The sequence below is a fragment of the Talpa europaea genome (assembly GCF_964194135.1).
Source record: "Talpa europaea genome assembly, chromosome: 14".
NCBI lineage: Eukaryota > Metazoa > Chordata > Mammalia > Eulipotyphla > Talpidae > Talpa > Talpa europaea.
The window spans coordinates 9,252,078-9,373,560 of NC_140082.1; the positions used below are offsets into that span (position 1 = coordinate 9,252,078).

Sequence of the window (121,483 nt, forward strand, 5' to 3'; positions counted from 1 at the left end):
ATCCAGCAAAACTTTACATGCCAACCTGAATGGGCAGCTGTCCTTGGTGACTTGGAGTCTAATCGGACCTGACTTTCTTTCTCTGTCATTTCTGCATTTAAAAATGGTATTTCCTGGGCCTCCCCGGTGGCGCAGCGGTTGAGCGCTGGGTTGCGAAGCTGCCTGCGGCCTCTGCGGCGCCGGTTCAATCCCCGGTTGCTCCCCGGCCTCCCGAAGAGGGTCCCACATGGCGCGCAGACCTCTCCTGCCGCCCGCTGCTCCCCTCAGCAGTGTACTTCGGTCCTTCTGCTTGCTCTGCTCCCTGCTCTGGCTCTGGTGAATTCTCTCACCCTCCCACGCTTCTGACTGTACCCAGTGCATGTATAAACAAAAACAAAACAAACAAATAAATAAATAAATAACATGCCTCTATAAAAAAAAAATTTAAATAAATAAATAAATAAAAATGGTATTTCCTACATTTTAAGGTTTCTGTTTGTAATTGCAAAAGAAGTGAAGGGGAAACCTTTTACTGAGCAGTGACTAGAGGGGACCTTATTAAGAATTCCGAGATGCTCTGGTTTCTCAGGTGAAGCACACCTGGGTCATCTTGCCCTTGATTGAGGAGGCTCCCTGGGACGGGCCTGTGTCCCTGCCCAAAGGCGCTGTTTTGGGGATGGAGAACACGGCAGCTGTTTTCACAGGTGCAGAGCAGAGACCTGGTAAGTTGGTCCCAGCAGAGAAGATGATGCTGTTGACTTAACCTCTGAGGAAGAAGCGGCAGGCAAGGATGAGCCCTAACGGCAATCTTCAAGAGAGTTGGAGGAAGTTCGGTTTTGAGGGAAACCAGCCCCAGATGGCTGGTCTCCACCCACCCTGTGAGAATCAACACCACAGACAGGACACGGTCTTGCTTTAATAAGGGTGGGAATCTGGAATCTGCAGGATATCTTAGTGATCCCACCCATTTAACAAATGAGGAAACCAAAGCAGAGTTTCCTTTACTCCAGGTATACAGATAACGCCTGTATGTTTGTCAATAAAATTAGGCTGCTAATCACATCATTCATACCCTGTCACACACATACCACACCCCTCCCTAGTAACAGTGAGGTGTAGCTGACAGAGTCTGGAATCATGAATTTGACAGGTCACCAACACCACTTTGGATTCTTACACTTTGGCCTGTATACACCATAGTGCACACAAAACTTACAAAAGAACAAAGCCCAGAGACTGAAGAGACACCCATCAAAAACTATGGAGAGGGCCTCCCCGGTGGCGCAGGGGTTGAGCGCTGGGTTGCGAAGCTGCCCGCAGCCTCTGTAGCACCGGTTCGATCCCCGGCTACTCCCCGGCCACCGGAGGAGGGTCCCACATGGCGCGCAGACCTCTCCTGCCGCCCGCTGCTCCCCTCAGCAGTGTACTTGTCTGTCTGCCTGCTCTGCTCCCCGCTCTGGCTCTGGTGAATTCTCTCACCCTCCCGCACTTCTGACTGTATCCAGTGCTTGTATAAATAAATAAATAAATCTTTAAAAAAAAAAAAAAAAAACTATGGAGACACCCACATACAAAAGTACATTTCTGGTAGGGATATTCTGGTCCTTGTGAGTCCATGGAACATGCAGTCCTGAGAAGCAATGAAACTGGACTCCCCTTCGAGTATTTGAGTAATTAACCCTTTCACCCACTGGTTATAACTGGTGAGTTGTTTGGTTCATTAAGTGAAAGGGTGTGCTTTTGTTTGACACAAAGTCCGATGACTCAGCTCCCACATCAGACACATCAGGCCCCCCACACAAAGGTAAGTGAGTGGGTCCGCAGGTCAGAATTGGGCACCCATGGGCCTCACGGCCTCATGCCACTCACAGCTGACCCAACAGCCCATGCTGATTGCTCCGCTGGCATCCATGTAAGCAGACAGGACAAGGAAGGCAGCAGCCATCTGACTGGCCAAAACCAGTTCCCTAAACTTTATCCCAAACTGTACTCACACCCTAACTTGGCAAAAAGAACCCACACAGGGAGAGCCTGGACGGCAAGCCACCGACATGACAGGCTGTGGTCAGGAAGGCCCTTGTGGGAAAACTCATATCCCACCAGCTTCTTTTTATTTAATTATTACTACGTCCTCTGCACTGTCTGTTTATAGAATGTGAGTTTCCAAATGGACTCTATAGTGGCATTTCCACTCCCTCCAGAGCTGCAAATCTGCAGTGGGGGTCAGGAGCTCTTAGAAACCTCCAGGTCACTCCACCCCCAGAGGGTACCCGCCCGGACATCCTGTGGCAGAGGCATCTCCTAGAGGCGGCACTGGCTGGTAGAGACCTGCAAGGAAGTCGCTGGTCCCATGGGATTTCAGGGTAATTTAATCAGCAGCACTTCAGCATGGCTGAAAGCGAGGGCAGGAAAATAATAAAGTCAGCACTCAGCTCCTGCACTCTTCTGTTTAACCTGAGAGGGAGACTGAGCCAAGAGTGGGGCCTTTCCACCTCAACACAGCTGACCTCGGGGCCAGGCAGCTCTGGGTGACTGTCATGGGGACTGTCCCGGGCACCGAAGGACAAGAAGCAGCATCTCTGCCCTCCACCCTGGCAGCTCTCCTCCAGCGGGGACCAAAAACTGTCCACTGCCAGCCTACTGCCCAATGGGATGGGCAGGTCACCATATATGAATGTAAATGGCCAAGTAAAACAGGGAAGAGGGCTCATCTCACTACAAATTAAGTAAATACAAATTAGAACTGAGACTTGGCCCCAAAGAATTAAAAAATGATACTGCGGGGTTCCTGAGGATACTGCAGAAGAGACACTGAGACTGAATGGTGAGACTGAATATGGTGGAAAAAGTTATTAGATCATTATACAAATTCATAGTAGCGGAAAACAAAAAATCTGGTAACGAGTTTAATGGCCTCAGCAGGGGATTAATACCATTGTTGTACATCTACGAAACCAACACCGTGTGGTCACTCAAAATCACTGTATAGGCCTACAGATCACAGAAAGATGTCCATTCTAGGAATGTTTTCAAGAGGAAGTGATTTTGTTTCTGCTTAGAAGAGAGAAGAGAGAAAAGACTGGGGCTTATCTCTAGGTTGTGTGATTTGAGATTATTACCTCCACCTTCATATATATCTAAATTATCTGAAATTCTTTTTAAGCTTCAGCGTGAGATCTTTAAAAAGTACAAATAAAGTAACAGCAAGAGCTCTGTTGTCACCACCCTGACTCCCAGGGATCCCACGCCAGCCGGGCAGACTTGGACTGTGTGCCACGCACTGACCCTCGCTCAGGGCCTTCACAGCCTCCCTGAGAGGCAGAGGCAGGCCCATTTGACAGATGACGGGCCTGAAACTCAGACGAGGAAGCAAGAGTGCCAAGGCCATGCTGCCGGTTAACCGGATTCCCTCCCAAGAAGAGCAAACCAAATAGCCAACATTACTGCACATTTATAATCTATCTGCGAATTCCAGTGATTGGGAAAAACCTTTGCTTGGGATCCTGCACCACTTCCTTTGCAGCCACACCAACTGACACAAGGGCCCCGGTGTCGGCTTTGGGGGGCAATATAAAAGCTGCAGAATCCTATCAGCTGCATTTCCTAGAATGGCCCCAGGGGTTCTGCCACGGGCACCAGTCCCAGCATCCCTACATCACAGGCCACAAGTGCCAGACCTAGCAGAGGGACTGAGGGTGCCTGTCTCTGTACCCTTTTCCCAACCGACTGTATGCTTCCTTCCTAGGGAGCTAGTAGTTCCAGCGATGAGCGTGGCAATTAAGAGTCAGAATTGGGTAAAATGCTCTGAATTACCCAATTACTGTTAGCCCCAAATCCTGAATATTTAGTAAAATTTTTGTGTAAACTAAATTTGTTTTCACCCCTTCATTGACCTTTACCTAGAATCTGAGCAGGTATCACACATTTTGCTAGGCTCCAGACATACTCAGGCCCCTATTCAGTCAAGGGATCCAGCGTAAGGAGCAGGAGGGATGCAGGGCTGGAAGGCTGGTGAGGCGGGATGATGAGTGGGTATTTCAGGGGCGTCATCACATAGCCTGCAGCCTGGGGATCTTCCAAAACAGCAAACACCCCTAATTTACAAAGTCCAAAAACATATTCCAGGGCCAAATGAAAATGACTTCTGGATTACTGACCAGCTTGGCTATTTGTGCCACCTCTCCCCTGCATGAGCCTGGACAACTGAAAACGAGACGCTCTCCAGGGAGAAGTTTCCATGAGTCAGCGCTAGAGCTGTGAGAGGTGGCGGGAAGGACAGCGGGCCTGGAGGTGAAGTTTTTGTTTTGGTTCTGCCGTTAAATCTCAGCAGGGACTTGGGAAGTCACTTCAGTTTCCTCACCTTCAAGATTAAGAGACACAAGTGAGCTTAACCCTCTTTCACACAGTTGTGGGTACAGCCTGCAAACGCCCTGGATACCTGAAATGTGCTGGTCAAGAAATCGAGTGTAAAATAAACAAACTCGAGTTGATCTGTGATAGAAACTGGCTTCACATTAAATCTGTTGCACGTTGCTCAGTTCAAGTAAGTGCAATGGAAGTTATCCTAGTGACAATCGGCAGAAGACAGACATTCAGACACCACAGAGGACTGGAAAGGATAAGACAACAGGCGTGGACACACACGTCTTCCATCTGCAGCGTCTGAGTGAGCGCTGGTGACTGCACACAACAAGCGCAGAGTGCGGTGCTCACTGGGTAGATTTCTTGGGACCTAATATTAAGAGAGTTTATTTAGGGGGACAACTACTTTGGGGAGACGAGTGTACGCACTAACAGGAGTTAAGGGGAGTTATGATGACACTGCAGAAACATACTGGAAGGCAAACCGGTCCCAAGAAAAGGCTCCACTGGAAAAAAAACCCGTTGGGCGCAACGGTGAAACTGGTGTCTGCTCCAGGTCTGCAAGCTGAACGGCCAAAGAGTGAAAAAGACCGTGCCCAGTACTGGGGTCAGGGACGACCACCAGGTAAGTGTGTTTGTCCCAGTGACTCCTGAGACCAGACAGTGGCCTATGCGAGGGGCACGACGTCCTGACCTGAGGACAGATGCTCATCGCCTTGACCCAGAGAGATGTCTGGTCACACTAGAAACACAGGGGGAATCTCAATGATGACCCAGCAACACGCAGGCCCCGTCTTCATTCACAGCCCCACTAAAGCAGATGTAAATTTTTAACAGCACCATGAGAGGAAGTTAGGTTTCTTCTTTGCAAATCACTGGGAAACCAAGTATCTACATGTTATGTCCCCCAAAGTGGAAAGTAATAAAGGATGGTCCGTTAGAGTCAGCTGCTACACGTTCTTCTGTCTAGAAATTGTCCTAACACAGGGCTTCCATACGGAGATAAGGAAAAGAGGCTGCCAGGTTTTCCTGAGGTACCTGCTGTCCCAGGCCTTTCAACAGAGGCACAGGACTGAGGACAAAATCCCCAGGACAATGGGTCAGAATTTCTGGGTAAGAGGGGGTGCCGGCATGGGTACACAAGCACAGCCAAAGCCCACTGGAAAGAAGCTGAGGGCACCCGGTGCCGGGTGCTGGAAAGCCATCCCAGCTTAGCACAACTGCAGCTTCGAGGTTCTAGACCATTCCTCTGAGCAGGACACGAGGTTCAGGGCCCACTTCTGAAGATGCTGCTAAAACAAAACCAAAAGCAACGATACCTTGAGAGAACATCCACATTCTAAGAGGTCAAACATTTTATCTGGGTAAAAGGACGATTTTAAGTCATGAAACTCAAGAACACAAAACAACAATTTTCATGAATATATTCAACTCTCGAGGCAAGGCATTTTCCTATATAAAACATAATTTTCCCACTACTCCCAAGGAATCCAATAAATAACTTTACAGTGAAGGCCCGGATGAGAAGCAAGCCACCACAGGTCCCGCAGGGGCGGCTGCAAACTCCGGCAGCAGCACCCAGGAGCACCCACACCACAGCTGGCCACCGGTTATCCCTTTAGAGTGTGACCGGCTGGGGCTTCCAGGCTGGCTCACAGAACAGCTCCAGCTGGTGAAGCCGGTGGGGAGTGAAGCCAGAGGACAACACAAGACGAGGTCACAGCCAAGGTTTCCGCGCAACGCCCCGCTCTCCTCAACAGGCCGGAGGACGCCGCGGCCTGGCTTCAGGCTGCGAGTTCTTCAGCGTGGCCTCGCCCAGGCAGCACATCTTCTGTACCCATCACGCGGGAAAGAGTTCAGGGGGGCTCTCTCCATAGCAGTACTTTGCTATGGGGTCCCTATAGGTGTTCTCGTGCTGCACGCTCTGTTGGCAAAAGGGAGACGAGAGCGTCATGAGAGTGAACAGGGTCACACACCTCCCTCTCCCAAGAGCCAGGTCAAAGCCGCCTGGGCCTGCTGTCACTCTCCCGCAGGCGTCCGGCCGAGCCCACCTCCAATGTCACTGAAGGGCCCCCAGGCCCATGGAGCAAGGGAGGAAAGCTCAACACAGATGCCGGCGAAGAGCATTAAAACGAACATAACATCACAGCATGACTCGGTTCTTTTCATGCACACTAGTGAGTTCTTAACAACCTAGCTAGGACCTGGGCAACTCAAACCAACTAATTTCTCTCAAATTAGTTTAAGTTGGATTATGATCTGACCCTGTGCTTCAAAGAAATTCAGTTCCTGGTATGAAAACCTGCGAAGACAAAGGAGGAGCACTTCTTGTTGCTTTCCTAGTTTTATGGACCTAAAGATTTGGCACACGAGCCAAGTCACACAATGCCACACAAGCCTCATTTGGCTAAGCAAACTGGAAGTGTGGTTTAAAACAATCGTTCCTGATGGCTAATTTTTCCAGCAATTTGTTTTCATACAAGCAACTTGGGTTTTTGGCTAGTCTAGAGTTCATTAATTAGTCCATGAGCAACACTAAACAGCTAAATTGTAAGTACTAATCCAAGTTACAGACAGACCGCCAAATCTTCCCATCCCTGGGATGCTGCTATCGAAGTAAATTGGTGACTGGGCAATCTCTTTACAATAAAAAGACAGGCAGCAAGTTCATTCTCTTCACCAACCACTGGAAAGAACACCTGGGTTTCAACAGCTAGAGAACGAAGACACTTTGTCTTTCCCACAGCATTTCTCAGAATGAGAGAGACTTGACTGAGTCAAAGTGAGTGGCCTGTGCGGCTTCCGCCACGCCCCTTTCAAGCCCATTTGAGCAGAAAGCGCCTCCAGCACAAGCACATCCAGATTCCGTTTGCAAATGCTCATGCCATAATCCCTGAGACATCTCCCAGTGATGACGAAGGCTCCAAGAGCAAGCCAGAGGCAGAAAGAGAGGCGCAAATCCACAAAAGATGGACCGCAGAACCCGGGCAACAGGCACAAGAGTTCCCAAGAATGACGACATATGAGTCCAATTTCTCATCCCAGCCAAGCACAATCTTGGCGGTGTCGTGCACGCAAGCCAGAAGTGTGCGCAGGACAAACGCACCTGCTGATTTTACCAGCCGCAGGTGCCATGTCTGTGCCCCACAAGCACAGCATGCCAATACGTATTAAGAGCTGACAACCTACATATTTATTCTGTATTTTTAAACATCCACCTGGCCCCTCCCCTTGAGTAAGTGGTAGAACAAACTACTACTTACTCTGAACAAGTAGTAGCTGGGAAGTCAAATTCAAAGTAAGAAGAGAATGTCTCTCGGGAATTGGATTATTAAAAGTCCACCCCAACTTAAAATAATTTAAGCTTCCACTTAAAGCGGAGACATGCTAATCAGCTAGGGAGTGTAAACTGATTAGACTTTGAACAAATATAAATACTTTCAACTTTTCTTCTAGATCCTGCCCCTCCCCAAGCCACACGCTTCACAGCTTCTGACCTGGGACGAGGTCCTGCATTTAGCCAAGCACAATTCAAAGTGATCCTCCACTGCCATGAAGAGGTTCTGGAAGGCCACGGCTGCCCGGTTCAGGAAGCGCTCCAGGAGCAGTTGCTATGGAAACAAAAGTTAGCACCTGTAATAAATTGCACACCAAGCCAGCCCAAGGTAACCTTGGACAGTTCTCCTAAACTAAGAGAACACTGACAGGGCCAGGGGTGGGGGAGGGAAAAGTGTGTTCCAGTGAGCATGGGCGACTGGCCCCATGATGGTCAAAAGCACAGCATGCAGGTAATGGGGTTCCCCTCCTTTATTAGAGACAGAGGCTATTTCCCAGCAGCAATTCCTGACACCCACGAAGTTCCTGTCTCAGTTCTACCTTCAAAAGGATCTCACCCAAACAATCTCATGCTTAGAACACAAAGCCAAAAAGCAGGGAGACGGGCCCAGGAGCAGCTCTGACCTTGTTGGGCTGCAGGCAGCAGGAGACGCAGTGCTCGTAGGCACTACAGCAGCCGTTGGGCAGGCAGCCGTCACAGCAGTACTGCTTTGTGCTCGCCACGCTCATGTCACAGCAGCCATTCACCAGCAGGTCCTTCCTTTCACAGACGTATCCTGAAGGTGAGAGATTAAGCTGAGTATCAAACTAGAGTTCCCCCACTTCCTCACCTGGGGAGACCGCCACACGGGGTTACAGACGCCACACGGGGTTACAGAAAGTGCTGCACGCAGACGACAGACCCTGGGGGCTAGAGCAGCCTCAGTGCAAATCCCAGATCACAGCCTGAGGCCAGGGTCTGCTTCCCACGGCCAGGGTTCGCAGGACTCCTAAACAGCCAAGTAATAACCAGGCTCAATGTGGATCTATCTAAAGCAACGTTAGTGTGCTGTACAGGCCTGATTTCATCTTCGTGCACAGTCACACCTAGCTTTCCTGCTCTCACCTTTCGTGTATGCCTAACAAAAAACACCATTTTCTGTGAAACAAAAATCTGAAAACGGGAAAATTCACAGCATTTCCCCCAAAATGAAAGCCTTATAAAAGGAATCATTTTTTTTTTTAAAGATTTATTTATTTATACAAGAACGGGTACTGGTCAGAGGCGCTGGTCAGAGGCGCAGGAGGGTGTGAGAATTCACCAGAGAAAGCGAGGAGCAGAACAGGAAGGTGGACCAAAGACACTGCTGAGGGGAGCAGTGGGTGAGGCAGGAGAGGTCTGTCACGCCATATGGGCTTCTCCCTAGCCGGCCAGGAAGTGAACCCATACTGCAGAGGCTGTGGACAGCTTCACAGCGCAGTGCTCAACCCACTGCGTCACTGGGGAGGCCCAGGAATCCTATTCTTTACAAATATCTTTTAAATGCTGACCACTTATTTAGTAGTTTGTGGATTTTTTTTTTTTTTTAAAGATTTATTTATTTATTTATACAAGCACTGGGTACAGTCAGAAGTGCGGGAGGGTGACAGAATTCACCAGAGCCAGAGCAGGGAGCAGAGCAGGCAGAAGGACCGAAGTACACTGCTGAGGGGAGCAGCAGGCGGCAGGAGAGGTCTGCGCGCCATGCGGGACCCTCCTCCGGTGGCCGGGGAGCAGCCGGGGATCAAACCGGCACTGCAGAGGCTGCGGGCAGCTTCGCAACCCAGCGCTCAACCACTGCGCCACCAGGGAGGCCCAGTTTGTGGATTTTTTCTAAAGAGAGGCAGTCATGTCTAACCTTTACATATTGATCAAGGCTGCTATTCCTAAGTACACATACCAGAGCCCTACTATCCCTCTGAAGCATGTAATGTGAGTTCTCTAATACCCAAGGAAGAAAGAACATCCAGTTCCCTCCACTCCCATAAATCTCATCATCTCAACACATCTCCCCCAATCCTGTCATCTCATGCTCAACTTCAAGGAAAGACTCCCCTTAGAAACCTGATTTATTGCTCAGATTGCTAAACAGACATTTCGCTACATCCTTTTGGGAATGAGACAGAAAAGATGTACGGAGAGGTCCGTGAGGAACACCTCTGGCCCTTGGGAGACTCCCAGGTGCGCCCCGAGCTCACAGGTACTGCGGGGCCCACGGGTGCAGAGCAGCTGTTCCCAGCCTCATTCCATTCCAAATGCCCAGCTCCACAGTCCTCAGAGAATGAGACTCGGCAAAGTAGAAGGTTGTTTTCAGAAACTATTCTGGAAAACACAGTCTGTGCAAAAGCAGGAGGGACCACTAAAATAACAATGGAAGAAACTAAAAGAGCCTTCACTTAAACACTGGGGAGACTGAGGTTTCGATACAACCAGACAGATGCCAAGTTCTATGAGAACTGGTGCTTTTTGTTCTTGTTGTTAACTATGCTGTTGGATCTTCTAACTTAAGAGAAGGTGACTCTAATGGTATAGGAATTGTTTCTGGGGCTCTTTTTTTTTTCCCAAAGATTTATTTATTTATGCATCCAAGAACTGGGAAACAGGCCAGAGGTGTGGGGTGTGAGAGGATTCACCAGAGACAGAGTGGGGAACAGAACAGGCAGAGTGACTGAAATACACTGCTGAGGGGCGCAGCAGATGACACACGAGAGGTCTACTGCACCATGTGGATAGCTCCCAGGCCAGCCTGGGATCTAATTCGTGCTGCAGAGGCTGAGGATAGCTTCACAGTATTGTGCTTAACCCCTTGCGCCACCAGGGAGGCCCAATTTCTGGGATTCTTCATAACTATTGTTACTCACCTTTCTCACAGGGATTATAAACAAACATACAAAAAATCCAAATAAGCCAAAATTCTGCCCCAAATGACAAATACACAGCATTCCTATCACCTCTGTGTCAAGAAGATGTAAATACGATGTGCTCTAAACTCCTCCTCCTATTGAAATGACCCTCCTTTTCTTTACCACATTGTAAGTGTCAGCATCTCAGGCTTCCTCCCCACACCCAGTGCTAGCTTCCAGTATTCAGCCTTCAAACTCTGATCCTCCCAACTTCTGGTGGGAGAAAGCTCAAGAGTTCTCTCTTGCACCACCACTTCCCACAGGAGCCCTGTAAGACCACAAAACCCAAGTGTGCTGGCATAGACTAGGACATCAACTGTGAACCTTTGCATTCGAATTGGTGGTCTTAGTAACATGTTATGCTGATACTTGTGATGTCATCTGCTGGCTTCAACAAATACATTCTTGCAGTTTTCTTTACTAAACTGCTTACCATCTCCATATTCATGGAGGCAAAATAGTGTCTATGGTTCTTGGGACTTTTTATGGATTGATTTCTTGGAACTTGCTACTCAAGAAGCCTGAGAGTCTCTATCTCACTTGCATTAGTCAGAAGAAAAGTATTCTTTTGCTAGCTACAAGTTGTTTCATAACCTAATACTTAATATTACAATCAAGGTATAAGATGTTAAATGTTCTCACTAAGTGGCACACAAACAAAACAGCCTATGAGGAAAAGAGCTCTCCACTCTAGGTCCACCCAGGTCCACCCAGGTCCACTCAGGTCCACTCCAGGTCCATTCCAGGTCCTGTCCTTACTCACCTCCAGCTCATCTACCTGTGTGTGGATTCCCTCTAACTTCTTCCTTCATTTCCAAATAACTTATCTCTGGTATAATGCCTTTGAGATTGTTTTAGGAAAATTAGGGGATGAAGGAGCTTGTTTGTTTTTGCTGGAATGTAAAATTTTAAGAAACAACAGAGCATGTAGTTTTCATTTTAAAGGCAAGCAAGTGTCTTTGTTTTGCTGAGCTTCATCATGGACAGATAAGAGTAAACAGATGGTTACCTACATCAATGTCATCTCATAATCCATGAGACTTTGAAATAGAGTAAAATTTACTCATGCAAACAAACCAGATTATTTGCAAACCACTAGCTGAAAGAAAAAAGACCAACCAGGGAACTCTGAACACTGGATATTAATGTTAATTAATTGCACCTTTTCCTGGTGTGATGATGGTATCACACTTATGTGTTAGAAAAGAGTCCTAAGCAATCCTGGTTAAGTTCCTTGAGCTCCTGGTGCCCATGTCTTCACCGATAAAGAGAGGATAGCAGTATCCACACCTCATAGGATCACTGCAAAAATTCAATTGAGATATTCGAGAAGAGCATTTTGCTCCGTGCCCAGTATGCACTGAGAACTCAATATGGGTACAGTATTTGTGGGTCTCTCTTTGGGAACACCGAATCACACTGAAAGTGTTAAGAGATCTAGCAGGTGTCTAAATCCCAGGGATCTGAGACAGAAGAGAGAGAAAAATTCAAAATACAACACTTGATGTAACATGAAGTCAAGGTAATACTGTCTGTCTCTAACTGGGGCCAGGCAATGAGAAAAGTCGGGGAAAAGGCATCAAAACAAGCACGAGAATGTTTAAGAGAAACACATGTTGAAAGGGCATAACACATCCTGAAATTACCCACTCAGTCAGTCTGCAAGTGCAATTTCCTAGGTGCCAACACTACATGGACGTTATTCAGATCACCAAGGAGGAAAAGGGATTACCCCATGGAGTTCACCATCAAGATAAGAAGATCTACAAGATCTGAAAATAGCAGGGCAGGTAAAAGACTGGCAGGAAGTAGCCTCGGGGCTAACGCCTGACAAAATGCTGAAACTGTTAAGTTACAGGAACTTAAGAGATTGATCAAACCAAGTTATTCTGACATTGCAGGGAAACTTGAATGAGTAACTATAAAAAGTCAAGAAGGTGTGAAAAACATGAAAATGAGCAGAAGGGAAAAGGCAATGTAGAAGAATCACTATTTAAAAAGCCCTACGAACAGCCATGCCAGAGTATTTCACTGACTGCAGGAGGCGCGGAGCCAGCCTTACCCAGCTCGTCAGTAATGAGGTGCTTCCCTTGAATGGAGTTCCGGCACTGGTTGCTGGACCTGCTGCTATTGCCCAGGTTAAATTGCACTTTCCACGGAATGGGCTGATCCTGATCTTGAACCTGGAGGAGATTCCGATCTCTCACTGTCCTTTCCTCCTACGGAAACCATAAATGAGAAGGTAAAGTCACACTTCTTGCATTTTCACCAATTTTAATAGAAACACAGTAAAAAGACAGAAACATTGTAAAAAAGCAAGCATTGCAGAAATCTGCACTGCCCTGGGATAAGCAAAGTCTGAGCCAAAGTCATAAAGTTAAAGACAAAGTAAACCTGTAGGAAAAATACATTAGAGCTATTCTTCAAAAATGACTTCTGTGAAGGATCCTGCATGTGTGGGTATAAGGAGCAAACTCTGGGTCCAGGAATGTGGTCCTGAACGAACTCCACCCCCATCTTCACATTTACAAGATCTCAGGCATCAAGGGCAACTCCCAGCATGCCTGAATCTGACTTCCTGGATTGGGGGGTAGGGGTCACTGGGAACTGGGGGGTGGAGTTAAGCACGTGCACTTGGTTTATAACTGCAAATGGGGGGATTGGGCTCTCTGGCTTCTCTAGCTCCAACATGCATCCAAGCACTTGGAGGAGAGACATGGAAGGAGACACATGGAAGAGAGACATGTAGAGACACTTGGAAGAAACATGTGGGTGAGAGACACATGGGGAGGCTGCTCCTGGCCCCTGCTGGAGACAAAGACAGTATTATCTTGAGTTCATGTTGCATCAAGGGCTGTATTTTGAATACTTTCCTCTCTCTCCTGTCCCAGATCCCTGGGATTTCCTTAGCCCTTTCTTGTGGTTCGCCACCAGAAGATACCTTACACTTGTGGTAAGTGTGTGGGCCACAGCAGCTCCACTTCAGAAAGAGCCTGTTTGGCTGGCATCTGCCCAGGAGGGGACAGGTAATTTTTAGTTTTATTAGGAATATCATCCTTCTCCCTCTACGAACACTAATTCCATTAGAAATCTATCACAGTAGAGTATACTTCTTTTTGCCTTTTTGTGCACAAGTGGTGCTCCCCTCAGTAGCACACTAACAGATTAAATGCATATTATAAATGCATTCGAAAGTATTAATTTTGGGGGGGTGGAATTGGGAGGGGGGAAAAGTTTTGAACATTTTCTTTCTGGTAACAAATTCTTTTAAAATTTTTCATATTAAAACAAATACACTGCAAAATAGAAAGTAAAGTTTAAATACATGTTTAAGAGAAAACTTCAAAGAAATTTTTCAACTGTCATTTCAGACAATAACCAGACATGTCCAGAGCACAAGGTCACTGTCCTATGCAGTTACGAGGGCTTGAGTGGTAAACATGGGAATGCAGTCAGGCACCTCATATCAATGCTCTGGTCAGCAGACCACAGACAGGACAACCCAGGTGTGCAGCATGCTGTACCTTCTAGATGTAAGATGACATCTGAACCCCCAAATCTCCTAACGAGATGTTTCTTAATGAGTTTCTGCTCATTTTTTTTTTTTTACAGATTTATTTTATACAAGAACCAGGGTACAGGCCAGATGCGCGAGAGGGTGAGAGGACTCACCAGAGACAGAGTGGGGAGCAGAACAGGCAGACTGATGAAATACACTGCTGAGGGGAGCAGCGGGCGAGGCAGGAGAGGTCTGCCACAACATTTGGGAGCCTCACCAGCTGGCCGGGATCGAACCGGTGCTGCAGAGGCTGTGGATAGCTTCACAGTGTGGTGCTCAAGTGCCTGCACCACCAAGGGAGGCCCAGTTTCTGCTCATTTAGTGAGGTATGACTACACAGGATTAGAGGCTGATTGTAGGGGCAAGAAGAACATCAACTTTCAAATTTCTTCCATTAAAAAATACTGATTATGTAACTCTTACAATGTGTGTTTTCTTTATGAAAGATGAGAATACTCCAGTCAGCCAGCCAGCCACTTACCCAGATATGCGAAGTGAAGAGCTGCCTAGAGGCAGCCTTTTCCTGGTCTCTAAGCTGCTTTCAAATTGCCTTTTTTTTTTTCTCACTATTTAAGAAGTTAAGGAGGAAGGTGTCTGAGTGCCAGAAAACAAGCCATGCATGAGACAGCGTCTTCTGAATTCTGTAGCCTATTGTTGGGAAACAGTCATAAAAGACTCTCTCCAAAAGGCTTCTATGTCCTTTGTAAACACTGTACAGTCTAATGGAGTTCTGTGGCTTTGACCATTAAGGATGGTCTGTCAAGTGTCACCATTTGAACAAAAGGGACTAAGCTTAAAAGTTTGATGGCAAAGGTTTCATACTTTTAAAAAATGGAAAAGATGTTTATATAGTTGCTAAGATTTCTTTAGGGAGGTAATTTGGGAAGAATGATTAATATTCGAAATATATGCTTTGGTACAGTCAACACATTCTCTATCCTAAAGACAGCACTGTGCAGTCAACACATTCTCTATCCTAAAGACAGCACCAGTGTGTAGGGTACGCCTGCGTAAATGGTAGAAAAGGCCTGGAGACACAACGACAGAAAGGTGACAAAGTAAACCCCTGAAGAACTATGGCTAATGCAAAACAACCTACACACCACTGACAGGTATTTATTTATCTAGAGTCCTTAAACCTCGCGTACATAGTGAATTATGTACAGACCTTAAAACAAATTCCAGTTCCTGAGCCAAACTGAGTAGATGGGACCAGGGAATCAATAATTTTAAGTGCCCAGCTGATTTTAACACAAACATAGGCTTGTAGACCACTGTTAAGAGTATATTATGTGAAAAGAGCAAGTTACAGAAAATGTGCAATATTAACACATGTTATACTATGATGATAATTACAATAATATACACATACAGGTTTGTGAGACCCAAGATAAAGGTATGGAAGATACACTACAGATGATTAACATGGGAGGGACACAGGTTATTATTAAGTTTATATTTTACCTTTGAAATGAATTCATTTTAAGTTTAAAATAAAATTTAAAAAACCACTATTAAAAACAGGGCTATCACTAACAGGAGACACTGAGTGAGGGGTTGATGAGAACGCTCTGCTATCCTTACAGCTTTTCCGTAAATTTTTATTCCAAAATTAAAAGTTTAAGAAAAAACAAAAAACTGCTTACCAACATTAGAAATGAAAACTGCCCACAATCCCATCATTTAAAGGTGTATGTTCGGCTGCATATTAACTTCTAGCCTTTGACCCCGGCATTTCTACTACAAATTAGGGTGCTTTGCATCCAGCTCTTCTTGACACTAATTGCATGGTAACCAATTCAAGTACCTACATTATCTTGATAATTACATTTTCAAAGCTATACAATAATCTATCATGTTGATGCGCTATGATTTAGTAAACACATCCTTTCCAGACCAACATTTAAGCCCACCCCAGGTTTCTGTTACAAGCACTGCATGAAAAATGTAAAGTTTTTGCTTGTTCTCTTGAACAATTTGTAGTAATTCCTATGAGCCGCAGAATCAACACTATATAGTGCCCAAGAACTTCCCAACAGAATCAACACTATATAGTGCCCAAGAACTTCCCAACAGGTACAAACACCACTTGTGATAGTACCAGCATTTAAAGAAGCGTTTACAGCTTTACCACCATAACACAGGTACTGAACATTGTTCTTTAATTTACTCAATGTAAAATAGCCCCTCAAGGTGGCTTTAATTTCTAATCTGCCCCCCCTTTTTGTTTCTTTTAAAAGAAAGAACTGGCCCTAGTAGGAACAAGATGAGTTATACAAAAATAACATTTGCACTCCTCAGTGCAAGAAGAGGAGCAAAGCACAGAAGCCTTGGGAATATGGAACAAATCACTTAGGTGTGCACTGCTTACTACTGCAAAATCACACACCTGGCTCTGCTGGGACCACATCAGTGACCTGCGTGATCAGCTATGTGCGAACTAAACTGAGCTCCAAGTGCCACCCTAGATAAATGAATAGCCATAAAGACGATTAAGAGACAACTCAACATACAGTAAATTGGGTCCATCATAAGGTTAAAAGTGCTCTTAACACTACTCTCAGACTATCCTGTTATTCTTCCTGAAGGAAAACAAGAGTTCATAGACAAGTGTGTCCCGGAAGGACCACTTCCACACAACTGTTCCTGGTAAACAGGAAATCAATCCTCCCAGCACTTGACCTTGTTTTCAAACGTGAATATTCCAGACCTTGCCAAAATAACTGTGCAAGAGTAGTACAACCAAAAAGGATGATTACAAGAGACTGTGTATGACATAACGGCAACTGCAATGAATGAATGCACACATTCGCTTTCCTGAAGGTCCAGTCCTGCAGTGTGTGAAGGGGCTCTGTGGGGATTCCTTCACTGGGTAAGTGGTTCTGAGCCTTTCCCTAACTCCTCCCTCTACCCTAGCAGGTTGTCTCAATCTTAGGCTTTTATACATACACATATTCATTCACAATCCATTCAAAAGCATCAATTTCTTACAACACTTTAAGCATGTACAGAGGTAAAGGTAGCCTGGTTCTCCAGTCTCAAAAAGCCCTGAGAGTTAGTTGACAAAGGAGATATGCACCAAAATCAGCACCTGTCCACATGGAGTACCCTCTAGTATAAAGAAAAGAGGAGGAGGAAAAAGGAAAAAAAAATTACACACACACACACACACACAGAACTTTCTTCATAAGTTGTAAGGCGCTACAAAAATGTTTTCATTACTAATGTAAGTTACTTAGCTGCTGGTTTTAAGGATTTATATTAGTAACTAACTATCCTGTCTACTTTCCAGGGGAAGAGCCTAAGGGTCAGATGAGATAAACGCCCCACATAAATAGTAAAACACCTAAACAGAAGTCCTTGTATCATTCAAAGATGTGCTTATGAATCTCAAAAAGGGGGTGGGGGAATAAGGTTTTGATAAATGCCAGAAGGCATCCCAAATGCTTAATAGTTAGAGAATAAATAGAAAACTTTAGTTATAAAAACTGCACTCAATGAAGAGGTTTTAAAAATGGGCAAAATATGAAGGAGGATGCCAAATTATACAAAAGCAACATGAAAAATGACAAACTATGCCCAAATGCACACAGTGGAGCCCTCTAACCCGCGAGATTCCAGGTAATCCTTTTCTTCCTTCAGCCTGTGCAGAACTTCACAAACTTTCTGAAAAATATATGTACCTTGTTGACCAGTGAAAAACAAAACAACAGCTTAGCAACTCTCTCATGAATTATTACACTTAGTACCTAACATGACACCAATTTACATACAATTTCCTTATAGCTGAAGGGGCTAGTCTATTCTCCAGGACTTAAGCAAATAGCAGAGACTTCAGGAACTGCTCCTCCTGAACAAGCAGGAGAAACATGGACTCCTCTGAGAGGACCTCCACGGACCCTGCAACTTCAAGCCTGGAAATGCTTTCATCTCAGCTCAAACACCCCACCTAGCTAGGCCACTCTGCACCTCACCTTGCATCCTTCCTATCATAAGCTATCATGGGAAATAACTTTCTGACTTGCCACCGCTCCCTTACTCCCGGCAGAACATGGGCTCGAAGGGTAAGACCTCATCTGCTTTGCTGCCCACTGTTGCTCATCGTGTGGCAGACAGTGCCCAGCACACAGCTGCTATTCACTAAACATTTGTTAAATAAGTGGGCCCAATTCACTTGGCACTACTCACCATTCCCAATCCTCTTCCCCTATGGCATCCCCACCGATGTCACTAATTTCTCCTGCACTCCCATCTCTACAATTTCAACTATCCCCCAAAGCATTAATTAACAGGAAAACCAAAGAAAAGAGGAATTCAAAGCAGTAGAGGGTAATCAACTATTCTCTAGGCAAAAAAGCTGCCACATCTGCTGTGAGTTCATGGTCTCACAGAAGCAGAGCTCAGGGTCATCTGGAACTTTAAACTTTTTCAGTCTCTTCTGAATAAATCCTTCCCCTCCAGCCCCACCCACCACCATCCATTCCACAGCACGTCCATTTTACAGATGGAGAACCCAAGGCTGGGCAAAATGGAGCCAACTGGCCACAGGTCCCCTAGCTCCCGAGTGGTAGCATTGAAAACCACAGCAAGGAGTGGAGAGCACTGGCCACAACAGACAGCATTGCTCCAGGTTTCTGGCCCCAAGGGCCCTTTCCATATACAATCACAAACTACTAAGGCCCCAATAAATAGATTTCTGAGGGCTATGGCTATTGATATTTATATTAGAAATTAAAGCATATATTCTTAAAATATTCTAAATACATTTTTACTCATTTAAATAACAATGAACCCATTAACTGTCAACAGTTTGCTTTGTGGGGGAGGAAAAGTTTTTCAAAAGAAAATACAGAAATTTCATAAGAAAATTTCTTTTTTTACATTTTACATTTTTTTAATATTTCCGCAAATCTCTTTCAGTATAAGTTTATGGAAGACACAGCTTATGGATTCTCACGGCTCCCTCTACATTCAATCTGATGCAGTATGTTGTTTGGGTTAAGGCGTTTGAAAATCTACCTCACACATATGTGTAAGCAGAAAAGGAAAGAGTGTTTTAATAGTTTCTGCCAATAATAATGGATATTCTCTTTGATACTACATCAAAACTTAACAAGTATAGTTTCTTAAAGGTCCACTATATGAAAGCAGCCTGGGAGTTCCTCAAAAAGTTAAAGAGTGACCACATGGGCCACCAATTCTACTCCTGGGACCAAGAGAACTGCAAACATTCTTGCAAAAACGAAATCTCGCACACCAACATTCACAGCAACATTATTCATAAAAGCCAAAAATGTCTATCAACTGGATAAAATGGTGTAGATGCAAACTATGCAATAGTATGCAGACATGAACATGAAATACTGACACATGCTACAACATGAACAAACCCTGAAGACACTGGCTTCTAACTGAAAGAAGTCAGACCCAGAAGACATTCATATGAAATGTCCACAGTAGACAAATTCAGACAGAAAGTTGACCACAGGTTGCCAGGGGTTGTCAGGAAGGGACACAGAGGCTATTGCTGAAATGTTTCTGGGTGTTGCTTTAGCTATGGAGGAATCAGAATCTGAGAAATGTGTAAAACAGAAATTGTGCCAACTGTTTTGGGACTCAAACATTCCCTCTCTGGCCCCCGCCCCCAAAAAACTGATTATGGTCCTAGATCAGTTTTTTAAAAAAATACACAGTAGTAAGAAAAAATAAAATGACAAATAGGTGCACTGGAGGGCTTAAAAGATTGTAAGGAAGGTCACATGGTAAACAGCGTCAAATTCAAGACATGAAAAATGAGGAAAGAGCAGAGTGAGAAGAAGTCATTCCAGTTAAAAAGACTCGCTTGTTTGTTCCAATATGTGAGTGCTGGTGAACTGCCTGGCAGTATTCTAGGGACTGGGAACCTTTGAGCAAAAGCAAGACAAGGCCCCGGTTCTCGAGAAAATTACTTTTTTGACGAGAAAGTGGGGGACAACAGATAAACAAGTAAATGAACAAGAACTGCTCAGTTAGTGATTCTGACCACAAAGGAAATACAGCAGGCTTATGGAAAAGGACCTGAGATAATTTAGACTCTATCATCCAGTGTGGCCTGACCTGAAGTGACATAGGAAACTCACCAGGCAGAGCTCTTGGAGGGGAGTCTGGAGTTTTGTCTCAGTGCAACAGGAACCCAAAGAATTGAACCCAGTGAAGTGCCATGATTGATGCTGTAAAGATTATCACCATCTCTGCTGGGTAGGAAGTCTGTTAGGGGACTGCTGTAGTGGTTCAGACAAGAGAAGCTGGCAGCATGATTTAGGGAGGCAATTAGGAGACATCAACAGATCCAGAAAACACTCTGGAGGCAAAGGCAATTCTTTGGATGTAGGGAGTGAGCAGTGAAGGAAAGAGGAGTTGGTGTTTGTGGCTTGACTACTCAGTGAACATCAATGCTACTCAGTGAGCCTGGGACAGCTGGGATTGAGCAAGTGTTAGCGGTAAGAATCAAGAGCTCTGTTTCTGTCAAGTCTAAGAAGCCCCTACAACACATTCAAAGAGATATCAAGCAGAAGATGGGACTTAAGAATTTGGGGTTGAGGCCTCCCTGGTGGCGCAGGAGTTAAAGTCTCAGCACTATCAAACTATCTCCAGACACTGCAGCCCAGGTTCCATCCCCAGCCAGGGAGCTGACCCACATGGCGCAGCAGACCTCTCCTGTCTCCCCGTTGTTCCCCTCAGCAGTGGATTTCAGTAGATCTGCCTGTTCTGTTCCCCACTCTGCTCTCACTCCCCATACCTCTCGTCTACACTCCAATTCTTGTATGCATAAATAAATTAAATCTTTAAAAGAAAAGAATTTGGGGTTATCGGGCCAGGTCTAGGCCGGAGTTATAAATCAGACTATCGAAACAAACCTAGATGAATCACCTAGATCACCTCAGTTGAGTAGGGAAGACAGAGGTCTGAGTCCTGACCTTCAACAACATTCAGAGGTCCATGAGACAGCGAAGGGACAACACATGGCCATGAAAAGGTGGCAGAGAACACAAGTCACAGACATGCTATAGCTTACAAGGTGTCACCCACACTTCAAAGTGAATCCAAGAGGTTTACAACACAGAAAACCCAGTAGCCCAATCTGTTTGCCAAAGTTTTAGTTGGGATACAGTTCTCTGTCTTCCTTTTTCATAGCTTCCCCGCCCCATCAGCTAAATCTAGGGTGACCATATGGTTTACTTACCTTCTACTCTTGTGTATTTTTCATTTACAAATTTGAGCCAGGAGAGTGACAAGGAGAGATTTTAGTAACTACATCAGCACAAACCAGAGTTGCCCGGGGTACATCCTGGGGGCTCATCCTTTCTAAAAACCTAAATGCTCAAGTTGGACTTGCAAACAAACTTACTAATGCTCTGGGGATCATTTCCCACCAAGCACCCTGCCTTTTCTCCCAGAAAGTCTCGAGTGGAAAAAAAAAGACTAAAAGGGTGAGGAGGTGACAAGAAAATCCCACCCAAATTCTGCACCTAAAGGGTACCTTGTGGGTCCGACTGAGTCATCCAGGTGGACCATGAGCCCCCAAATTAAAGGAAGGCCAAGCAGGACAACCCAACCCCCCAAGAAGCGGCGGGAGACTGCAGTGAGAAATGCACACCCGTCTTCGCGCCAGCCCTAGCAGGTGGGGGCACGCAGGTGGCTCGAAGGGTAATCAATCACCAGGGCCGCGGGTTCGAGTCCCAGCCCTGAGCCTGCCTGGCCGCGCCTTCTTGCCCAGGCACCCACGCAGCGTGCTCAGCCCCGGGACTGGCGTGCCGGGAGGCGCCCCGCTCCCCAGACACATGGGCACCGTGGCTGCAGCGGCAGCACCCCCGACCCCAGTGGGGGCAGCGGGGCGGCCGGGGCGGGGGGGGGCGACGCGGGAGGGAGCGCGGGCGCCACTGACCTGCTTGAAGGTGCTGGTGAGGAAGTAGACGAGCGAGAGCCCGAAGACCAGGGCGAGCACCCACCTCTTCCGCAGAAGCCGGCGCCACACCATGGCCGCCAGGTTCACCATCCCGGCAGGCCCGGGGCCCGGGCGGCATGGCCCCTACGCGGTCCGCAGCCTCATCTCCCACCGCGGCCGCCGGCGGCCCCGGGCCCAGCCAGCTCCCGGCAGCCCCTCCGCGCCGCCCCCCGTGACCCCGGCCTCGCTCGGCCTCCTCGCTATTGGTCCCTAAGGAGCGGCGTCTTCTGATTGGCTGAAATTCAGGAAGGGGGCGGTCACTCGTGCGCGCGGCGCGATCGGCTGTGACGGGGTCTTAGCGCCGGCCGCGCCACCAGGGGACGCGCCGCGGAGAGGCCGGAAGTACTCGGAAGTCACGTGACCTCCGCGCCGCGCCAGTGATTGGCTTGGAGGGACGCGAATGAGGCCGCTGTGATTGCTGAATTGTCTGGGCAGGTAAAAGAGAACGCTTTTTCCCCCAATGTAGTCTCCTGCCCTTGAAGTCCTTGGGGCGTCTGGCGCTGAGTGGGGATTGCGGGAATGAAAGACGCGCCGGGCTTGGTGTCCCGAGGGCACCCCCTGCTCCCCGTGCACTTGAAGCGGGGATGCTCTCGCTGGCATCTCGGGGCGGTCGTGTAACGGCCCGGGGCGCAGTTTAAATCATCGCCTGCATCGAAAAGCCGCGGGGTGATCCTTCCTAGGGATGTAGTATGGGGCATGGAGCCGAGGGTTGAAGGCGTTTCACTCAGTGATTAAGATGCTTCCCACGTGTAAAAATGCATTCCAGAACTTGATGTTGGGATACTTGTGCTCGGCCTGCTTCCCGTGGAGACCCTGAAGCCTCTCGAAAGCAAGAAAGTAGCATCTTGGGCATAGGACTTAGAAGGCCATGGCAAATTGGTGGATGGAAGGTTGGGGGCCCTGTTTCATTTTCCCCATGGATTTGCGAGTGATGAGGGATCATTCGGAGGAGGGGCATTAAGTTGGAGGGGCATTGTGAGTTTTTGAAAATTATTTTCATAATGAGCTTTTCTCCATATGTGAAGATGGTACTAGTCACCCATTTCTTAGCTGATTATCCAAAAGGCAAGGAGAGAGATGTCGTCTTTCTTATCTTGGTGACACAAGTGCTGTCCCCTGAAGAAAGCTGGTTGGGATTAGCAAGTCATTTAACAGCCAGTTATGGTTGCTTCTGAACTAAGATTCAGATCCCATCTGTGCTCCAGGTACAAAAAAATATTCAAGGGGGCTAAACTTGTCCATGGGAAGTCTGTGGCCTTTATTTCTTCTCTAGGATGAAGGGAGCAAGGGATCCAGAAAAAGGTAACAGAGACCCAGAGATGATTTATTCATTGTATAAGTATTTGATGTGTGCTACACTGTGCCAGCCAGTGTTCTAGATGTAAAGGGGCGAACCAGGGGGACAGGATCCCTGCTTTTGTGGCATTTACATCCTAAAGGGAGACAGATGATAAACAAGTCAACAAACATGTAAGTAAGTAATAAGTACTGCGAAGAAGCTACAACAGGCCAGTGTTACAGTGGGTCAGGAGGGCAAGAAAAGACCTCTAGGAGGAAGTGACATTTGAATGAGGGAGCTAGCCAGAAGGAAAAAGCATCCCAGGGGCGAGAGAACAGCCAGTTCAAAAACTCTGGGTATGTCTGAGGAACAGAAAGGTCAGTGTGACTGGAGGGACTAGTTAGAGAAGAAAATGGGGTTGGAAATGGGTGACCCTCCAACAGGCAAAACCTATAGGCCATGAACACAGTGGATTTTAGCCTGCTTGCAATGGAAGCCATTGGAGGCTCAAACATTTTCTATTCCCCAAGCAGGACTGATAGTTTGACAGTGGGACAGAATACATTAAGATCATAACTGTCCTCAATAATCCCAAAGACAGATCAATGAGGGGCTAATCAGAGATTTGGGGTGACAGAGTCATATGTGTACAGCTACTCACGATGCCCCAAAACTTATTCTCGGGTGCAAGGCATCTCATGGACTACTGACTTAAGTGTCTATCCCATCCAGGGTTTGGAGTCTCTGGTAAGCGTCCCTGAGCCGTGTGCATACCGTGAAAGAAGAGGGAGGCGCCTGCTTTCTCTGGGAGCCAGCGGTCACTCCCTCAGGAACCCTGAGTGCCCACGTCAGGGGTCATCAGCATGGAGTTCTGAAGTCCATGTGGCTCCTCAAAGTAAACCAGGTAATGTGTCTCCCTGAGAATTGACATCTTCATTACCATCTCAGGAAATGTGAGAGCTGGGAGGAAGCTTGGGGTGTCACCACTCCCACCTTCCCATTAACAAGTGGGGAAGCTGAGGCCACAGAGAAGTTACTGATTGGTCCAAGGTCACACAGTAGGTTAGGGCAGAGTCATTCTGCAATTTGGGCCTCCTAACTGCAGGTCCACAGCTCACTTCCCCTCATCCAGCACCTCTTCACTGCACGGTTCACTGCTTTCTCCTCTCCCGAGAGAACGTCCTCCATGTCTGAGTCTTCAACATCCTTATCTGTGGGGTGGGGTGATTACGCTTTCTTCACGCAATGGAATGTTAAGTTGAGGGTTGAATGGCGTAAAAGATCATCGTGTGATTTGGAAAATGTCAGCAAGTTCGGGGGATCTAAGACACAAGGTTGGCTTTCTCACAGTTCCCAGGGCAATCTGACAGTAGGGAGATTTTGGGACCCTGGCTCACATCCTGCATTCGCTTTCAGGTTTTAAGGAAAATGCAGAGACGTCACAGCAGCAACGCGGATAACGTGCCACCTGAAAGGTAAGCATCCCCGGGTTTGATTATAGCTGAGGATTCTGGCCTTCAGGGGGTCAGAGGCAGCCCACAACTAGGTCAAATAATACCGGCCTCTTGGGGTAACTTGTTGGAAGAGCCAAGGAGACCTAGTTGGAAACAGCTTTGCACAGCAAGGGCCTTACGCTACTCAACACATGATGACTAGCTGTTGTCTCTATGGTTATTCTCAAAGCGGTGTGGCCAGAGCTCCACTTGACTCTTTTCTCAAGGATTGTACCCACGGGGTTTTAATTATGGTCGTGACTGGGGGAAAACATGGAGAGCTAACACTATTGAAAGAAGACTTGTTACTCATATTTTCCAAGAAAGGGGGCAGCCACACCACGCTGGGCCCTATGGGGAAAGACCCCAGCTCATCAGGAGGCAGTAAGGAGCGAAGGAAAACCGTAGGTTTTCCCTACAAAGCAAGGCAGAACAGGGAAACAGTTCAGGATTGGCTAGTTTGAGTAATGTTAGTGGACTCTGGCTTTTAGCAGTGATCCCTGTTGTCTGGTACCTGGCTCTGGGGGTTGGGGGTGGGGCGGTGACTAGCTATGTGAGAATTAGATGAAAGAGGTGGTTGGGGGTATGGGCTCTGGATCTCAGGGGAGATGGAAACAACTTTGGCTGTTAATTTGGTCCTATAATTAGTAGATGCCAAATATACAAATACAGAGTCTAAGAAAACACAGTTAAAACACTCATGAGCTACAATTCTATCTAGTTAAGCCCAAGAGAGAACACGCTGTGGGACCTACCCCCGGGTGGTGACAGCCTCCCACCCCGCCTCCTTGCTGGCACAGACATCCAAGGAGCAGGCAGCCAGGCTCACCCTCCCTCACATCCATTCTGGGCTCCCTGCAACCCTGAGGTTGACTGCAGAATCAGAGAGTCCACCTGCCTCAGCACTGGGGCTAAGTTTTGCATCAGGCCTGTCTGTTCCGCAGAGTAGATTACTGACCTTACGTTGGAGACCAGTGGCCAAAATCCAGCCCAGGCACTTTCCACCTAATGCTGCCTTCGACAAAGAACTTCATCCTGAGCTTCTGTTTCCCCACCCATCAATGGCAGATAATAAAACTCAGGTGCTTATGAATGAGTGCGAAAATGCACAGACACAGCCTCCAACATTGAATCAACAGGCCTGTGCAAGCTACTCCAGCCTCTGATGACAGCGTTGCTTGCTGTCTGCTCTAGCAGACAGGAGATCTTTGGGGGCTGAGCCCATGGCCGTAAAACGACAGCCGCTGTGTATTTAGTGCACCCTCTGTACCAGCTTCTCAGTAGCCTGGCAGGGTCAGGATGACTTTTATCACTGTTTTTACCAAAGAGGAACCTGAAGCTCAGAGAGGGAAAGTAAATAACCTAAAGTCACACAGCCAGGAAGGACCCTAATCTATTCACTCCCCACTAAAGTCTGTGTATTTCAGCTGCCTCCTCTAGCTGGGTCCATTCTCCTCCTGGACTGCCTCACACACTAGCCCTTAAGTGGTTAAGTTAGAGGCACAGCCTCTGATCCACCCCCCCTCCCCCAAAGGAATATTCTTTCCCGATTAAGCTGAAATCTCGGCTGGGTACTGGGGAGGCCAAGGGAAGGGGGACCAACTATAAAAAGCCCTTGGGTGGGTTGAGTCTTCCCGGTTGTACTGAAGGCCTCCTGAGTCTGGGAAACTCAGCATGCTGGTGAGCTCTGGGGTGGGGGGGTAGGATGGCTTTTCAAGGCCCTCTGGGGGGCCAGGATAGAATGGGATGGGCCAGCACCTGCCAGGACTCTGCTTTCTGAGCTCAGTTCTTGGAGTGCAGAAAGAGCTCAAGACCCTTGGGGACCATAGCCATGGTGGCAGTTGTTGTTGTCACAATTAATATCATCATTATTATCCAGAACCCAAGGGAATAGGACCACACATTTCTTGGGCTTTTGGAGCCAGCAGGGATGGGCCATGGAAGGCCGGGGAGGGGATAGCCATCTTCAAGTTCCCTCCCTTGCACTGGGGTTATGATTACTTGCCCCAGGGTCAAGTTCGTGAAGCCATGGAGGCCAACCCTGAGTCTTTTCTAGACCAGCATCTCCCCAGCTGGGTTGCACCAGTGTGCTGAGAGATGTTAATAGGTTTTCCATGGCAAAAAGGAATTCCATGGTCAAGTAAGTTTAACAGTTGCAGGGCTGCATAGAGCCTCCAGCATGTGCTCCTTCATTCTGTCAAACAGTATTTATTGTGCATGTGCTGTGTGCTGGGTCATGCTGGGTAGGAGAGATTCAATGAGCAACAAATAATCATGGCATTTGATGTCATGGACAGTCTGAAGGGCTGTTTTCAGTACTGACGGTACCTTACAACCACCTGGGGACTTTGAAGAGATAAGGATGTCAGGGCCCACCCCCAAATATTTTGATTCAGCTGGTCACAGTAGGACCATGGTACCTCTATTTTTGAAAAGTTTCCCCCTAATGATTCTAATGTGCAGCCAGGTTTGAGAGCCCACAGGTCTTGAGGAAGAGAGAAGCGGTAAAGTGACCATGTGATCAATCCCAGGCAGGGGAGGTGAGGGCAGTAGTAGTGGGGACTGTCTGGGGTGGTGGGGGTGCTCCACCAAGCTGGGATCTGATGGATGGACCTTGTTTACCAAACTGGGATGGGGTAAGGGTAGGGATGACATCCCCAGGAAGGGGACAGCCTGTGCAAAGGCACTGCTGTAGGAAGCCCCCTTGGAATAGGACCCAAGCCCTTGGGGCTCTACTGTTTTCACTAAAGGTGTGGGAGGAAGCTGCCACTTTTATTACTTGTATTTGTTTGCTCGGGCTTCTGTGACAAGGTGCCACGGACTGGGGGCCTTCAATAGAAAAACATTCTCTCCCAGCTCTGGAGGCTCCAAGTCCAGGGGCAAGTTGTCCGCAGGGCTGGTTTCTCCTGAGGGTGTCTCCCTGGTTGCCCACAGCGGTCTCCTCCCAGTGTCTTCATGTCATCCGCCCTGTGTGTGTGAGTCAGCATCCAGATTTCCTCTTAGGAGGACACCAGTCATATTGGACTAGGGGTGGCCCAAATGACCTCATCTTCACGTAATCACCTGGAGAGACCCTGTCTTCAGATACCGTCCCATTCTGCGGGACTGGGGCTTAGAGTTTCAACATAGAAATGTGGGGAGGCACAATTCAGCCCCGAACATCACTGATACAGTTATTCCCTCTCCCCCCTCCGCTGGGGTCCCATCTTTCTGTGCTGCTGACTTGGTGGGGCTTTCTCTTCCCTGGCTGGTCCAGAAATCGCAGCCAAGCGCTCAGCTCTGAGGCAAGTGTGGATGAAGGCGGCGTCTTTGAGAGTCTGAAGGCAGAAGCAGCCTCCCCGCCAGCGCTCTTCTCCGGCTTATCTGGCCTCCCCGCGGGCAGCCTCCCGACTACCCCGTTCCCGTCCAGCCTGGTGCTGGGCTCCGCGGCCAGCGGCGGGGACGTGTTCATCCAGATGCCGGCGTCGCGGGAGGAAGGGGGCGGCCGTGGCGAGGGGGGCGCCTACCACCACCGCCCCCCGCATCACCACTTCCACCACAGCAGCCACCGCGGGAGCTCGCTGCTGCAGCACGTGGGCGGCGACCACCGCGGGCACTCGGAGGAGGGGGGCGATGAGCAGCCCGGGACCCCCGCCCCGGCCCTGTCCGAGCTCAAGGCCGTGATCTGCTGGCTCCAGAAAGGGCTGCCCTTCATCCTGATCCTCCTGGCCAAACTGTGCTTCCAACACAAGCTCGGTGAGTCCCAGGAGATGTAGGGTTACAACCTGGGACTCTCCCGTGCCCCCTCAACACGCAAGAAAGGGGATCTTCAGTCCAACTGCCAGGAGAAGGCGGTAGAGAGACCCTCTTGGGGCAAAGTGCTTAGGAATATGGGATTCTGAGTCAGACTTCAGTTCAGATCCTGGCCATCCAGCAGTGTGACTTCAGAAAGTCACTCACCTCTGAGCCTCAGTTTCCTCATCTGTTCAGTGGGACAGAAGGGGGGACACGCTGTGATAGCAGCTACTCAGCTGTGTGAGGGAGTGGCATGTAATAACTGTTCACACTTGCTTGGGTCTGAACCCCACCTCAGCCCCTGCCTAGATGTGTGATGCTGAGGACTTGATTTAGCCTCTCTGCGCCTCGGTCCATCATCCCTAAATGAGAATTATAGCAGTAGTTCCTGAGACTGCCGTGGGGTTAAATGAGTTAATATGTGTAAAGCACCTGGCAGGAGTAGGTGCTATGCAAGTGTAGGTTATGTTCTTTATATTCGTTTTTAATACATGTAAAGTAGTTGACATACAATCTGGCATATAGCAAGTACTCAATAAATGCTACCTGTGACATTGGAAAGTAAAATAACAATTCATAAATGCCATGCCTGACATACACACTTGACATTCAGTAAGTGGCTTCTGCATTAACATGGCTGGTTACTGTTATTAGAAGTTGCCGCTGCTTCCTACAGACTCACTGGGCTACTGCTTCAATCCTGTGGTAGGAATTTCTTCATGACCTACTGTGTCCTTGAAGACACTAGGCCATCTTCTCTTAGTTGCCCCTTTCTAATGAGTTCCAGCCGACTCAGCTCATTCTCCTTCTGGGGGTGCTGTCATGTCAGTCCCTTTCAACTTCTAGAAATGAAATCTGGAGTGTCCACCCCTTCTGGCTTTGCATTCCAGCAAACTGTCCACTAAGTCTTACTCTCCAGTGTGGCCATTTTCTTTTTCAGTTGGCAGGTGATTTGGTTTAATCCAAGAGTGTAGAAGCAGGGTTGTGGGCTATTCCATTCTATTTTGTATGTTTTCGATGAAGAAATCACAGCTTTTGTGAAATTGAGCTAGAGGAATACCTGGAGTCCATGTGCAGTTAAAAGAGTCGCCAAACCCCAGGCATGAAGGGCCCTGAGCTTGCGTAAAAGCAGAGTTCTATGTACGGGCAACAAAAAGTAGGATTTGAAATGCCAGGCTCAGAGAATTCCAAAATTGTAGGTTGGCAAATTATGGAATCAAATTCAATTCCGTTCCCCCATCTGCTGAGGTCATGTTGTCTATCAATCAGGATTTTTCTCCTGTAATGTTAAACTTTAATTCCTGATGGAGTGTGGTGTGTAATGAAAGCATGTACTCTCGTTACAAATAACATATCTCAGATACTGTCTCACTGCTAGAAGTTGGAGCTCATAAGCATTATGAAGTAAGTCCTGTTCCTATTTTGTCTGTTTTATAGATGAGAAAACTGGGGCTCAGGGAGGTGGGGTAATGAGCCCAGTCGCAGAGACCAGGCAGCAGAACCTGGATCTGACCCCAGGTGTCACCAGACTGCCCGGCCCATGCGCCTAACCCAGTTCTATAAAATCCCACAGTGGCCTCCATTCTGTCCCAAGTCAGAGGCTAAACTCAGAGTGGCCCAGCATTCTGAGCAATTTCCATGGCAGCCCAAGTCTCCCAGAAAGGGGGTTTTCTCTGTCTTATGTGATTACCCTGTCAATTCTTGGGGATCAGAAATGTGTCTTTAAATGTCGCTCATGGCCCCTGGTGGGCCTGGGGCCAGGCCTGGAGTCTGAGCGGGTGGTGTCCCCTCCTCTGTCCTGCAGGCATTGCTGTGTGCATTGGGATGGCCAGCACCTTCGCCTATGCCAACTCCACGCTGCGAGAGCAGGTCTCTCTGAAGGTGAGTCTCCATGCCTGTTGAGCTGCCATGACTAATGAACCCAACCTTAGTGGTTTAAGTGGCTTAAAACAACACAAATGTATTATTAGTTCTATAGATGGGAAGTTTGGGGTGGCTTTCTCTAGCCTAAGATCAAGGTGTCAAGACTCTTCCTTCAAGAGGGTTGGGAGAATCTCTTCCCTTGCCTTTTCCAAACCCACCTTCTTTGGCTCACAGCACCTTCCATTTTCTTCCAGTTGGCACTGTTGCACCTCTGTGGCCATCCTTCCACATCCCCTCTGACTGTCCTCTTCCATCTCCCTCTTCCGCTTTTAGGGATCCTTGTGATTATATTGGGCCCAACTGGATAATCCAGAAGATTCTCCCCATCACTAGGTCAGCTGACTAGCAACCTTAATTCCCCCTTCAAATGTGACCTAACACAGTCACAGCTTGCAGGGGTTAGGATGGAAACATCTTTGGGTGGCCATTCCACCCCAGGCTGATCCCCAAATAGAACATCGGCATGTCCCCCAAAGCCCCCGCCCATTCTAATTCTCCTGATACTTAGCCTTTTAGCTCAAGCCACCCTCATATTTGCTGAGACATACAGCTGCACCACCATTGTCCCGAATGCCTGCTTCTACCTGCTCAGTACTGTGCCCAGTACAGCCATGCCCTTTGCACACCTTGTCTTGCTGATTCATCCCAGCAAAATCATTCATATCTCATTTTCCCAATAGGAAACAGTCACTCAGAGACACAAGCTCCTTCCCTGAGGTCACACAGCCAGTATAGTGGCATCAGGATGTGAACCCAGGCATTAATCCCGGAGCCCATGCTCAGCCCAGGTTCCAATCCCAGTTGCTACATCCACCTGCAAGCCCTCAGACGGGAAGCATACCTTAGGGATTTCAGCATCAAGTGCTGCGTCTGGAGAAGCCACTGTTCCCGGCATTCATTGAGAAGATTAAATGAGACCGTGCATTGCAGGTGTTTAAAATGGTCTTGGCATTTAGCAAATATTAAATCAAGCTATTTCTATCAGATGCATGTGATCCCGTGACAGCCACCCATCAGCTTGCTCAAAAGCACGTGGGCCTCTCTGGGGCAAGGAGGGCAGCTCAGTTGCCACTCAACACACGAGCAGGTTTAGGCCCAGCGCTGGGCATGGAGCCAGAGGTCCTTCCTGACCCTTAGCCTCATCTTCATGCGGACCCCTTTCTGCTGCTGTCGGAACAGCAGGTAGATCCACTCCACAGTGGGGTCCTTTGGGCCCTGGTCCCGCTCAACTGTAATAGCATCTGAACGGTGCCTGGACTTGCATTTTAGGGCCAAGTTGATGCCAGGATCCACAGTTGGGCTTCTAGCAGCTCCTTGAACCATATGCAGACACAGGAGATAGGGTGCCTGTCTGTGCATATTTTCTGTAATAAAGTTTAGGAGTCGTGCTGTCCTGCTGGAGAAGTACCCCCTTTGTCCTTCAAAGTCTGGCTTCTCAGGCGTCCTCCTGCTCGTCCACCTTTGGCTGGGATTTACAGAGGATAAAGCTGGAATCTATTATTTATTGGGGTAAGAAAGTGCTGCCTCGTGGATTAATCACATTGATGAGAGCAGTTGGTTGTTGGTTGGAGGTGGTTTCTAGGGTCGTTAACCTTGACCGCTCCTGAAATAATGGGTGGATGGAGATGCATTTATTTTGTCTCCTCTATGGAAATGTGCATCGTAACAGTGTGTGGGGTGCTGAGCTATGTCTGCAGACAGTGGAGCATTTACCGAAACCGCAGGGAAGGTTACGCTGGGGAAAGTTATGACCTCATCTTATTCCAGCAATGCAGCCGCCCTGGTCCAGGAAAAGATGAGCTTTTGAGAATCAGCGGCATTGGGGTCTGCCTGCGTCTCCTAGGGCACACGGGTGGGAACATGACTGGCTCTGCGCTTTCTCCAGAAATTTTCTACATTTGCTCTCAGGCCAAGAAGCTGCTGGGAAACGGCAAACAGAGATAGTTTTCCTGGGGGCTAAACAGAAACAAGGCTGGAGAAAGGAAAATGGATTGTGAAAGGCTTCAACGGCCATGTGCATGAACTTGGATTTGATCCCGTAAACCTGGCTCTGCCTTTATTGAATTGTCAACCCGGGCAGTTGCCAAGAGGACCATGCTAGAAAAAGTCAGAACAGAAGTTTCCAACCTGTCGATCTGTATCAACTGCTGAATTATAAAGTCTGAATAATAGGTGCCACCATTCAGGGAACTGAAATCTGAACCTGTAGCAGACAACATTTTACTTGTATGCATTTGACTTCATTCTTGCCGAAACCCTCATTTTCAAATGAGAGCACTGAGGCTGAAAACATGTGCCCTGGTGGCACAGGGGTTAAAGTCTCAGCGCTATCTAGCTATCTCCAGCCTCTGCAGAACAAGTTCAATCCCCAGCTGGCCAGGGAGCTGACCCACATGGCGCAGCAGACCTCTCCTGTCTCACCTGCTGCTCCCCTCAGCAGTGTATTTCAGTAGATCCACCTGTTCTGCTCCCCGCTCTGTCTCTGGTGAATCCCATCACCCTTCCTCCCCACCCCCGCACCTCTGACCTACACCCCAGTTCTTGTAGGCATAAATAAATAAAAATAAATCTAAAAGAAAAAGATGTGCCCTGAGCAGGAGTTACTTAACCTCTCTGTGCCTTTGTTCCTTACAGGAAATGTGAATTAACATGAACTGCATGTCAAGTACTGTCCTAAGTGTTTCATGTACATTAATTCTCCCAAGTCTGAGACGTATACATGATATGTCCATTTTACAGGTGAAAAAAGGAAAATACAAAGAGTTTAAATAACTTTTCCAGGATTAGTCATCCCCCAGGTAATAGGCTCAGATTGGATCCTGGACCATACAGTTCCAGAATCCATGCTGCTAACCACATGCTCTCCTGCCTTTCTGGATAATTCTCCAAACAGGTTTCAACTTTTCTGTCACTTCTTCTGTGATCATCCCTTGGGTTCCAGCATAATGGGAAGAAGTCAGCTCCCTTCCCTTCGCCATTAACCCTGTTTCCTCCAAAGTTTTGAGAAAGGAACAGGTTGTTGCTTATCAAGGAATATTCCGGAATGTTCTGCCATATGCGTTTTTGGCAGCATCCCCACGAATCTCTTGCTTTGTTTCCAGGAGAAGAGGTCAGTGCTGGTCATCTTGTGGATCTTGACCTTTCTGGCAGGGAACACCCTGTATGTGCTCTATACATTCAGTTCCCAGCAGCTGTATAACAGGTGAGCAAGGGAGTCTGACCTCTAGTGGGAAATGGCAGGGGTGGGGGCGTTCTTTGTTGGACTTGGGATCTATGACCCCTTCACTTGGAACAATGTGCCAGCACCACGCTATAGCTTTCCAGTTCCCCACATATGTGATTTTCTATTTTCTAGCAGCCAAGTAGAAGACAGGGGGAAGGGGGTATGAAATTGGGGGAGTGCTGGCCAGTGAGGGCACAGGGTGGAAATCTGAGCCAAGCTTTCAGATCCCATACATCTGTTTTGAAGATGGACTTTGAGGAGTGAGTAGTTTCACCACTTTCTGGAGCCACCCCATAAAAGCAATTTGGGGAGTTCATTCCAAGGCATCACTGTGCAGCTCACACACATTAGCTGTCCAGCCCAGAATGTCAAGGTCCTGGTGGACAGTGTAGCAGGTGGAGTTTCCCAGAATGTTGGATGAGTTTCCAGCTCATGCCATTCTCTGGGCATGATCACACTCACAGGCTCAGACCTCTGTGCCCCCATCAAAGCAGGACCAAGTCAAGCTGGCAGCCAGAAAGAGAAGGATATAAAGTGATTAAAAAGAGGCAGAGCAAATTAACAGTACTGAGACTTCTTCCTAATGGATGTGAGCAGTCTAGAGCATGTTGGTAAGTGATGCCAACAGCCATTACCACGTTTTTCCGTTCCAGTGACCCAGCAGGTATCGATGTCCCCATTTCACAGATGAGGAAACTGATGCTTCATCCCAATAGGTAACCCATACCCACAAGCTTGAGTCTTCCCAGGATTTGAAGTCTGATGACCAACCTCAGAGGGTCTTAGTCCTGCCACTCACCAACCTTGTGCCCTTGCCAAGTAATAGAACTTTCTAGAGCCTCCCTTACTTGCCTTCTTTGTGAACTCAGGACGAAGTCAATTCTTGCTGTAGCCACTGGACGGCCAAATGTTATATGTACACAAAAAATATTGAGCACCCTAAGTCATTAGACACATCATTACCACATCATAATTGACGTTATAGGGCCTCCCCGGTGGCGCAGCGGTTGAGCGCTGGGTTGCGAAGCTGCCCACAGCCTCTGTGGCGCCGGTTCGATCCCCGGATGCTCCTGGGCACCGGAGGAGGGTCCCACATGGTGCGCAGACCTCTCCTGCCGCCCGCTGCTCCCCTCAGCAGTGTACTTCGGTCCTTCTTCCTGCTCTGCTCCCCGCTCTGGCTCTGGTGAATTCTCTCACCCTCCCGCGCTTCTGACTGTACCCAGTGCATGTATAAACAAAACACACAAACAAATAAATAAATAAATAAAATAAAACATGCCTCTATTTAAAAAAAAAATTAAAAATAAATAAATAATTGACGTTATACCTCTGGAGGGTGGTGCCTACTGAGCAGCAAAGCTGGCAGTAAAATATACCCGTCCATTGAAGTTCATATGTACTTTAGAAATAAGTGAATTATGTGGTTACTCTGGGGAAACCACTTTTGCACGCTTCTCCTCCAAAACCAAAAGCAGGAAAAACCATGAAGATGGTAGACCCAGAGCAGTGATTACCGCATGTCTCTGAGATAAAAGTGGAAAGTGGAAGGTATCTACTCATCAGAGTGATAGAGAAGCAGAAGTTGGCAACACCCACCAGAGCTGCGAGAGCCCCAGGGAAGACAGGAGCAGAGCCAGTGAAGGGAGCTCAGGGCTGCAAACCTCCCTCCGAATTTTAACGTGGGTGGCCACCCAAACTTAGAGGCCAGGACTCCCACAGAGACAAGACTGGGATGTGGAAGGACGCTGGGAGTGTGTGAGAGATTGCCCAGAGAGATTGTTTGCGTGATTAGCCCTGCTATAATTCTTTAAGGATTTTTATCATAATTAGAAATAGATTATTTTAAATAAAAGCAAAAAAAATTTTTTTCAAGCCAGTTTGTTCAGAGGATACTACAACAGTCAGTTTGCCCCTGTTTCTGCCAGCCTAGCAGAGTCCACTACGTCCTCACTGAGTGTGGCTGGTGGGGTCTTGGAAACTGCAACTTTAAGCAAAGCATTGTATGATGAAGCCAGGTCCTCAAATACCATTTTATTCAGCATCAGCCAGGATTTTTTTATTCCTGTCGACGTCATCTTGAAATGGCATTGAATGACATTGTGGAATGTTGGAGCATTCAGAAAGCACCCTCTCTGTTTCCTGCTTCCACAGAGGCAGGTAGGACTCGGGCTGGCCTTTTTCGGAACCTCTAATTCAGTGGAAAGAAAAGAGGGGTGCACAGAGAGGGTGCTGATTCTAATCCTAGCTCCACCTTCCAGCTGAGCTGCCACAGGCAGGTGATTCCACCTCTCAGCACTCAGTTTCCCCAGCTCCAAATGGGATGATCATAGTATCCACTTCGTGGAGTCTTTGGGAAGACAAAATGAGTTAAGGCACGCCAAAGTATGTAGAGTAGGACCACGATGCTATAAAAAGCCAAGATGTTTTTGCTTCTATTGTTATTATGAATAACATTATTGTCCTCAGAAGTGGCAGAGAACAGTGGTGTTCACAGTGTGGTCTGTGGACCTGCGCCAGTTTGAGAACTGCTTGTCTGTCTCCAATGAAGTAAGCACAGAATTGAGTGTGAGATTAACTTACTTGGTCACCGATGGATGAAAGGGGTTAGGTTAATGCACTCCCAGTAGCTCTGCTGCAGAGTGAGGATTGAGAGCGCTGATGGCAGGCAGGAACCTGGACTCAAATCTGCCTCTGTCCCTTAATAGCTGTAGGACTCTCTGTATGTTACTTTTCTGCTATGTGCCTCAGTGTCCTCATCTGTAAAATGGGGTAATACAATCTTTCTCATAGAGTTGTTTTTTTTTTTAAGATTTATTTATTTATGCATACAAGATCTGGAGTACAGACCAGAGGTGTGGGGGGTGAGAGGAGTCACCAGAGACAGAGTGGGGAGCAGAACAGGCAGATTGACCTAAATACACTGCTAAGGGAAGCAACGGGTGAGCCAAGAGGGGTCTGCTGTGCAATGTGGGCAGCTCCCTGGCTGGGGATCAAACTCATGCTGCAGTGGCTGTGGACAGCTTCATAGGCTGTGTCTTAATGCCTTGTGCCACCAGGGAGGCCCTCATAGAGTATATTTATCGTCATCTTTGCTGCATGGTGGGGTATGCAGTATGTCTATTATCTCGTCCAGTCCTGCTAGTAACACCCAGAGGAAGGGAATGATTCCCATTTTATTAATGAGAACACTGAGGCTTACAGAAGTAACATTATTTGCACAGGATCCAATAAATGGAGAAGCCGAGATTCAAGTTCAAGGCTGACTAATAGTAATACACATATGTGTATCATGCATCCTGACCTCGGGCACCTTTATTTCACTTCTCCAAACTTCAGTGTCTCATTATAAGGTGGGAATAAACAATGCTCACTGCTCAGGACAGTAAGTAAGGAGCTTAGTGTCTAGCACATCAGTTTCCTTTCTCTCTCCACTGTCCTCCCTGTTACACAGTGTTGGCCAGTCCTGCTTCTCTCCTTCCTTACTTCCTCTTTGCTTTTCTTGTGAAACCTGTTGTAGACCTATCAGACTGGAAGGGACCTTAACTAGTGATGCTCCAGGCCAGTCTTATCATTTAATGCTCAAGGGAACTGCGACTCAGAGAGGTCAAGATACCATCTGAGGTCACCCAGCCAGTTAGTAACAGATCAGAATTAAGACACAGATGTCTGACTATCCACTTCAATACTCTGCCTAGAGGTGATGCGTCCAAGGCTCCCAGGGTGAGTAGTGCGAAGGCCAGTTCTCCTAAGGGAGCATCCTGACTCTTTGACTCCTCCCCCCACCCCAGCCTCATATTCCTGAAGCCCAACCTGGAGACACTGGACTTCTTTGACCTGCTGTGGATTGTGGGGATTGCAGACTTTGTGCTGAAGTACATCACCATCGCCCTCAAGTGCCTTGTGGTGGCCCTGCCCAAGATCATCCTGGCCGTCAAGTCCAAGGTAGGCACTGACTGTGGCCTCCAGGGAGACTCAGTCACGTCGATCATGCAGGGATTTCCAGGTACCTTCTAAGGGAGAAAGGAGTGGTTGTGAACAGAGCTGATGTCAGTATGTAAAATAAACAGAACTTGAGGTAGGAAATGTGTTATCCACCTCTTGTAACTCCTTAAAGCTGAGCATGGTTGTCTTATCACTGCCTTCTTGTGACACCTCTGCTCTCCAAGTATATTTCCTGAGTTTCATTGTTCAAAGTTGCCCCTGATGTGGTTTTCACTTACATTTCACCTCAGAGAAGAGAAAAGCACATTGATATGTTCTGGGTCCTGCTTCTTACGGGGGCTTTTTCACGTCAGCATGGTTGATATCAACTCCATTTCCAGTCATCTCCTCTCTCTGAAGTCCTGACCAAGAACTGTTCTCACAAGCTTCATGTTCTAGGGCTGTCTAGGAACCTCTGGGAGAAGCTTCTGAATGGTCTGCTTCCGCGAGTACCTGCTCAGGCCTCACTCCATTGGAGGAGAGACGCAGTAAGCCAGTGAGGGGCCAGGAGCTACGTGGCCAGAGGTCATGTGCCTTGAGCAGGAGTAGCTTACAGCCATCAGCTGCCTATTCTGGGTGAGCCAGCTCCTGCTAGTGGACTCAGACCCCAACCAACATAGACACAGGGAGCATCAGTCTTTCTCAAGTAGTAAGAAGCCCCTCCCCATACCCAGCTGGAGCCATGCCCTGGCCAGACCCGGCTGGGGAGGTGCTAGGACTGAAGCCAGCATGGGGGACATGGCAGAAGCCCCCACCTCTTAGTGCATGTTGGCTGTGGGATTTCAGAGGGTCCAGGAGGGGCAGGAGAGGCAGAACCCTTACTGGAGTACACGATGGCTGGTGCTAAATGATCCTTGGGAACAGATGGTCAACCATGAAGCACTTTCTGCCTGTTCTCGCTAGGACCAGAAATAACAAGTGTGACAGCAAATGCTTGCAGGGCATTTACCATGTGGTGGCTACAGTTCTACATCCTCTATATGCATTAACTCATTGACTCATCCCCACACCCCCAGGAAGTGGGTACTGTTAGTCCTACCATCCCATTTTCACAGATGTGGAAGTGAAAGCACAGAGAGGTTTGATGACTTGCCCAAGGCCACACAGCTAGAGGTTGCCAAGTCAGGCCCATGACTCTTGGCTTCATGCTGTGATCTCAAGAGAGATCCTCCACTTATACAAGAAGGGGTTTGGACATGTTCACTTCTATAAGAGAAGGAATCTGGTTGGCCCAGTTCACGTTTTGCACCAGCCACTTTATAGTTCAGTGACCAATCAGTGGGCTGCATAGGGTCATGTGCCACCTCTTACCCAGTCAACAATCATCAAGAGGAAACAGGGTCAACTGGGATAAAACATGGCTGCCTGAGGTGGGGGCACTTGCAGCAGGGGTAGGGTTGAGGAGCATCAGATACTGACACAGCAGACAGATTTCCAAGAATGAACTCATGCTCCCCCCTGAAGCTGGGGCCTCCTTGCTATTCCGGAGCCCAGAGACTGAGACCTCCGTCCGTCCCCTTGCTCAGGTCAGCAGCCTGGCAGTTGCCTTGGACTCTTCCTCTTCTTTCCTTGCTCTGCTAGCCGGTAACCAGGTTCTGTTCCGTTTCCCTCTTGAGTTTTTCTGGAATCCACCCTCCCTCCACATCTCCACTGCCACCACCCTAGTCCAGGCCACTGTTGGACCAAGGTAGTCTCCGTGTATCTGCCCACTCTGATCCCTCCAGTTCATTCTCTTCCCTGCAACCAGAATAGTCTTTTTAAAGAAAACAAATGTGCTCATCCCTACCCATCACTTATACCCGAATTAAACCCTCCAGGGATGCCCACTGTGCATAGGACAAAGACCACACTCCAAGCCTGCCCAGTCCACCCTGCCCACCTTGCCAGCCTCATGCCACACCACTCTTGCTCCCCCTCCGTGCTTCTTCCCCAGCTCTTCCTCCTGTCTCAGCCCTTCTCAGCCCCTCCAGACCACAGAGATGCTGCTTCTCCAAAGGGTGCTCATCCTTCAAACCTGGACTCAAAGTCACTTTTAGATCCTGCAGACAAGTCTTTTACCTTCACTGCATGTGACACTTTGTGATTCCCCATTTGCGTGATTACTAGATTCACTGCTGTCTTCCCACTATCCAGGAAATCCATGTCGTCCATCGGTCTAGCCTCAAGATCTCGCACTGTGTAGGACTCAGTAAACAGAGAATGAGCGACAGGCCAGTGGAGCAGACTTAGATACAACCCCTGCCTTATGCTTTCTGGTTGATAACCTACAGACGGCAATAAGACAGGAAACCCTTTCAATACCCAGTGAGGACACATGCTGTAAGTCCAGGCATGTGAGGAAGCTGCATCGACTGCCTGGAATACTGAAAACGAATAATAACACACTGCAATTATTGAGTACTGTGTACTGAGCCAACTGTGTACCAAGACATTGTGTATCTCTCAGAGGCTCTGGCTTTCCTCTGATGCAGGTGTGGTTACTCTCGCTAATGGATGAGCACATGGAAGGTACAGAGGCCAGGCAGCAACTCGGAGTCACACAGCCCGGGGCATCACAGTTTCAGGGCCCACGCTGAATCTCAAAATGGAGTGGGAAACAGGCAGTTAGTGGTTCCTCATCACCTGGTACATTCTGAATTCCTGCTAGATTCTTCTCCATGTCCTTGTCCATCAGCAAGCGTAACCATATTCCATCAGAGGAAAGCCAGAGGCTATAATAGGTACACCGATGTCTCAGTACACGGTTGGCACTCAACAACTGCAGCTTGTTATTGTTAGAGCTCAGAGACAAAATGTTTTGTCATCTTTTTTTTTTTTTTAAGATTTATTTATTTATGCATACCTCTGAGGTACAGGCCAAAGGTGTGGGGGGGTGAGAGGATTCACCGAGAGTGGGGACAGAACAGGCAGATTGACCAAAGTACACTTCTGAGGGGAGCAGTGGGCGAGTCAGGAGAGGTCTGCTGTGCCATGTGGGTTGCTCCCAGGCTGGCCGGGGATCAAACTCGTGCTGCAGAGGCTGCAGACAGCTTCGTAGGTTGCGTCTTAACCCCTTGCGCCACCAGGGAGGCCCCTTGTCATCTTTTTAGACGACAGACTGAGTATCCATGTCCTGAGGCTGCTATAACAAATTACCCCAAATTTAGTAGCTGAACACAGACCTTTATTCTCTCACAGTTCTGGAGAACACATTCCAGAATCAGTGTCCCAGCTGAAATTGAGTTGACAGCAGGGTAGCTCTTCCTCCACCTGTTTGTGGGGGAGGGGGAGGTGTTTCTTGCGTCTTCCCACTTCTGGTGGCTGCTGTGTTCCTTGGCTTGTAGCCACGTCTCTCCACCTCCGGTTCTATGCTTGGGTCACTCTCTTTTGTGTGTATGAAGTTTCCCTCTGCTTCTCTCCTGTGAGGGTATAGGCAGTTGTCTTTAGGTCCTCCTGGATGGTTTCTCCCCCTGCAATAGCCTTCACTTAATCATGTCTTCAAAGGCCCTTTTTCCAAATAAGGTCACATGCACAGGTTGCAGGGATTAGGAACTGCTATCTCTCAGTGGCCATTATTTCTCTTAATATCCAGAAACTGAGATAGAAATAAGATGATCTGTCCCCAAACACCCAGCTATCCACGATTGATCTAGGTAAGAATTCAAGTCTTCCAACCCCCAAGGCCTTGGGCTCGTCGGGAGATGATCCAGGTGCCAGAGTCCTGGGCCATTCCTGACCCTGCCACCTTCCAGCCACAGGGCCTCAGGTGAGTCGGTGTTCCTGAAAGCGAGTCTCCCTGTAAGAAATCGAGATGCTAATAAAACCCTGCATGAGCCTCAGAATAAAAAGACAGTATATGCAGATCAAATGAGGGGCAGAATATTCATTTCCTAGAGAGGAAGCAGGCAAGACTGTGCATTCTTTTCCACCTGTCTGGCATCCTTGCTCATCCCTCTCTCCTGCCCACCCCAGCCTGTCCCCTGTACATCTGCCAGACCCTGCCTCTTTCGCTGCTCTGCACGTGTTACACTACCTGGTCCCATCCGACATGTGGTTGATGCTCTTCCTGCCCCATTTCCTAGCTGAACAAACTGAGCGCTGAGTAACAGCTTCCAGGTGGGCTGGCTGCCACCCTGTCTCTCACCTGCAGCATCTGCTGAGCCTTCTGCCTCAGAGGCCCTTCACATTTCTTGTGCCTCAACTATTCCAATTCCTTCTGCAGGTCACAGCCTCTTAGAAACCTTCCATACCCCTCCAGGCTAGACATGGTGCCCCTACTGAGGACTCCCACGGTACCCTGTACTCCCAGCACCAGCACCCTGACTAAGCACTTGTTTAATTGTCCGCCTTCTCTGTTTGATGGTAATCTCTGTGGCAGCAGGAAGTGAATACATCTAGATTGTTGGTTGATGAATCACCAGCACCTAATATGCACCCAGAAACATGTAGTGGATGTATATATTTATGTATTCATGTATGTATGTTTGGATGGGTGGATGGATGGATGGGTGGATGGATGGATGGATGGATGGACGGATGGACGGATGGATGGATATGTAGGTAGATGGATGAATTGGATGGCTAAATGGGAAGGTTGGTGGATATGTGGATAGATGGGTAGACAAGTGAATGGGTGGATAGATGAATGCAGGGATAAGTGGATATTTGATGGAGGATGGATGGGTGGATGGACAGAGAGACAAGAGGGTAGATGGGTAAGTGGCTGAGTGGAGTATCAAGCCAACTATACTAACTCTCCCTACTTCCCCTTTAGCAATAGTGAGAACTTTGATTCCATTCTCAGCTCAATTCAAATCTTTTGTGTTTGGTAGGTGTCCAAACCCCCTGTCATGAAGACAAAGAAATCCACAAGGCAAAGTTGTACTCACTTCTCTGTGCTAGAAAACCATGTAGGGAGCCTCAGAGAAATCTGGCAGTCAAACTAATAATAGTAAGCATGCTGAATATTGCTGAGCAATTATCAAGAGCCAGGCAATGTGTTAAGCAGTGCCTTTTGTTCAAAAAAATATTTTTTGAGCCAACTCTGTGCCAGGCACTGTTCTAGGCACGAGGGATATATCAGTGAGCAACGTGAACAAATATCCCATCCTCATGGAACTCATAGTGTACTGAAGACCTTGTCTCATTTCATCTTAATCCTGGGAGGATAGATGCAGCTTTTCCCAGAGCAGAAACTGAATGAAATAACTTGCCAAAGATTTCAAGTCTTGTAGTAACAATAATCACAGCAGCAAAAACCAGCGTGGAGTCAGCCCTCGAGTAGGGTGGCACTGCTTAAGCTCATTTCCTTTAGGCATCTGTCCTCTAGCAAGTGCTATTGTTGTGTTTTTTCATATTCATGTTATATAAAATTCATATAACATTAACATATTCATATAACATAACATATAAGGTATCATTTTAAAGTATATACTTTAGTGCCACTGGGTATCTTCACAATGATGTGTAACCATCCTCTCTGTCTATCCCCAAGACATTTGACTGCCTTTGCAGTCACCCCTTATCCCCCCAGTTTCTGGCAACCACCTTTCGGCCTTCTAGTTCTGTGGATTTACCTATTCTGGGTATACGATGATAAATGAATCAAATATCGTGAAGTCTTTTGTGTGGGACTTTTTTCACATGGCATCATGTTTTCAGGGTTCATCCACGTAACATGAGTCAGCAATTTGTTCCTTTTTATGGCTGAATAATATTCCATTGTGTGGCTAAACCATCATTTATCCATTCATCCAACAATGGGTATTTGGATTTCCACTCTTTAACTCTTATGAAAAGTGCTGCTTTGAACATCCATGTACTAGTATCTGTTATTACACAGTTTTTTTTTTTAAGCAAATACCTTAGAATTGCTGAGTGATATGGAAACTTTATATTTAACTCTTTATATTTAAGTTTATATTTAACCACAGTGGTGATACCAGTTTATATTCCTCCCCTGTTTTCCAAGGGAGGAAACAAACACAAGGAGAGGTTAAGGAAGTAGCCGAAGGCCACACAGCAGCTCCAAGTTATTAGGCCCCACTCAACTCCCATGACAGTTCCTGGGATGGGTGTGGGAAATTCCTCAGAATCGATCGAGGAGTGGAGTCCCCACACACCATCCACATGTAATTCCCCCTGTTTCAGGACATAGCCACCTCACCTCTTTCTCCTTCAGACCGGCATTGCTGGGGACAAGGGGGTGGGGAGAGACTCAGCACCCCTTCCCTGCACCGCCGAGGTGGCGGCGACAGTTATTAATGCCTCGCTGGCAACTGTCCAGCTCCCTTTTTCTGATTATTATTATTTTATTCAGCGAGATTAATGTGCCAGGTCAGAGCATAATCCAGGCTGTGGAAAGTGATGTGAATAGTCTCCTCAAGATAAATTGCGGGCTTGGAAAAGGTTCACAGCCTTTCCTTGCCTGTCTGAGTGCTCTCCCGAATCCTCATCAATCCTTGTCTGAGGACAAGAAAAGGACAGGTCTTCATTTGCAGCTGGGGGGTGTCGAGGGGGAGAGCACATCTGTCAGGGACCCCTAATGGCTCACGGCACAGATGCTCTTTCCTGCCCTCCGCGCCATCCTCTGAGAGGGTGGGTTGGTTTTGAATATTGTGATCATTATTCTGGAAGGGCTTTCGGTGTTTGGGTGAACTTGATGGGCCCACGGTCCCTGACGTGCAAGGCTGGGTGAGCCACGAGTTCCCACATGCCTTCTGACACCGTGGGTCCATCAGGAATCTCGGTCATCTGGGGCCCCTGGGAGAACGTGTCCCCTGGTCATCATGGGGTTCCCCATGGCAGCCCCTGATCTGCAGCCTCAGCCCCAAACCATGGTGCTGACCAGATGTGTAGAGCGGCTGCTAATCTTTCGATCCTGACAACAGACATAAGCCATGCCTCTTGGTTTGGCCCCATCTCGCTCCTTCCCACCTCTCCAGACTCCATCTCCTGCCCCCAGTACCCCCTGTACCTTCCTCGTCAGGCCCTTTGCACTCACTGCACCTCAGCTGGGTTTTCCCCTTTGTGCCCATGCTGCCTCCATCCCATCTTCAGGCCCCACTCCAATGCCACTTGTGCCGAGAGCTTGTCACTGCCCTGTGAAAAGAGGTTGTCCCCAGCACGCATTCATGCACCGCCTTTGCATCTCCTTCCTGGCCTGAAGCCATACCTGAGATGATGAGATTGTTTTATACTTATTTTCTGTCTCACAGAAAACACACAATGTGTTATGGACTGTGGGAGGGGTCTCAGCTGATGACCTATTGTGGGGAGCAAATGCAAGCCTGCTGCCCCCCACCATCACACAGCTCTCTGCAGCAGTGTCTTTCTCTTTCCCATCCCACTGCTGGTATCAGGGCCTGACTGCTCACAGGGGCAATACTGGACCCTGAGATTAGAAAAAGGAGCAAGTCACCATCTGAACCTTTGTCCTGTCACTCCTTTCTCTGCAAATGAAACTTGTTCTTAAACCCAAACCTCCTAAGGAAGGCAGATCTCTTGTCCCAGAAACATACACATCATATACCCACTTCCCATCAACAGTAGCAATCATTAAAAGCTGACTTGTCCACCTTACTCCTTCACTTAATTAAAATTCAGTACTCAGGGCCCAGGAGTCTTGGGCAGTGCTGTCCAAGATGGCCAAAATGGAAGTGTGGGCAGGCTGGGCCCCTACAGAGGTGCTGGAGAAGTACTCACTTCCAGACTCATGCAGTTGTTGGCAGAACTCAGGTCTGTGTGGCGGGAGGACTGAGGTTCTGTTTTCTTGCTGGCCATTGGTGTATGGGAACTGCAGAGGCCACTCTCAGCACCTTTAACCTTCTTCATCATCCAACCAGAAATGTTCTGTGGAATCCTTCCCACGCTTCCCATCCCCCCAACTTCCCCTTTTGCTTTTAAAGAGCTTGTATGATTAAATTAGAAGCATCCTGAATAATCTCTCTTGATGAATTTAGGGTCAACTGATTAGTAGCCTTAATTCCATCTTCAGAGTCTCTCCCATAGTGTTCTGTAACATATCCAGGGGTGATGTCTCATCCTGGTAACGGTCCTTTGAGATAGGTGGGAAATTTGGGGGGCTGTCCAACAGGTGACCTCCAGGGGTGTTATGAGGATTCAATTATACATCTCATAGGATGCAATATATAAAAATTCACTTTCTTTATTTCAACAGTTGAATTTTTGTATTGTGGAAACTATTTGAAAACTGTGTTTTAAGAAAGGCTTCTTCTAAGGACACTTTGGACAGTTGTGAATTTCTTAGCCCTCTTTGACTCATAAATTCTGTAGTTCTCCAGCCCAGGGAGCTGAACCGTTTCCTGACCCTTGAAAATCAAGGTTCACTGCACTTAAAGGTAGCAAAGCTAGTAGTTCAGCAAAAAAAAAAAAAGGCAAATAAGAACAGTTCAAGTCTCCCAAGCTTTCTCCGTTTGTCCACATATAAAATGCTTTATTTGCATGATTTCATTTGGTCCTATCAACAGTTCTGTGAAATGGGTACTTCTATTCCCATTCTGCAGATGAGAAACTAGTTGTCAGAGGCATGCAGGAAGGCCACACAGGTATGGCGTGGTGGGGGGGCATGCAGGTGGGGAGCAGCAAGTCCCCTTGAGGCATCTGTAGCTGCTACTGAAGATGTTAATTCTGTCTTCACCATCAGAGTCACTGGAACAGACAGAAAGCCAGTAATTACCTAATGTTTATCGTGCTTTGCCATTTTTCAAAAAACTTCCATCTCTGTCATTGCCAAGAAGATTCTAGAGGATGTAAATAGAAAAAGAAGCAAGACAGTGTCTTTTTTTTTTTTTTTTTTTGGCACTGCATACAGTACAAACTCTGAAATTAAACTCAAATTCAAATTCTATCACCACCGTCTCTGTCTTAGGGCCTTTTTTGATTAACCACACTGAGACTTGGTGTCCCCATCATCAAAAGGGGAATGTTAGGACTTACAACCCAGTTATGAGAATTAATGAAAATAACACAGGCCCAGTGCTGGTTGGCTAGGTAATTATTATTATTCTGAGGGAAATAGTGTTAGTGGTTTTGTGTTTATAGTTGAAAGTGCTCAAGAAAGAAACTAAGCAAATCAGATGGAATAAAATGCCATTTACTTAACTCTGATCCTGGAGCCTTAGGGAATGCTCACGGACACTTCATTAAAGAGTAGTAATCAGCACATTAACAGTGTGAAGACTGGGAAGTCCCTCAATCCAGAAACTTGGCTCACTTTGTTGACCATTTTGCTAGTGTATTCAGCATGGAACCCCGTTGGGGAGGAACGAGATATACTGAAAAAAAATCTGGTTCAGGGGTTGTCCAACTACCACCCGGGACCCACTGCTCGCTTTGGTAAACCAAGCTGTGTTGGAACCCAGCCATGCTCAGGCTTTTAAGTATTGTCTGTCTGCTTTCATGCTACAATGGCAGCCCTGTGGGTGGTGACAATCTCTATCACCCACCAAACCTAAAATACTTACTCCCCAACCCTTTAAGGGAAGAGCTTGCTGACCCTGCTGGGAGTTGAATCATTTACATTCCTAATTCTTCTAGCTTGACCTTTGCCAGAAACCTGTGTCCAAGGGAATGGGAAGGGGTATGCAGTCTTCTGCAGCAGGCAGACACTTTGGGAAATAGGAGACCCCAAAGGAAGGAGACGCTGCTGAAAACCAGCAGAAGTGAGCTGAGCCAAATGTCAGTTTTGAAGAATGACTGTTTGAAATCACCAGGCTAATTTTAATGGTATGCCACAGCCGCAGATGATTACACTCAATTCTAGGATTTGTTCTTACTTTGCTCTGCTTAAAATTTGTAACCCAGGTGCCCACTAATCTCGAGAGAAGTACTGAAGCCAGAGACAGCAAACAGCTTAGGAGCTGCCATTTACCAGCCTATTCAGGTGCAGGCATCACTAATCACTTATGGTCCCGCTTCACCTCTTCAGCATTCCCATGATGCACCAATCCCAGCAGCCTCTACCAGGCAATGTCAGTATAGAAGATGGAGCCTAAACCTTGCATTCTTCCTTGTAAAGAAAAGGGAACATCCTGGCATCTGTAGAGCTCTGTGGCCTCTCAGTTGATTGGCTGAGCCCACCCAGATTATTAAGGATAATAATCTACTTCAATTAACTGATAGTAGATGTCAATCACATTTACAAAATACCTTCACAGTAACACCTAGATTAGTGGTTCATTTATTAACTGGGGACTATAGCTAAAACCAACCATCACAATCCCCCGCCCATTAATTAAGATATCAATGATGGGACTGAGGCCGATGTTTTATTGTGTTAGCTGTGGATTAGTGTGGACTAGTGTCCACCTAATCCAATTTATTGAAATTTTTAAAATAAAAAATGGTGGTTGAATATGATTAAAAATCATTTGAGGGGCCTCCCTGGTGGCGCAAGGGGTTAAGTCTCACACTATGAAGCTATCCACAGCCACTGCAGCATGAGTTCGATCCCTGGGCATGGAGCTGACCCACATGGAGTAGCAGACCTTTCTTGTCTCGCCCACTGCTCCCCTCAGCAGTGTATTTCAGTCAGTCTGCCTGTTCTGCTCCCCACTCTGTCTCTGGTGAATCCTGTCACCCCCCACACCTTTGGCCTACACTGCAGCTCTTGTATGCATAAATAAATAAAATAAATCTTTAAAAGAAAAATCATTTGATTTTTCATCCTTGGATCTCTTACTCTGAAGAACTCCGTTATTAGATTTCCTATAAGGAAATCTGTTTGCATTCTTGGAACTAACCCAATTGATCATGATATATTATCCATTTGATAGGCTTCTGGATTCTGTGCGCTCTTGTTTTGCTTAGGATTTTTGCATCAGCATTCCTAAGTGTTTTCGCTCCCTTTGTCAGAGACTTCCCAGAAGTGGCTCTCACTTTCACTGCTCAGTCACAGTCACTGCACAGGGAGCGGGGGGCCTACTTCTAAGTGGCTGCCGGTGGACCTCAGCAAAAATATGGATGCTTATTTTGGAGGAGGGTGTGGAGAATGGACATTGGGAACACCAGCAGTCTGTCCCGGGATGATTATCCCTGGTTTGTAGACGAGGGACCCACAGTTCAGCAAGCTGTGTTCATTTACCCTGGGCCACACAGCAAGTTTGTGGCCAAGCTATCATTTGAGGCTAGGTCTTGCAGATATCAAAAGATAACTTACCAAGAACCAACACCAATAATAATATAAGAAATATTCTATGATAATATAATATAGTAATAATAAATAGCTACTGTGCCTAGGACTATTCTGAATGCTTGAAGCGAACTAATTTGACCCTCTCAACAGCGCTATGAGTTTGACACTCTTATTATCCCTATTTGCAGAGCAAGAAACTGACTTACCAGGGTCACAAGCTGTTAAGTGGCTCGACTGGGATTTGAACTTGGGCAGTCTCAGTACATCTTCCTCTCTGCTGTCTTACCCCACCCCATCCCCACCCCTGGCTCAGTTACACCAGCCCAAGTGATAGCATATTACTCCATGCAGTCGGAGAACAGCCAGAACATTCTCTACCAACCAGGTGCCACGTGGCCACATCTCCCAGCCTCCTCTGGTCCATCATCTCTCCTACTCACTCCCCCTCCCCTTGGTCTCAGGGGCCTGCACATCATTTTTTGTTGTTCTTGTTTTGCTTTTTGCCCTTCCTTCTGTTCCCTAGGAGACTCTCAGAGGGTACATTCTGCCACCTAGGGACACAGTAGGGACTGGGCTCTTGTGGCACCTGGGATTTCCCCAAACCCTAGCTTCCACCAGCCTGTGGAGGGGCCTTTTGCGCTAGGTATTTATTTCTCTAGTCCTGCTGGGCTCCACACCCCCCAAGCTGTTGTTCCCCACTGGGAAAGATGAAAAACGGCTTCAGACAATGGAGGACGGGGCTCACCACATGGCCCCCGCAGTTTAATTTCCTTTAATTCATTTTATATTGAACCAAATGATACTGTTTGTTTTTAATGGCAAACACTCAGCGCGGAGGAGGGGCGGCCAGGCCTCCTCCTGGGGAAATTAGGAACACAGCTGCTATTTAAACTCTCCTGCCACCCCCACTCCCCACCCCCCAGCACTGGGCCTTAGGAAATCACATCCCAGGTTGAAAGATGATATCTTTCACCAGCTCAGATGGTCACTGTGGAGGGAGCTGCCGGGTTCTGCCTCAGCTGCCATCAACCCCTCTTAGGGTGGCCACCCCAACCCAAGGCCCTCCCTTCTCTGGGAATAAATGGACACACAGGAATAGGGAGCGGGGGCCAGGACTGTTCCTAGTGCCCCTACTCCCCTGCCAGTGGCTGAGAATCCCGGGCAGGCACCTGACCCAGGCAGGGTCCATGCAGTGCCCTCTCCCAGGAACAGGGGAGCACAGGAGCTGGTGCATTCGTTCATTCAGCACCTGGGTGTGCAGCGCTCATCAGTCTGCATTTTAACAAGGTACTGGGTAACTCGTGTGTATGAAAGTCACAGAAGTGCCCATCAGGAGAAGGGGGTATTTGCACTTGGACTTCTAGGTGGCTTGGGGTCCCAAGGCCTGAGTCCCTTTTGGCTTAGGGAGGCCCGTGTCAGTTTCTTGCAGGTTAAAAGAACTTTCATATGTACACCGGCCCCATTGGCAGAAGCTGGAGGGGTCCGTGAGGTATTAACCTGCTTATGACTTTGATAAGGTCCAAACCAATGTGGCCAGTGACCAGTTTGGACATTCCCAAGGTCCCACCAATCCCTCAGAGCCTGGGCGACGTGCCTACCCTCTTGATCCCACACTGGTAGACCCAGAAAGACCTTCTTAATCTAGATGAGGAAACCCAAGCCCAAAAGCTACTGGTTCCAGATCATATCATTTGTCCTCCCGTGGGTTCATTCTGCAGATAATTTTTTGAACATCAACACAGTGCCAAGCCCCCTACTTGGCATGGGGGCTACTAGGCAAAACCAAGTCAAAAGGGCCTTTCAGGGCTGGGGAGCCATCGCACCACACAGAAATGGGAAACAACTTAGCGTGTTATTTTTCAGCTCACTGTTAAAGATCTGCACACACCCCCACACACACGCTGGACTCTGCTCCGTCAGGACAGGGGTGACACTGTCTCACACATGCTCAGGCACAGTGACATCTAGTAGGTGCAGCCGCCCTCAAGTGAATAGTAAATGGTTGGTGGGCATCTGCATACAGGGCAAGGCAGGAAGGCCCTGGCCCTGGCCCTCGGGCCCACCTCCCCCACCTTCCAAGCCACATCGTGGTATGTGGCCACAACCCCTACTCTGGGTGCTGCAGGGATTAATTAACCAGTTAAATGGTGATTAATTTGCTCTTCTCCAGCTAAATGATTAGGGAGGCAGTCGGGCTCCCTGAGGTGGACTCCAGTGTCCACCTCATCCCCTGGAGTTGGGGTGGGGGTGCCGCTGCTCCGCAGGTGTTCTCTTGTTTGCTTCCAGGCTGTGGGTGGGGCTGCCTGATTTGCTGTTTCCCCCAGATGTTTTCCTTCCCTGGAGGGCAGGTGGGGTTTAGAGCCGAGATCTGGCCCAAGGGAGCCCAGTGATTACATTTCTCAACTTGCAGTTTATGCAAAAGGTTCCAGGGTCGAGGGAAAGCACTTGCGCTCTGGAGGCAGGTGGACCCCAGTTCCTGTGATTCCATCAGTATTGCCGCTGGCCAGTCACGTCCCCACTCTGGGCCTTGATTTCCTCATCTTTAAAAAAAAGGATAGTGTGGCTTACCTCAGGCTTTTAGTGGAGATTTGAGGTGAGCTAAAAAAGTAAATGGGGACAGTACAGGTGGAGGGGCTTCCAGCTATTCCTGACACGTAGTCAGATGCTCCGTGTGGCCCATGTCATTTCTTTTTGTGTGCGCTCTCCCCTTCGACCCTCTGGGGCAGGATGCTGCTGGAGGTCGGAGGTCAGAGGTTGGACGTAATAATCAAGCCTTGTTGCTTAGCTGCTAAGAGCCTGTTCACCTCAAACCTCCCACTCAAATCTCCCACTCACCCGCCAGACCTCTGGCTGTTCTCCTTGAGCCACAGAAGTGCTAAAGTCAGACCTTGAATGAGCCAACAGAGGAAAAAATGTTAAATTTCTAATTAACTGCATGCCCCCAGCCATGGGCTGGGGCTCTGAGCTGCCTGCATGAGAGCCTGGCTTTGCTACTAGCTGTATAAGTGAGTTCCTGGCTTCAAACTTCCATGGCCTCACCTGTTTGGCTCTTCTAGACAATACCATCCACCTCCAGGAGAAGCCCAGTGAGGAGTGAATGAGGTCATAGAAGGCAGGGCAGTGCCTGTAGAATCTTTGCTGTTGGGGTAAATCCCTTCCTGCTTTCAACGGGCTGATGGAGAGGACAGGAGGAGACAGGGACCAGAGAACAGGAACAGAACAGGGCAGCAGACCCCTGCCACACAGACTTATGCCCTGCTGTATTTTTATTCATGGGGGTCCCTGACACATTGTGCCCATCCCTCGCCCATAAATACAGGCTGAGTGACAGCAGCAGAAGATGGGATGGTGATGCCCAGACTGGCAGGCGTGTTCCCTGTCCCCCTGCGGGCTTCCTTGGATAGCTGCAGTCCTCTGGGGCTTGGTGTAACCGAAGCAGACTTGCCCCCTCACTAGGCAAAGCAGTGGGCTCCCTGCAGCCAGACTTCTATGTCCAAGGCTATTCCTGTTTTTACAAGAGGAAACCATGATCCCTGGGGTTTCAGCACATGGTCTGTAATTTTGAAGCTGTTTGGGAGGCCAGGGAGTCTTCTGAACACCTGCCTGGCCCGGGCCTCTCTTTCTAGCCTGACATCCCATCCATCACTTGCCAGATGTTTTCGGTTTCTCTGGTGCCCCCATCCTACAGTGGTGCTCTTATTCTGTCACCTCCAGGCCTTTGCAGTGGGCTGTTCCCTCTGCTGAGAACTGTCTCCCTGGCCCCCCAGACCCATCTGGCTGGCCACTAATCGCCCTCAGGTCTCTGTTTACATGTCACTTCCCCTGGGAAGCCTCGACCTAACCCTGAGCCCAGATGGGGTTGGGCAACTCACTGGTGTGTTCCTGTGGCCCCCGGCCCCCTCCTGTTTTGGTGCATCAGATGATGTGCTTGCTGACTTTTCTACCCCACCAGACTTCAAGTTGGTGAGAAAGGGGCCAGGCCTCCCCTGTGTTTCATTTTTATCCCTTGCACTCTTGCATGGCAATGACAGGCATTCAAGTCACACAGGTAATTAGCTGAGAGTGTTGCAGAGGCCTCTTTCTCTGAAGCAGCCATAAGCAGTCGTTTGAGAGGAACTACTGGACTTGGAGTGAAACAAGCAGGCTTGTTGTGCTTGCAGACACAGAGCAGGTTCACTGTCAATTCAGACAGACGGATAAAGGAGAGTCCCAGAGCTCTCAGTAGCTTTTTCAGGCTTTAATGCTCTCTCAGGGAACCAGGTACACAGGCACACCAGGCAGGGAGGCTGGCATGCAAGGAGGCAGGCATGGGTCTGGCAGGCAAGGGTGGGGCTGGGAACCAGGTACACAGGCACACCAGGCAGGGAGGCTGGCATGCAAGGAGGCAGGCATGGACCTGGCAGGCAAGGGTGGGGCTGGGAGGCAGGCAGGCAACTGTGCCCCCCATGAATCTTTACCCTTTCTCTGGGCTCTCTGGTGTTCTCTTGTGGTCTCACCTCTTCTGTAGTCATGCCGCTGATCCTCCCATAGCCGTTCTCCATCTCTGAGTGAAGCCACCCTTACAGACCTGGCCTCTAGGCTAAGGTTGTATACTTACACATGCTCCTAAGCACCTTCTGCATTAACACAATCCAGGCCTGAGGTGATAGCCACAGTGGCTAATGGTGTAAAAAGCCTGATTAATTCACATACCCTACAAGGCTCCATCTCAGCTGCTCCACTTACTAGCTGTGGATCTTGGGTGAATCAATAGACTTCCTTAAGCCTCGGTATTCACATCTGTAAAATGGGGGTAGTAATACCCATGTGAGGCTTAAACACATTCATATGCCTCTGAATGAAGCCTTCCAATCACTGCAGCTCAATAAGTGGTAGCCATGATTTATCACTTAGCAAAAAACCAAGGTAAGCAGAGGAAAGCAGGGCTTGGGAAATATGATACCACCCATCCCCCTGTCATTCTCTGGTTGTAAATCATGATAATATTGTCAGTGCATATTGCAAAAGCCAATCACGGTGCACATACTACCTGCCAGGCACCATCCTGGTCTCTTTACATCTAGCCAGCCAACCATTCATTCAACAAATATAATTTTTTTACTATGTACTCCATGCCAGACCCTGTACTAGGTCCTAGGGAATGCAATGAATAATATGCGGTATCTGCTTTCAAGGGAGTTATGTAAACAAGATACTGAAATGATGTGGTGGGTGCTGCTCTTTTAGATAGGGTAGTCAGGGAAGGTCTTGCTGAGGTGACATTCATGCAAAGACTTGAAAGAAGCAATGGAGTACGCTATGCAGCTATCTGGGGAAGAATATTCCAGACAAAGAAATGAGCACATACAAAGGCCCTGAGGTGGATGCAGGCTTGGCAAGTTTAGGGAACAACAAATTAGTGTGACTGGAGCAAAATGGGAGGGAGGCAGGCAACAGGGCCAGCATCACGGGCATATAACCTGTTCAGGAGGTCTCATACTTGATTTAATGCTCTTCTGCTAGTGCCATGTTGAAATTCTAAATAACTTTTTAACAAGAGAACCTGCATTTTCATTTTTTGTCTAGTCCAAGTCATGGACTCTAGACTGCAAGGAAAAAAGCACTTTCTGCCCACCTCTGCCACCCTTTCTCCTTGTATCTAACCCCTCAGTGCTTTAGGAGGCAGACAGGCTTGGATACCTACAGCCCAGAGCGTTTGTTTCTAAGAGTATAGCTGACATGGGGACAGAGAAGCACATCCACCCTCTTGGGACTGGGACAGAGGGAAGAGGCCGCCTTTCTGCAGCTAACAGAGTCCCAGGCCACTTTGGGCTTAATCATCAACACCTTATAATTAGGCCTCTCCTGGGTCCCGGGGAGCAGGGCCCTGTTTGTCAGGAAGCTCCTAGTGTGCATGTTGCTGGGACACGTGACCTAGGACCTTCCTGTTCATGGGGCCAAGGCTCTTAAATCAAGGGAACCACAGCCAATGAAATAGGGCACCCGACTGCTGCTGTTGAGGGGCAGACTTGCAGCCCAGCAATTCCAATGGGGCCTAAGCCCAGCCCGGAGGACTCTGTCAACTGGCCCCCAGGGCCACAACACCAGAGACCCATCCCAACCCTTGGCATGTTTGCAGGCCTTCTGCTCAGCCTGGGCATAAAAGGCAGAAGAGCAGAAGGGGACCTTTGTAGGAAACTGGGGGTAGGTGGGAGAAGGTGACAGGTGTTTTCACCAGCTCTGGTCTTTGATAATGACTGTGCAATTCCGAAGAAGCCAGATATGGTGGCGTGTAAGAGCACCTGTGCTGACATCCAATAGGCCAGGACTCAAATCCCACCTCTGCCACTTGTTAGCTCTGTGATCGTAAGCAAAATGATAAACTTCTCTAAAACTGAGCTTCAGTTTCCTCCTTCTACAAATTGAGGGTTAATTTGCCCCTGGCATCATTAATCAGTTTTAAAAGTAGGCAAGCAAGTTCTCTGCTTGTGGCCTGGTTTTTACTAATATATGTAAGATGTTAGTAATAATAAAAACAAACACTCTCGTATCCAGCTTTAAAATTAAAACATTAATAATGCCTTAAAAAGTCCCTGTGCATGCCTCTGGGTTCCATCTCCACCCCCACCTCCCCAGTCAATAAGAAGCCATGGGGTTTTGTGAATACCCTTTCCTCATTTTCCTTGTTTCTGCTTTTTTGTAATTTTTGTCTGACCAAAAAAGGCATAAACATTAATTTCTTCCCTTCTGTCACATGGTGGAAGGAAATTATATGCTAACTATACCTAACTTCCTACTAAGCTCCTCCTCCTGCCTTTTCTCTTAGCAAGCAAGGAACATCAAGCTTGTTGGTGTTGTATCAAACTTAGAATTAACAGGCTCTAAGTTAGCTCCAGAGGAGCTACACACAAAGTACACATACCAGGAGGCTTGAACTTCCTAGGAAGCATGGAATAAGCCCAAGCTTCATACTAAGAAAGACCTGGGTTTGAATATCAGCACTGCCCACCAGCCTGAGCCACTGACTCTTTGCATTTACTCCAAAAGTCCTTATTGAGTGTCCACTGTATGATGTGCACCGCATAGGAGTGGGGATGCAGTGGAGAATGAAACAGACAGGATCCCTGCCTTCATCTAGTTGGGGAGATTACCATTAAACAGATAAATTACAATCTTAGGAAGAAAATAAAACAACTTATGGCGGATTCATTTAGGGACATGGGAAGGGCAACTTGCTCTGTGGAAATGATATTTGAGTTGAAATTTGTACTTCCTTGCCATCTGACTTTGGTTAAATTCAGTTTTCTGATTTTCAGTGCCAGAAATTACCCCCTCACAGCTTTGCCCTTGGTAAGAGGCCCTGACTCAGTGTACAGCTCAGCACAGCCACTTGGTAAATGTCATTTCCCTTCCTCCTTGGCAGTGTATTTTGCTGGAGATTTGCTGAGGACCTGTGCTACTGAGCAGTCAATGATGGAGAACTTGCTCTAGCAGTGAGTTGGTTGGAGAGCTCTCCAAGAGGGGCTCACTGATCCCCCTGAGTGCTTGATGGTTGGCCCTGGGGGAGGGAGAGAGGACATGTTTCCACTCTCAAGGAAAGCTGCATCTTCTGGGCAATGGTGTCCAGTAATAGACTGTGCTGTAGAATCAAATCGCAGCACTGCAGTAAGTCATTTTACCTGTCTCCTGTTCTCATCTGCCAACTAGTCCATCTAGCACCTCTCCACTGGGTGTCATGTGGAACGGTGCTACTTTTAATATAAAGTGCCCGGCACGTCGTGGGCACCCAGTGTTCCCATCAGAGGAGGGAGGAACTGGGACAAAGAGGCAGAGGTTTTGGGTGCATCTAGGAGAAAGGCGTCCAAATCCTTTGCTCCGCCTTATGCTGGCCAACGTGGGGGCGGGTCCCTTAGTCCTCTGAGCCTCAGTCACCTAGTCTGAGACCAGGCTAAGAATATAATTTCCTTCCACCATGCGACTGTGGAATCGCGTGCGCTCGGCGCCTCTAACCGCTCCAGGGTCACACCCCGCTGGACACCTGGCCTTAGGGGTGAAATGTTCAAATAACGGGGGTGGGGTGGGGTGGAGACCCGTCCAAGAATGGAAAAGGCTTGGCCCTCGCAAACAGCCACCTCCTTTGTCCGCGGAGGCCGAAGAGCTGCAGGCTCCGAATTTGGTACCAGCGCGGCGCGCCCCGGGACCCCGACCTGGAGCCCGCGGCACCTAGACGCGGCGGCCGGGGCGCGGGGCTGTGACCTCATCGGCCGGCGCCCTCCCGCGGGGCCATGAGATCATGAGATGCCGGCGCTCGCTGAGGAGTCGATTTGTTGGGAGCGCGGGGACAGCCGGCCGCCCGCCGCGGTGATCTCATCCGGCCCCGGGGAGGAGGAGGCAGGCGGTCGGGCCCGCCCGCTCGCCGCCGCGGGAGGGGGATTAATGGCCGCCGTGGCCGGTGACGCCACCGGCAGAGCCCGTTGCCTGGCAACGCGCGGCCGCGGCCTCTGGCCACGCCCCTCTGGCCACGCCCCCTACCTGCGGCGCTGTCATCAAGCCATCCTTTCTCTAGTATTGAGCTCTAACAAAAACACTGTAAAGTGCTCTAATTATAAGTCTACAGCCTCGATGAGCCTTTACATATGTATATAGCCGTATGTAAATTATGTGCCCATATGCATGAAGATGTCAGCAGAGCTCTTCAATAGAAATAGAACGCGAGCCACAAGGCGATTTAAATTTTTCTAGTCACGTTAAACAAGTGAAAAAAAAAAAAGTGACACTAGTTCTAATAATATATTTCTTATGCAAGTATGTCCTAAGATTGATATGTAATCGATCTTAAAATATTTAACGAGCTATGTTACCTTTCTGTTTTTCTAAAACTTTGAAATTCCCTGTGTTTGTATTTTGAGTAACTCAAAATATATAAAATTTTATATACTGAGTAACTCAATTCGTATTTAGCCACATTTCAAGGGGTTTACTGGGTCTTTATGTTGGAGTTCGACCTGTAGGAGTGTTGGCTTAGAGATGCCAGGGACCATGTTTCCTACCAGGTTTAGGTGAATATAGCACTTTCTAGCTTGTGTCACCTGGGGCAGGCGCCTGTGCCTGTGCCTTAGTTTCCTCATCTGCAAAATGGTGGTATTAATGGCACCTGTCTCAAAGTGGTGTGCTTCAGAGTGGTGCCGAGCACATATAAGAGATAGGTCATCACCATCATCATGATTGTCTTCTGGAGAGAGCTCTCCTTGGATGGAGAGAACAAGCTTACACAGGATGCAGAGACAGCCTGAGCTGAGAGATGGGAAAGAGGGAGGAAGAGAAGCAGAAAGATGAACACGGTTGACAACATTGTTTGAGCTCCTGGATCCAGCTATACTTGAAGCTGGAACCACCCCTGCTTTCCCAGTTTTGTGACTCAGTATATCTCATTCTGTGTGCAACCTACTTCAAGTTAACTTTCCATCACTGGCAACTAAAAGAGACACTACAATACAAACTCTTATACAGTAGTTCTGTAATAGTGCGTGGAGGCCCAGAATGTCAGATCACGGTTAACACCCCATCATACAGAACACTGAGGCTCAGAGAGGGACAACAACTTACCCCAGGCCACACAGCCAGGAACCATTCACACACAATCTGACTTCAAACTCCACACCTCTAACAATTTTACATTCTAAATAGCTACATGTAAAAATCAATTCTATTGCATTCTGCCTTCCTGGTCCACTGCCATCCTGTTTAATCAGGCTTAATTCATTTTGTCTGAAAGATGTTTTATACTTGCCAGATTGCTAACAGGGACTGCAGCAACACTTACTGAGTACTTACCATGTGGCAGGCACTGAACTCAGCGCTGTACATGCATTAGCTCATTTATCCTCCCAACAACCCTAGGAGGTAGGGACTATCATTAGCCCCATGAGCACAGTGAGAAAACTGAGGCATAGAGGAATAAAGAAACATGCTCCAGATTGCTAAGTTAAAAGACAGAGTCAGAATTCAAACCCAAGTCATCTGAACCCAGAATCCAGGCTCTTCAGCATTGTCTTGCTCAGTCTCCAGGGTCTTACCAGCTTGGAAGAGGCAGAAGAGAGACTCACACCCAGGGCCACAGCCCCTCCTTCCTCCTGCACTGTATGTTTTCCCCCCGTGTGGTTGACCCAACAGAGACTGAACAACTCTCCTTCCTCTCTCCTAGCGTCATCATTTTATAAACCCCACCTCAGGTGCCAACCCTCTTTTCCTAGCACCTTCAGCATCAAGGTTTTCTATGAACCACACCAATGGAAATCTGCAGGCTTGGCCCCACAAGGGGCAAAATGAATGAGGGGCTATGCCCCTCATTCATCCATCCATTCACCCATTCAGCAAACCCTTGTTGCTTATTTACTGGATACCATATCCTTTGTATTAATTAGAATTGAAATAAGCCAGTAACAGCAAAGACCTCCAAATAATAGTGGTTTAAATTCGGAAAAAAAGCTTACTTTCCATGTAAAGTTCAGAGGTAATCAATCTAAATGTGATAACATGACACCTTCCAATTCACTGCCTCACTAATTGGAGGGCATGGGACTCCGCCTCATGGTCCAAGATGGTGGCTGTAGTACCAGCAATCACATCCAGGTTCCAGACAACTGGATGAAGGAGGTGAGGGAAGATAAAGCGAAAGATCTTCTGAAGTTGCCACAGGACAGTTATACTATACTTACTGTCACTAAAGTGGCACCTAGGTGTGGGTGGAATGGGAGCAATGTAGTCTTAGTTCAAGATAGTTTCATACCCAGCTAAAAAAAATTGAGGACTCTGATATGAAGGAAGAAGGGAAGAAAGGAAGAGGGGTTGCAGCTAGCAACTGGGGACACCCCAAGTAAGCATAGAGGAAAGATGGTGAACAGGACATGGCTACCTGCAATCCTGAAGCACAGGGCCTAGGCAGAGAAAGCACAAAATGGCCATCGTATTCACCTTCACGGTTATCGAAATCATTGCACACTTGGTCCAGGTGCTTCTCAGGTGCTCTCACATGTAGGCAGAGACTGCTTAATACTTATAAAAAGGATCAAAGCCCCCAAGGGTCTCCTGATAACAGCTGTCTATAGGGAATGTAATAGAAGTGAAAACTGAGAGCCTTTTACGTGACTTATTACTTAATGTAAAATAGTAATCCAATACATGTTAATGTAAAGAACATATTTTAATCAGACGAGTATTTTTTTAATTACTGAGACAAGAGGCCTTGGAAAAACACTTTCAGAGACTTCTTGCATATCTGACTAAATAGAAGACATCTGCATTCCATATGGGCTCACCTGTCAGGTAGCCTTAGGAAGAACTCCACTGTGCTCTTGTAGGGAGGAAAAGTGCTAGATGAGACTTGGAGTTACTATGAAAATAGCTCTTTGTTAATTGCGATACAACATTGTCTTAGATCTGGGTGTATTAACATAGAGATTCGACATTTATGTGCAACTCGACCACATCCCCACTGGAGTGCTCTTGATGGTCTTTACCTGGCCCTTTTCACACTTGGCAATACGATATCACTGACTTGGATCCCTGCGCTGTGCACACGTCCCCATGACTTAATTTATAACTAGAAGTTGATGTCTCTTGATCTCATTCATCCATTTCACCCTTCCCCTCTCTCCATAAAGCTAGTTTTGACTTCACATGCATCCTACAAGGATCTTCAGGTCCCCAGCCATACTTTGAGAAGCACTGACTTTGTTGAATGCTCGTGAATAGTAGGACTAGCAAAGTTACATGTTCCCCCTAGAGCAGGATAGTTTGAGAAGGCACTCTGTGCTCAGGCAGGAGCAGCAAGGCAGGCGAGCAGAGGCGATTGGCAGCCCACACAGGCAGGGAGAGTTGGACAGGGCTTGGTAAGCAGCCTAGCTTTGTCCTGAGGGCAGTGTGTCACGGAGAGTTATAAGCAGACATCTGTAATGATCAGATGTGTTCTCTGCAGAATTTTCTAGGAGAACTATCACTCTCCTTGTGGCCTTGAGGCTGGCTTTAGGACACAGACCTCAGAGTGCTAATCTACCAATTCAGCCATAGAATTGCTGGCAAGTATCAGCAGCCAGTGCCACATCAGTACCTCCCAAAACTTTGGTGCAAAGTTTGGTGCAAAGACAAGTCAGAGACACCATGGGAAGGGACTGATATACTACTGGCTGCCAGTATTTGCCCAAGTGAGCATATTTTAGCTGGCAGCCAGTAATAGTTGCAGTAATAGCCAACATGTAGCATTACAGCCTGTCATGTCTTGTTTTGAGCTCTTTACAGGTATCATTTATTTTCCTGACCAGAGATGATTTATAAAGTGGCCTGCAGAGCCAGATAATCCCTGGGTTCAAATTCTGTCTCTGCCACCTACCGGCTGTGTGACCTTAAGCAAATGACTTAACTTCTCTGTACCAAGGTTATTCTTCTATAAGATGAGAAGGATAGTTCCTGACTCTAGGTTGTTGTGAGGATTAAATGAATCAAAATAAAGTACTTAGAACAATGCCAGGCAAGTACTAAACCCTCCCTATATATATTTGCTTCCATAGCCCTTTGAGTGACATATTACCTTCAGTTTATAAGTGAGGACCAGGAGACCTACTTATCCACTCAACAGATACATTTGAGCTCCCTTTTTTGGTGCCATGCACTGTTCTAAGTTCTACAGACAGAAGCAAGCCCCTGCTTTTTGGTAACCTGTATTCTCATAACAAAAAAATAAAGGCTTTGTTTAGGGAGTGAGTACAATAAAGAAAATGGAAGCAGAAGACTAGGGGAATGCCAGGGACAAGCAGGGAGGGCGTGAAGTACTAATTTATTACATGATCCTGATAAGGTGACATTTGTGCTGCCTCCCAGGAGAAAAGAAAAAGTCAGCTGCAGATATCAGGAGGAGGGATGGTCCAGGGAGGGGGAAGAGCAAGTGCAAAGGTCCTGAGGTAGGACTGTGTTTTGACAAACTGGCCCCATCAGCCATTTGGGCAGGGACCAGAGCTTGGAGGATCTGGAGGATATGCAAAGGATTCAGATGTCACTCTGGCCAAGACAGCGGACATTGTTGGCAAGCTTGAGCCAGGGATTATTTCACCTGCCTTGTATTTTATTTAGATTTTTTTTAAAGATTTATATATTTATGCATACAAGAGCTGGGGTACAGGCCAGAAATGTGGGGGGTGAGAGGATTCACCAGAGACAGAGTGGGGAACAGAACAGGCAGATTGACTGAAATACACTGCTGCAGAGGCTGCAGACAGCTTCATAGGTTGCGTCTTAACCCCTTGCGCCACTGGGGAGGCCCCTGCCTTGTATTTTGAAAAGCACATTCTGGATAAGAAGAAACTATGGGGGCACAGAGACAGGGGTCACTTAATTAGCCAGATTTGTAGATGGATTGGATGTTGGTTATGAGAGAAAGAAGGCTCAAGGCTGGCTGAGGAGCGTTGGTTCAGGGAGAAGACATACCTTTCCAAAGGTTCACAGCTGGAAAGTGCACGGCCAAGATCTGAAGTCAGTCAATAGATGAAAAGAGAAGCCCTACTTTCAAATCACAGGGCCTCTACTTGCTAGCGGATGCATCTACCCAGACTGCTCTAACAGGACCACAGACCAGGGAGGCTTGAGCAGCACACAGTCATTCTCTCACGGTTCTGGAGGCTGGAGGTCCATGATCAAGGTGCCAGCTGATTAGGTTTCTGGTAAGGACATCCTTCCTGGCTTGCAGAGGGAGGTCTTCTTGATATGTCCTTGCCCTGTGGAGGGAGAGTGAGAGAGGGGATTGAAGAGAGGGGGAGCGCTTTCATGCCTCGTATCATAGGGGGCATTAATTCCGTCCAGGAGGGTTCCACCTAATTACTCCCTAAAGGCCCCACCTCCAAATTACCGTCTCATTGGAGTTTAGGGCTTCAATATATGAATTCTGTGGAGACACAGTTCAGTTCAACTTAGTAGCCTTAGGTAAATGCCTTAGTTCTTTTTTTTTTTCTATCTCTTTCTCTTTTTAGGGGGGAGGGAGGGAGGTGCTTAAAACAACCAGCCTTTTATTGTTTGTTATGATACCTGGGTTGGTCGGATCCCGGCAGGGCTCTCTGGCAGCAGCGGGTCTCTACTGCATGTGAAGACTGCTGGGGCTGGAATGGCCGAGATGTTTCTTTGCTCTCAGACCTGATGCTTCCATTGAAATGGCTGAATGACTTTCCCTGGCCCTGAATGGGGGGCCTCAGTTCTCATTCTTGGCTGGGGTCCTTGCTGCTTCTACCCGTAGCCTCACCACTGGGTCTCCCCTTGCAGCTTGGGCTTCTCACATGGCATGCAGAGGAGGGTGGCAGCACAAGGGTGTTAGTGAGAACTGCCAGGTCAAGTGAGTTCTGCACTTGGGAGCCCCAATAGCTCTGCAGCTTCATTTTATTTCCCCCTGGTTCTTTGGAACCTGGAGTCTCTCCTCGCTAAAGAAAGATGATGATGACAATGTCCACATCCCCAGATTATTATGAGTTTCATTACTAGCTCATATCACCCTTGTCAACCTTTCTGGGGTATTTGTATTTTAGGTCATTTATTCTCTTAATCCTCAGAGTTACCTTGGTATATTGGAACTGCCGTTATACACTAATTTTGAGAACCGATGGTTAAATTTTCCAGAAATGTGCAAGTCTGTTCGAAATTGACCTGGTGGGACTATTTACACCACAGAAATTGGCCATCACACAAATCAAGACCTTTTTGTTGTTAGTTTCCCAGAGCTGCTTTGCCAGCATACCACTGCATTTATCTATGTGTATCCAACCCAATGTATAGATGAGGAAACTGAGGCTCAGAGATTAAATTATTGTCCCAAATAGACCAATTTAGTGAGTAACAGATCTGATCTTGGAGCCCCATGCCCTTAGCCACTGTGTTGTTCTGCTCCTGCAGATGAGAAAATGTGTGTGGGTGACACTCATAAACACATTACTGTGTAATCATATTCATTATCCATCTTGACACAGAAAACATCTTCCGGGGACTCCCTGGTGGTGCAAGGGGTTAAGACGCAACCTATGAAGCTATCCGTGGCCTCTGCAGCACGAATTCGATCCCCAGCCCGCCAGGGAGAAACCCACATGGCACAGCAGACCTTTCCTGTCTCGCCCACTGCTCCCCTCAGCAGTGTGTTTCAGTCAGTCTGCCTGTTCTGCACCCTACTCTGTCTCTGGTGAATCCTCTCACCCCCCGTATCTCTGGCCTGTACCTCAGCTCTTGTATGCATAAATAAATAAATCTTTAAAAAAAAAAAAAAAACAAAGAAAACATCTTTCTTCCCTTTCCATCCATTCTTTATCATTCACACTGCCAGCAGCGCTCTGATTATGCCCCCCTCCATTCTTCCCCGCCCGCATAATTCTTCAGATCCTCTTTCCCACGTTGGTGCAGTCTCCTCAAACATTCTTCCCTGTTCATTGCTTCTGTTTCTCAGCATCCCACTCCTTCATGTACCGCCCCCTTCCCCAGTCAACTCTGTTATTTCCTTGTTTCCCATTTCACTTTTGGTCCCACCCCCCCATCCAGGCAGTGAGGAAGTCAACAGAGGATCCGCCTTCCTGCCTCGATTGCTCCCCCCCCCCTTTATCAGAATCCAGCCTGGAGCGCACCCTGCCCCAGTATTGCTGCCCTGCTGCTGTTCTCCTTCCCGCAGGTGGCAGGGAGGCCAGGAGGCTCATAATTTCATCCCTTTCTGTGTTCCCTGGCCCCAAGAAACCACACATTCCATTTGGTGGTCGTCAGAAATAACACGCTTAGGAAACCTGGAATTATAAAACTGCTTAATTAGAGAGAGATGGTTTCACTGGGATATGCCCGGCTTTCCCCGGTGGCTTTATCTCCTTCTCCAAGTGGCCCGCCCCTTGGCAGCTAATTGCTACCTTTAGCATGGTGCCACGCAGCCCTCATTCCCTTTTTCTTTTCTGTGACATCAGTGCATGCTTTAAAGAGAAGTTCTCTTCCATGATCCAACTCTCCTTTTCCATCATCAAACTCTAGGAGTTGATATGAGTAATGAGGGTGGTATCTTTAGCTACAGAGACCCCCAATTATTAAATGAGCATTGACTATGTGCTAGATGCTGGGAACATGACCAGGAACCCATCCAGTGGGAGAGAGGGATACTAAAGTGATTTTTAAATACTGTGATGTGTGCTTTATTTTTTTAAAAGATTTATTTATTTATGCATACAAGACTGGGGAACAGGCCAGAGGTGTGGGGGCGGTGAGAAGATTCACCAGAGACAGAGTAGAGAACAGAACAGGCAGAGCGACTGAAATACACTGCTGAAGGGAGCAGCAGGTGAGTCAGGAGAGGTCTGCTGTGCCATGTGGGTAGCTCCCTGGCCAGGGATCGAACTCATGCTGCAGTGGCTGAGGATAGCTTCATAGGTTGCGTCTTAACCCCTTGTGCCACCAGGGAGGCCCTGTGATATGTGATTTAGAGGAGTAACAGGAGTATATAATTTAAGGACTGGGGAAGGCTTATCATATTAGGGAGATGACAACTGAGACCCAGAAGCTGAACAGGTGTGAACTCTGCAAAGAATAGGTGATAACGTTCATTCCACAGAGGAAGAGTTCAGTGTAGGGAAGCCATTGAAAGAAGGGTCATGAAGCTGATATATGAGCCTCGTTGGAAATTCTGAGTATGTGCTGGGGTCTCCATTGGGACTTGACTCATCAGGGTTCTGGTGTTCTAGACCAGAGGTCAGCCAATCAGGGGCCACAGACTAAATAAATCCTGACACTTGTTTTTGTGAATAAAGTTTTATTGGAATGCAGTCATACCCATTGCTAGAGCTGCTTTGATGCTACAGGAGCAGAGAGGAATATCTGTGATAGAGAATGCATGAGCTGCCAAGCCAAAGCACCTACTCTCTGGCCCTTTACAGAAAAAGATCGCCACCCCTCGACCTGCTCACTAGACTGATAGACCAGAACAAAGCCTGGTTTGTTGGAGCAGGGACCAGCCCACTGTTAATGAAACCTGAGAACTGGGAATCTAAAGACTTTGAGGAAGGCTCTGGCCAGGATCAGGGGCTGACCCCAGGCTGACAGACTCCTGAGGCTGCCCTCTGCACCTCCAAGCCAGGCTGGCTGTGCAAGATCAGCCTATAAGGGGCCTGCAGGGTCTGTCCCAGGGTCAGCCAGATACCAGCATTCAGGGATCCCCAGAGACTTGGGGACATAGGATAGGACTTTCCTGAGGGCACCAAGTCCTTGCTGACTATGAGGCCAGGCAGAGCAGGAAGCTGCCACCAACATGACCCAGAACCACGGACTGTCCTCCATTTCTGGCTTCATCATCCCCCACCTCTCCATTTCCTTCATCATCCTGCTTCCTACTTAAAATAGTGCTTCTCAAACTTGAATGTGCATACACATCACCCAGCAAGGCTTGTTAATTGCAGATTCTGATTCAGCAGGTTGAGGCCAGAGCTGCTGCATTTCTAACCAGTTCCCAGGTGACAGTGAAGCTGGTGATCTGGGGATCACACTTTGGGAAGCAAGGCTCACAAGAGCAGCATAGATGATACCTTCTCTTAGACTTACCTACTCCACCCCTATCCCACTTCCCACCCCATGCCTCAGTACGGGGTGCCCTCATGCTTACCTCTAACACACTGTCTTAGAATCTTTCGTTTAGTGTCTGTCTTCCTCATGGGGTAATGAACTTTCTGAGGACAGGAGTGAGTCTTAGTTATCTTAATAACACCAGAACCTAGCACTGTGCTTGGTATATAGTGAGTGTCCGGGAAGGAAAGGAAGCTAGAGGGAAGGAAGAAGGATGGATGCATAGATTCACGGGAGAGGAGGAGAGGAAGAACTGAAAGGGTTTGCTGGAGGTATCCTGAATTTTACAACATGCCAAAGCAAGGTTGGAGGTCAGGAGAGAATGGGCTGTTTTTCCAGAATGAGATGGAACGTGCAATAGTTGGGGAAAACCTTGGGTAAGAGCAGTTGAGAGCGATGAGGGAAGAAGCTTGGGGCAGCTGAGGTTTGGGGTTCAGGAGAACAAAGATTGCAACATGGGTATTGTGCAGAGTGGGGGCCTGCTGTCAGGACATGGCCAGAGGTAAGCAGCCCTAGCCATCCACCAAGCTGCTGCAGCATCATCCCTGCATCCATCACAATGACATTGGACCATACGACAAGCCTGGCGGCCACCCTCACATCTCTGCTCCCTAGTAGCCACTGTCCCACAGGCTCTAGAGGGAAACCAGCATTTCCTTCCAGAGGACAGTTCCAACAGGCGTCTAGAGGGGGAAAGCAGGTCCCCTGGGAAATGATGACCTCACTACAGAGAAGCTGGCACAGTCACAGAGGTCGGGGAGTTGAGGCGAGTGGTTGACTGGATGCCCTCTGTCCTTAGCAGGGCCCGTGAAGAATAAATGCAAAGTGGGGTCTTGTATTCAGTCCTAGACTAGAAAAATAATGGTGGTGGGATGTTGGCAAAAATCTATAAGGGCTGCAATTAATAGCACAGTGTCAGTGTTAATTTCCTGGCTTTGCTAATTGCATGATGGTGTCAGCAGATGTTAGCTGAGGGGATGCTGGGTGGAGGCTAGATGGGGGCTCTCTGTCCTATTTAGCAACTTTTCTTTAAATCTAAAATTATTTCCAAATGAAAAGATAGAAAAGAAATCCTGGTGAGGGTTATCTGTGGACTCCAGGAAATGCTCCCTTGAGTCTGAGCAGGAAAGCTACGGAAGGCAGAAATCTTCACTTCCTTTATGCTTTTCTGCCTTTTCCATTTTTTGTTTGTACTGAGCATGTGATCTGTTTAAATTAGAGTGAGAAAAAGAGGTTATATAATAGGTTGCATATCCATCAGATGGGTGGTGTGCAGGGCGTGACAGAGACTGCACCGACACCTGGGTCAGTCTGTCTTGTTGGGCACAGGTCACTGGGAAGGAGGCCCCTCTCTCATGGGACAGCAACTTAGATGTGTCTTTGTCTTTCATGACCTTGAGACTTGCAAAGAGTGCTGAACTGTTAGGAGGCAGAAGTGTCCCTCACTTAGGGTTTGCCTCTTGTTTTCTCCCCATTCAGTGGAGGTTAGCGGTTTTAGACCAGACATCAGAGCAGTGTCCAGTGCCCCGTAGAGGGGAGGCGTCCAGCCTCTAATGTGGCACTGCTGGCATGTTGACCTTGATCAGTGGTTAACATGGGGTGTGCTGGCTTTCTTCGATGTCAAGAGGCTATTTTTTTTTAAGCTTTATTTTTATTTATTTATGCATACGGGGGTGCAGGCCAGAGGTGTTGGGGTGAGAGGATTCACCAGAGAGAGTGGGGAGCAGAACAAGCAGATCTACTGAAATACACTGCTGAGGGGAGCAGCAGGTGAGGCAGGAGAGGTCTGCTGCGCCATGTGGGTCAGTTCCCTGGCCGGGAATCGAACTCGTGCTGCAGTGGCTGGCAATAGCTTGATAGCACTGAGACTTTAACCCCCTGCGCCACCAGAGAGGTCCCAAGAGACTATTTTTTACAGTGATATTTTCATGCCTGTGCAACTTCCCTTTAGTGACCTCTACCACAATCAGAGCCTCTTTTTGTACATCTAGTTCATTGTACATTTAGTTCATTACTTGTCTTTGGTTTTGTTTTTGTTTCAAGATTTATTTTTATGCATACAAGAGCTGGAGGACAGGCCAGAGATACAGGGGGTGAGAGGATTCATGGGACAGAGTGGGGAACAGAACAGGCAGACTGACTGAAATACACTGCTGAGGGGAGTAGTGGGCATGGCAGGAGCGGTCTGCTGTGCCATGTAAGTCACCTCCCTGGCTGGGGATCAAACTTGTGCTGCAGTGGCTCAGGATTGACTCACAGCACTGTGCTTAACCCCTTGCACGACCAGGGAGGGCCCCATTACTTGCTTTTGTTTGTACTGTTACAAAGAAAGCTCTGGGACCTTTCCTGTGGCCACACCTGCACCCACATCACATCCCTGATCATTTTGTTAGGATAAATTCCTAAGAGTAGGTTTGCTCAGGCAAAGATTATTCACATTGTTCAGCGCGTGTGGGTCTGGGATAAGGCTATTTGTTTCTATGTTTCAAACATAGAAAAGGTACATTATATCTTTAACAAGGTATAGTGTAAATGCAATAAAATGCATCGATCAGAAGCATATATTCCAGTGGGTTTTGACACATGTGTACACCCTGCAACCTCCCACCCCATCATGCTATAAAACATTTCTGTCATTCCCCCAAATTTCTTGAGGGTCCCTTGTGGTCCTTCTTCCCCTGCTCCTCCCAGGCAATCACTCACTGGGTTTCTATTGCAAGCTAGTGTTTCCTAGGTGGGATTTCATATAAATCAGAATTATGCAATATACATCCTCTTAGGACTGTCTTCTTGGATTTGACCTGGTGCTGGTGAGTTTCATCCTGTCGTGCGTGTCAGCTGTCTGTTCCTCTGCCCTGCTGCGTGGTTTATCCACCCTCCCCCTGGCTGGCATTTGGGCTATTTCCAGTTTGGGGATATTATGAATAAAGCCACATGAACATTACATGCAAATGGACATAAGTTCTCATTTCCCTTGGGTCCCTACCTAGGGTGATGTTGCTGAGCCATCCACAGGTGTGTGTTTAACTATTAGACGTGCAGCAGCACTCTGTCTGCCCACCTGTGACTATGCAGGTGCTTCCTTTCAGCAACTCTCTCCCTCTGCAGGGCAGCAGCCTCCCTGCCTGCCCATGATCTGTACCAGGCCGGGACTTCTCTTCACTGACCTCCCTCAGCAGAGATAGCTCTCCTCAAGGCTGCCCGCCTGCAACCATTCAGGCCTCTCTTAGCAAAACCTGTCCCTTTCCCTTTCCCTAATAAACCTGCTCTTCATATATATATATATAAACAAACTATTAGACGTGTGAGGGTAGGGCTATTTTCATCTCCGTGCTACAGCACAGGCCACAGAAAGCTGAGGGAGGAAGGCAGATAGAATCTCTTCACCACTGTTCTGTGCCAGGTCTGTACCCTGTCCTTCTATCCACAGAGTACCCCAACAAGGTAGAAACTGTGGTTCCCATTCTGTAGGTGAGAAAGCTGAGGCTCACTAACATGCAGCAAGAGGAGATCAAATCCACCTGAATCCGCAGTCCACCTTCTGACCCCAGAAATTCCCCTGCCTCTGTGGAAGCAAGAGGTGATGGAGCTGTGAAGGGGAATTTGTCTCCCCCTTTGCCCACCTCTCAGCCTGTCCTCCCCTGTGTCCTGCAGTCCACCCTACCCATGCCCCTGAGGCCTGGGGCAACCCTCTAGAGATGAGCAGGACCCGGGTGGGGGCAGGGAGTGTGACCCACACTGCAACTCTCTTTCAAAGGTGTCCAGTTTCTCCCTCCCTGAAACGTGATCCTCAGTGGTTTGAGCCTCTGGGCTGGTGGGCAGCGGGTGAGGGCAGCGGGCAGGGGCCACATCTCCCTGGCTGTATCACAGGCCCATTAGGAACAGGCCTGAGTGCTTTCCAAAGCTGATTAATGGCCTGCCTGTGACCTGAAATGTCATTACTGCTCGGGCTGGGGGTCCCCCCCAGCTGTGTCCTTTGGGTCTTTATTGCTAATAATAATTGATGTTTTCTGTGCGGTTGCAGGGAAAGTTTTATCTGGTCATAGAGGAGTTGAGCCAGCTGTTCCGATCACTTGTCCCCATCCAGCTGTGGTATAAATACATCATGGGCGACGATGCCTCCAACAGCTACTTCCTGGGAGGGGTCCTAATCATCCTCTACAGCCTCTGCAAGGTGAGTGACCCAGGGCTGGGGGGCCGGCCAAAGACAGACCCATTTACTAGCCAGGCATGGGGGCGCCACCGGGAGCCTGGAATAACCACCTTAGTCTCTCTCCTTTTAATTAAAGTTTAATTCACAAAACAAAAAATTAACCACTAACCATTTTAAAGTGAATGAGCCAGTGGTGTTTAGCACATTCAGTGTTGCCTGGCCTCCACCTCTATCAAGTCCCAGGATATTTTCATCACCCCAAAAAGAGACCCTGTACCTATTAAGCAGTTACTCCCATTCTCACCTACAGAATGGGAACCACAGTTTCTACCTTGTTGGGGTACTCTGTGGATAGAAGGACAGGGTACAGACCTGGCACAGAACAGTGGTGAAGAGATTCTATCTGCCTTCCTCCCTCAGCTTAATCTCAGATGAGATTAAGCAGTCTCGTCCCAGACCCTGGCAACCACTATTCTCTGTCTCTGTGGACTTAGCTCCTCTGGATATTTCATATAAATGGAATCCTACGAGATGTGACTTTTTGTGTGTGACTTTAATTTAGCATAGTATTTCCAGGTTTCCCCTACACTGTAGCATAGATCAGTCCTTTACTCCTTTTAAGGGTTAAATCCACCCTAACTTCTTGCCTAGGAAACCCACCATCTGCTAGGCTTTTACATAGTCTTTCCAACCACCCTTTAAGATATATACCATTTTTATTCCCATTTTTATGGATGAGAAAACTGAGGCTCTGAGAGAATAACTTGCCAACAACACTTAGCTGGAGGTAACAGAATGAGCGTCAAAACCAGGCTGGCTGACTCCAAAGACTGGTGCTCTTAACCCACAAACGACAGCACCACTGAACTTGCTTTTTGATTCCTGTTGAATTGTACACCCCCAACTCTACAAAGCAGTATGCAGCTCTTATCTTTTCATCATTAGTGTAAATCAGGATTTTTTTCCCCTAACAAATATATCCTCTTTCTTTTTCCTTCTCTATTTCTGGCTTTAGAGAATCGTGGGGGAAGCAGGCCTTCTTCTTCCTTCCTGCCAGCAGGCCCAGCCAGACAATTCATGTGATGTCAGCCACTGGGGCTTACCTTGCCTACTGATTCTGATTGACTGGCAGTGACTGACTGGAGTGCTGGGTGGAGATGGATTATCAGGTCCTGGCTGGGTCTGGAGGAAGGGTGCTGTGATTGATTAATAATGCCTGCCCTGGGCTTGCCAGGGGAAAAGGCAGTGTGCGTGCCATATATATGCTGTCCTGGCTCAGGTAGCAGGGAAAACTACAGATGTAAAGCAGCAAGATAATAGCCAAGCAAAACTAATGGAAATGAGGAGTTTCAAATAGAGGAAGTACTCTGAAAATGTTCAGAATCAAAGATGAGGGGGCCGGTAGGGGTTGTTCAGGAGGGGGAAGAGAAACCCTCAGCAACCCTTGGATACTTTTCAGCATATCACCCTGCTCTCCTTTCAGTCATTCGACATCTGTGGCCGAGTGGGCGGAGTTAGAAAAGCCCTGAAACTTCTTTGCACCTCTCAGGTGAGTTGACTTCAATTGGCCTTGACTGAAGTTGTGGGTACCAGAAACAGATCGGAGTGTATCACTCCACGAGGGTCCACAGCATGTTTCTCTCTTCCCGTCCCTCAAACAGAATTACGGAGTCCGGGCCACTGGGCAGCAGTGCACAGAAGCTGGAGATATCTGTGCCATCTGCCAGGCTGAGTTCAGGGAGCCTCTGATCCTTATGTGCCAGGTGAGCAGGGTTGGGTGGGGCTGTCAGAGGCGGAGCCTGGGCTGGGAGATGCTCTTGCCCCCGACAGCATTCTCAGAAATCTGTCTGGTGACCAAATCTCTGGGCTCTGGCATGGGTCTTTGGAAATAGGGTCAGTACCAGAGTCAGCCAGGCTCGTCTTGAAAGCTCAGTTCTGCCTCTTATGAGCTGGATGGCCTCAGGTGGGTTTCTTCACCTCTCTGAGCCTTAGTTTTCATCAGTAAAATATAGAAAATGAAAAATTTAGCATGGATGGTATCATGTCGGATGTCCTGGGTGAATCCCAGTAACACTCTGGACCATGGGTGGGTCACTCTATCTCCATGAATCTCGATTTTTCGTGTATAAAATGGTATCCTAATATAATACCTACTTCACAGAGCTATTATCATGAGTAAATGAGATCATCTCTACAGAGCTAAGTTTCAATTATTCAGCCATAAAAGTTAGCATTATTGCATTATACTATTACATTATCATTATTATTAGTGTTTGTTTTCATTAGTAGTTGGGGGTCACCAACCCCAGGCAGCAAGTACTGATCAATCCCTATTAACTCCCTAAATGTATCCCTCCCTCTCCTTACCCTCCTCTTCTTTCTTCTCCTTCTCCTGACACCGGGGTCTAAGATGTCAATTCAACAAATGTGTAGGAGTCCATGTCTCCTATCAGGCACTGGGGAGGGAAGACAGAGGGCACACAGACCCTGTCCCCTCCTCAGAGGCTCCCGGTCTCCTTGGGGACATAGACACATACATAAATAACTATGAAACAAGGCAGGCAGTGATGAGTGCTGTGCGAGAGAGATCCAAGCAGCATCCCAGGGGACCAGGACAGACAGCGATGAATTCCAGGTTGGGAAGCCTTTTTGGAAGGAGGCAAAGCCTGCAGCCTACAAGAAATGGGAGAACATATGGCCCCCCCACCACCTCCTCCACCTTCTGGGGGTGGGAGGACAGGAGGTGGCGTCCTTTTTTGGCATCAGCAAATATTTTTTTGTGTGTGTTTTTGCTGCTTGGGGATTTTTAGGAAGTTTGTTTTGAAATTTTATTGTTATTGATTTTTAAATTGAGAAAATAATTGCATGATTAAAAATTCCAAAAGGAGGCTGAGGAATTGTGACAGCTACGTGCAACCTGGCACCTGGCTTGGGGCTCGAGAAGGGACCCAAGTAGAAAAACTTGTTCTGTGAAACCGGAACAAAGCCTGGAGTTAACAGTCACCTATCAAGGTGAAGGTTTCTTACCTTTGACAAATGCACCATGGTCGTGCACGATGGTAATATTAAGGAAAACTGAAACTGAATGAAAGGTACATGGGGACGTTCTGTACTATCTTTGCAACTTTTCTGTAAGTCTAAAATTATTTCAAAATAAAAAGCTTATTTTTAACAAAATGTTTTCAGGCTACAAAAAGGAAAGTAGTAACTGGGCTCCCACCCTTGTCACCAGCTCCCCAACCCCATAATACCCATACAGGTAACCATGGTTACCAGTTTCCTTGCTATCTTTCCAGAGATGCCTTCCTTGCAGGATTTAAACATATATATGTACACACACATACATATAAACATATGTTTTCAAAAAGACATAAGTTGCTGCATATTCTGTCCAAACTGCATTCTGCTTCTTCCCTTTTTTTTTTTAAAGATTTATTTATTTATGCATGCAAGAACTGGGGTGCAGACCAGAGGTGCGGGGGGGTGAGAGGATTCACTGAAGACAGAGTGGGAAGCAGAACAGGTGGATCTACTGAAATACACTGCTGAGGGGAGCAGCGGGCATAACAGGAGAAGTCTGCTGTGCCATGTAGGTCAGCTCCCTGGCCAGGGATCGAACTCGTGCTGCAGAGGATGCTGATAAACTCAAAGTGCTGCAACTTTGTACTACCTGGGAGGTCCCCTGCCTCTTTCCTTTTTAACTTGAAACTCTCTTAAGAAATTGCTTCTTATTTGCATGCTATCCCATTTTATGGGGAGACCATAATTTGTTTAACCATCCTTCTATCGATGGGCATTTAGTAGCTCACAAGCTTTTGTTATTACTATCTTTTGTTGTGAAAGAGCAGAAATGGAGAGAGCTATAGCACCTATCTGGGCTCACCGTTGATGAAATGAGTTCATTCAAGTAAAGCATTTACAACTGCACCTAGCTCTTGGTCTAGGTTCAATAAATATTAGGTCTTATTGGTACGCATTCCATGTCGCACGTGTGTGAGCTCTTGGTAGGATAAATTCCTAGTGGTGGAATTACTAGGTCAGAGGGTATGCGGTTTTGACAGATAATGCTAAATTACCTCCCATAAAGAGTGTGTCCGCTTATCCTCTCAGTGCGGAGTGCGAAACGACCTCTCTCTCCCCTCTCGCCAGCTCACCGCTTTAGGGAGTCTTTTTTTGAGCTTTGCTAATCTGACAGGTGACAAACGCTATCTCAGTGCAGTTTTAATTTGCATTTCCCTAATTATGAGCATCATTTCATATGCTTCAGAGCCATCTGTATTTCCTTCTCAGGAGCAGTGATTATTTGAACATGATGTCAAGGTGAAAGTCTTTCTTCTTCCTTTCTGGCCGTCTCGCCAAGTCTTAGTCTGTCTCTCTTCCACTGTGTCTCCCCAGAGCTGGGTTGGAATTCTTGGGAGGGGATGGACAAGACACTGCTGAGTCTTGATCTAGTTGCCCCAGACCTAGGAGCAAGGACTGCTCCCTGTGGCGCTCAGCACTTGTTCTGCTGCTGGGAGCCAAACCTGGAATGTACAGATGACTTCCACAGCTGAAAGGGCCTCATTAACTCATTCATGCACAGAATGAATGAATAAATGAATGAATGGGTCATGTTACTTCCTCAGTGATGCATTCCCAGACTAGTAGTACTCCCAGCTATATAATCTCATAGAGCCCTTTGTTTTTACTTTATAGCACTTAACCCACTTGTTACCTTGATTGGGCAACTGGTTGTATATGGTCTGTCTCCTCTTTACCAAATTATAAGCAGCTTGAGAGTGGCAATCATGTCTGTCTTGTTTAGCAGCAGAACCACAGTACTGACTCTAAATTCTGTACAATGGAATAAATTGGATAGATGAATGACTAGAAGGAATGTAATGTAATGGGAAAGGATGACTGGATAGGTAGAGCTGGATGGGTGCATGGAAGAAATGGAGCAGAATGGATGGATGATTGGGATAGAGCTGAATGGTTGGAATGAGATGTTTGGCATGGAGATGGATGGATGGATGGATGGTTGGATTGGAGATGAGTGGGTGGATGGATGGATGGATGGATAGACGGATGGGCTGATGGATGGATGGATGAGTGTGATGAATAGATGAATGGAATGAGATGGGTAGGTGGTTGGGATGAAGATGGATGGAAGGTTAGGTAGGTGAGTGGAGAGAGGTAAATATGTGCATGACTAGATTGATGGGCAAACAGATAAGACACATGGGTGAGTGGATGGGCCATAAGTAAGGGGATGGGTGGATAGATGGATGAATAACTGGGTAGATGGTCCATGGATGGGTGAACAGGACAATTGGAAGCATAGATGGATGGAGACCCACTAGGCTAACAGACCATCCTGTCTTCCCTTCTGAGAATCATCAAATGAGTCCCAGTGTGTCACTCAGAGCCATGCCCCATCACAGGCTCCAACCAGGCCTGAGAGGCAGACTGTCAGTTTTAGGTGGGTAGTCAGGATGACACTAAGTATGCCTAGAAATTAGAACCCTCTGCTCTGACATCCGCCTTCAGTCACTCCGCAAGTGTTTAGGGTGAGCCTCCTGCAGTGCTGTGGGTGGGAGAGGGCACTTTGAACACAAAGTCAGCAACTTGGCTTTTTTAAAGGACTCAATGCCGAAGAGAAGAGTCAGTATGTTTAGAAGACAAACCGCCCTCCGGGTCTGGGTCACCGTGAGTTTTGACATGTTTATTTTTGAGTGCTGATGACCTGAATGAAAGAGGGCACGAGAATGGTGACTCCTGTCGACTGCGTGCTGACAGCCTCACCTCTGTTCATTTGCCCCAACACCTTGGGAAGAAAATAGTAACCCCATTTTGTAGTGAAGGAGACAGGCTCAGAAAGCCTGCTCTGCATCTGAGCGAGACCCAGGGAGTCAGAACTCGGGGTGAAGGTAGAGTAGCCCTCTGACCCCAGGGACGCCTCACCCATTCTCTGCTCCTGGAGACATAGCCGGGGAACAGTTAACAAATCAGCGCCACCTGCGTTACCCATAAACCCACCAAATCCTACACTTCCAGCGCCAGAAGTTCCTCCTTCACCTCCCCCCAGTAGGGGCTGAGCCCTTTCTCCAGGTGCTGAACATATCAAGTGTCTCCACCTCCAGGAAGCCTTGGATGACCCCCCTGGATCAGACTGATCCCCTATTACTTGCCCCTATAACAGCATGAAGTGCTCCTTTAGAACGCTGTCCACAAGTAGGCACCTACTGCATACTGTGCAGGGAATGGGTTTACCAGAAACTTAACAGTCTGGCATGAAGAGATAGGAAATGAACAGTAAACAGATACACTAATTATTACTGTAACAATAGCTAACACTTATACAGCACTTACTATCTGCCAGGCATTGTCCTAAGTGCCTTCTTTCTTTATTTCATTTTATTTATTTTATATTTTAGAAAACATTTTGTGCAGATTTTATATTACCATTTTGCCCAAGCTTTTTATTTTGAAAAATTCAAACGTACAGAAAAGTTGAAGGCTGGTAGAGAGAACATCCTTGTATCCTTCATCTGGATTCACTAATCATTAATATGTTACCACATCTGCCTTTTCTTGATAGAAAATTTTCCCTTAAACCTGTTGAGAATAAGTTGCTGGCATTTTGATCCTTCATCCCTAAATATTTCAGCAGACATCTCCCAAGAACAGGAATATTCTCTCCCATAATCACAATTCCATCTCATTCAGGATATTTTAAAACGATTCAAAAAATATTATATCACATATACGGTATAGGTTCAGATTTCTGCATTTGTCTTCAGAATGTCCTTCATAGCCAGGGTTTTCCACCCAGGTCCAGGAATCACTTACGAATTGTATACTGCATTTACTGGTCATGTCTCAGTGCCTTTAATGTTAGTTAATCTTCCTATGAGAGGAGTACTATTATTATCCCCATTTTACAGTTGAAGAAATTAAGGCCCAGAGAGGTTAAGTCACTTATTTAGTTATATGGCCAGGAAGTAGTGGAACCTGTTACTGCTTCCAGTCTCCCTTCCTTTCTCATGACCTGTGTGGTCAACCTAGCAGCTGAAGGGATTTTTTTAAAAAGATTTATCTATTTATGCATACAAGAGCTGCGGTGTAGGCCAGAGGTGTTGGGGGGCGGGGGAGTGTGAGAGGATTCACCAAACAGAGCGGGGAACAGAACAGGCAGATCTACTGAAATCCACTGCTGAGGGGAGCAGCTGGTGAGACAGGAGAGGTCTGCTGCGCCATGTGGGTCAGCCGCCTGGCTGGCCAGGGAATCAAACTCATGCTACAGTGGCTGGTGATAGCTTTGTAGTGCTGTATCTTTAACCCCTGCATCACCAGGGAGGCCCCTAAAGGGATATTTTTATAATGCAGCTCCTATTCAGGCCACTCCTCTGCTCAAAGCGCTGCCATGACTCCCTACCGCCCTCAGAATAAAAGACAGAGACCTCACAAGGCCGTTTACAATCTGCACCCCCATCCCCATCAGTATGCTGGCCTCATCTCTCCCTACTCCCCCACAGACCCCCAAGCTCAGCCACCATGTCCTGGCTATTCTCCCCACATACCGGTCCGTTCCTGCCTCAGGGCTTTTGCACAGGCTGTTCCTCCTTCCTTGAGCACTCTTTTCCCATCAGGGCTCACTGCTCACCCTCCAAGACCCCCGCCGCCCCCCCCCCCCCGCTCTTCTATCACTGGCACACTCTACAGGTTAGAAATTCCTTTTGCTAACTGTCTCCCCCATTAGAGTGCGAGTTCCAAGCGGGCAGGAATTGTCCGCTTTGTTCGCTGCTGGGTCCCCAGCTCCCAGGACCGAGCAAGCGCCTCATAGACCCTGAGTAAAGGGTCCCAGTGGCACGGCTTGCTGTCCCCGCAGCACGTGTTCTGTGAGGAGTGTCTCTGCCTCTGGCTGGACCGGGAGCGCACCTGCCCTCTGTGCCGCTCCGTCGCCGTGGACACTCTGCGCTGCTGGAAGGACGGGGCCACCTCTGCGCACTTCCAGGTGTACTAGGGCCGAGGAGAGGCGTCCAGGGCCAGGCACTGGGGAGACGACAGAAGGTTGGCAGTACAGGAAGCGGCTCTGGGGACCTTCTGAAGAACAGGTCTCAAGCACTGACTGCCCTCCCGCCTCGTCCCCCCACCTCTCTCCCTACCCCGCCTTCTGTGGAACAGTGAGTGCATCCTTCCCTCCCAGTGGGGAAGGCTCCTAATTCACACTCACCCTCCATCCAGGTAGGTCTCCCACCCTCTCTTTTTAAGGACCCGCTAATGGACAAGTCCCACCTGTTAGTTACTTCAATAACCTGTAATTCTGTAGATCAGAATCACTGTGATGTATTTTGCAAATACAAATGCTGGGTCCCACCTGATACCTCAGTGGGTAACTCAGTGTACCCCACACTGAGAGTGACCTCCTGACTCATGACCTCCGAGCATCCTGCCTGGATGACCTCCTGCAAACCTCCCAATGGCCCAGTGCTGGCGATACTGTTGCTTCTTCCATTTTACAGATAAGGAAACTGAGGCACAGAGCTCTATGTGCTAACTGTCCCAGCTGGTAATTAACGGTGGACCGAGTTTTCAGCCCTGCAAGCCCGGGGCCCAGCAGAAATGGTTTTTAAAAGCACAAGAGGTATTTGGGTGCCTGTCAGTGGTCCAGGGGCTTAGCAGGTGTGATTTGGAACCACATCAAGAATGCTAATGGCAAACTTTAACTCCTCAGATCTAGTTTGATTGGATCCATGAAAAGACTTGTTCCTTAAAATTGCTATTTTCCCTGGCTGGCATGCGCGTTCACACATGGGTCTCAGAAAAGGTGGATCTTGGCCCAGAAGCAGAAGCCACCGGGTCTCCACACCCAGCTCTATTTCTCTTCTCCTTTCTGGTCCTCTCCCTCACTTAAGTCTCAGGCTTGTCAACAGCTCCGTGGACAGCCTCCTCCCCTGGGAGTTTCCAGAGCCAAAGGGACGATTCCCCGCTATGGAGTTTTCCACACGCTGGGGTGGCGGCATAGAGACCGTAGCAGTCGGCGTTTCTGTCTCTCTATAACCCAGCTACCGATCTCTATAACAGAGCAGCTTCTCCCCCCCATGAGATTCTCCCTGCTTTGAAATCTGGGAGGAGATAGCCCAGGTGATGACATAGAAACCACTGGAATCTTGCCTGCCTCACCCCTCTCCCAACTCCGGGATCTCATTGTGATCCTCAGCACAGCTAGCTGGCAAGGACGCATTACAGAGAAAGCAGCTGTGTGGCCAGTGAGCAGGCTAGCAAGAGAGTCCCGGGAGAAACGGCAAGAGCCTTGCTGCCCCTTGGCACTCAGCCAGAAGGACATGCCCTCCCCATCCCCGGTAGAGCCAGGATACAGCCCCTTTGTGCCACCAAGCCAGGCCTTTCCTTTTGCCTGACGTCCCTGGCTCTTGCCTGGTACCCAGCAAGACATCCCTTCTAGGGCAGCGTGGCATCTTTCAAGCTCTGTTACTATGGCAATGGCCACGATGTGACTGTCTCACTTGCCTCGCTTGATAATCAAGTCAGAAAGGGAAATGGAGGGAACTGGAATCGGGTACGTAAAACTGCTCTGTTCTCCCCCCTTGAGGAAGAACCGAAAGGAAGCAACAAGAGCTTCTGCAGCTGGTTTTTATCTGAAGGATCTTCCTGCCTGCAGAGGCCATCAAACAGGCATAAGAAATTGGAGCGAGAGAAGAATTACTCAAGTGCCAGCATGAGATGGCACAGATAGAGCAGACCGTTGGGAGGCAGGCCTAGAATTCTGATTCCAAACTCTGCATGACTTTGAGAAGTCGCTTTACCTCCCTGTAGCCATCTCCAGGATGATACAACCTAGCCAGTTATCTACTGGAACTTGGGAAACAAATGATGTCGTTACTGGCAAGTACACCAATGGTTTTGTCAATTACACTCATGCCACCAAAAGAAGAAAAAAAAAAAAAACTTCACCTTCTGTCTATAATGATACTATAGAGTGTCACCTGGGGGTGATCAGGGGCAGGTGGGGTGATTTTGTTTGGGATTTTATTCATTCTCTACTCTTGAAGAAAGCCCTGTCTGGAGGTTTTCTTTGGGGAGGATTTAACTTCTGCTCTAGGGAGAAACAGTGGCTAGTGTAGGGTTTTCCAAACAGCAGCCTGCACGAGTGTAAAAGGCACCAAGAGTGCCCCCTGGAAAGGAAGACCACCACTCTCTTTCCCGTGTCTTGGCCCTGCGGCTCCTTTGTTAACAGCAGGGCTGATGGCGTGTCGTGCTGGACTATCCAGCCCTGAACATTTTATGACTCGCTGGTTCCAGTTCCACAATATCATGAGAAATGGTGCTCTTCATGTAAAAGATCTGGAGTGTAATAAATCTGAGAGAATGAAAGGCAGGCTTTGGACCTGCATGTTAACTAACAGGTTCATCACCTTCCTGAGAGGAGAATGTGAGGAGTACTGGGGCAACATCCAGGCGCCTAAGACTTGGGGTGAGAAGAGGAAATGTAGAGTGAATTCTGGAATCCTTTGGTACTTGTATGGGGCCCAACTGGGCCACTCTGGTGTTTCTGTTTTTGTTTTTGTTTTTTTTTTCCACTCTGCTGTTTTTAATGCCCCCTTAAGTTCCCTTCTGCCAATAAAGATCATCTATTGACAAAATGTGTGTCTGTGGTCCTGCGTCTCCAGTTGCCTCTTAAAGCCAGGTGGACGTGTTTTAGGACAAATGCAAAGAAGCACGTCACGCAGTGGGTGGTCATCTCATGTTGATATTTCCCCTGGGGTCCCAGCTGAGTTGCTTGTGATGAAGGGCGTGCTCACAGGAGGAACAGGGAAGGCACTGGATGAAACAGGAGGGAGGCGAGCACTAAGCTAAACAAAAGGATGATTTTCAGGCCAGTTCAGCTTGGCCCATGGGGAGCTCTCAAGTATCAGTTGCATCTCAGAATTTATCCCACCCCAGCAGTCCTTGGCTGCGGGGTGATTTTTGGGGGACAGGTTAGAAGGAGAAGGGGTTCCTCTCGGGCACTCCAGCTCTCCATTGAGAAGACCCTAAACTTAAGTGCACAGAGATGCAGAGTAGAACCATGGAACACAGAACCAGTAGGAGGGATCAGAAGGGATCTGAGCGGGACACCCACAATGCCCACGACGGTGGTTAACTGTAAGTTATATGGACCCAGAATGGTTTGTCTGAGTGCCAGGAGTTGATGGGTGTTTAAAATGTAAGGTAATAGCCTAAGGTGACAATTTGTATTTCTCGAGGGGATATTAATGAAGCCAGCCACAAAAACATCATAACCTTTTGGTTGCAATTATTTGAAGACTAACTCACATGTGGCTCAACAGGAGCTTCAAGTACAGCTGGAATCAGGGTTTCCCATGATGCTATCAGAATTGTGTCATTCCTCCCTACATTTGTTTTCCTTTGAGGCAGTTTGATTTTTCAGGCAGCTGATCCCATGTGGTAGAAAGACGGCTTCCATAGCACTGTCCTATGGTCTACCAGCCAAACAGTCCAACAAAGAGCTTCTGCTTCCCAGAGCCCCAGCAGGGGTCCTGAGGTTGATGCCCATTCCTTTGTCCCCAAACCAATTACTTTGCCCTTTGGATGCCGAGCACTGGCTGGGTGTTGAGCCCCCAAGGTGGGGACAGAGGTGGGAGGGTGGACTCCATCCTCTAAGTCAATAAGGACTGAGAACGGAGAAGCATTGGATGCCCAAAGAGAACATATATTATCTAGAAGAACCATCTATCTTCAACCCACCATTCTTAGAAAGAGACTAGAACTTGGTCTCCTGGTATAACTCAGAACAGGTAAATGCAGGTGAAGGTACCCAACCAGAGTGGCCTGTCTGCCCTTAGTTGTAGACATCAGTGTAGAGGCTTGCTACATGGAGAAATGATGGGTCTGTGCACTGACCTTCAGCCATTGGGCAAGTTCTCCCAACCTATTACTAAACCCAAGAGCAATAGGCCAACTGTCCCCTGGGGTGGTTCTCAGGAATACAACAGCGAAGGTTGAGGTGTGCCCGCAGACCACTCCATAGTTTTGGGGGGCCAGCTTTCCACACGGAAATGAAAACACAAAGGCCTTTGGAAGCACAACCAGTTTTTTAATAAATTCATTACAAATATGTACAAAGCGTCTCCAAATTATGAAATTCCTCTTACAAAAGGGTACAATGAACCAGCAAGGTCAGAACCCAGAACGGAATGTCCCCTAGCTTATTGCCTCTAAGGCTGAGCCAGAGGTTTCATCGAGGTTCCAAATACCCCCACAGCCTTCCCTTCCACGCACATAGATTCCTGGGCGCTTGTAGTGCAAAAGACCTGGGGAAGGAGAAATTTGGGGGTTCAGATGGGAGAGGGGACAGGAAGGAGGTAGGAAAAGCTTCCCATGTCCTAAGAAATTAGATGCCCTGTTTGCAAATTAGATGCTCCTTCCAGGGACCTTATAGAAATCAGAAACAAATGACAGGGAGCAAACTCATAAAATCCCCAGCTAAACCAGCCTGTCAGCCCTGGAACATCCCCTCATTCGACAGTGGACTTAAATCTGGGCTCCAGGTTTACTTTGCTCTTGAATTAGCACTATGGTGGGACCAGCTCACAAAGAACAGTCCAGTAAGCATGAGATCATGGACTTGGGGAAGTCACTCAGATTTGAGTCCAAATCTTGCTCAGCCATTCACTCTTTGTGTGGCCTCAGGCTATGTTGAGTGACCTTGCTGAGCCTTAACTTCCTTGACTGAAAAATGGGAAGAGAAAGAGTGTCAGCTTCTAGAATGGACATGAGGGATAACAGGGAAATGTACGAAGAAGCTCTTAGCACTCAGGAGTGGTGAGCTCCCCACAAGTGGTGCCTGCCACGACTACATGAGGAAGCAAGAACTAGTCTTTCCATCCTGGGAACAAGTTGAGATGGCAGACTTTTAATCCCTTTCATGTTGGTGCAGCACTCAGAAAACACTATCGGAAAATCTGCCAGCAAGGTTTGGAGTCCCCCCGTTGACCTACCCAATCTGTTAACAATTGTGAACCAGACTGGGAAGGGACTTTAGCATCATCTGATCCAAGCAGGGCTCTCCCTCCTTGATGAACAAGTCTCTTCCCAGATGGGATTCTACAGCCTGGCACAATGTAGGTGCTCAGTAAATAGGTATTGAGTGAATAAATTAAAATTTTTTAAATGAACTTTCAGCTGGAGCTTTAAAAAGGATAATTTCATGTCATCTTCCTCCCCTATCAGCTCCCATGAGGATAGGCCAGTGTCTAGCCTGTCCTCCTTCATCTTCCCACTGGCTTCTGACCCTCTGGCCCAGGGTGACTTAAGGGAACCATCAGAAAAGGGACTGCTGTCAACAGAAGAATAAGACCTATGTTCGGGTCTCTGCAGCTTCTCATAAGAGGCGGATACTCAGAAAGTCCACAATGGCAAGCCAGTGTCCTCAAAAGATATTTGTGTAAGATCAGAGGAGGACTCTGCCAACTTCCCAGGGAAGGAAAGTGGTGGTTTGTCACTGTCAGAAACATGATCAGAGTTAGGAGTATGCTGAGATCAGCTACATAAATTGTAAAGCCAAAGTCACAGCTCTATTGTTCTGTGACAAGATTGTTTAAATCACCTTTATTTTTTCACCAAAAATAGAAAAGGATTAAAAAATGAGACCACTGGTAAAAATGGAAGTCTCCAGTATCCCAGTGAATGGGGGGGGGATGCGAAATGGCTTCTCAGCACCCCCATACTGTTCACAGTCCAGAACCATGGACAGCAGCCAGCAAGGCAAAAGGCATGGACTTGCCCTAGGGAACCTGTCGCTGGGGCTACAGCTGTGCCAAAGAACAGGAAATGGAACCCCAAAAGAGGGGAAGAGATTTTATTTGCTTGTGAGGGATGGGGTGGGAGAAAGATGCTTCCAGAGGGAATGGATCTAATTTGGAATGTTGAAGTCCCAGGAAGCTCCTACCTGTCTGGCTCCTGGACCCCCACTCTCAGAACAAGCAGCATGGTGAGGAAAGAGGCCCTGCCATTGGCTCCTCACCTCATTATGCAGCAAGCTACCTAAACGATGATCTCAGAGGCCTCCCTCTGCTTTGCACGGACACACACACACACACACACACACACACACACACACTGCTGTCTGCTGAAACCCGATATGAGGTCTTTTTTAAAATTTATTTCAAAGCCTCCCTCCCTCCCTCTCTCTTCACAGACGCTCTGCAGTGAAGCTAATCAAAATCAATGACTCCTTGGCAGCCAGAGAAAAGGGAGGGGGGAGAGGGAAGGATGGTGCCAGCACTTTGCACACTGTGGAAATATTTTTTTAAAAAAACACAAAACCACCACCCCACTATCTCATGCAATCCAAGTAATGCAACAGGAGAGACGGTGGAGACAATATATACATATATATCATGCTTCAATTTCCTAATACAAATGTCCATCAAGAAGTCAAATCTCATATAAAAACAAGCATTAAAAACAACCCCTTGTCAAAAATCGGGGTGGTCGAGAAGTGCACTCAAATTAATGATGTGCAAGAAAAAGCCAGAATTAGATAAATACACAGTTTCTATTAATACAAGAGAATATATACAAGGGACTTGGCTGTAAAGCTCCATCAGGAGGTCATGGGTGCCCAGTTCTCTCAGCAATGTGGCTTCATTGAAATCAAAATTGCCTGAAATGCCGACCCCAGTATTAGGAGTTTGGATCCTCCAGCAGACATGTCATAAGCTAGTAAGCAAGCCAGGGTTGAAAAAGGGATTTCTGACCTTTCACCTGTCCCTGTGCCTAGGTGGTTTATGTGGCTCCACTGAGGTCTTGAAAGCACAGCAGGGAGCCGCAACTGCACCAATCATGAAAACCCCCTCCCCAGAAAATGGGGTGAGCTGAAAAAACCCCAGTGTTTGGCTAGGAAATTAACAATATAAGTAGAGGCTATTTCATGTCATTTTAATTAATCTGCCCTCTCTATGTTTTTGGCTTCGAGGAGGGGGGGTGTTGCCTGCGACTTTCTGCAGACCCTACGTACACACCCCTCTACCCCCCCCCCCGAAACTAACTGCAGGGAGAGCTCCAGCATTGAAGGGAAACAAGTTCCCCGTAAACAAGCTTTCCTCCCCACTGTGCTGAGTTTCAAGCTGTCTGGGGTTAGGAGAAGCTGCCCTTACCTTCAGCAGTTCTGGATTGCATTTTCCTCTAAAGGGCTATTTAGGAAAACATAAGGCATGGATTTTGTTTAAAAAAAAAAAAAAAAAAAAGCAAGAAAGACAGCTTCCAGCTTGCAGCAGCATTGAAAGGTCCCATGTTCTAAAAGACCTGGTAATTTTCAGCAAAGCCTATGGGGATAATTCCCATTTCAGCTCTGTGTCAACTTTAACAATGGCTGATCCCTCTGTTGGCCTCTGAGAACTGGAAGGGCATCTGTTAACCAGCCCAGCCCACCCCCTGTTCATCAGTACAGGGCAGCGACCTGCAAATCCAGCCATGGACGACTGTCTGAATCTGCACCCTGGCACCTCACCATCTCAGCTAACCCTGCACAGAGGACTAATACCTGTTTTGTTGGGTTTTTTTCCTTAAATGAAAGCTGAAAAAATAATCATTGCTCCCTGAAGAGTCTTTGCAGCCAAGTCTCAGTTCAGCACACATTTTCTTTTAGCCCTTCTAGAAACTTCTGAAAATAGTAGCTTATCCTGGGGGAAAAAAAAAAAAAAAAACAGACCTTCTTGTCAGTCAGTGAGATGCTGGTGCATTTCATTTAAATGACCCATCCCGCCCCTAACATCCCTTGCTTGTAAGTCACCCTTGACCAGAAGAAGAGAGCCGTTTCTTGGCTCTTTAATCTATAAAACCTAAGCCCTGAAATCCCCACAGGGAGAAAGGGAGGCTGTGGGCTGAACTCCCAGGGTACTTTTGCGGGGGTGGAGGAGATAGCAAACAAGTCACACGTAAGGTCAGCTTTCTACCTCATAACTAGAAAGCCACTTAATGTCATGTCCTCCTCAGCTCCCTCCCAGGTGCCACAGTTTGCTCCCAAACACCTCTGGATATTTGTCCCCACACAGAGAAAGAGACTCTCAAGTGGCACTTTTGCAACTCATCCCTTAAAAAAAAAATCCAAAACAGCAAAATAGAAATCTCTCTTGTCCCCTGGCCTGGCAGGTCTGGCAACACAAAACCCTGGCAGCACCAGCAAGAACACACTTAGCACCAGCAAAATTTAAGTGAAGCACCAGAGACACCAGATCGGTAAGAAAAAAAAATCCCATTTGTCTTGATGAGGCAGTGGGACTAGCTAGCTAGATAGGTCAGTACAAAGAGGGGGGCAGACTCGTCAAGACTTTCAGAAATGGAGATCGCCCAGACCGCCCTTAGAAATTGGCCTCAAGTCCTCCTCCCTTTATTTTTGTCTATTTTGCCTTTTGCGATTTCACCTCTCACCCCACCAGCATCCCTCCCCAGGCGGCTGGTCGACTCTGAGACTTATTCCCACCAGTTTTTGCAGATTTTCTAGGTACACAGCAGGCATCTGTCTTCCAGTGCCCCAGACATGAAAGGGTGTCAAAGTTCACATCGGAAGGTGCAGAAAAGGGAGGGACACGTCCTCGACAAGGCATGCACTGAGTAGTAATATTCATATTTTCTTTTTTATATATAGAGCTGTATGTAAATAGCATTGGGGTGTCTGTTTCTGCAGCTGGATATCCAAAGGGCTTCCCCAGTCCCATTCTATGTTTCTGCTATTGCTCCAGGTGCTGTCTTTATCCTCCACTTCCTTCTCGAAGTGCCAACCGCGGCCTTTCAAGCTCTGGGCTCCCCCTCAGGAAAACGGGAACCAGCTTTCTCCAAGGACACAGGGTTTTCACCAACCTGCAGAGAGAGAGATTTGTATTTCGGTCAGTAGGCACGTGGGATGACGTCAGTGCCTTGAGCCTCTGCACAGCCAGCCCCGAGCGTGGGGAGGGGGGTGGGAGGGGGAAAGCTGCTAGATACAAAGCTCTGGTTTGGGAGGAAAGGTTCCCCCCAAATCTCTGCCCACATAGCAACCTTTATGGGCAGACATTTGCACACACACACACACACACACATACTTCCCTCTTTGTTTCCTGACCTGAATGTTTACATAGACGCCTTTGGTGATAAAAAAGAGAGAATGAAAAGACTTGCTACCTTCTTGACCCTGCAAAAACAGCAAGGGGACCTTCATCTATCCATTTCATAGATCCATATTCAAGACAGGCTTGTAAGACAGTCTCTGCTTTTATTCTTATTCATTCATTCACTCCCAATAGGCTAAGCACTGCCCCAGGTGCTCTAGATACAATGACATAGTTCTTTCCCTTAAGGGGCTCAGAGGCCAACGGAGGGAGATGAGGAATTGATAATGACAATGTCATGTGAAGAGCATGCAATCTAGGTAAACACAGGCTCTGGGAGCCCAGAGGGGAGGCCACTGCTGCGAGGGAGGGGGAGTCAGAGCAAGCACCACAGAGGAAGAGGCACATCCCTGCTGAGTGATGAAGGATGCTAGGGAGTTAGCAGGGATAGACAGAGACACTCCAGGCAGGGCAGGAAAAACCTGCACATACCCCAAAAAATGGAAGACCCACATCCACACAAAAAAACTTGCACACAAATGTTCACAGCAGCATTATTCATCGTAGCCAAAAAGTGGAAGCAACCCAAATGCCCATCCACCGATGAAGGCATAAACAAAACCAGGTATATCCATGCAGTGGAATATTATTCGACCGTGAAAAAGAACGAAGCACCAATATAAAAGAGGCCAGGCATGAAAGGGCAAATATTGCAGGATTCTGTTTCTATGGATGTCAACAAGAGACACATCTCTAGAGGTGCAAAGTAAATGAGTGTTTGCCTATGGGCAGGGCAAGGAAGGGTGGACTGGGAGACTTTGGGGAGTGACTCCTAATGGGCGGTGCAAGGTTTTTATTGGAAAAATGAAAATGCTCTAAAATTGATTGAGGAGCTATCATAAAAGCCATTGATGTGTACACTTTAAAGGGTAGATTTTATGGCAGGTGAATTATATCTGGAGCAGGAGCGGGAGAGGGGAGGGGGGGCTCCAGGGAGGATGGGGCAAAGGGGAGAAGGGGGTGGAGAAAGGAGAAGACACAGGCCCAGGGGAGGCACAGGGGAATGGAAGACCACACTAGGCAGGGGCCCAGAGGGAGCCTGGTGAGGCTCACGCCAAGACTGGGCGGTGGGGCCTGGGGAGCGTGGAGGTTCGGAGCTGCAAGTTAGCAGAGGAGAGCAAACCATTTCACACAATGCTGTAAAGCAGGTGGCGTAAGAACTGCCGAATGAGTAATACACACCAAGTGGTGCAGGAGGGGAAGCGGGAGAGAGATCCCGCCATGACTCGGGTCGGGATTCTGTCAGGGATAATGACGCGTTTGTACCAACAGGCTCCCTTGGCCTCCGGCTTCCTGCCAGGCCCCAGTCAACAGAAGGCAGTGAGGGGACAGAGAGATCAGGGTATTTGTTCCCCCAGCTCCCTTCCTGTGGGCCACAGATTGCCACCGCGCCTGCCAGGCGGCTCTCTGGTTCCACTCCAGGCCCTGCAGGCTCCAGACCCTCTTCCCTGGCCTCACCCAGGCGGGCCAGAGCGGTAACCTCTGCCCCGTGTTGCCAGCCCTGGGGTAGTGCGTTAGCCCTTACTGGTTTCCTAAGCCCTCCCCACACCTTGGTTTTCAGTCTTCCAATGAATTCCCCTCCAATCGCTCAGTTTTGGGGTGCTCTCTGCCTCTTACTGGGACCAGGGCCAATACATATGACTGCATGGAAAAGATGAGCCAGAAACACATGGACCCCACGATCTACATCAGCTGACAGTCATAAGGCCCTCAACCTTTTGCTTGAAGGCAAAAGACCTCTGTAGTCCTTTCCCCTCCTGCCCCCATCTACCCCTCAGGTCCCCTCCTATCCGTGAGGGTGAAGGCACCCCAGGACCCCTGCCTTACCACAGAGCACCTCCATGGGTACCGAGTCAGCGTCATCCACCAACTCGGTCGACAAAACACACTCGACTCAGTTTATAGAAGCCAGTCTGCAGTCCTTAAAAATCTTAGAGTCAAAATAAGGGGCGTGGGAATGGTACGGGGAATATAACCAAAATGAAAATGCATACATTGTGCAAAAAGGAAAAATGATGTAAGAATTATATATAATAAAATAATAATTAAAAAATAAAAATAAAATAAAAATCTTACTGTGTGGGTTTCTAACCACACTGACCTACAGGAGGGGTCATTGGCACCCCATGGTCTCAGCCTAAGATGATCATGTGGCCTTAAGCACAGGTATGGGGAGCAGAACAGGCGGATTGACTGAAATACACTGCTGAGGGGAGCAGCGGGCGAGGCAGGGAGGTCAACTGTGCCATGTGGGTAGCTCCCTGGCTGGGGACCGAACATGTGCTGCAGTGGCTGGCGAGAGCTTGATAGTGCTGTCTTTAACCCCCGTGTCTCCGGTTTTACCAGGGAAGGCAGCACATGCCAGAGGCCAGATCCCCACAAAGCCATGGTCCGCAGGTGTGTTTCTAGCCCAGAAGTCAGGATGCGCTGACGTCCGCCAGCAAAGCTTCAGAGGGGCAACAGGCTTTGCCCATGTAGAAGCATGGGCCTTGAAGAAGCATGTCCGTGTTTTGTCCATGTTTGGAAGAAAGAAGGTGGGAAAGTGCCTGAGCGGGTATGAGGGAATCTCCCTGCCCCAGAACTTCGTGAGAACTGAAGCTGCCTCTGCATGTGAGCTGACTTCCAGGGTCAGGAAAGGTGAAAGAAACTATATTTTTAAAGCCTGTGATCCCTGAAAGGAATGGCATCTTCTTACAAAAACAGCACCCATTTTCACTTTTCCTACCAGTAAATCACTGAGTTGCTGATGAATCTTCCCAGGAGTTTTTCAGAGCTGCAAAACTAGACAAATTGCGGTTGGTGACAAGCTCGGTGTCCACGGTGAAAAGTCGACATCAGGAGCGCAGCACCAACAAGCCGCTAGACACCAGGGCACCAAATCCCACAAGCAGAAGGCAGGTGTGTGCACACCTTCCTGGGGCATCTTACATTGGACCCCCTGGCTAGGGGGCAGTTGTCATGCAAATGTGCAAGAAGACCTTAGAAAGAGGTAAAGCTACATGTGCTGGGACAGAGTGGCCAGGACTCTTAATTGAAGAGGGTAAGTGGCCAAATAGCATAGTCCCAGATCTCTTTACCTGCATGCGTGTGTGTGTGTGTGTGTGTGTGTGTGCTTATCTCCATATAAAAGGGACGGCAGAGAGGCAAGCTAATGTGATGGTTCAAAGCGCAGACTCTAGCGCCAGATGCCTGAGATGGAATCTCATTCAGGCACTGAAAAGCTGTGTGGTGTTGGGCCAGTTACTTAACCTCTCTGGGACTCAGTTTCCTCCTAGAGAAAAGAGAGCATATAGCAAATCTCAGAGGGTTCATGTGAGGACTAAAGTGTTAACAAAGCTAGAGGTACTTCATACCAGCACATGGTAAAGTTTGAACTTCTTGTTATTTTGCTGTTACATAACAACAAAATACACCAGACTGTGAGTTACCCCCCACTCTCAGGGAGTGGCTTTGGGGGACACAATATAAAGGCACCTGCAATACTTTCTATTACATACTTCACTTCTGTATCTTTTTATTCCTTTTTCAGGGAGCCAGCAGTAACCAATTTCACACTATTTTAAAATCGTGGCTCCCTCTCTGCACTCCCCTCTGTCCTGCGGCTTGGGGTATTTTCCCTCAAACTTGGCTCATAAAGAACTTTCTGAAAGGCTGACTCACAACCTAATAAGCTCATGACTGAAGAGATTCATGAAACGCCTTTTTTAAATCATTCCTATTTCCACTTTTCACCCACAATGTGGAAAGGGGAGGCGGGCAGCGGGGGAGAAGGGGAAGCCTCAGAGCCCTGCCTTCTGGGGCGAGAGCAGAGGGATGTGAAGGCTGAGGCCCCTGTGGCAAGAGATGAGGCAGTAGGCTCACTCTCTGCCCCTCTAGCTGAGGGGAGTTAGGGTTCTTGGTTTCCCTCCTGGAGACCCTAATTTTCAATTAGAAAAGTACTTCTTTTGCACTTGCTCTTTGCAAAGGGGAAAGTGCCAAGTTCAGAGAAGGATTTAAAAATAAAAGGAAAATCCCCTTCACTCCACTTCTAAGTCTCCCAGAATATTTTCTGTGCATTTAGACACCATGTCCCCCTCCCTGTGTGACGTCCACAGAACCTAACACAATGCCCAGCACAGAGTAGGTGCTTAATTCAACCTTTGAGTGGCAGTGAATAAGTGAGCTAGTGAGCTAGTGCTCTTCCTCTTTTGGTTTTATTTTTAGCAGGTTGATTTTGACCTTGGGGTTCAGGTGATACAGGTGAACAGTCCTAAGGTGCATGGCATTCCATGCATGCTCCATGCTCATGTTGCCCAATTAGGAAGCTGGGTGCTGAGGACACTCTGTGGGGGACAGGGAGAGGGGCTGAAAAAGCAGCAGGCTAGATTTGGGGAGCGAGAGTAAGGAAGAGGCACAGAGCAGCTCCTGGAGGAAGTATCTCCTCCAGCCTGCCCAGCCCCCTGCCATGGGTGAGCAGTCACTGGAGCTCTTGATGCATAGTGATCATGTAAAGTCTGCAAAGAGAGATCAGAGAACTCAGCTCCCAGCCAATGTGATTTTATGGCATGTGGGCCTTGAATGACAAACTCACTTCACTTCCCGAAGGGTAAACACTGAGAGCTAGGCAGAGGTGGGACAGCACTGGATGGATCAATCAAATGGGCCATCCCTTCTGAATCTTGCCTTAGGTATCACATATTTTAAACATGCACATGCTTTGATCCAACAATTTTACCTCCGGGAACTTTTTTGCAAAGATGTCCAAACCAGAATGTTCACTCCACCTCAGCCACACCATCAGAACACGGGAAACAAATGTTCCTGGGCAGGTGCCAAGGAAGTAAACCATGGTCCATCCCAGCAATGGGACACCATGTGGCTATTAGCGAGGACGATGGAAACCTTTCTCTGTTGACATGAAAGATCTCAGCAAACTATTTCTAGTGGGGGAGGGGGGAAGCAGGTTACGAAACAGCATTAACGGCATGATCTCATTTATTTAAAATAGGATCCGTGTGGGAGTGTGTGTGCCTCAGGGATGGCTGGCAGGGTGTTCCCTAAGTCAAGGGTCGAATTTTGAGAAGCACTGGGCCTAGCAAAGTGGGGGAGGGCAGAAGGGGGAAGCTGGGGAGTTTGTGTCCCATGAAGCAGGTTTCCCACAGTTCTCTCCACCTTTTGCTGCCACACGGGAATACAGACTCAGCAATGTCAGATTTTACCCTTTTCCCAAGAAAAACCGGGAATACAGACTCTCCATGAAAATGCCTGACTTGCGAGTGTCACACCACAGCCGTTGACTTTTATTCTGAGAATCATCATTTAAGCTTGCCTCACTTTAACCTGTAACTCTGGGCCTCAGTTTCCCTGTCGGTAAAGTGAGGGAGTTGGGTTAGGTGATCTATAAAGTTCTCTCTCATTCTGGCTGTTTCTAGAAACTGTTAGGGTCAGAGATCTTTTGAGATTGGGATCAAAGCTATGGTTTCTCTCTCAAGTGTGTGGTAGGGCAGGCAAACCCAGGGATGTAAGAAATCAACCAGTTTTGGGTCTAATTTCTGGGAGTTCCCAGATTCTCCAAAGCCTCCTTCAAATCCATCCATCCATCCAATCATCATCCATCCATCCATCCATCTGTTCATTCCGTAGGTGGTGAATGCCTTCTCATGCTGGTCACCACGTCAGAGCTGGGACAGGAAGATGGACAGAACAGACATGACTGGCACCTCAGGAGACCTGGAGGTCAAGTCATCCAGAGGGGTAAGTCTTGCCCCTGGAGGTTCTCCAAGTGTGAGCACAGTGGCTGTTAGCAAGCACAGAGGGAGGGAGGCAGGACTAGCAACCGCTCTATGCAGATTTGGAAAAGCTCCTGCAAATGCCCACCATCTTATGAATATGGGCCCAAGGACTAAACTCTACACCACATAAGAACAAGGCATATCCCACACCACCATATACCATTTCCTGAACATCCAGGACCTGCCTCCTACAGCCGGGGAGGTGAAGGCACATGTCTAGTGACACACAATAGTAAGGGGCAGATCCTGACTGGATCTGTAAGTCAGCCTGACTCCAAAGTGCAGGTCTCTTTCCACCAAGCTGTCCTGCCTTGGCATATAATCTGGGTGAATAAGACAATTACCAGTGATTAAATCTTCTGAATCAAGAATTAGGTCCCCTGCTGTGCCAACAGACTAAAATATTTTAAATCTGGGCTATCTTTAAAAATGGGCACCTCTTCTTAAATCCATCCATTGCCCCTGACACATTCCCACTCTCTGAAGACCCCCAAAGTCGCTTTGTCTAAGTTTCCCCATCATCGGTATGCTGGCACCCCTCAGTATGTATTAAGCACCTTATGTGTTAGAGCCAGGAATAGCAGAGGAACGTGGTGCATGGCTATGCCACATGAAAGGTACAACCGGGCAGCCGGGAAAGCCCCCCAAAACCTTAGTGGCATTGCCATGCCTTGGAGCCTTGAGATGGGCCTGCAAGGAGTCGTTCATGCTTTATGCACCCCTGCAGTGGCTAGAGATGTGGTTGAGCAAGAACATTCCACAGAAAGATAACAGGTTTAGCTGAGGACAGCAGCAGCCAGCTCAAGAGTCAAGCTGATAACCATATTATGTAGAGAGACCAGTGACATAGGAACAAGTGGTGTTGTCTAAAGAGCCTTTTTGGGGCCTCCCTGGTAGCCTAGGGGTTAAGAATCAGCACTATCATTGCTACAACCTGAGTTCCATCCCCAGCCAGGGAGCTGACCCACATGGCACAGCAGAACTCTCCTGTCTTGCCCGCTGCTCCCCTCAGCAGTGTGTTTTAGTAGATCTGCCTGTTCTGCTCCCCACTCTGTCTCTGATGAATCCTCTCACACCCTGCACCTCTGGCCTGTACCCCAGTTCTATAAATAAATAAATAAATAAATAAATAAATAAATAAATAAATAAATAAATAAATTTCAAAAAAATAAAAAGCTTCTTTGGAGACTTACCACAAGACTTTATCCCCTTTAGATAACCTTTATTATAATATTTCCATACACTTTGATATCGAAGTTCCTCTTGTGGGCATTTTTACAAGAATCAGCTGTGAATTATACACAAAGTGTGACATTCTCCATCCCGTTGCAAGCCATTAAATAGTGGATTGGGACAGCAAATGATGGGTCAGCCACATAACAGGATACTGAGTAACCTCTAAGAAGTGTGTTGTAGGAAACAGCAAATATTACAAGGCATGGAGAAATGGCTGTGATGTTCGGAAAAGGTCAGGTTACAGACAGCATACTGAAAGTGTTTCCATGGGTTGATGCCGCAGACCAGCACAGCAGTAAACGATGAGGCCACCTCAGGGTTGAGAGAAGCGTGCAGGGTGGTCAGGGCGTCAGCGAAAGAAATGACACACAGACACACTTCAAGAGTGAAAATCTGAGTGTAATTTAATTTAAGTTTGTGACTAGTATATATATGTTTTCTAAAAGCACAGGAATGAATATCAAGGAAATTAGCTTGCTCATGGGCTCAGTCTATCACCATCAGGGAGGTGATCTACATAACAAGCAATGACCATTATAGAAGAAAGAAGGCAGTTTAGAAAGACAAATAAGGGATTAAAGTTTGTAGTTCTAGGAAGAGGGACAAGATTTTTAGCATTCTTGTAGTGGTTCTTGGTGGTCGTTGTCTTTTGATAAGCTTCTGCCTTTTCAGGGAACTTCCGCTGCACTTTCTCTGCTTCAGGCTGTTGTTCTCCCCCCCCCCCCCCCCCCCCGCGCTGGTTGCCCAGCCGGATCTAGGGACCGTGGCGAAAGCCATTCCTAAAGATCACTGCGGGGGGAGGTGCAGCAGGTAGGGTTTTGCTGTTCTCCCCCTGCGCGCTGGTTGCCCAGCCGGACCTAGGGACGGTTAGCCCTAAAGGTCACTGCAGGGGGAGGAGCAGCAGGTTGAAGTATCCATGCATTTATATTTTAGCAGAGTAAAATCTATCAAAATGTTAATGCATAATGAGATAAAAATAACAGACTATATTTTTCCTTGAAACAGCATTTCCCCAATATTTGATATTGAACTTGTAATCTGTTTTGTAATCAAGAAAAAAACTTGGGAATATGACATAAAGTTTCCCAAAGCAATTGAATTCCATCCTGCCTATTCTGTGGCCTGCGGAGCAACCTATTTATCTCTCCATGGGTGGGGGAAGGGGCTTTCTCTTTTCCGGGGTATCCAGCAGTAGTAAAAGGATGCCTCTCACTCATGTGGGCTAAAACACAGACCCCCCAACCAACCACAGGGGCACCAATCTAGGAGAGAAGGGGAACAGCACTCAATTGAAGGGTAAAATTTCTTAGCCCCCTGTACTGTGTCCCATCACATTTGCTGTTAGCACTCAAGACTCCCCTTTTTTTTTTAAGATTGTTTATGCATACAAGAACTGGGGTACAGGCCAGAGATGGGGGGTGAGAGGATTCACCAGAGACAGAGTGGGGAACAGAACAGGCAGACTGACTGAAATACACTGCTGAGGGGAGCAGCGAGCGAGTCAGGAGAGGTCTGCTGCCCCATGTGGGCAGCTCCCTGCCCAAGGATCAAACTTGTGCTGCAGTGGCTGCGAATAGCTTCATAGGTTGCATCTTAACCCCTTGTGCCACTAGGGAGGCCCCAAGACTCCCTTTTCTTAAAACAGGATCTCTGAGCTCGCTTTTCTCACTCCTTTCTTCCATGGCACCTAGAACAAAACTCACCCCCCCCCATCACGGCCTGATCTAGCCTCTGCCTACCTCTCTGACATCACCCCCAAGTTCACAGCTCATTTTTCTCTTCTCAAACATACTGTGCAAAGTCTCACCTCCAGGACCCTGAACACCTTTCTTGCAGGTGGCTGGCTCCTCCTTGTCATTCCCTGGTTCTTCCTCAAAGTGGTCGTCCCTAACCACTGCAGATAAGGACTCCCCCCATCTCTATTACATCACCTTCACATGTTACCTTCAGAGCCCTGGCCACTTCCTCCAATGATCTCTGTGCGAGACTGCACCACCCAAAGGTGGTCACCCTAGCTCCTGTCCCACATGCTATTCTAGACCTTGCTGCTCTCCTAAGTATAGGTACCTAATTCCACTCCCCTTGGATCTGGAGCAGCCTGTGACTCCCTTCTAACCAATAGTGACTTCTGAAGCTGGGTCAGAAAAGGCAAAGCGGCTTCCACCTGGTACCCCAACCCTTGCATTTGGAGCTTGGAGTCACCAGATCTGAATCCAGCCACCCAGAGGCGCCCTGCAGTGAGGAGGGCCAGGTCACAGAAGAGGCTAAATGCAGATGCTCTGATTGGCTTTCCCAGGTGATGGTGATGGAGATTGGGCATGGAGATTCCCCCACCAAGACTGCAGCCTCCCTCCCGCCTGGAGTAGAGACAAGTCATTTGTCTTCTCCCACTTTTTTTTTTTTTAAAGATTTATTTATGCATGCATGCAAGAACTGGGGTACAGGCCAGAGGTGCTGGGCGGGGTGTGTGTGTGTGTGTGTGTGTGTGTGTGTGTGAGAGAGAGAGAGAGAGAGAGAGAGAGAGAGAGAGAGAGAGAGAGAGAGAGAGAGAGAGAGAGGATTCACCAGAGACAGAGTGGGAAACAGAACAGGCAGACTGACTGAAATACACTGCTGAGGGGAGGAGCAGGCCAGTCAGGAGAGATCTGCTGCACCGTGTGGTTAGCTCCCTGGCCAGGGATCAAACTTGTGTTGCAGTGGCTGTGGATAGCTTCATAGTTTGCGTCTTAACCCCTTGAGCCACCAGGGAGGCCCTTCTCCCACTTCTTAATGCACAAAATGTTTGAGCATAAAATAACTGCTTTAAATCACTATGTTGTGGAGTAATTTGCCACACAGCGGTAGTACTGAAATCTTTACTGACTTCTCTGTCTCTTCCCACTAAAATGTAGGCTCCATGAGAGCAGGGGCTTCTATGTCTTAGTCCTTCCTGTGCCCACTGTGCCTTGCACACAGTAGATACTCAATAATTAATAGCGGACTCACCAAAAGCAGCTCAGTTTGGGAAATAGTAGTAACTCTTGCATAGCTCTTGTCTGATTCATGTGTTCACTACATTGTAATTGTGAACCTGCTGTGTGACAAGCAAGTGGCCAGGAGCTAGGGGCGCAGGGGCAGCCCACTGGCCACTGAAATCCTGTCCCACTGATGATGTGATGTGCCAGAGAGGAAACGGAAGCCCCCACTCTCCTCTGTCCCCAACCAAGCTCTGAAAAGCGGACTTTTCAACAACCAGAGGTGCAGTTGCCAAAGCCATCCAGCCCACATCTGGGTGTGTAATTATCACCGGGTGTGGCTGTTTTTACATCCACAGCTCTGTCACCTGGTCGCTCACTAGGCAAGCCGGTGACCCAGACAGGGACCATGTGGTGGGAAGGCTGCCAGGGTCCTGCACATCTGGCCCCTTCCCAGGGGCTCCTCCCCAGCATCTGTCTCCTTCCGTTAGGCTTGCTCCCACCTCTCTCAGAACTGAAAGCCGGGCTTCCAGGCTCTAAAAGTAATCCAGGCAGGGGTGTATCCAGCCTGAGGGAGGCCTGAGGGATGAGCCTCCAGGTAATCCCCAAAGTACCTGCCAAGAACCAGTTAGCATGCCTGGCTGGCGGGCCAGCCGTCATTAATTCATTAAAGCAGGCTCCCGCTGGCCCATTATCTTTCTTGCCGCTGACCACATAGCCTCTAGGGTCTGCAGAGTCCCCCCCTCTCTCCCCTATTCCTCAGTCCCAAGGCAAGATTCTGCCCTCCCCTGGCCCCCTCTCTCAGCTGGATTCCTCAGCTCCATTCTCTCTCCCTCCCCACCCCCCAAGGCACACTTCCCCCTCCCTCCCACGCCTCCGCCAGCCAGCGCTCACCATAAAGCATCTTTTGTTCCCTTGCTCCCGTATTATCGGAGCAGTGACTGGTTAAATCACACCCATCCTCCTCCCAGCCTCCCCAGCCTCCCCAGCCTCCCCCGAGGCTCTCTGAAAAAGGGAATCTCACTAGTGCAGGAATTCTTAGTCCATCACCCTCTCTGCGTCCAGCCCCCTCTGCTGAGTCTCCCTAGGAGGGCCACAACAGGCAGCCCCTCAAAGACAGAAAACCCCATTCCACTGCCAGCTTTACCACTATCCCTTTGAGACCACTCAGGTGGACTCGCTCTGCCTCAGTTTCCTCTGTGATAGAATAAAAGAGGCATTAACTATTTCATAACATCCCCTCCTGCAGGATCTAAGTGCCAGGCACTGTACTGGGCACTTTAAATGGATGCTTTCCGAGCATCGCCCCCAAAACCCTGGGAGAAACAACTCCAGTTGAAGGCTCAGAGACATTGGGGTTCTTACCCAGGGTCACACTGCCAGCCAATTTCTGAGCTAGGACTTACATCCAGTTCCATCTGATCCCTAAACCCATGCTCTTAACCACTGTACTATGTAGTGGCCTGCTGGACATGGATACCCCAAGACATGGATACAAGTAGAGATGATGGCTCTGCTAGCAATGACAAGGGAAACTGCTGTCTACTTTGGGAAAGAATGATATTAAATGCATAACCACATTCACGATCACTGGCATTTATGTCCACTTTTTTTCCCCAGGCAGAGTTCTAGAGCTTTCTGATAAACCCTCTTGACAAGCCCTATGCATTAAGTACTGTGATTGTCCCCATTTCATGTATGACCTAACAGCTTCAGGTTTTTTGTTTTTAATAAATTCTGAGAAAGGTATTGCTCGCACACAAACTCAAAACAAGTTCATTGAAACTGATGTCCTGCATTTGGTTGTCTGAAGGCCTAAGAGAACTGTCTGTCCTCCATGGCTGACACAGCTTCCCAGAAACACCTAAGCTTCCCATGAGCTTTCCCAGGTTTTTCTCCAGGATAGGAAAAGCGGAGAGACCCACGAAAAACTCAACAAATTCTCCAGTGGGTTGTCTTTCATTTCTTCCTAACTTAGCCGAGGCGGGAGCAAGACGCTCAAGAAGGTTATAGCAGCAGATAATAGGCTGGGGAGATAGGGGCTGGGGGGCGGGGAGAGCACGAACCCAGGGATAGGTACCAGGGCTGGGTGGTCTGGAATGGGGTGCTGCGCAAGTGCCAGGGTCCAGAAGAAGAGGCTGCGCCAGAGGAAAGCGACGCCGGGCTTTGGGGTTTGGGCACCCCAAGCAGGAGAAGCCTGGAGGTGTGGCTGCTGGGAGCGCCAGGGCGCGCAACGGCAGGCGGAAGGAGAACACAGGGGTGTGGTGAGAGGGTGGCCTGGAGTCTAGACGCAGCACGGAAGTCTGGAGCAGACGCAGAGTGAGGGGGAGACATAAACCGCGGCGACATCGTCTGCTCACACCGCACCGGCGAAACTTCTCTCCGCCCCCCGCGCCGGTGGGCCGGGTTCTCGCAACTCCTCCCCGGCGCCGGGGCGCAAAGGGGCGCGCACCGCCTGCCCGGCGCGCGCTCGCGGAGGTCTCCGGCCACCTCCCAGCGCGCAGCCTCCTCCTCCCGGCAGGGAAGGGGCCGCACCAGCAGGCTCTGGCCGCGCGTCCTCACCCCGGGGTGCAGCGCCGAGCCTCCCGCGCCGCCTGGTCCCGGGAAGGGCGCGCCTCCCTACCTCACCTGGATCCCACGACCGGGGAAGCAGTGTCCCTCGCCCCATTCCTACAAGATTCCTCTGCCGCCCAGCTGGCCTTGCAAGCCACTCTCCCACTAACTTGCCACTTGTCTCCACTTCTTTTTTTTTTTTTTTCCCCTCCCTCCCCATCTTTTTTCTGCCTTTCCTTAAATTCCACTCTTTGGGCTTCCCGACTCGCGCTGGACTCCCTTTTTCTGCTCCTAGCCGCCCGTCCAAAATGTACTTCTTGCCCTGGGATTCCGCAGCCCCAGCCCGGTCCCTTCCGACGGAGGGAGCCCCAAGTCTCTCTTCCGAGAGGGAGAGAAGCGCCGGGACCTCTGGGAGCAGGGCTCAGAGCGCCCCGAAGCGCGCACCTCTCTTCGCCAGCGCCCGGGCTGCGCCGGCCCACGCGACATCTGTCGCCCGCGCTCCCGACTCACACCCCGCGCACCCCCGCAGCTCCCCGGGCGCTGCCACCCCCCACGCTCCGGCTGCCGCCTCTCTCCGCGGGCGCAGACTCTCGGGCCTCGCCCGCGGGCGCCGCGCCAGCTTCCCAGGGTGTCGGCGCATGGCGGGGCCCGGCCTCGACGCGAGCGCGGCGCATCCGTGGGCCGTGGCATCCTGTGCCTCTGGCTTTGTCACCTTCGACCTTCACCTTCCAGCCCTTTAGCCACCTAGAGTGGGCTCAGCCTGCTTCTCTGCACCCCCATTCTGTGCACCGTTGCCCTCTATTCCAGAATCTTTAAAGATGATTCTTACAGGATAGCTCCCCCAAAGCGCCTAGTACGGTGCCAGGCGCACAGCTGGTGCTCAGCAATTCCCTGACCCAAGGGCCAAGGCCCACTAGGAGTTCAGTACCTTTCTTCCACGGTACCAGACAGACCAGGCGCTCAACTCACTCTCCACCCCCAACCCCCACCACGCAGTGCCTCGCGTACAGCAAGCTCTCAAAACATTCCCACCCTCAGCGGGGCCTAGCACCCAGGGGCTCATTAATGCCCCTTAGAGTTTCCCTGAGAGCCCAGCTTCCAGCGCCCTTCGAGGGGCATCGATCGCCTCCTCCATTTCGGCTCCAAGCGTCCCGCCAAGTGCCTTAAATGGGACATCTCTGCGAAGGAGCGAAGAAGTTGGCGGCACGGAGGAAGCTGCAAAGTGCACGGGCCTCAGGGAGGGAGAGCCAGCCAGAAACCTGGAGGGGAAGGAGGGCTTGAGACGCGCTCGGGGTGCCAGAGAATGGGGAGCAGAAACTGGAGAAGTGACACTTCAGCAGAGAAGGGTTTGGAGCCGGCGGCCACTTAGGGACGGCAGGCGGTTTGGAGAAGGGGTGGGTGCCTTGTCCCTGAAACCGTGACCGATCAGGATTCTTTGGCGTGGCTTGCAACCTCGCTACCAAAGAAGCGCGCTTCTACTTGCACCGCGCGTCGTCACGGGACTGGTGGGGACGCTGGAGCCTAAAGTCCTCCCCAAGCCACCCCGCAGGAGGGAGTGGCACGGCGCGCTCACGGAGTCGGAGGAGACAGCAATGGTGGGCCTGACATTTGGAAGGAGAGGCGGAGAGTGGCCAGGAGGTGGACGGAGCTGCTGGCGGCCGAAGCGAGCGGATCAAGGAGATGCGAGGCAGAGCCGAGAGCCAAACTTGCCGCCTCCCGCCCCGGGCCAGCCCCGAGTCTCCCGGCCCCAGCCGCCTCGCCCTGGCGCGCGCGCGCTCGCTCGCGTACCTGTTGCTCGCTCCGGCTGGGTCTCGGCTCCGGCCCCACCAAGAAGCCCCGCGTTCCTACAAGTTCCGCCTGCCGAGCAGCCAGGCCGCCAGCGCCGCCACCTGCGCGGCCGCGCACAGCCAGGGCCAGTAGGTGGGGAGCGCGCCGGGCGCCGGCGCCCTCCGGCTCCGCGCGCGGCGCCGCCACATGGTGCGCTGGTGCAGCTCGTCGCCGAGCGCCTTGAGCCGGGCGGCCGTGAGCTGCGCGGCGGACGAGCGCAGACCCAGGCGGCCCGCGCTGCAGGCGCACACGGCCGGGGGGCCGCGGCCGCGGTGCAGGGGGCACGGGCACATGACCGCTCGCCTCGCTCCCTCCCCGCGCTCGGGCCGCCCCTCGCCTGCTCGCCCTCCGGCCTGCGCGCCCGCCTGCGCCGCGCTCCAGCCGCCGGGGGCCTCCCCTGGACACCAAGTTTCTCCTTGTGTTGTGCGTTTGTTGTGCTGACGGCGCTATTATTAATTAAAGTGTCACATGGTGAAGGGGGGCGGGGAGGGCGCGGGGAGGGGGGTTACATCATCCGGCCCCCGGGGGGGGGGGGGCTGCAGGCAGAAGAAGCCGAGAGGTAACTTTTAACCCTTGCGGCGCCGGCAGCGAGGGGGCGCGCGGCTGGAGGGGACGCAGGAAAGCACCCCACTGGGGAGGGCCGGAGCTTGGGGGGTCGCGGGGAACCCTGGCCGAGGCAGAGAGCGCGAAGGAAGGTTTTCTTCTTCCCTTTTGCCTGAATTCAGCTCCAGTTCCGATTTGGCTGGGGAAGCTGGCTTGTTTGCCGCTTTGGATGGAGCTGATAGCGAAGCCGGCTGCATTATTCAAAAATATTCTGAGGCTATTGTTTTGTTTGGGGGGGAGGTGAATTCATTCAAAATTGGGAGAGAGGGGCAAATTCTACCCAACTTGCCTACTTTCGGGTCTGACTCGGCACCTGTAGGCTTCGGGTTTGAACACACCCCCACACACACACACACACCCCACCCCCGCTCTGAACTTAGGGGTCAGACCCAAACGCGCCCCCCGCGCGCAGCCAGAAACCTAGATGGAGAAGAGGCGGGTTGGAGGTTTGAGGGGTCTGTCCCGCAGGGCACGCATTCGCTGTGCACCCCGCCAGACCGTCGCAGGGGCTTTCTGGAAGGAAACTTATTTTGTCTGCTTCCTTTGTGAATGTTATTTTCCTATCTGTGATAGTGCTCGGGGGAGACCCTAAGGGGTAGGGGTGAGGGCCTCCGGGGACTTTAACCCCTCTCTTCCCAGTCCACCGTGCCCCATGCCTTTCCAGATGAGAAAATCTGGAGTTGTCCCTGCCTGTGAAAGTACAGATGTGCAAGGGACTCTTGGAATTCTTGGGAGTGTGGACGCAGGAAGGGGGAGAGAGAAGGAAACCTCTGGAAAATTGTAGGAGTCCAGAGGTGGCTCCTTCCAAGCCAACTGCCAAAGCCTGATCTGACCTTTGGCTACCTGGAAAATATTCTTCAACAGGATGGTGGTTTGGGGTCTGGATTTATCACAAGAGGTTTCCCTTGGCCTGCAGTATGGTCAGGACTGAGGTCTCTGTTCTGCCATCTTGGTGGCCCTTAATCACCCAGATCCATACCCTTAATAATGGTCCACACTTAGAGCTTAGCTTAGTGGGCTAAAGCCTCTGCCTATGCTGCCTAAAATAAAATATTCCAACAATGGTGGGGGGAGGGGTTGCTATTACTGTCCTATTTTACAGATGAGGAAACTGAGCCACGGGTAGGTAAGGCCTCTTGCCCAAGCTCACAGAGTTAGTAAAGAGTGAACCTGGATCTAAACGCGAAAAGTCTGCTGCAGGCTCTAAACTCTTAACCACGGTTTTATACTGCCCCCTGTAATCTGGGAATAATAATACGTCCCTCCCAGGATTGGGGCAGAGATTAAATGAGAGAAATGTATGCCAAGCACCTGGCATGCAGTGGGCCCTGGATAAACCTTGGTTCCCTTTGCTTCTGGCCAGAACCACTTGCCCATTCTCCTGGGACTCACCTCCTTAATCCCCCCTAGTCTTTGCAGAGGGGACCTGATCCATTGCCCGGTGTAGCGTTCCAAGAATGAAGATACAGTGTCTATTTAAAAAGCCCTTTGGATTTAAACTGAACAATTCCCTCCCACCCCCCCTTTTTAATCTGCACGCTTTTAACGGCTCACTTCATGGACATTAATTTTAATGGGACGATTATTACCCTGTTTGGAAGCCTGCCCCTCGAATGCTGGGCTGGAAAGGTGGTGCTGGGTTGGGTCCCAGACTCCCGGATGTTTTCTGAGGCAAAGAGAGTGCAGTCTTGGCCATGGGGATGTGTCATTCAGCAGAGGGAGAGGAGAAAAGGGTGATAGGAAGGTGGAGGAAGAGAGAAGACCTCTGTTGCCCCCTCCCCCGCATACACACACTCTGCATCTGACAGGCCCCATTTTGCTCACCCTGCATTGTTCTATCCTATCCTACCATTTGCTAACTGGAGAGCGTGGCCTTGAGATGAGACTTTTTGGAGCTTCTATGCCCACATCTATAAAGTGGAATAATAATAGTGCCAACCTCACAGAGTTCAATAAGATCACGGATATGCCCAGAACATCCATTGCATTTCATAAATGTTGCCTACTGTTAGTATTTTAAGGTAGACTATGTAAGCTTTGAGGAATGCTGGCGGGCTGGAACTTTCACATATGGTTTTCCCCTTCTGTAAATTGTTGATTCCATCCCTGATATTAAATATCACCCCCCAAATTATTTGGGAAAATAACGTAACACAGTAACACTTCACAAAAATGATTTATTTTAATGTTTAATTTAATAATTTAATTTAAAAATTTGTATCATGTTTACTCTGTGCCAGGTGCTATATTGCATACCTTGCACATATTAACTCATTTAATACTCCAAACAACCAGTGTAATAAGTACTATTAATAGTCCTATGTAATGGGGCAGAGTACTTACTAACTTATCCAAGGTCATAGTGCTCTCTGACCCCAAAGTTTGTGCTCTTTAGTATTCTGTCACCATTGGAGACTTGAAAGGAGGGGCACTGTTAATGTGCTGAATTGTATCCCCCCACATTCATAGGCAGAACTCTTAACCCCTAGTTAAGAAATCTTTACAGTGTGACTATATGTGAACACAAGGTCTGTAAAACTGTAAGTTGTTTTTTTTTAAAGATTTTATTTATTCATGCATACAAGAACCGGGGTACAGACCAGTTGCACAGGAGGGTGAGAAGATTCACCAGAGACAAAGAGGGGAACGGAACAGGGAGACTGACTGAAATACACTGCTGAGGGGAGCAGCGGGCAAGACAGGAGAGGTCTGCCACACCGTGTGGGATTCTCGCTGGCTGGCTGGGATCTAACTGGTGCTGTGGAGGCTGCGGACAGCTGGACAGATTCACAGCACTGCGCTCAACTGCCTGTGCCACCAGGGGAGGCCCCAAAACTGTAAGTAAGTTAAAATGAGGTCATTAGAATGGCACTCATCCAACATTTAACCCAATATGGTATCCTTAGAAGTCTGGAGAGGCCCAGTGGCATCTGCAGGTCAAGGAGGCAGGTCTTTGAAGAAACCTACCTTGCCAACTCCTTGATCTTGGACTTCTGGCCTCCAGAACTGTGAGGAAATTAATCTATTTTGCTTAAACTCCCTAGTCTATGGCACTTTGTTAAGGTACCCCTCACAAACTAATACAGAATAATGAGTCTAAGGGCATGACCTAGGGCGTCCCTGGTGGCCTAGGGGTTAAGTCTCAGTGCTATCACCCAGACAGCCCTCTCTGGCCAAAGTGGCCTGATGCCTGAGTTCAATCCCCAGCCAGGGAACTGACCCACATGGAGCAGCAGACCTCTCCTGTCTTGCCTGCTGCTCCCCTCAGCAGTGTATTTCAGTAGATCCGCCTGTTCTGCTTCCCACTCTGTCTCTGGTGAATCCTCTCACCCCCTGCACCTCTGGCCTACACCCCAGTTCTTCTATGAAAAAATAAATAAAACAAAAAATTAGAAATAAATAAATAAAGGAATGTCTTAGAAAGGAAGATAAATGCAGAATTCACCAGACTCTGGCTGCTTTTACTGCTGGGCATGCGCTTCGACGTTTTTTCTGCATTCTTGAGCAAGGATGATTCGTGGGACTATTCACCTTCTTCCTCTTCCATTTCTCTTTGGAATTTTTTTAAAAGATTATTTATTTAGGGCAGGAGAGGTCTGCTGCACCATCTGGATCAGCTCTCTGGGCAACCAGGGATCGAACTCGGTGCTGCAGTGGCTGGCAATAGCTTGATAGCGCTGTGTCATTCACAGCACCACCAGGGAGGCCCCTCTTTGGAAAATTTTAAGGGAGAAAGGAGCTTTAGGGAGTTAGTTTAAGAAATAGTTTATGAAATCCAGTTGATCCCTTTATTCAGAGAAAACTTTCCCAGCCAGTTGCAATGAAGTGTGGCCTCTCTCATAGAGTGAAGAATTAAGACAAATTTTCCCATCCGTGTAGATTTCCTATGGCATCCTGTAGTTTAAAAGTGGGCACAGCACATCGTAGATGCTCAGGAAATAGCTGCTGAAAGAAAGATTCAATGAGTGAACGAATGAATGAATGAATGATTTGTCTGATTTGTCTTCCCAACATACATGATGATCTGCAAAGAATTGTTAACATCAATAACTTAAAAAAATTTTCTTGCCCACATTCCTTCCCTTACCTTGTAAGAAATCAGTCCTCAAGTGTTTTGAGCAGGAAACGGGGGTGGGATTTCTTCTCTTAATTAAAACAATAATTACCTATCCTGGTGTTTGAGACGGCATGAGTCTTACCTTATGGTGTTCTGATTCCCGTGGCTTGGTGAAGTGGCAAATGAATAAACAGCTGTCACCTTCTCCAAACAGCTGTGTTTCCTGAGGCCATGTATTCTTGCCAGAGCCAGATTTGATGCCAGGAGTCGACCTGGTGAACAACAGAGTTCTTGAATCAAAATCAAAGCTATAGCAGAGTGGTTGGACACTTTGTGCCAGAGAGACTTAGGTTTGAACCCTATTCCCGCCATACGATAGCTCAGTATTGAGCCTTCACTTTCCCATCTGTAAAATGGGAATAATAATCATAGTACCCACTTCATTAGGTTGTTGTGAAGATTAAAAGACATAATGTATCAAGTGTTGGCCAAGTGCTTGGCACTCAGCAAATGTTATTATGGTTCTTGTTGATATGTCAGGATTATTAAACATCCACTTAAGAAACAGAGCAGGGACTCTGACCTAAACCCATTGGGAAAACATGAGGATTCAGATTTCAGTGAGTCCAATATTGAATTACATCAGTTATTCCCAGGGATGCTCCTCTATTTAATAGACCTAAGCAGGGTCTATTTAACCCTCTGATACCTGAAAAAAATGGGGCAACCCTTTTTCTTTAGGGACCTCCTAATTGTTTGCCACCCTGCCTTTAAGGACCTTTTTTGTTTTAAGTGAAGAAAGGCAGACAAATGTCCACAGCAGGGGAGAAAAAATTAACCAACCCATAATTATAGTCTCATCAATACTTTAAGTGTAAAGGGTAAACCTCACTTAAATAAAACCTAATGCCTTGATTACTAGAGTCACAAGAGATAGGGTTGATTAAACCTGCACCCCTGCTGTGAAAATTCAGACATATTGTCCTTTGCTCAAGCAATAATCACTTTATTGAAGGCAACTGAGCTGAGTTTAAACCAGCGAATCACTAGACTTGAAATTACACTGATGAGAGGGTAAATGAGGATAAATGCTGGAGAACAATTGGGCAGACCTGAAAAAACTGAAAATGCACATGTCCTGTGACCTGGTGATTCCATTTCTAGCGATTTTCTCTAGATCAGCGGTTCTCAACGAGGGACAATTTTGCTCCCCGGGAGACATTTGGCAATGTCAGGAGACATTTCTTGGTTGTCAGAACTGAAGGGTGCTACCAGCCTCTAGTGGGTAGAAGCTTGGGACACTGCTTAACATCCTACAACATACAGGCAATGGTGAATTATACGGCCTAATGTGTCAATAGTGCTGGGTATGAGAAACCCTTCCCTAGTTGCAGTTAGTATGCAATGGGTATAAGAAAATCCAACTGGTGGAGACTTAAATTATAAATTTATAATTATAAATTTTTATTATATTTATATCTTAAGATATATTTGTTTTAAGTTATATTTTCTTTGATTATTTAAAGATTATCATTATGGTGCACAATCTTCTTATTGCTTTTTATTGTCAAATTGTGTAAGTTTGTATTATTTATGACAAACAAGTCCAGAGCAGGTATTAGCAAACATATGTGTGAACCAGTTTGGTTCACTGCCTATTTTTGTAATAATTTTATTGGAACACACTCATTCTTGTGTATTTATTTATTATCTCTGGCTGCTTTTGTGCTGCAACAGCATGAAGTAAAAATTTTATGACCCACAAGGTCAAAAATATTACTGCCTGACCCTTTACAGAAAGAGTGTGTCAATCCCTGGTCCATAAGGAGGCAAGCTCAGAGGTGGGTTTGTGGTGCAAACATTTCATTAAGAATCTGGTTATGCCTGTGCTTCCTGGTAGAATGTATGTTTTAGTCCTCAAGCTTATTGTCTCATGCCAACAAAAAGGCTGCCACAGCTCCAGGTAATGCTGACAAGTTCCCGAAGCTAGGGGAGAGGCAAGGAATGATTCTTCCCTAGAGCCTTTGGAAGCTAGCACATTATCTCATGATCCAAAGAGTTTGCATTCCCACTACACTTACACATTTCCAGAATTACCATTTGACACTTTCATTTACATTTATTGAGCAGAATAACTTAGTCACATGGTCATACCTAGCTTCATGAGATGTTGGGAAATGTAGTCTTTTAGCTATGCAGCAATGTGCTTAATTAATATATTTGGGAGTTCTGTTATTAAAAAAGGAGTTGCTAGATGAAGGTCTCTGTTTCATCATTATAGCCTTAGACCAGAGGTTGTCAAATTCAGTCAAATTCAGTCCTGGGTCTATTTCTTTTTAATTGAACTGACTGTAGATTCACATGCAACTGCAGAAAGAATACAGCTCTCTTCTATACCTTGCCTGGGTTTCCCAGTGATAATATGTGGCAAAACAATAGTATAATATCATAAGTAGGGTTTTTATATTGATACAATTTCTTTGACGTGTAATTGTGTGTTTGTATGTGTGTGCATGTGTTAAATTCTATACAATTTAGTAATTTGTGTAAGTTCCTGTAGCCACCCCATCATAAAGATACAATTCTATGGGCTGGATGTAACATTGTTTACTAAACTGCTCACCCATTGAAGGGCATCCAGATTGTTTCCTTTTTTTTTAAGATTTATTTATTTATTTGTTTGTTTATTTATTTATGCATACAAGAGCTGGGGTACAGGCCAGAGATGCAGGGGGTGAGAGGATTCACCAGAGACAGAATAGGGAACAGAACAGGCAGACTGACTAAACTACACTGCTGAGGAGAGCAGCGAGCCAGTCAGGAGAGGTCTGCTGCACCATGTGGCTTGCTCCCTGGCCGGCCACGGATCAAACTCATGCTGCAGAGACTGAGGATAGCTTCATAGTGTGGTGCTTAACCCCTGGTGCCACCAGGAAGGCCCTTTTTTCCATTTTTGCCTTTGAGAACGAAAACTGCTGTGTGCAGGTTTGAAGGTGCACACAAGTTTTTATTTTGCTGGGAAATATGCCCAGGAATGCAATTGTAGGCCACATGACAGTTGAATGTTTAATTTTCTAAGAACCTGCCTAATTTTTACAGACTGGCTATACCATTTTGCATTTCTACCAGCAATACATGAATGATCCCAGTTCCTCTTCTTCCTTTCCAACATTTGATATCATTGTTGTTGTTTTATTTTAGCCATTCTGATTAGTGTGTAGTGATATCTCATTGTGGTTTCAGTGTGGTTTTGCCTAATGGCTAATGATATTGACCATCATTTCATGTGATTGTTCTTTGCATATTCTCTTTGATGACTCCATCTATTTGTGTAAATAAAGTTTTATTGGAACACCCCCCCCCATTCATTTATATATCATCTATGTCTGCTTTTACACTATCACAGAAGAACTGAGCATTGGGACAGAAGCTATGACTTGCAAGCCAAAAATATGTTACCTTGCCCTTCACAGAAAAATGTTGCCAACCCCTGCTATAGATAAATTATCATTTATTCCTTGAGGCTGGAATCAACCATGGAGGTGAAAAGACCTGGGCTGTTTGTCATAGATTCTCCCACAATTTATTCCTTGAGGCTGGGTACAAAGATAGCCAAACAAAGTCAGGGCATTGGCAAGGAAGAAGGAGAAAATGATGGTTTTTGAAGAACTAGAGAAAGTCAGGGATGCTCAGAGATGTTCATGGCGGCATTGTTGAAAATAAGCAAAATTAAAAAGCAACAAAAATATGAATAGTAAATAAAATATGGCATATTTGAAGTTCAAAATTACTGCAAGGAATTACACACCATGAGCTAGATTTAGGGGTAGATATACTTCAAAAATGATATTGAGTAAAACAAGGCATTTGCCGATTATTTGTATGATTTGATGCTGTTTATAAAAATTTGCAACATCCATGAAATGATGGTATAAATTATTCATGGACATTTCTTGAAAACAGGAAGGAGACACATGAAATTCATGATGGTTTTGCCTTTGCCTTTGGGATGTGGAAGATGGAAATAGCAATGGTGTAGCTGATAAAAGAGCAATCCATGCATTTATTAGGACTTTAAATGCATTTTCCACATATTTCAATTTTCAGATTTTTTTAAAATTTATTTTTATTTACTTATTCATACATTCAAAGAACTGGGGTGCAGGCCAGAGGTTGCGGGGTGGTGAGCAGATTCACCAGAGACAAAGTGGGGAGCAGAACAGGGGGATCTACTGAAATACACTGCTGAGGGGAGCAGCGGGTGAGTCAGGAGAGGTCTGCTGCACCATGTGGGTCACCTCCCTGGGATCACACTCAGGTCACAGTGGCTGGTGATAACTTGATAGCACTGAGACTTTAACCCCTGTGCCACCAGGGAGGCCCTTCAGGATTTGTTTCTAATAGTGAAGGTCTGCTATACCTTTATTTACAATCTTTGCAGTTTACCAAAGCACACAGGTAAGACTTCAGAATTCCCTGATTTCACTGGTTAAGACAGTGCATTCAGGGGGTAGCAGACACTTTTCATTTATGCCAATTCAGCATTCATCCTCTACTTTTGGGGATCTGTCCCCCATCCCAATCCTGAGATTCTGCCAATCTTAGGCTACCAATCTTAGGAGTATCTGCACTCTTTGTTCACAGATGAGGGCATCTGACCTCAAAATAGGCCGCTGGACCCCACTAGCCTCAGGATTTGGTTGGAGATGTATCTCTGGCCAGCTTCCTGTTTGCTGCAGTGTAGCCTTGGAAAGGTTCCTGAGAGCTCTGTGGCGGCGAAGGGTGGAGGGTTGGGGGAGTGTCTGTTTCTTCAACCTTCTCAACAAGCCTGCAAGTAACTTAAACCAATATGATCATTTCTGCTTAAAAGGGATTTTGTCCTGTGCAGCTGAACGCCTACTGATACGTAGTAAATAGGTAAATTAAAATCCAGGTCTTGGGCTTCCCCTGGTGGCCCAGCAGTTGAGCGCTGGGCTGCGAGGCTGCCCGCAGACTCTGTAGCGCCGGTTCGTTCCCCGGCCAGCGGCCGGCGAGGGTCCCACCAAAAAAAAAAAAAATCCAGGTCTTAAAAGACATATGTCTCCATGGTCCCAGAAATAAAGAAGTAAAACAGAGGCCTCCTTGGTGGTGCAGAGGTTAAAATCTCAGTGCTATCAAGATATCACCAGCCACTGTGGCTTGAGTTCGACCCCCAGCCCGGGAGCTAACCCTGATGCTACAGTCCTCTCCTGTCTTACCTGCCGCTCCCTCAGCAATGTATTTCAGTAGATCCAATGTATTCAGTAGATTTCAATGTATTCCAGTAGATCTGCTCCCCGCTCTCTGTGGTGAATCCTCTCACCCCCATACCTCTGGTCTGTACCCCAGTTCTAGTATGCATAAATAAAAATAAATTAATTAAAAATTTTAACAAAGAAGTAAAACTGTAAAGGACCTCCATAGACGAGAAGAATGGAAAATAATAGAATAATTGATGAATGCAATTGATTAAGTCTGGCATACACTGTGATGCACTGTCCAGAACCGTTTCAGTAGCTGTTCTCAAATTTTGCTGCCCCTTGGGAGCTTTTAAAAATCCTGAGAGCCAGGACATACCTCAGGTCACTTAAATCAAGATGTCTGCAGTGGGAACCAGAAAACACCACTTCTACAGTGCCCAAGTGATTCCAATGTGCAATTAAGTTTGCATCACCTTTCAGGAAGGATGGCTGTATTCCTCCTGGTGCTAACAGTGCTGCAGGAAGACTGCCCTCTGCTATCAGTCCCCTGTGGGGATTGCCTCAGTTGGAGATAATAACTTGCCCAAATCATTTTTTCCTTCCAAGGGCAGTCTGCAACTATGAAGAAATCAACTATTGGTGCAAAGAACTGATCTTTTTGTCACAGCTCCTCCCACATGGAAGGCTGGAGCTGACTGAAGTTGGGTATTTCCCTTCCCCTGCATCACTTAGGTTCTTGTTAATTCCCCAGCAGGCTAAGCTCTCATTAACTAGTTTCTCCTGAGGACGAGCCTTGCTAAGAAGAACAGAGTGCTGTGGCATTTTCCAAAGATGGTTCCTTTCTTCTCTCCCTGCTGGAAGCATGAGGGAATTCTTCTTTGGGACTTATTGTGGGAACTTGGTCAAACCACTAGAGATAAAAACATACAAAATTGTGAGCCGCCATGTGACTGGTTATAGTTCAGGATTTTCTTCTCCAGTGCTTGTCCCACTGAGTCTCTTCTTCAGTAAGCTGGAACTCTGTGTATTCACCTGTCTGTCTTTCCAATCTTGGGGACATCGGTTGACTCTCTCTTACCTTGCCTCACTTATAGATCCCAGAAGAGTAGATGATTTTCAGTCTGTTCTGCTTTTCATTTGTTTTTAGAACGGAGTAGAGACTGCCAAGTTCTTGTGTGTGGAACCAAAAGCCAACCTAAGATTTTTAAGTAATACACAATCTAAGCCAGTGTGGAGGAGGAGGAAGACAGGGAAGACTTCTTGGAGGAGGTGACCTCTAAAGCAAAACATGGTAGAAGTTAGGCAGGTGCAGGTGAAAGCAGAAAACTATAAGAGATGGATATAATTAAAGTTTAGAGACTGAGGAGGAAAGCGTGGAGAGAGCAGGCTACAGGAGGTCATACATGGCATTGACCTTGGAGAAATCTTGTGAAAAAGGGCATTACAATTCATACCCTTGACACATATTCAAAGAACTCAGGCACATTATAGACATTCCCCCACCCCATCCTCATGGCAACCCCTGTGTTGTCCATCTGCAAAGTGCTTTAAGGAAACTCTGAGATGCTTAGGGCACTTTGTTGCTATTAAGTGCCCATATAAATTGCAGCTTATTGGCTCAAAGGTTTGATTTCCTATTTTTCTTTCCATTTGTGTGTCATTGTAATTAGAGTTCCAGAGTGCTCAGTGCACCGAAGTGCTAAGAGTGATTTTTCTATTAAAACAGAAAGGAGACTTTTTTCTTCAGCGGGCTGCAAAGTGGAATACACCAAGCCATTCATTCTATCTCCTGTATGGGCGCTTGGGTTGAGATTTATGCGATTCATAATAGCATCCCTCTTTTCTATCTTATTTTTTTTTAAACAAGCTCTGGCCAGTTTTATTAAAGAAAAATTTTGCATGATTTACTTTTCACCAGTCTGTTCTGGCATGCTTTTAATGATATTAGAATCACCTGGGTCAATGATAGCCAGTGTGCATACTCTGTGGTATTTTCCACATGTGTGCCCAATTCGATATTATTACCACTGTAGTGATGGACACCAGTTTTGGCCAACATGGCGTAGTACTATGTTTCAGATTTCCTCAAGGCTGGGCAGTTGTTGGCGGGCATGACCCGTTTAGCTTTGCCTTGTCTGATCATTTTCAGAATCTGCTTATAACCCAGCACGTACTTTCCACTTTTCATAACAAGTTGGAGCCTAGAGTTGATCGACTCCAGCGACTTTTTCATCTTCTTTGTGGCCACCATCTTTCTGCTTTCAGTGTGCGATGGCCCCCAACCAAGAACAGTTGCCAAGATGGCTGGGGAGAGAGAAAGGGCCCCTCTCTTCTATCTTAAAGGAGTAAATTCATCTTTCTCTATGTTACTCTGTGTGTATATTTTGTGTGTGTGGTTGTGTGTGTCTTTATACTCTGCAGCCTCATCAGCAAGTAGGCTGATGCTCAAGTTTTCATTGAACATCTACTATGTATGGACACAAACCTCAGAAACAGCTTCTGTCTCCTCTGAGTTCCATCATTCATGAGTTCATGTGTTAATTCATTCAGCCCAGCCAACCAACATGTATTGAGTACATTCTAAAAGTTAGACTCTGTGGTAGGGGCTGAGAACATTAATAAGACAGACAAGTTTCCTACCCTCAAGGAGCCTACATTCTAATGGGGAGATACATCAACAAGTGAATAATAAAGACTTGAGCCATTGACAGAAAGGTCAATTTCAGTGATAAAAACTGGTGCACATTACTTAAAGTGTTCAGATCACTTATCTGAGGACATCACATTTAAGGTGAGAGTCGAAGGGGCAAAGTGGAAAGCTAGTGTAAGGACCGTGATTCAGTAAGTGGGAAGTACATGCAAAGGTTCCTGAAGAGGAAAAGGGCTTGGCTTCATCAAACCACAGATGAGTTTGCATGGGAAGGTGTAAAACACCCACCAAACCCTCACACACTTACTGGTAGGGATGTGAAGTGGTGGATGCACTTTGCAAATCAGTGTGGTGGTTTTTCAAATGATTAAATGTTATTAAAAATGATCTAAGCCAGCAATTCCACTCCTAAATATATACCCAAGGGAATACAAAACACAAAAGCCTCTACACAATTGCTCAAAGCAGCATTATGCATCTTAGTCCAAGGACGGAAGCAACTCCAGTATCTTTCTTTGGTAAATGGATGGTCAAAATGTGTTGTGTTCACACGATGGGATATTACTTAGCTGTAAAAGGAACAAATGACTGACACATCATACAACTTGGATGAACTTTGAAAATGCTCTGCTAAGTGAAAAAAAGTCAATCACAAAGACTCATCTATGATATTCCTTTTATATGAAATGTCTAGAACAGAAAAATCTATAGAAAAATCTATATATATGGGCCTCCCCGGTGGCGCAGCGGTTGAGCGCTGGGTTGCGAAGCTGCTCGCAGTCTCTGCAGCGCTGGTTCGATCCCCGGCTGCTCCCCGGCCACCGAAGGAGGGTCCCACATGGCGCGCAGACCTCTCCTGCCGCCCACTGCTCCCCTCAGCAGTGTGCTTCGGTTCTTCTGCCTGCTCTGCTCCCCGCTCTGGCTCAGGTGAATTCTCTCACCCTCCCGTGCTTCTGACTGTACCCAGTGCTTGTATAAATAATAAAAAAAAAAATGCCCAAAATATTTAAAAAAAAAAAAGAAAAATCTATATATAAAAATCCATTTTTTAATTTGTAAATTGTATTTATTTTTAAAGATTTATTTATTTATGCAACTTATTTATTTATACAAGAACTGGGGTATAGGCCAGAGGTGCAGGGGGTGAGAGGATTCACCAGAGACAGAGTGGGGAACAGAATAGGCTGATCTATTGAAGCATACTGCTGAGGGGAGCAGGGGGAGAAACAGGAGAGGTCTGCTGTGCCATGTGGGTTAGCTCCCTGGCTGCGGATTGAACTCGTGCTGTAGTAGTTGCAGATAGCTTCATAGTGCTGACACTTAACTCCTTGCACCACCTGGATGGCCCCAATTTTATTTATTTTTAATTGAGGTAATATTGGAGTACCCCATCAGATATTACCACCACAGGGCACTTACCACCAACTCACCCATATTCCAAGGCCATAGACCATTGTGCTTCTTTCCCTTTGTTGTCACCCCTCCCCCACCTTGGTGCTCCAATTCTGCATTCAGCTGTCAAGGGTTAGTTTTCTGTGACTATTCTAGAAGCCACTCAGTCACACAATTTAGGTAGGTGAATCGTAAATTATGTGAATTATCTCAGAATAGGGGTTTTTAGAGATGATTTTGTTTGTTATTTCGAGAACAGTGGCAGCATCTTGAGGTGTTTTAAATAGGGGAGTATCCTGGTTGGATTCACTCTTTCAAGAACTCTGAGATAGCCATGTGGTTCATTGTCAGCAGCAAGCTGGTGGCCAGTGAAGCTGCAGTCATCCAGAAGTGATGATGGCGTCTTGGCTCAGGGTTGCCAGATTTAGCAAGTACAAACACAAACACAAACACAGGAGGGCCTCCCTGATGGCCTAGGGCTAAGTCTCAGCGCTATCAACTCGGTGGTCTGAGTTTGATACCTGGCCAGGGAGCTACCCACATGGCACAGCAGACCTCTCCTGTCTCACCCACTGCTCCCCTTAGCAGTGTATTTCAGTAGATCTGCCTGTTCTGCTCCCCACTCTGTCTCTGGTGAATCCTCTCACCCCCCCACACACACACCTCTGGCCTACACCCCAGTACCTCTATGTAATAAAGAAATCTTTAAAAATAAAATACAAATGCAAAGACTTAGTTAAATCTTAATTTTAGATCAGCAAAGAATACATATCTTTCAGTGTATGTCCCAAATGTTGCATGGGACATGTACTAAGAAGTTATTCTTTGCTTATCCCAAATTCAAATTTTGCGTGGGCATACTAAAAAAAGATTCACTGTTGATTTGAAATTTCATTTCATTGGACATCCTGTATCTTATCTGGCAACCTAACTTCGACTGGAATGGTGGTGGGGAGATGGAGAAAAGTGGACAAATTTAAGATAAGTTGTCAAGCAGCCTTGTCAGAGATGGCTGTGAGCGGTGAGGGAGAGGGAGAACCAGGATGCCTGCCGAAGAATCAGAGCAGCACACCCTGCTGCACTGAGATTGGAAGTTATGTCAGGATTGCAAAGAAGCAAGTTAGTTGGGAGAGATGATTTGGGGAAAAACATGTTGGGGTTCATGTTTCATTGGAGTCAGGGTCAAAGGCATGCTTACCACAAGGATTCTTTACTTCATGTGAGACTAATCTTGGGGTTCCAGGACTGAACAAGCCTGCTTGCTTTGGTTCTTTTTTTTTTTTTTTTTTTTTTTGAAAGGTTTATTTATGTATACAAGAGCTGGGATGTAGGCCAGAGGCTGGGGTGGGGGGTGGGGTATGAGAGGATTCACCAGAGACAGATGGGGAACCATCCTCCAACTTCTATTCCTTTTTATTTAAGGCAGCAGGACACTTGTTGCTGGCCACTGAAGGAGTTAAATGCATTGAATTTGCAAGGAACACCCTTGCTCTGGAAAAGGGTGTGGCTCATGGCACATCAGACTTTCAGAGCATAGGTTAGATGTAATCTCCATCTGCCAGGTCTGTGCATATCATCTCCAGCTTTTATTGAGCGCCTACTGTGTGCCTTATGGATGCTCTGGGTTTTTTTTTTTTTTTTAAAGATTTATTTATCTATGCACACAAGAGCTGGGGCACAGGCCAGAGATGCGGGAAGTGAGAGGATTCACCAGAGACAGAGTGGTGAACAGAACAGGCAGATCGAGTGAAATACACTGCTGAGGGGAGCAGCGGGGGAGTCAGGAGAGGTCTGCTGCACCATGTGGGCTGCTCCCCAGCTGGCTGGGAATTGAACTCGTGCTACAGAGGCTGCGGACCGCTTCACAGTGCAGCGCTCAATCCCTTGCACCACCAGGGAGGCCCAGGGTGCTCTGAGTTTTTTTTTTTTACGAGCATTTTATCAGTCATACAGTCTTTATCGTTGGCATTTGAAGAAATGGAGGCCCAGGAATTTATTATTAGAAAGATTTAAAATCAATAGAAGAATTGTTAGTGAATGGTAGGCAAATATACTGAGAAAAGGACAGTATTTTCCTTCCTTTTTCTTTCTCATTTTCCCAACCCCATTAACCTGCACTGGCCCTGTAAAAAAATTTTTTTTTAATTTATTTCACTTATTTTATACAAGAACCAGGGTACAGGCCAGATGCACGGGAGGGTGAGAGGATTCACCAGAGACAGAACAGGCAGACTGACTGAAATACACTGCTGAGGGGAGCAGTGGGAGAGGCAGGAGAGGTCTGCCACGCCATGTGGGACCCCCACCGGCCGGCCCTGATCAAACTGGCGCTGCAGAGGCTGCGGACAGCTTCACAGCGCTGTGTTCAACTGCCTGCGCCACCAGGGGAGCCCCCCTGTAAAAATTCTTTTAAAGGGGCAAGAGGAAACATTGATTTGTCACCATCATAATTAGGTATTGAAAATATTTCCAGTTTGCTTTTTGTTCTAAATATTCGATGTTTCTTACATTCTAGAGATATCAGAAAAGCCATGTTTGGCTTTTGACATACAAGTAGATTATCAAAGCAAGTTTGACTGATGGGGCAAGTTAGCTCAATTTTTTTTAGTGGGGAGGTACCTCGTTTTTCCCTAATACAAGAATTTTATTTTAGACACTTTTTATGCCTCACATCACATCCTCTTGTCTCATACCTTGCTTAAGTCATTGCCGTAGCAACTGACTTTATGCCTGGGTAACCTGACAGTCCCTTCTGTTAGCTGCATAGAGTATCTCTTGCTTTCTTGCCCCAGGGCATCTTCTCTGCCCTGGTGCAGGACATCTAGAGAATACCATTTACTTATAACCAACCTGAAGTGAGAGGTTATGAAACATTCCTCACTTAACCCTTATGAAGGATGAGCCAGTGGATAAAAGCTTACTTCTTCCAGTTATTATCTCTTAGACATCCTGAGCTGTGTTTCAGTCTCCTTAGAGGTCCTGGTAGGATGAAGTATAAGTTGCCCATGGCAGAAACAACTCTAGAATGCTTTCTGGGTTACATGTCCCCTCTTCTGTTTCTTCTTGGTCCCCCACTCCTATTTTCTAGAACCCTCTACAAATAACCAGCTGCCTTTGAGCTTAGGTCTCAGCCTCTGCTTTCTGGAGGAATAGAGCAGGCTAGGACAACAGTCACTGTAGAAAATTAAGTATACAAATAAATGGGGGAAATCTAAAATCACCCATAATCCCGCCCTTACTAGAAGTATCTTCTGCTAAGATTGAGTGCATATTCTTTTCAAATGCATATACACTTCTTAAAAAGGTTAAATCTGGGCTCTATCTATCTGTTATGATCCTGATTTTTTTCTTTCTACCCTGTGAACTTTTTCATATGCTTTCTCCTCCAATGTACCACTTAATAGCTACATAGTATTTCATTTATTATTTATTTATGGAACCCACAGTATATTTCTGAAAAAGTGCTGAAGACAGCCATGAACAGATAAATTAGGTGCTGTCGTGGAACTGACCTTCTAGTTAGGATCTTTATTACATTCAAATTGGCCATAATTATTTTAACCAGTGACCAAAGTCAACTACTTAGATTACATCTGACTTTTGATACAGTAACAGTGAACATCCTTGAAGGTATTCTTTGAACTTATCCTCTACTTTTTTCTAAGATAAATTCTTAGAAGTGGAATAAAAGAAATGGGATGTAAGTGAACCTGTTGGAATTTCCACTTAGATCTGTGGGACTCTGGAGTCCAGGTTAATAACCATGCTGTTAATATCACTGTATTGAAAAATCATGGTAACTTGAGGCAGCCACATGGCTCCTAGCTGGTTTAGATATATGGGTTGTGTGATTTAACAATTAACAAGTCCAGTCTGGAGTTACTAAAAAAAGTAGGATTCTGGATCTGCAAGTTGCATTGTGATTTTTTTTTTTTTTTTGGTGGCTCAGTTTCTTCATCTGTAAAGTAGGGACAATAATTCACACCACAAAGTTTGTTGTTCATGCAGTAAACATTTATTGAGCAACTGCAAATCTCCAACTATCAAGCTAAGAATCACAGTCTGGTAGAGAAGGGAGATAGTAATAAACAACTGCACAACTATAAAATTACTAAAGGTGTTCTGAGTGTGGGATGCTGTGACAGTGAATAACAGGGAGAACCTAGCTATGGTGATTGTGTAGGAATTAACTAGGTCAAGGTGGGTAGAGAAATTCCTGCAGGCGGGAAGAAACGGCTGGTGCAAAGCAGCTTGAAAAAAGGAATGAGATTATGCATTTGCCACTTTCAGAACTCACAGCCTAGTTATAGTTTCTTTGGTAAATATCTTCCAGTTCGTCCATCTCCTTATTTATTTATTTTTAAAGATTTATTTATTTATACTAGAACCAGGGTACAGGCCAGATGCGGGAGGGTGAGAGGAGTCACCAGAGACAGAGTGGGGAACAGAACAGGAGCAGCGGGCGAGACAGGAGAGGTCTGCTGCGCCATGTGGGTAGCTCCCTGGCCGGTTGGAAATAGAATCCCTGCTGCAGAGGCTGTGGACAGCTTCACAGTGCTGTGCTCAACCTGCTGCGCCATCGGGAAGGCCCCATCTCCTTATTTAGCTCTTGGTTTCACATGAACTCTCAGGGAGCTATCTCCAGCCAGTGCAGCGCGAGTTCGATTCCTGGCCAGGGAGGTGACCCACATGGTGCAGCAAGCAGACCTCTCCTGCCTCGCCTGCTGCTCCCCTCAGCAGTGTATTACAGTCACTCTGCCTATTCTGCTCCCTGCTCTGTCTCTGGTGAATCCTCTCACCCCCCACACCTCCGGCCTGTACCCCACAGCTCTTGTATGCATAAATAAATAAATCTTAAAAAAACAAACGAAACACATCAGCTCTCAGTCACCTTCCCCGACCATGTCATTTTATTTTATTTTATTTTTGAAGCTGTATCTTTTCTAATAACTCTTTTTTTTAAAATAAATTTTATTTTTATATTCCCCATACAATTGCAATCCCCTTATTTTGACCCCAATCCCTCCCTTCCCCGCACCCCACCCCCTATAGAGTGTCTCTGGTTCATAGTTTTTTGTTGATTTTGATTTTCACTTTCTTATAGTTATTCATTTTCCTGGTCCCTTATTTAAGTTCTCTAGATTCCTGTGATGAGGGAGAGCATCCAGTATTTTTCTTTTTCTTTCTGGCTTATTTCGCTGAGCATGATCCCTTCCAGCGCCATCCATGTTGCTGCAAATTGCATGTGTTTATCTTTTTTGAATGCTGAGTAATATTCCATGGTGTATATGTACCACATCTTCTTGATCCAGTCATCTATTTTTGGGCATTTGGGCTGTTTCCAAAGCTTAGCTATTGTAAACAGTGCTGCTATCAACAT

The 121,483-nt window shown here is 47.7% G+C and overlaps 3 protein-coding genes and 1 pseudogene across 6 annotated transcripts; 1 reads left to right on the top strand and 3 right to left on the bottom strand.

Annotated features, from left to right (window-relative positions):
* Positions 1–6,181: 6,181 nt before the first annotated feature.
* SPRING1 (SREBF pathway regulator in golgi 1) lies at positions 6,182–22,193 on the bottom strand (the record flags this gene model as incomplete). 3 transcript variants are annotated; one of them, XM_084253602.1, is made up of 5 exons in its annotated part: positions 6,182–6,265; positions 7,839–7,952; positions 8,302–8,453; positions 12,662–12,818; positions 22,083–22,193. In XM_084253602.1, 5 exons carry the CDS (start codon positions 22,191–22,193, stop codon positions 6,182–6,184), a joined length of 618 nt encoding a protein of 205 aa, XP_084109728.1. The 3 variants fall into 3 exon arrangements, with proteins under 3 accessions (XP_084109728.1, XP_084109729.1, XP_084109730.1); XM_084253603.1 differs by lacking the exons at positions 8,302–8,453; positions 12,662–12,818; XM_084253604.1 differs by lacking the exons at positions 7,839–7,952; positions 8,302–8,453; positions 12,662–12,818.
* Positions 22,194–24,301: 2,108 nt separating this feature from the next.
* On the top strand, positions 24,302–78,696 carry RNFT2 (ring finger protein, transmembrane 2; the record flags this gene model as incomplete). The annotated part of the gene is made up of 10 exons (XM_084253252.1): positions 24,302–24,325; positions 24,838–24,896; positions 28,171–28,649; positions 30,493–30,569; positions 33,713–33,813; positions 37,623–37,776; positions 70,563–70,712; positions 72,175–72,240; positions 72,353–72,454; positions 78,562–78,696. 10 exons carry the CDS (start codon positions 24,302–24,304, stop codon positions 78,694–78,696), a joined length of 1,347 nt encoding a protein of 448 aa, XP_084109378.1.
* Positions 78,697–102,199: 23,503 nt separating this feature from the next.
* Positions 102,200–102,475, bottom strand: HRK (harakiri, BCL2 interacting protein; the record flags this gene model as incomplete). The annotated part of the gene is made up of 1 exon (XM_084253082.1): positions 102,200–102,475. One exon carries the CDS (start codon positions 102,473–102,475, stop codon positions 102,200–102,202), a length of 276 nt encoding a protein of 91 aa, XP_084109208.1.
* Positions 102,476–113,965: 11,490 nt separating this feature from the next.
* On the bottom strand, positions 113,966–114,312 carry LOC311183965 (large ribosomal subunit protein eL30-like; annotated as a pseudogene). Its single transcript has one exon. The product of its transcript is annotated as a large ribosomal subunit protein eL30-like (transcript).
* Positions 114,313–121,483: the final 7,171 nt, after the last annotated feature.